Source organism: Leucopleurus acutus (assembly GCF_964270905.1).
Source record: "Leucopleurus acutus genome assembly, chromosome: 16".
NCBI classification, from domain to species: domain Eukaryota; kingdom Metazoa; phylum Chordata; class Mammalia; order Artiodactyla; family Delphinidae; genus Leucopleurus; species Leucopleurus acutus.
In genome coordinates this window covers 23,352,618-23,496,796 of record NC_139158.1, presented here as the reverse complement: position 1 = coordinate 23,496,796, position 144,179 = coordinate 23,352,618, and the positions used below count along the sequence as shown (strand labels likewise).

The 144,179-nt window shown below is 47.6% G+C and overlaps 2 protein-coding genes across 4 annotated transcripts in view; both read right to left on the bottom strand.

The window, feature by feature from the left end:
• CLEC19A (C-type lectin domain containing 19A) overlaps nt 1–19,538 on the bottom strand; it is a gene marked incomplete at both ends in the record, with an annotated part of 23,916 nt that extends 4,378 nt beyond the window's left edge. Inside the window, 3 exons of the mRNA XM_082856337.1 lie at nt 1,324–1,417; nt 7,453–7,618; nt 19,451–19,538. Of these exons, the coding sequence (XP_082712463.1) occupies nt 1,324–1,417; nt 7,453–7,618; nt 19,451–19,538 (348 nt within the window). The remainder of the gene's footprint in view (nt 1–1,323; nt 1,418–7,452; nt 7,619–19,450) is intronic.
• A 7,522-nt stretch (nt 19,539–27,060) lies between these two features.
• Nucleotides 27,061–140,564, bottom strand: SYT17 (synaptotagmin 17; the record flags this gene model as incomplete). Of its 3 annotated transcripts, XM_082857448.1 has the most annotated exons (9): nt 27,061–27,257; nt 63,225–63,380; nt 65,700–65,820; nt 98,369–98,988; nt 101,759–101,907; nt 107,830–107,964; nt 129,302–129,380; nt 135,085–135,198; nt 140,519–140,564. In XM_082857448.1, the coding sequence occupies 9 exons, from the start codon at nt 140,562–140,564 to the stop codon at nt 27,061–27,063; spliced, it is 1,617 nt and encodes a 538-aa protein (XP_082713574.1). The 3 variants fall into 3 exon arrangements, with proteins under 3 accessions (XP_082713574.1, XP_082713576.1, XP_082713575.1); XM_082857450.1 differs by lacking the exons at nt 129,302–129,380; nt 135,085–135,198; nt 140,519–140,564 and adding exons at nt 108,636–108,653; nt 112,244–112,258 and having other exon boundaries at nt 107,830–107,978; XM_082857449.1 differs by lacking the exons at nt 129,302–129,380; nt 135,085–135,198; nt 140,519–140,564 and adding exons at nt 108,636–108,658; nt 108,795–108,897 and having other exon boundaries at nt 107,830–107,978.
• Between the last annotated feature and the right edge of the window lie 3,615 nt (nt 140,565–144,179).

Genomic DNA, 144,179 nt, shown 5'->3' with positions numbered 1-144,179 from the left:
CCAGGGATCGAAACCCAGGCCCCCTGCATTGGGAGTGCGGAGTCTTAGCCAATGGACCACCAGGGAAGTCCCACTTCTGCTACTTTGACAGCAACTTCAACCACCCTTAATGAGCTCTCACAGTGTGCTGAGCACAGGCTAAGCCCTTTACATACCTTGGCCCATTTACTTTTTACAACCAGGCACTATTATTGTCATCCCATTTTACAGCTGAGGAAACTGAAGCTCAGAGACGCAAAAGAAAAAAAAAAGTCCCAGTCACCTACCATCCAGTACGTGGCAGAACAGGAGCTGGAACTGGAACCCTATCTGAGGCAGGGCTGGAGGCATCCATGCAGGAGAGACGCTCAGGATACAACTTGTCCATGGAAAGTGTGGAGACCAAATCTCCAGGTGGAGTGTGCCGTGATATTGCCAGGTGTGAGATCTGGCCCAAGCCAGCCTCTTTGGCCTTATTCTCCACCGTTATTCCACTCACCCCTGCGCCACTCTGCATCCCAGGCACACTAGTCTTTAATGCCCTTGAGTGTGCCGTGATCTCTCCCACCTCAGGGCCTTTGCCCATGCTGTGCCCTCTACCTGGAATGCTCTTCCTCTGGCTGATTCCTATTTATCCACTAGACGTTAGCTTAAATATCTCTGACCCAGGGAGGCTGTGGCAGCTGTAGACCTGCACTGCTCAGAGCTCCTTCAGGAGGACCAGCTGAGGGAGCATGGCTGACTGAAAGCCCCTTGGACCCAGCACTGTATTCACAGTGAGACTGTGCTTCCTCCACGCTGTTCCCAGTTAGTGACTTAGCATGTCAGGGGTATTAGTGCTGGCTTCCTCCTGCCCAAGGTGGGACTCCTGGAATGGGCATCCTTTGCCTGGGGACACCCCACTGGCTTAGCTAAGACTTTCCAGGGTGAGCTGTGATCTAAGGCTCTCCCCGCTCAGCCGTTCCCTCCCCCTCTTCTTTCACAGGGCTCAGACCCACATCATGGCCTGAAGGTCTTCCCTGCCTCTTCAACCCTCCCGTCTTTTTTCCTTCGCCAATGTTTTCCCTCAAAAGCCTCTTACCCATCCAATCATGTTTTTGTGTCTGCTTTTTGGAGAACCCAAACCTAAACAGAGGCCATCCCTGGCCATCCAATATGTTCCCATAATACCCTCTTTCTCAACAATTATCATATTCTAACTGGGGCATCCTCGTGTCTGATCTTTCTGTGTGCTGGGCACATAGCCGTGACCTGACACCCAGGTTCCATGTGAAAGGCTAGTTAAATCAAAATGGAATCTTGGCTGGAACTTCCAAAAGGGCTTGACGGTCAGCACTTCCTCACCTGCCTGTGATCGTGAAGCCCTGTCCAGATGTCCGCTGGGATCCCAGGAACACAGCTGTTCACGAGGTCATACACAAAGACATTCTCCTCCCAGCTGCGAAGGTAAGAAACCCGGTAGCCTGTTACTCATCGCCTCTTGCCATAGGATTGAGTTGAAAATGGACAGAAGTCTTTGTTAGCCCTCCCAGACCAAAGTAAATAGAGGATGTGATGCGGTCCTGCTTTCTCTTTTTCCTTTTTAAACTAAGGCACGCATGTGGGCTGTCCTCTCAGGGGCATCTCTGGATTTGGTCCAAAGCAGGACTCAGCACACACTGTTACTCATCCTAGAAATGTAAAAACAGTAGCAAACAAGGTGGATTACATTGAAGACACAAAGAAAGGAGCTGACTTTGCATTGTACACATCAAATAACGAAAATCTCCACTGGATGTTTTTGGTCTTTCTCAAAAGCCCTCCTTACGGTGCCAGTCCTTACATAGCCTCCTCTCTCCTAATCCTTTCTCACAGAACATCTTCAAAATCTTTTGTTTTGCTGGAAAATTCAGCTCGAGGCCTGAACCTGCATAGACGACTCAGCAAAACCAAATCCTGCAATTATCAGTCCACCCTCTTCAGCAGGTATCTTAGGCCATTCAGGCTGCTACAACAAAATACCACATACTGGGTAGCTTATGAACTACAGGAATTTATTTCTCACAGTTCTGGAGGCTGGGAAGTGAAAAATCAGGGTGCCAGCATGGTCAGGTGAGGGCCCCTTCTGGGTGCAGACTTCTTGCTGTGCCCCCATATGGCAGAAGGGGGCAGGGGAACTCTGTGGGGCCTCTTTTATAAGGGCACTAACCTTATTCATCAGGGCTTCACCCTCAGAACTTAAGCATTTCCCCAAGGCCCCATCTCCTAATACCATCACGTTGGGCATTAGGATTTCAACATATGAATCTTGGGGGGCACACAAACATTCAAACCATAGCAGAAGGCATTGGTGTCTTCTTGGGGGATTCTCACCTCCTATTTTAAAGAGCTTATAAAGTAATTCACCCAACAAAAGAAATTGATGGAGGACCCTGGAGGCAGTCTGCTGCCAAAAACAACAGAGAAATAGGGATGGATGAATGGATAGATAGACAGACAGATAGATAGGAACACAGCGAGTTTTTTCTTCAGGTCATTAAAATGTTTCTTGAGCACTGATTTCATGCCAGGTACTATGCCGAATGTTTTATATACATGAACTCATTTCATCCTCACATCAAGCAGGCACAGCGGCAGATGCTACAGGTTACCTGCCTCACAGTCATTCCTAATCCTTTTGCCCGTTGCCTACAACCAAATTTAGGAAGGCCAGATTTCACTTTCTCAGCCTCCTTTGCAGCTAACATTGGCCATCTGACCAAGTTCAGCCAATTAGATGTATGGGGGAATTGGTAGAGGACGTCTTGGAAACATTCTCCTCCCCTATAAATGGAGAGTGGTGTGTGGAAAAGGTCCCGGTTTCCACCACTGCCTCCCTTCCTGGGGTTGTAGCTGTGTGTGGACATGATACTTGGAGCTGCTGCATTGGAGGCCCTGGAGGGGGGGCCAAGGTAACCACTCACCTAGTGCCCCAATATCCATGAACCTGGGGAGTGTCATTTGCAGAGATGAGAAGGGTGGGCAAGGGATGTGACAGAAAACGAACAACTAACAGGCACAGTTCACTCAAGCAGCTCACAGACCCAGAGGGACAGATCCCACTGGACAAGGGATTCCACATTTTTGGCTTCCACATGACACTAAAAGGTGAACATTGGTGTGTTGAAGAAGTCATTACGTAGTAATAATTATCAGCCCCAGACCTAACAAACACCTAACCAATAACTCACTTCAAAACAGGACTATGGGGCTTCCCTGGTGGCGCAGTGGTTGAGAGTCCGCCTGCCGATGCAGGGGACGCGGGTTCGTGCCCCGGTCCGGGAAGATCCCACATGCCGCGGAGCGGCTGGGCACGTGAGCCATGGCCGCTGAGCCTGCGCGTCCGGAGCCTGTGCTCCGCAACGGGAGAGGCCACAACAGTGAGAGGCCCGCGTACCGCAAACAAAACAAAACAAAACAAAAAACAGGACTATGTTGAGGTACCCTTTACGTTACAACGGTGTATATCTGCTCCCATTGGCGTCTTCTAAATCTGGTGTCTCCAACCCCCGGGCCGTGGACCAGTAGCGGTCCGCTGCCTCTTAGGAACCGGACAGCAGGAGGTGAGCGGCGGGCCAGCGAGCAAAGCTTCATCTGCCGCTTCCCATCGCCCGCATTACCGCCCGAACCATCACCCCCGCAACCCCCGCCCTGGTCCGCGGAAAAATCATCTTCCACGAAACTGGTCCCTGGTGCCAAAAAGGTTGGAGACACTGTTCTAAATGACCGCTCTCTACAGGCTGCCACCTTGTCTAGAACACCCACCAATAGATTTCCTTTTGCTTGAGACGCTGGTGGCAAGTCAAAGCACACAGAGCTACTCTCCTTAATTTTGTGTTTGTGGAAGACATTCTTAATCCATCCCAGAAGCACCCAGAATTCTGGCTCTCAGAATCCGTCTCAACGCAGTGCTCTAGGCAGTCACATGCTGGGCATTGCTAAACAAATATTGTTATGAACTGAATGTTAGTCCCCTGCCCCCACAATTCATATGTCGAAATCCTAACCCCTAATGGGATGGTGTTAGGAGGTGGGGGCCCTTGGGGGTGATTAGTTCATGAAAGTGGAGCCCTGTGAATGGGACTAACGCCCTTATAAAAGAGGCCCCAGAGAGATCCCTTGCCGCTTCTGCCATGTGAGGACACAGCACGAAGATGACCATCTGTAAGCCAGGGAGTGAGCCCTCACCAGAACCTGACCGTGACGGAGCCCTGATCTTGGACTCCAGCCTCTAGAACGGTGAGAAATGGATTTCTATTGTCTATCAGCCGCCCGGTCTGTGATATTTTTGTTATAGCAGCCTAAATGGACGAAGACAGATACTATTAGAGGCAATGGAAAGGAAACAGGGCGGGTGAGTCAAGGCTTACTTGCCCTCCGAAAGATGATCTGACGTGGGCACGCTAAGTAAGCACTGACCTCTTGAGACACTCGTAATTATAATTAATAAAAATAATAACAGCTCCCACCACAGAGCATTGAGTTACCCGAGCACTTGTGTAAGAACTTCAGATCCATTTTTATCTCCTCTAAAGCCCCTCAACCTTAAAGTCAGTGTGACTACTTCTATTTCCCAGCTGAGGACTCTGGCTCAGAGAGTTTATGGGACTTGGGCGAGGTCGCCCAGGTGGGAAGGGGTGGAGTGGGGACTAGCTTAGGGCTGACTGACTCTAATGCCCTCAATCAATGCACATAACATTGCACAGGTTTCTTCCTTTAGAACATCTGCTGCCCCCATTCCCTAAGCTTCCCAAGCCTTCAAGATCTTGATCCAGGACTAGTTCTTCCAGGAAACCTTCCATGAGCGCCCTCTATCCAATTCTTGCCCACCTGTAGCACAAAGTTTCCATGCTCCCCAGGGCAGGCTGGTTGGTTTAGTTTTCTATTTCTGATGGGCTGGTCTCCCCAAAGAGAGAGACCAACACGGACCCACACGACGCCTTTTTTCTATTTGACATCTTATCTCACACCATCACCAGGCTCTATTCAGTGCCGATGTTCCAAGACAGTGTGTTCTGTCTAATATCAGAGTGGTAGATTTCTGGGGACAAAGTGCTCTCCAGTCCAATGGGTCTTTGCCATTGGTCCTACCCAGTGAGGCACTGGCATCCCCAAGTGCCCCTCTCATGCGCAATTTGGGGTGTCCTACAGCAACTGCTGAACATGCATGGTGAGCGGTCATCTGGGGGAGTGGCTGCCCAGCCATTTCAGCACTAGTGCCATCTTTGTTCAGTGGCACCTGCTCAGGAAATTATTTCAATAGTTTATTGCATTTTCCCCATATCTGTTCAAAATAACTGGGACATAGAAATGCCCAAGGTGCTACTGCAAGTAGTAAGCAGAGATCAAATGAACTTAATTCAATTCAACTGTCACTTGAAGCAAAGATGGAAATTATTAGGTAAGCTGAAAGTATGAAAACCTTACACTTTAATCAGTTGCTCGATGAACATAAGTTGATAGCGTGCTTAATTATGAAGGAAAAGAACAAAATTACAAAGCATGAAAAAATGCCAGAATTAGAAAATTGGATTGTGTCTCAAAGACAAGATGTAACTAGAGATTTTATAATATTGTCTGGCTTTATGGGAACTGAACTTATAACAGATGAATGCGTTGTGCAAATTCAACTTTTCTACATGTTTTTGGGAAAGTATTATATTATATACCAAAGTGGAAAACTACCTGTATAAGAGAGGAAATGCTGGTATAACATTTGGGAAACGTTCGTATAAGAGAGAAAAAGAGGGATGTCAGGACTTGAGAAGAGAGGAAGGAGGTAAGTTTAGGCAGAAAGGAACAGGATCTGGGTCAGGGGCTGTTGGAAAACCCCTGAATTTGCCTGGAATCCTTTCTAATGCCTATTAAACCAAGGGATAGATTACAAGCACCATGAGGCAGGCTGAGCCGTCCTTCCTGCGGACTGGCCAAAGGGAAATCTTCACTTGGAATCACTTTTAAATTGACTGTTTATTACATATATTTCATTTTCCTCTATAGGTTGGTTATTTCTGAGAACTTATTTTATCCATCTTTATAAATGCCAGTCACGTGCTGTGCTCTGTATCACAGGGGATTTGACCCCCGAAGATCGCCTTTCCCAGGCATCCATGTCAGCTGCCCTCCATGTGACGGGAGGCACTGATGGGAAGGATGGGAGGGAGAGAGAAGCCAGGGTATATCTTTCCCTCTCTGCCTGGGGAGGTGCTGGCAGGGGCTGCCTGCCTTCTGTGGCTCTAGCTCCCATAGGACTGGCCCGCCCTCCAGTTAGGGGTGGAGTTGGCTTCCTGCTAGTGTTAATCTCTAGATACACTACTGCTTCTTTAAGTTCTCAGAGTCCATCACTTGTGTATGTATGAAATTCTCTCTGTGTTAAATGTTTGTAGTGCTTCCTGTTTTCCTGGTCAGACCCTGACTACCTCACTATATTCTTCAGCACCACCAAGGATGCAGTAGGTGCTCAATAAATCTGCTGGATGAGTTGATGCAAGGATTCAAGATTGAGGACCCCTTCCCCACTCTTAACAAAACTCAGTGACTGTAAAGCATAAAGAAGCAACCGTCATTGTAACTTCAAGTCTCTGAGATTCTTGAAAAATGAGGTAAGATTGTAAATGTGTAGTTTAGTGGCAATGGAACACATCACAGCTGGCTTCAAAGAGCCCACGAATCAGCAAGGAAGACAGATGTGAAAAGAAGTCACTAAAGTGATGAAGAAAGTGCTCCTGAGAGGTGGGTGGTGAGTGCAGTCAGGTGCCATTGAGTCAGGGGCGACTTCGGTGGAAAGATGGCAGAACTGAGTCTGGAAGGTTAAGGAAGTGTCTCCCTGGAGGAGAAGATAGGGATGGGAATTCCCAGTGGAGGGAACAGAATGTGCAAAGTATGCAGGCGTAAATGGGCTGGACCACTTTGGAGAACTTCGAGATGGTGAGCATGGCTGGGGCTTAGGAGGCATGGAGGAACACTGAAGGAGGCCTTGGTGGGTGGGCTATGGAACCCAACTGCTCAGGTTCAAATCCCAGCTCCACCACTTTATAGCAAGTTACCTTCTTTGAGCCTCAGGTTCCGTATCTGTGAAATGAGGATACTTACCTAATATGGTTTGCAGGAACTTGATGCTTATAAACTCTTAGCAAATAAATATCAGTTATTATGTCCTATGTTATGTTCTTTACATACATATTATGTGAGTTATATCATAGGGTCAAAGCCCCTGTGATACAGAAAAGGGCACAGCACAAGATCGGCACTTATAAAAATGGACCTTCCAGCCTGCTGTTTGCTACCCTTGCTAAACGCTTTGTCCTCTACTGCCAAGGCCAGTTTCAATGAGAAATTGGGCTGAATAAAAGCTGCAATTACCAAAGAGAAACACCAGTGGGACACACCATTCCCCACACCCCTTTCCAGAGGGGGTGTTTGGTTGGGCTACAGAGGACAGAGGAGTCCACTCACCTGTGGATGGAGGCCAGTTTGGCGGACTTCCTGCCGATGGAGAACTCAGAGCAGTAGAAGTCAGCCTCAGCCCAGGTCTTATTGAGAGGGAAAAATCTATAGCAGTGGCCTTTGAACTCCATCCAGAACAGTGGGCACAGGGAAGCCTGGGGCAGCTCTGGCATGGCTGGGGGCAGAGAGAATACGGATTGGGAAGAAGATTGGCCGTGCAAACGTTGATGCTATAGCTTATGACATCTTTTTAAGAATGAAAGTAAAAAGTGTCGCCTTATGATTAACGCATACCTAAAGTTTACAAAATAATAAAAGTAATATGTGCTCATTATAGAATCCTTGGAAAACGTTACTACATTAGAGTGTTTTTCTTCTTGTCATGTTGAATGCAAAGATTTTTTAAAAATGCAATTGTGATTTTATTGACCATACACCCCTGTCAGTATTCTGATTTCTAAAAATTAAGAGTATAAGCATTTCCCCTCATGTCATTATAAATTTTTGTAAACGTTTTTTCAAATAGCTCTTTAATATTCCCTAGTGGCCCCCTAGAGTTTATTTAATCATTCCCCAATTTTGCGATAATTAGATTGTTTTCTCTTTTTAAAAAACAATTAGAAATAATCCTGAGATGAAAAGCCTTGTGCATAAAGCTTTTGCAGCATTTCTGATGATTTTCTGGGGATAGTTTGTTTTTTTTGTTTTTTTGTTTTTTTTTGCGATACACGGGCCGCTCACTGTTGTGGCCTCTCCCGTTGCGGAGCACAGGCTCCGGACGCGCAGGCTCAGCGGCCATGGCTCACGGGCCCAGCCGCTCCGCGGCATGTGGGATCTTCCCGGGCCGGGGTACGAACCCGTGTCCTCTGCATCGGCAGGCGGACTCTCAACCACTGCGCCACCAGGGAAGCCCCTGGGGATAGATTTTTAAGGCTTTGATACAATTTGCTAAATTACCTCCTGAAAGCAATTTATACTCCCACGGTGATGTCTGAGAGTGCCCATCTCACAGCGCCCTTGCCTGCGCTGAGTGTTACCACTTTAATGGCAATCTTTGCAAATTTTATAAGCAAAAAAATGGCATCTTATTTCAATCTGCACTTCTGGGCTGTCTGGCCAAGGTGTATATTTCCCTACTGTAGTCAAGACTACTTATATCTTTAGCCCGTGGAACTACTGGGTTTCAGGATGTGTTCTTAATTCTGAAAAGGGACAAACAAAAACCCCATGTTTGAGACACTAAAGTTCTCCAAAGTCTCAGCCCCTCTGGAGACCTCTTAGCATATACTTTTTTTGGAAACCACGATTGAAGATGACTGACTGGGGGAGAAAGGCATGCTGAGAACCTGCCTGGAACTCAGCTGGGTGGCTCATCTGTGAGAGCAGGCACCGGGCAGTGGTGAACTTGTTAGACTGGGATCCAGAAGCCCGGGTCCCAGCTCCAGCTCTGCGCCTGACATGCCATGTGATGCTGGTACATTCCTTCCCTTCTCAGCTGTCCGACTAGAAGATCTTTGGGGTCCCTTTTGTGATGCCCAGGGGTGTGAAATTTTGCCTTCAAAGCCACTGTAATAGCTGGCTGGGCTCATGAATAAGGAAGTAGTGGACCACCTTTACTGAGCATTTATGATGTGTCAAGCACGTAGAGGGAAACTGAGACTTAAACAGGTTAAGTGACTTGCCCAAGATCATCCTGCTGGTAGTAGGCAGAGTAGGGATTTGAACCCAGGCCTCCTGACACCAAAGTCTTTGATTTTAAAATGCACATGATACTTCATCATGGGAAACCAATAGGGCTGAGCATGGTTAATCGTGTGTTAGCCCCTACTTCGTCAGGTTGCTAGGCCAACTAATTGGGTCAAATAAAGTCACCGAGGGCTTGGCATGTACGCATGCTCCATAATAGTATGATTATTAACGATTAGCTCAGGGTTTCATCACTGAGGTTAATGGGCTTCAGGGGTCCAGTGAATCCCTCGAAATTAAATGCAAAATCAAAAGTTTGTACGCATGTATGTGCACACACACGCATCTATATGAATTTTTCTGGGGAAGGAACGGGACAGTTGCTTTAGTCACTAGAGCTATGCTGGGACTTCCCTGGTGGTCCAGTGGTTGAGAATCCGCCTTCCAATGCAGGGGATGAGGGTTTGATCCCTGGTCGGGGAACTAAGATCCCACATGCCGCGGGGCAACTAAGCCCGCATTCCAGAACGAAAGATCCCGCGTGCCGCAATGAAGATCCTGCGTACCGCAACTAAGACCTGAGGCAGCCAAATAAATAAATAGATAGAACTTACTTTAAATAAATAAATAAAGCTTAAAAAAAAATAGAGCTATGCTAAGCAGGCAGCTTCCATCTGGGCTACCTGTCCCTGATGAGAGCCATTGGGCTTTCCTGTTTGATCAGAACCAGCCCTTCCCCCATCCTAGGCAGCTGCGCTGGTCAGTCCTGCCTTGTCCCACCTCTCCCCACCAGTCCCGGCCAACCGTCTTTCAATGTGTGCCAGTATCCAAACTGGAGCCAGCTGGTTCAGAATTTGCTCTCTTAACCCTCCCTTACATGGCAAAGCGAGAGAACTCTTGCTTATGGAGTTAGGGGGCTCAGGACCTCGGCCCTTCCCTGTTCCCTGCCCCTCCCCGGACTTCGGTCTCCTCCTTTCTCAGTTGAGAGCATTGGTCTAGGAGGATATTGCCTCGATGCTGAGAGGGCTGAAGGACCCCTTGTGATGCTGGGCATTGCTGAGCTCCCTGTGGGGACTTTTGCCCATTCCTTCCACACAAAGAGATTCGACTGAATCATTCCCAGCGGTCTGCTTTTGGAGCAGTTCCCCCTTTGCATGGACGAGAAGCAGCAAATCATTTCCATCTGCTTTCCACCCATCACTTGTAACCCAGGACACTCATTGGTGAGAACATGGCCACGTCTGTCAGGTGTTGGCTGGAATAGTTAGCCCAAGAGTATGATACTTGCTGGTGCTAAACCACTTTCCCCACTCTCACCCATCCTATAATTATCTTGCACCCTAACTATTCATATTAGAGATGGAAGTAGGGGATGTAACCACCCCAGTTCGCCCAGGACTGTCCCAGTTCTAAATCTGAAAATGCCACATCCCAGGCCCCCCTAAGTCGATCACCCTGGAGCACTGGTTCCCAACCAGGGGTGATTTTGATTCTCAGGGGACATTAAACAATGCCTAGAGACACTCTTGGTTGTCAAAAATAGAAGTGGTGGTGCTATTAGCATCCAACGGGTAGAAGCCAGAAATGCTGCTAAACGTCCTACAATGACCAGGACAGCCCCACAGCAAAGGGTTTTCTAACCCCAAATGTCAATAGACTCCTCGCCCTAGATGGAAGGCAGAACTCCAAAATGTAAAATAACCCCACAGGGCAGCACCACAAAACATCACAGCAAACGTCCACATTTCTCAGCCTATCTGTAGTTTCTTTAACAAAAATTAAGCCACACAACCGATTAGAAGTAGAGTTTGTGTTATTTTTCTAATTTTGGAGTTAAAATATATAACTGTTATAAACCCATGGCTTAAAAGCCCCGGGGCATTGCTAGAACCCTGTGTTTAAATTTAATGGTACAGACTTCACCAAAGGATGCTGCAGAGGGGAAGTGTTGCATTTCCTCCCTGAGTTTGGGAAGAAGCTGACAAACTTCTTCATCATCTCTCTGACAGAAAGAGGACCGCCCCCCCCCCCCACTCGGCGCATCCTTTCCTGTAAGGTGGGACTCTTCACGGGTCTCCTCTCTGTGAGAGGGTCCGAGTCCCATCACTCCCTCCCCGGTGTGGATGTGAAGCCCGAGCTTCTGTATTAGGGAGGCTGACACCGCACCCAGCGCTCTGCCGCGCATGTGCCCACTGCTCTGGTTTCCATCTCTAACTTTGTTTCCCGCCCCTGGTCGCCCTCCTCACTTTCTTGGAAGCCCAGCTTAATTTTCAAAGGATGTTTGTAAAGTTTATCTGTATTTCTGGATGTCTATAGTGGAGACGTTTTCTGTTCTCTAATTTACCATAAGGTCTGATCTGGAAGTTTCCACCCTCGTTGTCCTCTTTTTCTTTTCCTTCACTTAAAAAAAATAATAAACTTTTTATTTTCGAATAAATTTAGATTTACAGAAAAGTTGCAAAAATATTATACAGAGTCCCTGAATAACCTTCATCCAGTTTCCCCTGATGTAAACTTCCCACAGTACATTTGTCATAACTAAGAAATTAATATGGGTACATACTCTTCAGTAAACTACAGGCTTTATTCAGATTTCACCAGCTTTTTCTTTTTCTGTTCCCAAGATCCAACCTAGGATACCCCATTACATTTGCTCTACCTTTGTGATTTATTTGATATCAAATATTATAGTATAGCTGTCTTGATTAAAGCTACTGCTCCTTTCTTTCCCCAGAAAAATGCACAGTGTACACACACACACACACACACACACAGACACACAGACACACACACACACACACACAGACACACAGACACACACACACACACACACACACACACACACACGGCATACGGGATCTTAGTTCCAGACCAGGGATCGAACCCGTGTCCCTGAAGTGGAAGCGTGGAGTCTTAACCACTGGACCACCCGGGAAGTCCCATACACACACAGTTTTGATTAGACAGAACTGACAAGAATTGGCTGGAACTGACCAGAATTGTCTAGCATTGTTGGATATTTACCCCAAATCATCTTTACCTCCTCTCTTTCCCTCTACGCACATCGAATCAATTTTTAAGTCTTGTTTATTCCATCTCCCAGCACCTTTCCAATTCCTTTCTTTCTTCCTTTTCTTCCCTCCTCCCTTCCTTCCTTTCTTCTTTCCTTCCTGTCTTCCTCCCTCCCTCCCTCTCCCTCCCCGACTTCTGTCTCTGTCTCTTTCCCTTCCACATTCTTCCTCCCCCTGTCGTCTCTCACAGAGACCTCCTCAATTGGCTGTTCTTCCTGCCTTATCTCACCTTCCAAATCCAGAGGGATCCTTCCAACACCCCGATCTCATCTCACCGAAGCCCTCCAGGAGTGCCCATCACCCTCGGGAACAGGGCTCCCACCTGCCCCTGCAGCTTATCCCGTGTCGCTCACAACATGCTCCAGATTTGCTTCAGCTCTTGCCATTTCTCAAAGTGTGTCCAGATCTTTGCAGATACTTCCCTTGGCCTGTCGTCGGCCAATTCGAGTTTCTTCTTTGAGTCTCAGCCACGTGGTGGCTTCTTTAGGGAAGACGAGGTAGGAGCCTCTCTAAGAGCTCCTAGAGCCCCTCATCCCTCCTTTCACACATCCCCGTGAATTCTTGTTCAGTCTGGCCTCCCCCTGCACAAGGTCTGCCGTGATCATCTCTCTCCCCAGTGCCTGGAACATAGTAGGTGGGCAATAACTAGTTTTGAATGACTAAATGCATGCTAGGAAATCAAATGCTGCTTCTTGGGGTCAACTGCCCCTTTTGGGGGACAGTGGTGAGAAGGGTGTGGGCACCGCCCATGTGCCCTGATGCCTCCAACCTGGTGTATCTTGACTCTAGGATGGCGTGCCTGGACTTTTCTAACTCAGCACTGAAGGCAGTTGACTGACCCTGGTTTTCCAGATTACTTAGCACAATGACTGCTGTTTGGAGCAATACCAGCATCACCAGGGAGCTCGTTAACAATGGAGAATCCCAGCCCCCACCTTCCCCCCCTTCTCCCCACCCCTGGTCCCTTTGATTTTCTCCACTGAGCAAGTGGCGGTTATGGATGCCTGGGGTGAAACATACCAGAAAATAGGGCTGTGACAGGTCACTGCTCAATTACTCCCCTTTCCACCTGGGCAGGCAAAGGCTTTTAATTGGGAGGATCTGGGAGGCAAAAAGGAGCCACTGGCTTGCACTGGGATGATAATGAACTCCACCCTGCCTGGCAACCCCCTACCTCCTTTACCTCTGGGATTTTAGAAACAAGGATTAGACTTAGGACTTTTTTCTTTCTGTTTTTTTTTTTAAAAAATTTATTTATTTATTTGTCTGTGCTAGGTCTTAGTTGCAGCATGCAGGATCTTAGTTGCCGCACACAGGATCTAGGTTCCCTAACCAGAGATCGAACCCGAACCCCCTGCATTGGGAGCGTGCAGTCTTAATTGCTGGACCACCAGGGAAGTCTTAAAGGACTTTCATCAACCTGGAACCCAGAGTAGCCTTTGCTAATTTGTGTCTCTCTGGTGAAGAGATCTCAATAGCTTTATAGCTTGACACTCAGGTAGTGATGGTGACATTACAACCAGGGCCAACCCTACTGAACTTCCGTCTGAGCCAGGCGTTGTGTCAGGTGCTTTGTACATATCAGTTCATTTGGTCTTCATACATCCTACAAGGTAGGTACCATGATCATCCCCCTTTATAGATGAAGAAACCAAAGCACAGAAAGGTTGAGTAACTTGCCTGAGGTCACACAGCTACTAAGTGGCAGAGCTGGGTTTTGAAGCCAGGCTGTGTGGCTCCAGACCTAATTTAGAGATTCCTGCTGCATTTAAGCCCATTTCCTTTTGTCTCAATCTTGATGGTCTGGTTCTTCATTCATCCCCTTATTCCTTCAACAAGTCTTATTTGAGCACCTACTTGGTCTCAGGTAGTTGGCTATGTGCTGGAGCTACTGTGGCACACTACACAGAGGTGACCTCTGCCCTCATGGATCTTACACTCTCTGGAGGCTGACATTAAGAAAAATAAGCACAGAAATAAAATGTCATTAATATGCAATTAATATGGATTTCTGTCATGCAGGCAAAAACTTGAGGGAGCAGCGCTCAAGTTATTTTGGAAACTGGTCATTTGTTTGCCCCTTTTTTCTCTCTAGTTGAGCTGGTGGCCACCCCAACCCTGCCTTCAGGGTGTCCACTGGTGACTAAGACAGGACACCAGAGTGAGTCCCCTTCCGGATGGGGAAAATAAAGTGTTGCCACAGAAGCACCTAAAAGTGGCACATAACCCAGATTTGGAGATCCAGGAGGCTTCCTGGAGGGGGTGATGTGAGACCCCCCACTGAGAACTGAAGGATGAGGAAGAGTCAGAGGAAGAGGGTTCCAAGTGGAGGGCATAGCACGTGCAAAGGCCCAGAGGCATGAGAGAGAAGGGAGCATTTGGAGAATTGCAAAAGGTTCAGCCTGGCTGGGAATTTGAGGGAGGGATGAGGCTGGAGGTGACGGAGGGGAGGGGTGGAAGCGGGGGAGGGATGCACAAAGCTTGTTGCTCTGGAAACCAAGAGGCCAAACTACAAGGTATTTTACTTCAATTAGCAGCACCAAAGGCCCCCAAGGTCTCCCAGCTGGGGTGGGAGTCAAAGCCTTTGGAAGCTCTGAGCTTGTTAAGGAAAGAGGACATGCCACCGGAGTTCAGGACTTGTTTTTTTAATCTCTCTCTTTTTAAAAGAATAAATTGTCACCTTCCCACACGATCTGGCTGCTCGCTCCCCTGGCCCCAGTCCAGCTGCCCACAAACACACTACCCTGCCTCCTCCTGCCCAGATCAGCCTTGAGAGCCAGCTGGGAGTGGAGGGGGAGGCTCTGAGGGCCACATTGGCGGCCTCCCCACCCCCCCTCCGTCACTACTGGGCCCCAGATGTCCCAGGGGGTCGGAAGTGTCTCCCAGTGTCTGGGAAGGTGGCCACTGGGAGGTCTCAGTCACCTTCATTGCCTGCTGTCTCCCTGGTCCACACATCCCACCCTCAGTGGGCCCTTCCCTGTGAGCCCTGGCTCTGGGGTGCAGAACTGCTGGTCCCAGGCCTCTCATGCCTCAGCTTTGCTTTCCCTCCCTCCAGGCTGCTTTTGTGGCCACGTGATACAGAGGAGACAGCACTGGGTGATTTTTCTATATTGCTCATAACAGTGGCCATTCATTGCGTGGTTGATATAACCATCGAGACCAAACTGGGAGGTGTATCTGTATCATCCCCATTTTATAGGTGCAGAAACCGAGGCTCAAAGATGTTAAGTCACTCACTCCCACAGCTAGCAAGTGGCAGTGTCAGGATGAGATTAAGGTCTGATGGACTTGAAAATTCCTAAGCACTACAGTGCCTCCAGAAAACATCTTTTTCTGGTCTTGGTTTTCTCATTTGGCAAGACAAATATATTAAACACCCAATTTAACAGCATTATGGACTGAATGTTTGTGTGTCCCCCTCCAGTTCATATGTTGAAGCCCTACCCCCCAGTGTGATGGTATTTGGAGCTGGGGCCTTCAGGAAATTAGGGTTATATGATGTCATAAGGGTGGACCCCCATGATGGGGTTAGTGCCATTAGGAGAAGAGGAGAGACCAGAGCTCTCCTTTCTGTGGCCATGTGCAAGCCAGGAAAAGAGCTCTCACCAGGAGCTGAATTGGTCAACACCTTCATTCCGGAGTTCCCAGGCTTTAGAACTGTGAGAAATAAACTCCTGGGGTTTAAGCCTCCCAGTCTATGGTATTTGGTGATAGCAGCCTGAGCTAACTAAGACCAACGTAATTAAGTAATAATTCAATGTCTCCTGGGTGCTTATTTGGTTTGAGGTCTGTGCCCTCAAGTTGCTCACAGTCTGGAGGGAGGAATGCATAGCACACAGCGCAATGAGTCCTCATATACTAAGGGACATTCTAGAAATATGCAGAGGGCTCTGTGACCATAGAGGAGGGGTAGGGAATGGGTTAGAGTGTCCAGGCGGGGCTACTCTAGGATCTGACTCTATGATACAGACTGGTGGGTGGGGAAGGGTGTACTCTAGGAAGTAGGGACACCAAGTTGCCCAAGCCTCTGTGCTCCAGCCTCAGAGCTTAGACTCTGGAGTTAGATGACTCCAGTTAGAAACTCACCTCTTTGTGCCTCAGTTTCCTCATCTGTAAAATGGGCATGATGATAGTGCCTACTTCACAGGGAAGCCTGTGCCTGGCTTATAGTAGGTGTTCTAGTAAACATGAGATGTTACAACAGAAACAGCCTGGGCCCTGGAATAATCCTGGTGCTGAATGCACAATGCCAGTTCCTTGGAGGGGTGAGGAAGAGGCTATGGAACTTGACTGATTCTCACTTCCCACCCCTGAAGCCCTGCAGAAGCAGACCCCGAGCATCAAAACGTTTTGCTAGAATTTCCTTTGCTGTGGAAAGTTCTTGGGCTCAGGAGCCACGGAAAGGAAACTTTTATGGTTATGGTTGAAGAATCATAACAGCAAATATTTATGTAGTTTTACCAGGTGCCAGGCCCTCTTTTAATCACTGAATATTTGTTAATCCGCGTAACCAAAGTGATCAAAGCCAGGTTCAGAGAAGGGTTTTAGGAAAAGGATCTAGTCTGGCTAAATCCTTCCCAGTCTTTCAGAAGTGTCTAAAGGTTTGTTTCCAAAGCAGATCTAAGGGTATGGCTGGGTTGCACTATTTGTGTATATTTGCATGTCCATGAAAGGTCCAGAGCAGCGGGATGAAGGATGGAATGACCCTGTTCTGTTTTGTACCTAAAGGCTCGGGATGCAGGAGAGGAAGAAGAACCAGGCCCACTTTCACTAAGGAGGGCTGTGGTTGTGCGCCCACATTCATGGTCTGCCAACGGCTCACCAAGACCCCAGATAAGGCTTCCCTAGGCACACATCAACATGCACACTCACACGCACACACACACCCACTTGACACACGTACACACACTTAACTCACACGTTCTCTTCTGCATTGAAATCACTTTCCTCTAGCAGATTTATCCACTCAGGCTTGAACTGGGCTTTCTGCTGGACTGGATGGATGATGACCTTGGCCAGATTATTTGGCCTCTGTAGGCCTCAGTTTCCACAGCTGTATTGTGGAAGGATTGGGCCAAGTGGATTTCCGGGACCCTTCCTTCCAACTCCAACTCTGAGGTCTCCAAAGTTGCTGGGTTGGAAGGGATCTCAGTCTCCACATCTGTAGAGTGGGACTGAGGCATGGGGCTAGATGTCTGGAAGTTCCTTTTGGAAGGCATTTTGTCACAGCAGAAAACTGTGTCTCCTGGTCAATTCTATCATAACATCAACAACCTCAGTGGCAGAAGTAGTAAGGTAATAAGCCATTTTTCAAGTGCTTTCTATGTGTTAAGTGCTTCACTTGCATGATCTCATTGAAGATTCCCCAAAACGTTTGATGGACACCATTATCATCCTCACTTTCCACAGGAGGAAACCTGAAGCTCAGAGAAAGGTCCCATGGTCACAAGCTAGCGAGAGAGAGAGGACTCCCCATGGCTCCCACTCTCAAACTCAGCCTCAGGACTTTCCTCTTATGCTGGGCAGAAAGGCAAGATCTTGGAACACACAAGTATCTTTCAAGGGTATTTTGTCCAACTTCTCTCCTGCTCACCCATTGCACGGATGAGGATACTGAGGCACAAGAGCAAGCAGGCAAAGACACTGTTATGGACTGAATGTTTGTGTGCCCCCCAGATTCCCATGTTGAAGCCCCAACACCCAATGTGATGGTGTTTTCATGGGGTCTTTGGGAGGTGATTAGGGTTAGATGGAGTCATGGGGCCCCCATGATGGGATTAGTGCCCTTGCAAGAAGAGGAAGAGTGACAAGAGCACTCTCTCTCTCCACCATGTGGCTACTTGCAAGCCGGGAAGAGGGCCCTCACCAGGTAACGGATCAGGTGGCATCTTGATCTTGGACTTGTAGCCTCCAGAACTCTTCCTGTTGTTGAAGCCACCCAGTCTACGGTATTTTGTTATGGCAGCCCGAGCTGACTAATACAGACACTCAGAGAGTTTATGGCAGACCAGAGCCCCTGATGCTTGCCCAGATGAACTGACCACCCTTTATCTCCCATCACTAGGGTTACCAGATTAAAAAAAAAAAAGAATTCCCAGTTAAATTTGAATTTCAGATAAACAAGAAATAATTTTTAGCATAAGGTATGTCCCATGCAATATGCGAGACACTTACAGTAAAAAATGATTTGTTTATCTGAAATTCAAATTTACCTGGACATCAGGTATTTTATCTTTCAATCTTATCACCCCACTATTTAAATTCCCCTCAACACTGTAACTGCCCAATAACATGGTTTTATGGGGATCTTACAGATGTTTTATTACAGTGTTAGTTTTATTTTAATGGGGATAGAAACAGTATCTCTGCCATAGAGCTATTGTGAGGATTAAATAAATCCATACGTAAAAAGTGCTTAAAACAGTGCCTGGCATATAGTGAGGGCTACAAAAGTATCACTTGTTGTTATTGGTATTATTATTATTATAGCTTTTAAACCATGTTTGGGAAGAACCCTCCTGGTAGAGGTGACAGGCAAGATCTTCCACCTGGAAGGGACTGAAGGACTCAGGATTCTTCCTACCCCAGAGGCAGCACCCTAGCCTCCCTATTGCAAGGGTGAAGAAATTGAGCTCATTTGAAGCCCTGCGTCCTCCAAGTGGGACACTGGGAGGCCACATGCCCGAGGCTGATGGATCCCAATCCCTGGGGACACTGAATATCCGCAGAGCTGGGTGTCACTGGGCCAGGCCGCCAGGGAGGTCACTAGAGGGACAACTATGTCCTCCTGCGTGCCCAGCTCCCTGGGAACAGCTGTCACAGCCAAGGTGGGACCGCGGAGCCCAGATGCCAAACCCCTAACAAAAATACCATCTTCAGATCTTCCTGTGGTACCAGGCACTTTCCCCAGATGATCTCATCTCCCTTGCACGGTAGCCCCAGAGGGTGTCACTGTGACCACCGTTTTCTGAAGGAAACTGAGGCTCAGAGAGGTTAAGAAACTTGTGCCAGGTCATACAGCTTTTAAGATGCAAAGCTGGGATTTATCACCAGGTCTCTTTGCGTCTGGCCCTAGCACAATGCGCGTGAGCTGGAGGGAGAGCAGCTGGAGGGGCCGTCAGGAGGCTCAGCTCGGCCCCCCAGCGTTCCTTGGGTCAGGCAGGCCTGCAGCCCCGGCAGCGAGGCCTCACTGACAGCTCAAGCATTTGCGGGGTGTCCTCCTCTCCTCCCGGCCCTGGCCCCGTGCTCACCTGGGCTGATATTGATGTCCGTTTGCGGAAAGGCCTGTGCGGAGAGGAGGGTCAGGACGGCCGCGGCCCACAGTCCCCACCTCTGCATCCTGGGCCCCGAGAAAGCCACCTCACGGCCTGAGCAGAGGAGAGAGGCCCTGCCGTGGGAACTCGGGTCCGGACGGCTCTCCTGCCCAGAGCTCAGGAGGACTGGGTAGACCCCAGTCTCCTCCCCCGCCCCTCCCCTGACTCCTGTTTCCTCCCTGCACAGCCGCGGCCAGCTCAGAGTGACAGCCTGAAAGCCGCCCCTGGCCGGCCCCCTTCGGAGAACTCAGAGGAAGCGCAGCCCTGCTTCTGAGCCACCGAGTGGCCTTGGGCACGTGCTTGCCTCCCTTGAGACTCTGTAAGATGGGACAATAGCGGCGCGTACGTCCCCGCCTGGCACAGCAGATAAAGCATCTCGGAGCCCTAGGAGGAAATAGTACCAGAAGGTAAAAATACAAGTCAGCATCTAGGCCAGAGGCCTCCTGGGCCAAAGCGAGCTCACCCGTGGATGTGATGTGTTGGGTCCATGCTGTGTTTTAAAATTTCTAAAAATTCGTTGTCAGGGTGTAAGATCAGGAGATTTTAAGTATAAGTCGAGATTTCTGCCTCTGCTACGAATCTGAAGATCTGACAAGAATTAGGCCTCCTTTGCACATGGGAACAATTACGCGGAGCTGAGAAAGGGCTCCCCCTGCAGGCGGGGCCTCAGTGCTTTGGCTCAGCGGGGCCCCAACGTGTCGGGCCCAGCTCCAGGGCATTGGATTCCCCGCAGCTAGGAGGAAGGGCAGGCCCGTCATCTCCTGCAGGGTCTCTTGGAGGTTAAAGGATGTGCCGGTAGAAGGTTCTCGACACAGAGGAAGTGTTCACCAAAAATAGGCAAACGTTATCATTAGTGTACAGTTCTAGCGTGTTCAAACTTAAAATAGATCCGCTGGTGTTTCATTGGAATCTCACTGCATTTATGAAGTGATACCTCTAAAAATCAGTCTTTGTGTATCCTCTGCCTCTCTGAGCCTCACTTTCCTCCTTTATAAAACAGGGGATAATAACAGTACCTACCTCACAAAGATTAAACGTAATAATTTGTAATACTTAGCATAGAAGCTGGCTAGTAGTAGGTGTTGAATACCTGACAGCAAATTTTGCTATGATTGTCATTGATCCAGTGCAGGTCTTTTCCTGGCTTTCCCTGAACACTCCCTCCTTTCTCTCCCGAAGTGCTCAGCCAGGTGCCCTGACACTTCGTGTGGCTGGCATTCACAAGGGCTCAAGCGTGTCCCAGTCGCTCACTTTCTCTCTGGAACACCTGCCGCTGTGCCTGTGAGGAATAAAACTCGTGCCCATGCAGCGTGTTTTGCCGGCCCACATGGGGCTGAAAGCCTGCCAAGGCCTGACTCAGGCTACGAGCACAGCCCAGGCCCAGTTTCAGCCATGGCGTAACTCACGTCTACCCGTTGTCTCAAAGCTTTGCGATGAGGCCCCCCAGAGCATGCGCACTTATTTATTTATAAATGACATATGTTTATTATATAAGTGATGTGCATCGTGTCTGTTATAAAACAGCCCTCCCCCAAACTGACTTTTTAAAAAAGTTGATACAAACTATAAAAATGGAAGAAAGTTGGAAGGCTTTCTCCCCACTCCCCATCATCGGGTGTGCTGACTGTACTTCAGAGGCCCCTGCTGTCACGGAAATCAAACACCCTCTGCGTGAATGAACCAGGGGGAAAAGGAGAGTCGTCAGACACGGGCCGCTGGAAATACTTTTGAAAAGTGGAGGAGCCTTTGATTTGGCAAATAAACCTCCTAAATGACCTGTGTTGATAATACAATATGTGACGGCTGGAGGTTTGGGTAAGCTGGTTCATGCCCCCTCTCTGGATGGAAACATGTAAAGTATTTGTGACACGCTCATTCCCAAGTGTGGTCCACGGACCAGCAGCATCGGAATCTCCTCGGAGCTCGTTAAAAATGCAGAACCTCAGGCCCCACCCCAGGCCTGCTGAATCGGAATCTGCATTTTGACTAGATCCCCAGGGAGTCATATGTACATTAATGTTATGAAGCATTGCTCTAGAAGGGGGTAGGCAAAGTTTCTAAAAAATTCTATTTTTTAAAAAAATAGTTTGTATTTAAGGCGTACAACATGATGATGTGATATACATATATATAGTGAAACGATACCTCAGTCAAACTAATTAACATATTATCTCCTCACAGGGTTACCTTTTGTGTGTGGCGAGTGCCCCTGAAATCTACTCCTTAGGAAATTTCCAGTGTTCAGTACAGTGTGATGAACTACAATCATTATGCTGTACCTTACATCTCCAGACTTACTCATCCTACACAGCAGCAACTTTCAATTTTTTTCTGTAAAGAGCCAGATAGTAGTGGCTTTGCAGGCCGCATGGTCTCTGTCACAACTCTGTGAAAGACTTTAGGAATGGGTCTGGCCAGGTTCCAATAAAACTTTATTTACAAAAACGAGCAGTGGGCTGGATTTGGCCCACAGGCCATAGCTTGCCACCCCTTGCTCTAGACCTCAAGTTTACTGGCTAGGAAACAGACAATTTATTCACTTAACAAATAGGATCTTTGCTGCCATTTGGAGGTTGTAGAGGTCTCTCTGTAACACAGTACGTATTTTCTGGGTTCTTAAAGACATTACTCTCCCCCACCACCACCCGGGCCCATGCGTACACACACGCGTACACACACTGTGCTCATGGTGGCCTGGGGGTTTGGTGAAGATCTATTTCTTTCTTCTTATCATCTGTCTGCCTATCTATCTGTCTCCTTTAGTTTCTTAGCTTTTTAAAATTGTCATTTATTTACCAGTAAGTAAAACAAAGTTCCCTTCCCCTCACCACCATCATAAAAGGGACAATAGAGGCTAGTTTATTTCATGCCTTTCAATCCAGGCACATCTGTATCTATGTTCAAATTCCAGACCTGCTTCTGTGTGACCACACACTGATTATTTAATCCATCTTAGCTTCAGTTTCCTCATCCGAAAAATGGGGACAAATCAATACTTTTCCTCATACAAGTGCTTAGAACAATGCCTGACCCATAAATGCTCAATATATGTTAACTACCATTACATCACTATGGAACCTTCAAAAAAACTGAATAGGAAGGTATCAAATTGAGAAGCAAAACCACTTCCCAAAAGTTAACCCCTGCAACCTTCAGGGCAATGTCTTCCAGTCTCTTTTCTAGACATAAGTTTTAAATTTTTACTTAGTGGTGCTCATTCCTGGATTCTTTTAAATGGTATTTTTGACCATGAAAAAAGAAAAGGTATCCCACTGGCGGTGGAAGACAGGGCACCCAGCAAGGAAAGGAACTCTTCCTCTTTCCCTGCAGTGATTCCCAGCTTTCTGGGAGTAAAGCATCAGTACCCAAAACAGCTGTTCCTGGTGCCCTGGGAACCAGCACATCTGGGCAGGGCTGGGCACAGGTCATAGTTTCTGTCAAGTCCCAGGGGTAGACTGGAGTCCTGAGGGGATCTGGAGTCCCCAGAGATGAGACAGCTCAAGATGAGCCCTGGGAAAATAGATGCAGATTTAAAACTTGACACCACTGCTTCTCCTCTACCTCCTTCCTTTGAACTCAGGTGCCCGCACCCCAAAGAGGGTGTGTAGGTGGCCCATGCATCTCCTTTCTCACCTCCTGGCCGAGGAGAAGGAGGATGCTAATTAAACCGGGCAGGTGGCCCACAATAAGGCACCTGGGGTCCAGGTTTCTATAGAAACCAAGTCACTTCTTCACCTTTCAACACATTTCCCTCGTCTCCTGACAAACTATCCTTGGAGACGTGGATGGCTCTGACATCTGTGCTTCTGCTGTTCTCTCCAGTCACTCAGCAAACATTGCCTGATGTGTGCCCAGTAGGAATAGCCATCAAGTGCTGTGTGTTAAGCCTTTGCAGGCATTTATCCCGGCTAACCCTCACATCACATACAACCCTATGGGGTAAAAACGGTCATCCTATTTTCAGATGAAACAGCCCAGCAGAGCGGTCAGCCACACCAGCTCTATATGAGTTTGTTAGGGCTGCCGTAACAAAGGACCACAAACTGGGTGGCTTAAATAACAGAGCTTCATAGCCTCATAGTTCTGGAGGCCGGAAGTCTGAAGTCCAGGTGTTGGCAGAGTTGCTTCCTTCTGAGGCTGGGAAGGAAGGAGCTCTCCTTGGCCTGGGTCTCCAGGCCTCCCTTCTTGCTTGTAGATGCCGTCTTCCCTCTGTGTGTGTGTCTCTGCGTCCTAATTTCCCCTTAATATAAGGACACCAGTCGTATTGAATTAGGGCCCACCCTGATGACCTCATTTAATCTTAATTGCCTTTAAGAAGCCTACCTCCCAATACAGTCACACGCTGAGGTACGGGGGGTTAAGGCTTCATGAAGTATGTGAGTCTGGGGGGAGATACAGTTTAGCCCATATCAGGCTCTAGAGTCAGCTGGGCCTGGGCTGGCATTCTAGCTCTAATGCTCGCTTGCCACTCAATCCCAGGAAACCTCGGCTTCCTCATTTATAAAAGAGGAATAATAACACCTCTCACGTGGGGTGCTGCATGAGGACTAAATGAGATGCTTAGCACTTGGCACGGTGCCTAGTCAGCCCTGTGGTTATTGTAAATCAGGGGAGCAGATGCTGGGGATGCCCCACGCCCAGCCCTCGGCCACCTGTTTCCCCGATGCTGAGGTGGGCTGGGCCATGCAGAGGGACGGCTCACTTGCTCAGGCACATGCCCCTCATTCTCTGCCCGGGGAGTCCTCGGGGCTACCCAAGCTGGCTCAGCCCACACAGGACAGTCCTAAGTTGCCAATCACTGACCGCCTCCGGGGCTGTACCCTCAGGCTCTGAGAGACGAGGGGCAGTAGTTAAACAGTCCAGCTTCCCCATAACGATCATTCTCAAGCGCATTCTACGTGGGCCCCCAGCACGACTGAGCCCCAGCTGCCCACAATGCCAGTTAAAGCAGCCTTTGCCTTTCTCCTTCCCCTGACTTATCCTTCCATTTATGCTCCCTGGGCTCACCTCCCAAATGAACCACTGGCAGCCGAGTCCTTGCCTCAACGTCAGCTTCTGAAGTGCCCAATGTAAGGTAATGAGGAAACTGAGGCCCAGAGCAGCTCCGTGGCTTGTGTGAGGGCACAGGTAGGGTGTACTGGGCCTGGGGTTTGAACCATGGCTTCTCTGGCTCCAAAGCCGATGGGCCCAATCACCGTATAACCTCATCTCTGGTCCTGAATGCCTGTCCTGTTTCTGTCTTTCCTCATTCTGTTTGTTCTCTCATATTTTTATCCTCTTCTGTACAACCACAGGAAGGAAGCCATTTTATAGAGACGGAAAAGTTTCTCCTTTTGTCTCCTAACAAACATAACCTAACTCAACCTCCCAGCCTTTCCCCCTTGACCTTCATGCCATCTCCACTCCAGAGTGAGAGACACCAGAGGGACCCACGAGGGGACCCTGCAATGCCCTATGTGGCCAGAAGGGGTGAAGCCATCTCAGCCCACAGGGGGTTACCTAGGTCAAGCCCCTTTTATTGGGCATGGCCAATAGAAAGCTAAGTAGCCATGGCTCTTGCCCTGAACAAGCAAACAGTTTTATAGAAAAAAGCGTTACTTTCCTCCCCTGGAAAATGGGGATAATAACAGCTTCTTCGTCAAAAGGTTGTTGTGAGAACCAAACAAGACTGTGCAGGTATGGGGCTTAGCACACAGTAAGGCCCCAAGAGTTAAATAGAAATATAAGCTTCTTGTGGGGAGGACAGGAAGCAGCCGTCATTTCTGTCTTGGAAAATCAGGAAGTGGTAGTTTAAGCTGGGTCTTGATGATAAGTATGAGCTGGAACTTAAGCTGCTGGTATCCATGACGCTCACCGAATGGGGAGAGCCTGTCCAGGAGACAGCATGATCAACAAAGCCCTGATCGCTTCATTTGAGCCCCTGGATCCAGCTATGCCTGAAGCCAGGACTTCCTTCGTTGCTTAAACTATTTTGTGTTAATTTCCTGTTGCTTGCAATGGGAGGGACCTAACATAAATCCTCGTCTTCTCTTTGCACGGGTTCTCCTGTCAGTCGTCAGATGAATGTATCTTAACGTTTCGACCGTTCTTCCTTCCCAGACCACACACTAATCTTACCAACAATGTCCAGCGTGACCGGTTGTCTGGTTATACCCACTGTGGCCCTCGAGTCTTCCAGCTGAGGCCATAGGTCTCATGGGACAGAGACAAGCCATCCCCGTGTCTGGTCTCAATTCTGGAGCCACAGAATCTGTGAGCATAATAAATACCAGTGCTTTGAGCCGTTGGGATGACGTGTTACACAGTGGTAGGAACTGAAACACCCTCCTACCCTCCATGCCCATGTTCACGAAGAAAAAGATAACTCAAATGCGTGGCACAAATAGATAATCTTTAATGGCAATAAATAGCTCCCCATTATACCAGACAATACGCTGTGGGAAAAGATACAGAAGCATCCAACAGAGAGAGAGATCTATTCTAACTACACTAATTTCTTAGCACGAGAGAAATGACTTTGGTTCACACACAAACACAGAGCGATCCTCAGGGTGTGACGAGGAGGGGTATCGTCTTGGATGGGGGCGTGCAGCAGCCGTGGTGGCCATTTTATTCCCTGTAACTGTCCTTTGCTGGTCTTCTGTGAGTCGCAGTCGCCATGATTCGGTCAAAAACCGTTACTTCTGCTCTATCGTATTTTATTTACTTGACTTACACACACGCTACTGTTACTGAAGGTGGGGTCTTCACAGACAGGAGGGCGCTGGGTGAAACTTCACTGACGGGCGAGGCAGAGAGAAGGGAGTACTCAGGACTGAGGTCCCGGCCCAGTACCTTGCTCACTAAGGGGACACACAGGCACACACACGTGCTCACCTGAGGGCACACACACCAGAACGTCCACATACATACCCACAGGGAGTCCCCAGAAGAAGAGCTAACACAAGGACGAGTTCAATTAAGCCAGGAGCGCCTTCTTACACTGGAGTATTTTTTGTTGCCGTTTGGTTTCTCCAAATAGTCTAATCTATTTATCACATCTACTAAAGAGAAGACAGAGTACTTAACACTTTTGGGGAAAGGTACCAGGTTTGAAGAACCCCTAGGAACAGCAGCCCATTCAGAAGTCACCCCGTGGGTGTGCCTTTTGGGCATATGGGGGTCAGGCCTCCCAACACTGGCCAAACTCTTGGGAAATTTTGACTCAATGGAGGTTGGCACCTTTGGGGAGGCCCTTTCTCTGGCCTGAGGTTGAAAGTGCATTTTGGGGCAGGGAGATCCACGAGAGCACTGCCCGTAAGTCGCAGAGCAGAGCCCACTCAGCTCATGACCTATGCATGGGAATTCTGGAAAGTTCGCAGGCCTCGCTCCTTGAGGGCGGCCAGTTTGTGATCAAGAGTTAGCTTCCTTTCAGTTCTGAGAGGAGCTGTGTGTGTGGTGAGGAGGGTGTGTGCAGATGTGGATGTCATAGTATACATATATGGCATATTTTTTGTCCTAAGTTTTCTTCCTTTTTTCACAAATGAAAGCTGCCTTCCCCGCAGCCCTCAGGTCACCTCCAGCGAGGCAGGGGACACACGGTCACACTCGGCCCGGGACCGCAGGCTGTGCCACTGCTCCACGGCCGTGCGGTGGGCACTGAGCATCCGCCGCCAGTGGTTGGATTCTGAGGGGCCCGAAGAGTACTGGCCGATGACGATCCTCCCGATGAAGTCGTTGCTGCTCTTCATGTTGTGGCCGAACACTAGCCAGAGGGGCGAGAGGAGGAGGGGGCAGGACGGGAGGCAGGAGCAAGACAGAGGCGTTAGTCTCCATACTCCTCGACTGCAGATGCGAGGTCCTTGTTTTCAGGACACTGTTACTTTTAACCATGAGAATTCCCGGATTCCCTCATCATCCTCCCACGAGTCCCTTGGCTGCACATTTAAGCTTCTGACTCGTAGACTCGCCACACTGTCCTCAGGGCACTACAGCCGGACAGTCCTGGTGGAACTGCCAGCCACCATTGGAGTCCAGCTGAGCACTTAAACCAGGCTTCTCAAGCCCGGCGCTGTTGACACTGGGGCCTGGATAATTCTTTGTGGGGCATCCTGTGCACTGCAGGATGTCCAGCAGCACCTCAGGCCTCTACCCACCGGATCCCGGTAGCACCCACCGCCCCCAGCTGTCACAACCCCTGAGTCTCCAAACATGGCCTGGTATCCCCAGGGGGTCAATTCATCCCAGATAAGAACCACTGGGCCATGGGGCCAGACATCCTGGGTGAATCCTGGCTCTGTCATTCAACAGCTCCGAGACCCTGAGACAAGCAAAGGAGCCCCTCTGGCACTCAGTTTCCTCCTCGGTTACACAGGAATCTTAACAGTACTTTGAGAGCTTTCAGTGAGATAATGCACACTGTGCCTGGCACTCAGTAAGTGCTCAATAAACACTACACTGCTCTTTCGAGCCTCAATTTCTACCTCTTGACCTTTTACAAAAGGGACTTAGGCAACAGAGGCAAGTTTCCTGAGAGAAAGGGCTCCAGCAATTTCTCCTCCCCTTGTTGCACTGCATGTCTCTTTGGAAGGCTGTTAATTCCCATGCAAGCTTAATTTGTGTCTTTCAAGCCTAATGAGATAGTTAGCTTGATTTATCTTTCCAGCCGAGTTCTGCCTAATTCCTTATCTGCATGTGGGTAGTCCAGGCATGCCATCTCACTAACGGGGAAGCAGGCTGTGTCTGTGTTACAAATGAAAGACCACAGAAAGGGGACCATCACAAATTCACCCAGCGTGAGCAGAGCACAGGCAGGCTGGATCCCAGGAGGGATGCCCATTATCAAACAAACCAGCTAAAATATGCAGCCCAAAACAGAGCTTGAATGCTAACAAATCTCTGTTTCCCCCTGTGGGGCTCACATCAAGAATTCCAAACGGGGGCTCCCCTGGTGGCGCAGTGGTTGATAGTCCGCCTGCCGATGCAGGGGACGCGGGTTCGTGCCCCGGTCCAGGAAGATCCCACATGCCGTGGAGCAGCTGGGCCCGTGAGCCATGGCCACTGAGCTTGTGTGTCCGGAGCCTGTGCTCCGCAACGGGAGAAAAAAAAAAAAAAAGAATTCCAAACATAAAAATATGGGGAAAAAAAGAAAAGTGGAAAAACAAAAACAAAAATCCCATCGTCTTCAAACCCAAAAAAGACATAGAGTGAACCGGCTAAGTGGAACGCTGTGCCATCTCCATCAAGAGTGTCCCGTACCTGTCAGCTCCACGAACAAAAATTGGACCATGTATATTTTTTGTACATTTGGTAAAGTGTTCACTATGCATAGGTAGACCTTATTTATATGAAAATCCCTTACGGAAGAGAAAAATTAGGAAAAGAATCTTTGCTTAATAAAGGAAATTGCTGAGAAGCTCTCTGATGCATCTTAAAAAAAAAAAAATCTTTTCTGAATAGGTAACATTCAGGACTCTTGAACTACACCTAGTGGGCAATGTAAGGTTTGATTTCCACCAAATGAAAACAAGTCACCAGAGTCCCCTTCCCTGTGGGCCTCAAATCTAAAGTAAGACATTAGGAGACCATTTCAGGCCCCATTTGGTTTTCTTTCCTGGGGGCAAAATGTTCCGTCTTCCTCTGCCTCTCCAAAGCTCAAGAATGAAAATGCACAAACATCCTAGTCAATAGGTATAGGTTTTGCTTCCTTGGCAAGTGGTTCTAAGAAAGGAAATCTCAAAGGTTCTCAGGCACTGTTGGTGAAAGAGGAAGCACGTTCAACTTTTGGGGGAGGTTCACAGTATCTGCTCAAAATAAGAATGTCATTACTCCAGATCCAGCAATTCTACTTCTAGGGATCTGTCCCATAGAATTATCTGCACAAATGGACAAAGATAAACACCCAAGAATTATCCACTGTAGCAGGGGTTGGCAAATTAGAGCCCTCAAGCTAAATCTGGTCTGTAAATAAAGTTTTACTGGAACCCAGTCAAACCCATTTATTTCCATAATGCCCGCAGCTGCTTTTGTGCTACAGCAGCAGAGTTGAGTAGCTGCAGCAGAGACTGTGTGGCCCGCAAAGCTGAAAATATTTGTTAGCTGGCCCTTTACAAAGAAGTTCACCAACCCCTGCTCTAGAACATCATTTGTGAGAATGAAAAATGGAAATAACAAAAACACTTCACGATGAAGTGTGGCTGAGGCTTGCTGGTACCCTGCCTGCCCCCTCAGCCCACCCCAGAGGCTACCCATAGCTTCTGTTGCTGGCATCCTACCATGAGCGCCCGGTGCTCTCTGCCTGGGACGTGCCAGTATATGCTGACAATGTGACTTTCGGTAGGCGCCTTGGACCACTCAATAGAAACTTGACCTCTGAAAAGGCTGGGGACTAGGGTCAATCCAAATCCTAGACACCGAGGCTTCAGTGCTCTTCCCTGGTTGGTGATCCTCCGAGCACGCTGCCACACATCACTACTGGGAGAATTAAGTGCTGTCCATACACAACTGGAAACTCACGGTCTCTCCTGGACTCTGCCTTCTGCTGATTTGGGTCTGTATCCTTTCCCTTCAATAAACCATAACCAGGAGTATAACAGCCTTTCTGAGTTCTGTGAGCCCTTCTAGAGAATCACTGAACCTGACGGTGGTCCTGGGGCCCTCCCGAGCTGCAGTTACCCACGCATCAATCGTCCTTGACTGGGGGCTTCCCTGGTGGCGCAGTGATTAAGAATCCGCCTGCCAATGCAGGGGACACGGGTTCAAGCCCTGGTCCGGGAAGATCCCACGTGCCGCGGAGTAACTAAGCCCGTGTGCCACAACTACTGAGCCTGCGCTCTAGAGCCCGCGAGCCACAACTACTGAGCCTGTGTGCCACAACTCCTGAAGCCTGCGTGCCTAGAGCCTGTGCTCTGCAACAAGAGAAGTCACAACAATGTGACGCCCACACACCACAATGAAGAGTAGCCCCCGCTCGCCACAGCTAGAGAAAGCCCGTGCATGTCAACAAAGACCCAACACAGCCAAAAATAAATAAATAAGTAAATCAATCAATTAATTAATTAAATAAATTAAGAAAAAAATCGTCCTTGATTGGCCTGCCTCCCTTCCTGGTCTCACTTCCCCAGCCTCTTGTTGGTGTTTCCTGGGATCACCTTCCTAGTAGCCTGCTTGCACCCACGTCCTTGTCTTAGGACCAGATTTGGGAGCACCCAAACTAAGACTGGAGAGGACTAATTATGAGTTTTCTTCTATTGCGGTACGCGGGCCTCTCACTGTTGTGGCCTCTCCCGTTGCGGAGCACAGGCTCCGGACGCGCAGGCTCAGCAGCCATGGCTCACGGGCCCAGCCGCTCCGCGGCATGTGGGATCCTCCCAGACCGGGGCACGAACCCGTGTCCCCTGCATCGGCAGGCGGACTCTCAACCACTGCGCCACCAGGGAAGCCCAAGAGGACTAATTAAATAATTTCTGATGTGACAACACCATGGAAACCAGAACCATGGTAAAAAACGAGACAGACCTATATATACAAGATGGAAACATCTCCAAGACATACTGCTAGGAGAGAAAATCAAGCTGCAAACCAGTATATGCAAACACAGTCTCCTTTTGCTTAAGAAAACGTTAACATGTAGAATAGAAAATAGTATCTGGAAGAATATTCACAAAATTGTTAAGAGTAGCCCTCTCTAGAGAGAGGAAACAGAGAACTCGACACTTTTTCTAATTATTATATAAGTATGTACAGTTTGAACTTCTTACTAGAATATATTATTTTGGAAAGAAAACAAAGGAAAAAATAAGTTCATATTAGAGAATCAACATCGAAATTACCAGAAGGGGCAGAAGGATGAATGGAAATCTGATAGCCTACGTTCCTTATCCCAAGGTGCAAAGTAACTTGGCTTGGTAAATCACTCAGCACTTGAAAGGTGGTCGCTCCTCAGTGATTCAGCCCTTCTGATGGGAAGCAGTTGCTGCTATGGCCATCTGACCTAATTGGCAGGCTTTGGGACTTGCAAATCACTGGGTAAAGTTATGGCAATCTTAACAGTCTTTTAAAAAACATACATTTAAAATGCAAATTATAACAAACTGAATAAAACTAATGACTTCTATCATAAAATTTGCCTGGGAGAGTAGCAAGATTTGCCATCACTGTAAATGCTAGGGAGTGTGAGAATAGGGAATTAAGACTGGATATTTATTGAATCCAGAAAGGGGCTCAGAGACAGGAGACCAGATACCCCTGACCACTCCACTTTGTAGATAGGGAAGCCAAGTCACTAAGTAAGCTGGTGAGATACTCGCAGTATTTGCAGCAAAAAACCTGTAAAGGAAGCAAATTCCTCATAACTAGATCCCTACATTTCTCCTCTTTAGAAGCAATAACATCTAGGAATTTTTTTGTGAGGCACCCCAAATATCCCCACTGGCTGTTATGGGGGACTCGTATACACCTGCAAAATGTATAGGCTCTAATTTACCCTCATCGTCTGGAGGGAACTTCAAAACAACCTTTACAAACCAGAGAGTGACAAAAAGGCATAGATGTCAGCAAGGACCTACGGTATAGCACAGGGAACTGTGCTCAATATCTTGTAATAACCCATAATGGAAAAGCAACTGAAAAAGAATGTATGTGTGTGTGTGTGTGTGTGTGTGTGTGTGTGTGTATAACTGAATCACTTGGCTGTACACTTGAAACTAATACAACATTGTAAATTAACTATACTTCAATTTTAAAAAAAAGGCATAGATGTCACAAAGTCCATGCACAAAACCTGTGAAGAGGGCGCCTCGCATTTCCTCTTAGATCCTACTTACTCTTCATGGCTTTAGACATAATTCAAATAAGCTTGGTCATGTGGTTTCCCCATCTGGAGTAATTTAAATTAATCTGGTAGATTGTGACTACCAGACAGATACCAGAACTTAAAAAAGTACAACAGAACCAGGGCTATTTGGTGAAGGGGCAAACAACCCTTTTCTCCTTCATAGAGCCCAGTTTACTGTGTGATCATTTATTTTTATAATTAAGATTCTGAATCAGTAAGAAAGCTCAACGTCCTGGTTAATGGGTCAAAGGAAGTACAAACAGTTTTCCATCAAACAGTTAAAACTTTAAAGCCTTTTTAAAAAAATAATAAATTTATTTATTTATTTTTGGCTGCGTTGCTGCCCGCTGGCTTTCTCTAGTTGTGACGAGCGGGGGCTACTCTTCGTTGTGGTGCGCGAGCTTCTTATTGTCATGGCTTCTCCTGTTGCGGAGCACAGGCTCTAGGTACACAGGCTTCAGTAGTTGTGGCACACGGGCTCTAGAGCGCAGGTTCAGTAGTTGTGGCGCACGGACTTAGTTGCTCCGCAGCATGTGGGATCTTCCTGGACCAGGGCTCAAATCTGCGTCCCCTGCGTTGGCAGGTGGATTCTTAACCACTGCGTCATCAGGGAAGTCCCTAAAGCCTTTTTTAAAGTTTAAGGGGGGGGCTTCCCTGGTGGCGCAGTGGTTGAGAGTCCGCTTGCCAATGCAGGGGACACGGGTTCGTGCCCCGGTCCGGGAAGATCCCACATGCCGCGGAGCGGCTGGGCCCGTGAGCCATGGCTGCTGAGCCTGCGCGTCCGGAGCCTGTGCCCCACAACGGGAGAGGCCACAACAGTGAGACGCCCGCGTACAGCCAAAAAAAAAAAAAAAAAAAAGTTTAAGGGGAACGCGCTTGGCGAGTAGAAAATTTACTCACACAAAACCCCTTTAGTGCCCCTCCCCCAGTGATCAGAGTACAGCACCAGGCATGCCAGGAACGTGCTCTGTGCCCTGTCACACTGTTCTCTCTCTAACCTCGACAAACTTCATGCACCCTGATGGCTACAGTCTCCAAGGATCACCCTCCGTGTGGGCCAGTGAGTCACTGAAGTCCAGCTCTATCCTCAGACGGGGCGTGGACACACCTGGCACATTCTACTTTCTGAAATTTATCTCTGAAGAATCACCAACATATTGAAACCATGTACAAGCCCTGCCTCCTTGTCATGTTGCAGCAAAAATAGAAATGAGGTTTTTTTCTTTTCTGACAAACAAGGAAAATAAAGGAACAATGGGTAGGCTAGGGAAACAACATAAACTGGCCTGAAAGAGTTAAGCAATCCTAGTTTTACTTTAACTGTTACTTGTCCTTCACAAAGCTAACTCCTTAAACACTCTCTGACTCATGTGAACTACATCCTGCATCTAGTCTTTACATCCCCTACACTCCCTTGTAACAATTTACCCCTTGTAGCATTCTTCATTTCAGAAAGGTCACCAGCTATAACCCACAGATGAACAGACCTAATTACTGGGCTGCCTGATGCCAGCTGTGACTGTTTTAACTTTTTGCCAAAAAAAAAAGAATATAAGGCTGTCACTGCTTTGATCCTTATCATCTATCCCAGACCTCAGACTATAAGACCTCTCCTGGGACTCCACTGGTGGCAGAGTGGTTAAGATTCCGTGCTCCCAATGCAGGGGGCCCAGGGTTCGATCCCTGGTCAGGGAACTAGATCCCACACGCATGCCACAACTGAGAGTTCCCATGCCACAACTAAGGAGCCTGCCTGCCGCAACTAAGACCCAGAGCAACCAAATAAATAAAATGTCGAAGAGAAATGCACACTTCGATATACATCCCAAGGAGGGGAAAGAAAAAAGACCTCTCCTAATTCCCTGAAGAGGGGGGCACAGTTCTTGAGGTGCTAGCCTGTTGTGTTCCCTTTCTGTCCAGCAAAGAATAAAGCTCTTTCTCCTCCAAAGCTCTGTCTCCATATCTTATTTCAGCATCCGTGTAAAAAAAGCCCATATTTTGACATCAATATCTGTCTGCTTCTGTGGTGACGATTGCCATGGCAATTCAGGTTAGGGAAACACAACTGGCAAAACAAAAGCATGATGAGAGGCGCCGATGGGCTCAAGGCTTTGAAGGAACACGGAGAGCACCACTGCTTTATGAAGCACCTACCATGTGTATGGCCCAGGGCTAGGCATATCACATGGATTAACTCACTTAATCTTCGTATCAACCCACTAGAATGGGGTTTCTCATCCTCAGCACTGCTGACATTTGGGGCCAGACTGTTCCGTGTTATGGGGGCTGATCTGAGCACTGCAGGGTGTCCAGCAGCACCCCTGGCCTCTGCCCACGGGATGCCATTAGCAGTCCTCTCCCCAAAGTATCTCCAGACATTGCCAGACATAATCCACCCCCTCCCCTTCCACTGAGAACCACTGCTCTAAGGCAGCTGCTGTCACTGGCCCATTTCACAGCTGGGGAGCCCGAGGCCCAGAGGTGCAGGGAGATCCCTGCTCCAGTCAACATCCACGTGCCCTGAGTGAGTCAGGGGCAAGTTGAGGCTTTCACGTGTTGATATGTGCTGGAAAAATGATTTTGTTCTTTCCCACAAGAGCTAAACTCCTTTGGTTGCTAATTTAGTTTGCCAAGGCAGACGGTTCTGGAAGGGAAGCTGGACGACTTAGAGTGTGGGTGTGATAAACACTGCAAATGAAAAGGGAAGAAAATCTTGATCGTTACCAGTGGGAGCAGACTTGGCAGCTGCCCAGTTTGCAGGTTCGGTTCACAAGGTGATGCCCCCACCTGCACAGAGACCCCCGCCTCGTGGAACCCCACCTCGTCGCTGTCCCCTGCAGTCCGCCTCTTGGGTGCTGGATTTAGCATGCTCCCGCACTTCTGAAAAAGCTGCACTAAGCTACCAAAACCCATCCTAGCTGTTTCCCAGTCCTCTTGAACTCGTCACTCTGGAGGGATCCCCACACTTCAGCAGGCTGTTCGGGAGTGATCTCAGCCCTTGGAGGAGCCCAGAGCCGTCTACACGCCCCTGCTCCCTCCCCTCCCCCTCCCCACAGGCCACTCCACAAACGCACCCGTTCTCTTTTCAACTTTTGCAAAACTTCCTCAAATTACAGTTGGTCCCCTGCATCCGTAGACATGGAGGCCATTTCATATAAGGGACGTGAACATCCACAGAGTTTGGGATCCAAGGTGGGTCTGGAACCAACTGCCCGCAAGTACCTCTGTTTTCTTCTCTCTGGAACCTAGAAGCTGTTTCAGGTTTTTCTTTAAAACCAGGTAGATCATATCACTTCCCTGGGCCTCAGTTTCCCCATTTACACAATGAGTGGGTTTATGTAGGATTTAAGGTCCCTTTCAGCTCTGAGATTTCTTCAGTTCCAGTTTCATCCATGATTTAAGGGTGACGTTTTTCATGCTTTCTTGGCTCATTCTGTGATTCACAGCAGCTGCATGGACGGAATTGTTTCTCCATGTTTTTCCTTCTAATAGTCATCGTGACAATTTAGATAGCAGCATTACAATAATTTAAAATCAGCAATGCCGAATCCTGACATCTTTTCACTAGGCGCTGAGCAAAGTACTTCATATGTATTTTTGACTTAATCAACACCACCATCCTATTAGGGAAGGTGCTATTTATACACCCATTTTGCAGATGGGGAATTAGAGGCTCAGAGGGCTTAGGAGGTTGAGTGTCCAAGGTCACACAGCCAGCATGGGCGTAGAAGGAACTGAAATTCAAAGCTCGGCATCATTCCTCCTCCTTCTGTCTCAGAAAGAAGAGACTTCTCACCCGTTCCCCCCTTCCACTGACCCTGACACAAGACAAAGACAAGATTAGGAACAGAAATATACACAACAGGTCCTCAAGTCAGCATGTCAAGGAGAATGGCCCTAAAACCCCCTCATGACGGTGCCGGGTTGGAGACCTTCACACCATCTCTCTGGGGTCCAGCAAGGTCAGGTTAACCTCCAGCATCTGAATGGATGGCTGCTTCTTCAGCGGTGCAGCAGACAAGGAGGTTGTCTTATGTTTAGGGACTATTGATATGAAAAGTATAATAACAGCAGCTAACATTTATATAGAGCTTATCATGTGCCAACCCTGTTCCATGGACTTTGGATACACTAAATTATTTAGTCCACACAACTCTACTTACAAAGAGACTACTATTATTATTATCTCCTTGGGCCTAGAGGTCACACACTGGCATCATGGTCTACCTCCCTGAAGATGGACCTGGAGAAAACCCTAAGCAGGCTTCGGTCATTTGGGTGAAAAATTCTGGGATCCCAGTACTCAGAGGTGATCTGGAAAGGAAGATGTGGGCTCCAGGTGGGCACATCTCCTTGTCTCCCTGGACTCCTTGCCTTTAGACCCCCTCACCCCATTTAAAGTACAAGGCCCAGGAAGACCTAAATAGACATCTCTCCAAAGAAGACATACAGACGGCCAAGAGCACATGAAAAGATGCTCAACATCGCTAATTATTAGAGAAATGCAAATCAAAACTACAATGAGGTATCACCTCACACCAGTTAGAATGGGCATCATCAGAAAATCTACAAACAACAAATGCTGGAGAGGGTGTGGAGAAAAGGGAACCCTCCTGCACTGTTGGTAGGAATGTAAATTGATACAGCTACTATGGAGAACAGTATGGAGGTTCCTTAAGAAACTAAAAATAGAATTACCATATGACCCAGCAATCCCACTACTGGGCATATACCCACAGAAAATCATAATTCAAAAAGACACATGCACCCCAACATCCATTGCAGCACTATTTACAATAGCCAGGTCATGGAAGCAACCTAAATGCCCATGGACAGATGAACTCATAAAGAAGATGTGGCACATATATACAATGGGATATTACTCAGCCATAAAAAGGAATGAAATTGGGTCATTTGTAGAGACATGGATGGACGTAGAGATTGTCATACAGAATGAAATAAGTCAGAAAGAGAAAAAGGAATATCGTATATTAATGCATATATGTGGAACCTAGAAGAATGGTACAGATGAACTGGTTTGCAGGGCAGAAATAGAGACACAGATGTAGAGAACAAACGTATGGACACCAAGCGGGGAAAGGGGGTGGTGGTGGTGGGATGAATTGGGAGATTGGGGCTGACATATATACACTAATATGTATAAAATAGATAATTAATTAACAAAAAAGACCTCTTTAAGTAATAGAAGACATGAAGAGATGAAAAATAAATAAATAAAATAAAAAATTAAAGTACAAGGCCCAGGGTAGAGGCCCCTCTTGCCCAGGTCTGCAGGCAATGATGGCTTAAAGCGTTGGGTTCCTTTAATCCAGTGGTTCTCAGCTGGGGCCAATTCTGCCCTCAGACTTGGCAATGTCAGGAGACATCTGGATTGTCACACTGGGGATGGGGGTTTACTACTGGCATCTAGTGAGTAGAGGCCAGGGATGTTCCTAACCATCTTACACTGCACAGGACAGCGCCACGACAAAGAATTATCTGACCCCAAATGTCCACAAGTGCCACGGTTAAAAATCCTGCCTTAAGGGAAAAGCATGCCTTTGGGGGTTTCCCTTCATTAACACCCAATCCATTGTCACCAAAGGAAAGTCCCTGTGACCCAAGTGGCTACAAAGATCTGCAGCGAAAAAGAGCTGGGAGGGGAGAGGGAGGGAGAGAAGTCACCTGTCTGAGATAAAGAGGGTTTGGGAGCTCAACAGAGAAGAAATTCCAGAGCAAATTCAGGGCGAGAGGAAACCGGGGAGCGGGGGGAGGGCCTGCTGAGAATGTTGCTGTGGCTTACGAATCAGATCTTCCTTCTTGCCCAAGAGAAAGAACTCAAGATTGCAATCTGTTTTAAAATTCCTTCGGACCAAGGCCGGACTACTTCTTTGTGTCTGTGTGGAAACTGAGTCACGTGGAGCCTGTGTTTACAGGGATGACATATGGGTTGAAGCATCATGTTCAGATCTGTGTGTGGATCACACTGTCTAGGAGGAAGCATTTAGAAGTGTGACTGTAATGCAACGTGCTTGCTTTTACAAGAACAACTGAAACTTACACGTCTGAATGAGGAGCATCTTTGTAATATTTGTTTAAGAGATGCTGGCATTGCTTTGGGAGAGAATGTTCACTGCAAACTGTCTTCCGAGCTAGTTATACGACACCCACTGGAGCTTTAGAAGATGCCCCTCGTCTTCTAAAATAACTGAGAAAATAAAGGAGAGAGACCCCGAACGTGAGAATCACTTGGAAGACTTTTAAAAGTATCAGTGCCGGGGCCTCACCCCAAGAGATTCTGTTGATTGGTTTAGGGGTGGGGGACTGGAGGCCAGTGTTTTTCAACTGTTCCCCAGGTGAGTCTCATGTGTGGTCAGGTTAGACACACTGTATTAGAAGCAGATCAAAATATCCACTGGACTGGCGGCTTAGCTGGGGAAAAACCCCACACGTTTGGTGTCAGAAATGTTGAGTAGAGAAAAACAGACAGTTTTTTCTTTTCACTGTGTTCCAATAAAACGTTATTTATAAAAACAGGGAGTGGGCCAGATTTAGCCCATGGGCTGTGATCTGCCAATCCCTGATCTATCTAGGGCAGCGATCTTCAAAGTATAGACCCCAGGACACCAGCTTCAACATCACCTAGAGCCTGTTAGAAATGCAAGTTCTCAGGCGCCATCAGGGATCTACTGAATCTACTGGAGATCTACTTGTCCTATATAATTTTTCCTTATTCCCCAACACAGTCTCTTTCTTAACCATCAGTGCGGGTCAGTGCAGCAACTGTCTTGAATCCTAGCTCAAGACGAGGTGTCAAATCCTAGTGATAGGTGGAGGCCCAGCTGGGATCCAGCCAGAGTGACAGTGGTAGAGCTGGGGTTGAACTCAGTTCCTGATGACCTCCTGGGTCCCTACTCTTAACCCCTCCTGGCATTTGCAGCATTCTAAATCATGCTTTGAAAGAAATGATGCTCATTTGGATGGGCACATTCTAGTATGTTTAAATATCACCCTACTTTTAGAGTAGATACATAAATTGTTGTATAGTTACACACTGAAATACTATATTAAAAATGTGATGAAAGGGGACTTCCCTGGTGGTCCTGTGGTAAAGACTTTGCCTTCCAATGCAGGGGGTGTGGGTCTGATCCCTGGTCGGGGAGCTAAGATCCCACATGTCTCGCGGCCAAAAAACCAAAACATAAAAAACAGAAGCAATACTGTAACAAATTCAATAAAGACTTTTAAAGAAACGTGATGAAAAACCACAAGGACACAGAATTATATGAATAAATTTCATAAGGATGATGTTGAGTGAAGGAAGTGGTATGATTCCACTTACACAAAGGTCAAAAACAGACAAAATGAATGTATGATAAGAAAAGTCAGCACAGTGTTCCCTGGGGGAGGGAGCAGTAATTGAAAAGGGCACAAGGAAGTTTCTGGGAACGCTCCTGTTCTTGATCTGAGTGCCAGTCACATGGGTGTGTTCGTTTTATAAAAATTCATGAATTGTATCTTTAAGACTGATGCACTTTTCTATATGTATATTACACTGCAACAAAAAGTCAACTTTAAAAAACAAACGAATGCGACTAACATCTACAACTGATCTTGAAATGCATAGGAAAAAAAATGAATCAAGAGATAAATAGAGAGATGGAGAGACGTGTGATAAAGCAAGCGGGAAATGTTCATTGCAGACTCTAAGTGGTGGGAATACGGATGTTGACAGAACCATTCTTTCAAAAATTTTTAAAGTTTCTCAATAAAATGTTGGGATTAAAAAAAACCCAAACACACAAACAGCTTAATTGTCCTACTTGTATATTTTATAGCTTTCGCTTGCTTCTTTATACCACAGAAATATCAATTTCCAGGTCTGTGCGCCCATTCAGTTCACAGGCTGGTCACAGGGCTGCTGGATCCTGCAGTAGGTAGGCAACTTGGGGAATCATCAGGGACACAGGAGCGAGCAGGACAAGACTCTCTGGGGAGACGGTGCAGACCTCCCAGTGGGTCCTGCCAGCTTATCCCAATGACCACAATAACCAGACCACACATGGCCAGAAACACTGTCCTGCGTCTGAACCGGGGGGTCTCACACCCTGATGACTTGTCTACTCACAACACCAAACTGAAGGTTCAGGTTGACTGTGGACCACTGACCACAGAGCAAACCCCTGCCTTCAATGCCTTCCTCCTTCCACATGATCTACACCACGGGTCATTGGGGAAACGCAAATTAAAATCACATCCAGTGGTTTCATTAAAAAAAATTACCTACATAGGATAAAATCCATCCATTTTTAAGTATACAAAGTTTTCTCCCTAGTACTTAACATCATTTCTACTCGACATAACTCAGCTGTTTTGTTTACTGCCTGTTCTGTTTACAACATTCAAGCACTCACCCGATGAAACTGGGATTTTTGTCTGATTCTTTCACTGATGTATGTACAGAGCCTGGCTCACAAGAGGTACTCAACGAATATTTGAGTTGAACGAATATATACATTAATATGGAAAAATATCCAAGATATATTATGTGAAAAGGGTAAGTTGCATGAAAGTATATTTATATATTTTGGACGTTAACAACAGAGTCTGGAGATCTATGCATACACACATGTGCACACATGTCACACACACACACACACACACACACAGGTGTGTACATTCCTGGAAAGAAGGCTACAATAAGTTGTTAAGAGTAGTTACCTTTAAGTAGGGGGACTTAGGGATTTTTACTTTTTATTCTACTCTCTCCTGTATGTCTGTATCATACACACATATGTATTATACATACATATATGAATATACATTTACATGTACGTATAATAACAACATAAAAAAGCCTCCAGTACTCCTTGTCCCATGTAACCCCTTCACGTCACCACATGCAGGTGACATGCACCCATAAACCACAATGTGGGGTGGAGTAGAGACCTGATTGAAAAATACTCTGCTCATCTGCCCAGGAGGGCTGCCCAGCCCTATCTCCCGCTGAGCCAGGCCACAGCACATCTGCCCAGGCCACACTACCTGGGACACGGGGCTTGTTTGCAGAGCAAGATGTTTCTGTCTGGCCCAGTGATTATGGGCAGAAACAGGGAAGCCGTTTGAAACCGTGCACAGATGAGCACGAATTCAGCCAACAGGCTCTGCCCCGGAACTCTTCACACTTAGGCAGCTAAAGCGAAACTGCTGGGAATGATGAGAGGTTAAAATGCCATAAAGAGGGCTTCCCTGGTGGCGCAGTGGTTGGGAGTCCACCTGCCGATGCAGGGGACGCGGGTTCGTGCCCCAGTCCGGGAAGATCCCGCATGCTGTGGGGCGGCTGGGCCCGTGGGCCATGGCCGCTGGGCCTGCGCGTCCGGTGCCTGTGCTCCACAGCGGGAGAGGCCATGGCAGTGAGAGGCCCGCGTACCACAAAAAAAAAAAAAAAAAAAAAAAAAAAAATGCCATAAAGAGAAGAAACATGCCCCAAACAGGCACATGACATGAGCAGACCGGCTCCGAGCCCACACCAACCTGCCCTTCACAGCTCCTGGCGGAGGCCACCACCTCACCTGCAAACTCCAAGGAGACCAGCAGAGCTGCTACTACGTCTCAGGGGGTCCGAACCTCAGCATCCCTGACGTTCTCCTCTGTCTTGTGCAGTGTAGGATGTTTAGCAGCATCCCTGGTCTCTACCCACGAGACGTCAATAGCTTCCCCCAAGTTGTGACAACCAAAAATACCTCCAGACATTGCCAGATGTCCCCTAGGTGACAAAAATCAGCTCAGCTGAGAACCACCCATCTAACAGCTCTTCTACTTGAGTAAGTGCCCGGAGCTTGCCAGCCAAAACGTATTTGGTGAATATACTGCAAGGACTTCTCTTGTTAGGCTGAATTCCCCAAGCTTGGAATTTGGTGGTGTGGGATCGCCCATTGACACTGATCATGAATTCAGGTAACAGGTGCTCAGAGAGGCAGTGGAGCAAGCTGGTTCAGGGTCCAGGCTGGCTCTTTTGTTTGCCTCTTGGGTGCCTGTGGCAGAGACAATCGTGTGGTCTCCAAAGACTTTTCTTCCTGGACAAGCAGCTGGACTACATTTCCCTGCCTTCCCTGCAGGGAGTTGTAGCCAAAAGTGTCTGAGTGGAAGCAGAAGTGATATTCATAACTTCCAGGCCTGCCCCATAAAAACTTCCCAGGCAACACACAATCCTCAACTTTCTCTCTCTCTCCCCCATTCACCAGCTGGAGATGAAACCCTCCAAGGCCTGAGAAGATGGCAGAGCCACAAGATGGAAGGGGCCTGGCTCACTGAATCATGGAGTGGAAGGCCACTTGTGAGAAGACCCACAAAGGATCAGTGTGCAAGAAATAAGGGCCACGACTCCCTCTTGCAAGAGCACCAGAATCACAACTAACTGCTGAACAATCATCAACAGGAAGACACTGGAACTCAGCAAAAGAGATACCCCACATCCAAAGACAAAGCAGAAGCCACAATGAGACGGTAGGAGGGGCGCAATCACAATAAAATCAAAACCCATAACTGCTGGGTGGGTGACTCACAAACTGGAGAACGCTTATACCACAGAAGTCCACCCATCAGAGTGAAGGTTCTAAGCCCCATGTCATGCTTCACAACCTGGGGGTCCAGCAATGGGAGGAAGAATTCCTAGAGAATCAGACTTTGAAGGAAGAATTCCTAGAGAATCAGACTTTTGAAGAATTCCTAGAGAATCAGACTTTGAAGGAGTTGATTGCAGGACTTCGACAGGACTGGGGGAAACAGAGACTCCACTCTTGGAGGGCACACACAAAGTAGCGTGCACATCAGGACCCAGAGGGAAGGAGCAGTGACCCCATAGGAGACTGAACCAGACCTACCTGCTAGTGTTGGAGGGTCTCCTGCAGAGGCGGGGGGTGGCTGTCGCTCACCGTGGGGACAAGGACACTGGCAGCATAAGTTCTGGAAAGTACTCCTTGGCGTGAGCCCTTCCAGAGTCCGCTATTAGCCCCACCAAAGAGCCAGGTAGGCTCCAGTGCTGGGTCGCCTCAGGCCAAACAACCAAAAGGGAGGAAACCCAGCCCCACCCATCAGCAGACAAATGGATTAAAGTTTTACTGAGCTCTGCCCACCAGAGCAACACCCAGCTCTACCCAGCACCAGTCCCTCCCATCAGGAAGCTTGCACAAGCCTCTTAGATAGCATCATCCACCAGAGGGCAGACAGCAGAAGCAAGAAAAACTACAATCCTGCAGCCTGTGGAAGGAAAACCACATTCACAGAAAGACAAAATGAAAAGGCAGAGGACTTTGCACCAGATGAAGGAACAAGATAAAACCCCAGAAAAACAACTAAATGAAGTGGAGATAGGAAACCTTCCAGAAAAAGAATTCAGAATAATGATAGTGAAGATGATCCAGAACCTTGGAAAAAGAATGGAGGCAAATATCAAGAAGATGCAAGAAATGTTTAACAAAGACCTAGAAGAATTAAAGAACAAACACCTAGAAGAATTAAAGAACAAACACACAGAGATGAACAATACAATAACTGAAATGAAAAATACACCACAAGGAATCAATAGCAGAATAACTGAGGCAGAATAACAGATAAGTGATCTGAAAGACAGAATGGTGGAATTCACTGCCATGGAACAGAATAAAGAAAAAAGAATGAAAAGAAATGAAGACTGCCTACGAGACCTCTGGGACAACATTAAACACAACAACATTCGCATGACAGGGGTCCCAGAAGGAGAAGAGAGAGAGAAAGGACCTGAGGAAATATTTGAAGAGATAATAGTCAAAAACTTCCCTAACATGGGAAAGGAAATAGCCACCCAAGTCCAGGAAGTGCAGAGAGTCCCAGGCAGGATAAACCCAAGGAGAAACACGAGACACATAGTAAATAAATTGACAAATATTAAAGACAGAAAAAAATTACTGAAAGTAACACGGGAAAAACAACAAATTACATACAAGGGAACTCCCATAAGGTTAACAGCTGAATCTCAGCAGAAACTGTACAAGCCAGAAGGAAGTGGCATGATATACTTAAAGTGATGAAAGGGAAGAAACTGCAACCAAGATTACTCTACCTGGCACATATCTCATTCAGATTCGATGGATAAATCAAAAGCTTTACAGACAAGCAAAAGCTAAGAGAATTCAGCACCACCAAACCAGTTTTACAACAAATGCTAAAGGAACTTCTCTAAGTGGGAAACACAAGAGAAGAAAACGACCTACAAAAACAAACCCATAACAATTAAGAAAATGGTAACAGGAACATACATATCAAAAATTACCTTAAATGTGAATGGATTAAATGCTCCAACCAAAAGACACAGGCTCGCTGAATGGATACAAAAACAAGACCCATATATATGCTGTCTACAAGAGACCCACTTCAGACGTAAGGACACATACAGACTGAAAGTGAAGGGATGGAAAAAGATATTCCATGCAAATGGAAATCAAAAGAAAGCTGGAGTAGCAATATTCATATCAGATAAAATAGACTTTAAAGAATGTTACAAGAGACAAGGAAGGACACTACATAATGATCAAGGGATCAATCCAAGAAGAAGATATAACAATTATAAATATATATGCACCCAACACAGGAGCACCTCAGTACATAAGGCAACTGCTAACAACTATAAAAGAGGAAATTGACAGTAACACAGTAATAGTGGGGGACTTTAACACCTTACACCAATGGACAGATCATCCAGATAGAAAATTAACAAGGAAACACAAGCTTTAAATGACACAGTAGACCAGATAGATTTAACTGATATTTGTAGGACATTCCATCCAAAAACTGCAGATTACACTTTCTTCTCAAGTGCACACGGAACATTCTCCAGGATAGATCACATCTTGGGTCACAAATCAAGCCTCAGTAAATTTAATAAAATTGAAATCAGGGACTTCCCTGGTGGCACAGTGGTTAAGAATCCACCTGCCAATGCAGGGGACGTGGGTTTCATCCCTGGTTCAGGAAGATCCCACATGCCACAGAGCAACTAAGCCCGCATGCCACAACTACTGAAGCCTGCCCGCCTAGAGCGAGTGCTGCACCACAAGAGAAGCCACAGCAATGAGAAGCCCGCGCAACACAATGAAGAGCAGCCCCTTCACAACTGGAGAAGGCCCATGCACAGCAACGAAGACCCAACACAGTCAGAAAAAAAAAAAAAAATTACTACCTTAAAAAAATAAATAAATAAATAAAATTGAAGTCATACGAAGCATCTTTTCCAACCATGATGCTATGACATTAGAAATCAATTACAGGGAAAAAAAACCATAAAAAACACAAACACATGGATGGAGGCTAAACAATACGTTACTAAATAACCAAGAGATCACTGAAGAAATCAAAGAGGAAATCAAAAAATACCTAGAGACAAATTACAATGAGAACATGATGATCCAAAACCTATGGGATGCAGCAAAAGCAGTTCTAAGAGGGAAGTTTATAGCAATACAAGCCTACCTCAAGAAACAAGAAAAATCTCAAATAAACAATCTAACCTTACACCTAAAGGAACTAGAGAAAGAAGAACAAACAAAACCCAAAGTTAGTAGAATGAAAGAAATCATAAAGATCAGAGCAGAAATAAATGAAATAGAAACAAAGAAAACAATAGCAAAGATCAATAAAACTAAACAGTGGTCCTTTGAGAAGATAAACAAAATTGATAAACCTTTAGCCAGACTCACCAAGAAAAAGAGGGAGAGGACTCAAATCAATAAAGTTAGAAATGAAAAAGGAGAAGTTACAACAGACACTGCGGAAATACAAAGCATCATAAGAGCCTACTACAAGCAACTCTATGCCAATAAAATGGACAACCTGGAAGAAAGGGACAAATTCTTAGAAAGGTATAACCTTCCAAGACTGAACCAGGAAGAAATAGAAAATATGAACAGACCAAGTATCACAAGTAATGAAATTGAAACTGTGATTAAAAATCTTCCAACAAACAAAAGTCCAGGACCAGATGGCTTCACAGGTGAATTCCATCAAACATTTAGAGAAGAGCTAACACCCATCCTTCTCAAACTCTTTCAAAAATCGCAGCCAAAGGAACACTCCCAAACACATTCTATGAGGCCCCCATCACCCTGATACCAAAAGCAGACAAAGATGCTACAAAAAAAGAAAATTACAGACCAATATCACTGATGAATATAGATAGAAAATACTAGCAAACAGAATCCAACAACACATTAAAAGGATCATACACCATGACCAAGTGGGATTTATTCCAGGGATGCAAGGATTCTTCAATATATGCAAATCAATCAATGTGATATACCATATTAACAAACTGAAGGAGAAAAACCATATGATCATCTCAATAGATGCAGAAATAGCTTTTGACAAAATTCAACACCCATTTATGATAAAAACGCTCCAGAAAGTGGGCACAGAGGGAACCTACCTCAACATAATAAAGGCCATATACGACAAACCCACAGCAAACATCATTCTCAATGGTGAAAAACTGAAAGCATTTCTTCTAAGATCAGGAACAAGACAAAGATGTCCACTCTCGTCACTATTATTCAACATAGTTTTGGAAGTCCTAGCCATGGCAACCAGAGAAGAAAAAGAAATAAAAGGAAAATTGGAAAAGAAGAAGTAAAACTCTCACTGTTTGCAGATGCCATGATACCATACATAGAGAATCCTAAAGATGCCACCAGAAAACTACTAGAACTAATCAATGAATTTGGTAAAGTTGCAGGATACAAAATTAATGCACAGAAATCTCTTGCATTCCTATACACTAACAACAAAAGATCAGAAAGAGAAATTAAGGAAACAATCCCATTCACCATTGCAACAAAAAGAATAAAATACCTAGGAATAAAGCTACCTAAGGAGGTAAAAGACCTGTACTCAGAAAACTATAAGACACTGATGAAAGAAATCAGAGATGACACAAACAGATGGAGAGATATACCATGTTCTTGGATTGGAAGAATCAAGATTGTGAAAATGACTATACTACCCAATGAAATCTATAGATTCAATGTGATCCCTATCAAATTACCAGTGGCATTTTTTACAGAACTAGAACAAAAAATCTTAAAATTTGTATGGAGACACAAAAGACCCCAAATAGCCAAAGCAATCTTGAGGGAAAAAAATGGAGCTGGAGGAATCAGACTCCCTGAGTTCAGACTATACTACAAAGCTACAGTAATCAAGACAATATGGTACTGGCACAAAAACAGAAATATAGATCAATGGAACAGGATAGAAAGCCCAGAGATAAACCCACACACATATGGTCACCTTATCTTTGATAAAAGAGGCAAGAATATATAATGGAGAAAAGACAGCCTCTTCAATAAGTGGTGCTGGGAAAATTGGACAGCTACATGTAAAAGAAGAATGAAATTAGAACACTCCCTAACACCATACACAAAAATAAACCCAAAACGATTAAAGACCTAAATGTAAGGCCAGACAATATAAAACTCTTAGAGGAAAACATAGGCAGAACACTCTATGACATACATCACACCAAGATCCTTTTTGACCCACCTCCTAGAGAAATGGAAATAAAAACAAAAATAAACCAATGGGACCTAATGAAACTTAAAAGCTTTTGCACAGCAAAGGAAACCGTAAACAAGATGAAAAGACAACCCTCAGAATGGGAGAAAATATTTACAAAAGAAGCAACTGACAAAGGATTAATCTCCAAAATATACAAGCAGCTCATGCAGCTCAATATCAAAAAAACAAACAACCCAACCCAAAAATGGGCAGAAGATCTAAATAGGCATTTCTCCAAAGAAGACATACAGATGGCCAACAAACACATGAAATGATGTTCAACATCACTAATCATTAGAGAAATGCAAATCAAGACTACAATGAGGTATCACCTCACACCAGTTAGAATGGGCATCATCAGAAAATCTACAAACAACAAATGCTGGAGAGGGTGTGGAGAAAAGGGAACCCTCTTGCACAGTTGGTGGGAATGTAAATTGATACAGCCACTATGGAGAACAGTATGGAGGTTCCTTAAAAAACTAAAAATAGAATTACCATATGATGCAGCAATCCCACTACTGGGCATATACCCTGAGAAAACCAAAATTCAAAAAGAGTCATGTACCAAAATGTTCATTGCAGCTCTATTTACAATAGCCCGGAGATGGAAACAACCTAAGTGCCCATCATCGGATGAATGGATAAAGAAGATGTAGCACATATATACAATGGAATATTACTCAGCCATAAAAAGGAATGAAATTGGGTCATTTGTAGAGATGTGGATGGCCAGAGAGACTGTCATACAGAGTGAAGTAAGTCAGAAAGAGAAAAACAAATATCGTACATTAACACATATATGTGGAACCTAGAAAAATGGTATAGATGAACAGGTTTGCAGGGCAGCAATAGAGACACAGATGTAGAGAACAAACGTATGGCCACCAAGGGGGGAAAGCGGGGTGATGGTGGTGGTGGTGGGATGAATTGGGAGATTGGGATTGACATGTATACACTAATATGTATAAAATGGATAACTAATAAGAACCTGCTGTATAAAAAACTAAAATAAAATTCAAAAATTCAAAAAAAAAAAAAAAGAAAGAAGGGCCACAAAACCTCAGCATTTGATCTATTACAGCTGCTCGTCTTACCTTAACTAATACAGTGCCTTTTGAGGTCACTTGAGCTCTCTGAGTTTCCTCCTCTGTAAAATGGGAATAACACTAGTATGTTCCTCACTTGGTGGTTGTGAGGATCAATTGAGAGAGTGCTTGGGACAGTGCCTGGAACACACTGAGCCTTGATAAAGGCTGGCTATTGTGATTAGTGGGGAGAAGAGTTACAACTGAATTCCTGCCCCTCCCATTATCTCTTCTGTGAATTCTTCCAAGTCACACTCAGTAACCTGGAGAAGAATGATTTGCTGCCGTCCTGAAATGCCTTAGGGACACACTGGGATTGTAGGGATACTTCTTGTAATGAGGCTGGGGACCCTCATTTTATCACGCGATTGTCCAGGCATCTCTTAAGTATCCTGGCCTCTCCGTACCAAAGAGGCCACTGAGAAGCCAACGTGACCCTGCACAAGGATGGAAGAGGACCCCACCCACGAACCATCCACAGGCTGCCTCTCCTCTGCTTCTCCAGCCCCGATGAAATGAAGTAGAATAAAATCTGAAAGCAGACACAGAATGGGAAGTTTGGCACCAAGCCAGCGGATACCCTTCCGGATGCTGTAACTCAGGATCCTAAAGGGAGTGGCTGAGAGTTAAGCCCCCAAAGACCCTCCCTTCCCGGCCAGCGTGGGCACCAGCTCCAAGAGACAGAGGGAAGGATGAGCCCTTCCGCCCACTCCGCTTATTCTTCACCCACTTGTATGCTTTGCTGTCGGGTTTTTTTTCTGGTAAATTATGCCCTTGCCTAAGGCCATCTCTAGAAATAATTACCATAGGTCAACTACATTCTGTCCTGATTTAATGCAGGGGGCGAGGGTCCGGCAGACACCCAGCGAAGCAGTTTTCATGTCAACTTACAAACGGGGAAAGAGAAAATTACGCCTACTGAGCATCTGCTGTGTGCTAAGGGCCCTGCACTCACGTCAGCTCACCCATCCTTCGTGAAGGCAGAGCCACATCTGCCTTCCTCATTTCCGTTTCTCCGGTGCCAAACAGTCCTAGGCACATGGGAGGTTATCACCTAAGCTCCTGACCATGGCCCCTACTTATCACTCTGACCTCACTGCATAAGTCACTCCCCTCATTAACTATGCTCTCGCCACTGAACCATCTTTCTTTTCTTTGAACAAAACAAGCTCATTCTTACCTCAGGGCCTTTGCATTTGCCATTTCCTCTGCCTAGAATGTCCCTCTCTCCCATCTTTGCAGGGCTGCTCCTTTCTCAGCTTACGTTACCCAGTTTAAAGTAATGCTCCAGGCCCTCTCTGTTGCCTTACTTTACTCATCTTTAGGTTTATTTATTTCTTGTTTGTCTCACCCCAACTAGAATGCCAGCATCGTGAAAGGATGGATTACTTCTGTCTTTCTGCTATCTCTCCAGCAATGGAGCACAGCACCTCAACATAGTAGAGGCTTGATAAATATTTGAGGCTGTTAAAACCCAGCGATTGAGAGCCCAGATTCTGGATCGACATGACCCGAGTCGGAATCCGGGCTCCAGGATCTTGAACCAGATGTTCATCCTATTGCTGCCTCAGTTTCTTCATTCCTCACTAAAATGATGACGATGCCCATGTCACAGTGTTTCTATGAGGATTAAATAAGTTAATTCACGTGAAAACAGTTGGAGTAGTTCCTGGCATGTAGGAGACGCTGTATATCTATTTGCTATTATTATTGCTAAAAACTGAATGAACAGGGTCGGGGAGGGGAGGGGAGGGGGGAGAGGAAGAAAGAAGTCAAAAGGTACAAACTTCCAATTATCAGATACAGAAGTACTAGGGATACAATGTACAACATGATGACTACAGTTAACATAGTACGATACGCAGGGAAGTTGTTAAGAGAGTAGACCCTAAGAGTTCTCACCACAAGGGGAAATGTTTTTTCTTTTCTTTTTATTGTATCTATATGAGATGATGGATGTTAATTAAACCTACTGTGGTGATCATTTCACAATATATGTAAATTAAACCATCATGCTATATGTCTTAAACACATACACTGATATAGGTCAATTATTTCTCAATGAAACTGGGAATAAAAGAAATCTAAAATAAGAAACCAGGGAAAAAAAACTGAACAACCCCAAGGTAGATTCTAGGTGCATCTGAAGGATGGAGAATGGAGGCTCAAAGATGTTAAAAGGTCCTTCACGACGTGATACAGCAACGAAGCTCTGGAATCTGGTTTTCTGATTTCTAAGCCACATCTGTTTCCATGACGGTGAAAGCTCTCCTCGAAATATAGAGAGACAGGTAACACTACAGCTTGTGCCCTGCAGGCCCCGGCATTCTAAAGGTTAAGCCTTCTCCAGCTGACTGGCGGCTCTGGGTTGGTGAAGTCAGGGCAAAGCAATGGACAGAAGGGAGATCCGGAAAGGATACTTTCGATTTCTGATTTTACTTCACGCACAAGCCTTCACCTCAACCGCCCCCGGGTGCTGGCCTTGGCTGCCGGGCCTGACTGCTTGCAGCCAGCACTGAGGCACAGGTGAGGCTGAACCTGGCCTGCACTGGCGCCCCCTTCTCACTCCATGTAGCTCAGGCCCTGCAGGCACACATATGGCTGGATAAATTCCCAGCCCCCTGATGGTCTCCCCCATGGGGACTTGCCTGGAACGAGGCTTCATCAAAAGGCACCAAAATCATTAAAAAAAACCATGCAAATGGAATAAAAATCCCCAGGAACCCTGGCAGCTGGCCTGGTCTTCAAAGGCTGCCACTGGAACCCACAATGAAGGTTTAAGATCCAGCCAGGTTTTACCACCTGGGTGGACTCCGGCAGCCTCAAGGAGCCTCTGGAGAAGAGGCTAAAGTGCAGGTGCCACTGCGGGCTCCGTGCTCTGCCACGGGAGCCCCAGGGTGACGGGTCTCAGCTTCCCTCTCCTGATGACCTGGCTGGAGTTCTGCGTCTGCGCACATCCAAGGTCAAAGCCATGATCTGCAGAGCCCTCACCAAGCACTGTGCTAAGCATGTTACATACAGGATTTCCTTTTGTCCCTGCAACACTCCACTCTGTGAGGTGGCAACTGAGATGTACAGATAAGGAAATCGTGGTTCAGACTGAAGTAACTTGCTGAGATAGAGGATGGTCCTTTACATCTAATCCACCAGCACGTTCTGTTGACTCTGCCTATGTGGTTACATCCTACCACGTTACTTCTCTGAAACCCTTCTGCCACCTCCCTGGTCCAAGCCACCGTCACCTCTCCCCTGGACCAGCACCACAGCCTCGCACATGGTGGGGAGCAGCCTCGCTCTCCTTCAACCCAGCGCAACAGCTGGAATGATACTTTAAAACGTTATCCAAATCCTATCAGTTCCCGGTCAAAACCCTCCAAATGTGTCTCGAAGCACTTAGAAAACAATGACAAGCTTCTTGCCCTACAGGCTCTATTTGATCTGTCCTCTGCTAATTCTCCAAACTCATATTGGCTTCCTTGCTCTAGATGTATTGGGGTAACATGGGAGAACAGAGGAAAGGTCTTCTTGCTATTCAAACTGTGGGCCTCACACCAGCACTGGGGTCATCCAGAGCTTATTAGAAATACAGATGCTCAGGTCCCATCTCAGACTTACTGATTCAGAACCTGCATTTTAACAAGATCCCCAGGTGATTCATACACACCTAAGTGTACGATGAACAGTCAGGAAGGCTTTGGAATCAAACAGATTGAGTGGGAAGCTCAGCTCAACCACTCACCAGCTGGGTGACTTGGCACAAGTGACTAGTTACTTGCTGTGCAGTGAAGAATTCACCTACCCAAAGCGAGGGGTGGTCAATGCCCTTGGCTCCTGTGAGGTGATCTCCAGGCCCCTGGAATGTCCTGCTGAGTGCCTTTGTGTGTCTCAGGGCTCTGGCCATGGGACTAACAACGTGATTTATGATGGGAGCTTTTGGCATCGCAGTTCAGTTCAGACCCCTGGAGAAAGTGATGACTAAGACACGAGCTGGACCTCCGGGAGGCGCTAGAGACGGAAGGTCAGCCACCAGACAGCGTGTGATCAAGCCCCAGTCAGAAGGCTGGACATCAAAGGCTCGGTAAGCCTCCCTGGTTGGCAATACTCTGTGCACACTGTCACCCTTAGTGACCAGGAGGAGGTACCGCTCGCTGCCCATGACTCCACAGGGAGAAGATGACGGGATCCCCTGGACTCTGCCCTGTGCGTCTCTTTCCTGGGCTGATTTTAATTGGTACCCTTTCGCTATCATAAAACTGTAGTCATAAGTAGTGCTTTCCTGAATTCTGTGTGTCATTCTGGTAAATTATTAAACCTGAGGGTGGTCACAGGGACTGCGAACTTGTAGCCAAGTGGCATGAAGTGAGGGTGGTCCTGGGGACCCCTGAGCTGGGGACCACTGAGCCTGAAGCGAGGACAGTTTTGTGGGGATGTTCTCTCAGGCTCTGCAGTTGACTCAATTCATTGCACTTTCCTTCTCTGAGCTTCAGTTTCCCCAACTGAAAGATGGCCATCAAAGAGATCACACCTTATATGGTTGTTGAAAGATTCAATGAGATACTGAGTACACAGGAGCCTCACGATAACTACAAGTATCAGTATTACTGTTCCCATTGTTCCGACAAGGAAACTGAGGCTCAGAGACGTAACGCAACTTGCCCACAATCACACAGAGTGTGAAGCCAGGTCTGGCTGACTTTGTCCACAATGCAATACTGTCTACTCATGACTTGCTGATGTGTTCTGGGAAGGGAAGGACAGTAGTGGTCCTGCTGAGCTGGGGTCATCCACCCTCATCCCAATGCTCCCCACTGTTTCTCTTCTCTCCTTCTGGGATTCATGTGACATAAATATTAGACTTCTTAATATTTCTCCATAGGTCTTTTTTCCCCTTCTTTTCATCTTCCCCCACCCCCAGGGAATTTGTTTTATTCTCTGTTGTTCAGATTGCCTAATTTCGCTTGATCTCTCTTCAAGTTCACCAACTCTTCCCTCTGTTTTCTCCAGTCTGCTATTGAGTCCATCCAGTGAATATTTCATTTCAGTGACTGTACTTTTCAGTTCTAAAATTTCCATTTGGGTTTTTTCTTTTATATCTTCTATTTCTATACTGTTGATCTGCTGTCTTTTCTATCTTATCGTTCTTTTTAAGAGGGTTCACTCTTACTTCCTGAAGCATGGTTGTAACAGCTGCTTTAATGTCTTTGTCTGATAATTCCAATACCTGGGTCATCTTACGGTTGGTGTCTGCTGATTATATTTACTCTAGGAACTTGCCAGATTTTCTGGTTCTTCATAAACCAGGTAATCTGTATCCTGGACATTTCGATCTTGTATCATGAGAGTCTAGGTCTTGTCGAAATCCTATTGAATATGTTGATTTTTTTAGCTGTAGCAGGCAACTGATCAAAGATTAGGTTCAGACTGCAAGTTCTAACCTGCCTTCATGTGCTGTCATTCCGATGCCAGTTCAGTTTGCAAAGCCTTTGCAGTGCTATCCCTATGTGTGCCTCATGTGCGTCCCCCAGGGGTCTACCCTGTGATTCAGTTCTCAAAGTCTCTGATACACTGTGCAGGGCCATCTCCACTCACGCGCAGCTTGGGATGAGCTCAGGAGTTTACACATAAGCTTATGGGATCCCTCCTGGAGCGCCTCCTCTCTGCAATCTTTCTCATTCTGGCTTCCAGGGGCCCACTTTCAAGGCCCTCTGGCTAGAAAGTGGAGGCTTTAGTCTTCCCACTCTGCCGCTCACTGCCCGTGACTGGGTCTGGAGCCAAGTGCCTACTGCCAGCCCCGCACACACTGCCAAACCCAGGGCACTAAAGGCAGCACAAGCCGGCCTGGTCCTGTGGCTGAGTCCACACAGCTTCAGTGTCCATCCCTGGCTCCAGGACGCTGTACCAGCTGGCAGCTCTGGGGTGATGGTGATTAGGTGAGGGAGACAACCACAGGCAGCTGGGCTGAGCCGGTAACCTCAGAAGTGCCAGTGTTTCAACTCACACACACTGCGATTATTAAAACAGTAGGTATGGATTTCTAAGGGGTCACTTCTGGGATGGACAGGTCCACGTGATGATCTGCCTTTAATTCCCATAATAGGAATGATTTGCTAGATTTTACACAAGAGAAAGTTGGGACTCAGAGAGGTGGAGTCATTTGCTTGAAGTCACACAGCTGGTTAACAGTGAGGCCAAGATGCAAACCCAAGTCTGTAATTCCAGGGTCCACTCCTCTATGGCAGCGTCCATTAATCTCACCATCATCATCAATCTGGTATCTCTCTCTCTTTTTTATAGATTTATTGATTGGCTGCATTAGTTCTTCTGTTGCTGCGCACGGGCTTTCTCTAGCTGCCGCGAGCGGGGGTCACTCTTCGCTGCGGCGCGAGGGCCTCCCATTGCGCTGGCTTCTCTTGTTGCTGAGCACGGGCTCTAGGCGCGAGGGCTTCACTAGCTGTGGCTTGAAGACTCTAGAGCGCAGGCTCAGTAGTTGTGGCGCACGGGCCTAGCTGCTCCACAGCAATGTGGGATCTTCCCGGACCAGGGCTCGAACCTGTGTCCCCTGCATGGGCAGGCGGATTCTTAACCACTGCGCCACCAGGGAAACCCAATCTGGTATTTCTTGAGCACTAACTATGTACAAGGCACTGCCTAAAGCTCTTTTTTTTTTTTTTTTTTTTTTTTTTTGCAGTACGCAGGCCTCTCACTGCTGTGGCCTCTCCCGCTGCTGAGCACAGGCTCCGGACGCCCAGGCTCAGCGGCCATGGCTCACGGGCCCAGCCGCTCCGTGGCATGTGGGATCTTCCCAGACTGGGGCACGAACCCGTGTCCCCTGCATCGGCAGGCGGACTCTCAACCACTGCGCCACCAGGGAAGCCCCTAAAGCTCTTTATATGAATTGTTGAGACTGGAATGTTATAACAGGGGAGGAAACTGAGGCTCAGAAGAGGGATACCAATTACCCAAGGTCACAGGCACTTGCTGAGTGGTAAAGGTGACATCTGAACCAAATTGTATCTCACTTCCATCCATACTCTGAGTGGCCATGCGACCATCTCTCCAGGAGGCAGAGCTAGGCCTGGTACCGAGTGAGCAGGGCTGGGAGAAGTCAGAGCCTGCGGAGGCTGCAGAAAGGGCGCAGGGCATAGGTGGGCCGAGGCCAGATGCTGGGGAACACCTGTGCTCCAGAACAAACCCACAGCATCTTGATCTCAACGGCGTTTCTGGCTCTCACAGAATGGCTATGCCCCTCTCAGACTGGCTTGCCCTTCTCTCCTCGGCTAGAAACCCACTGCTCCACTTCTCAAACCCCGACACTTTTCCAGCATGTCCTCTGTTGCCCATTCAACCCTGAGGTCTTTCCAGGTAAGAGGGCGGCACACTGTGCTCCAGACCTCCCCTCTCATTCTCCTCCACGCCTCCCACCCGTCTCATCTCACCAGCAGATACAATTAACAAATTTGATGCTACAGCTGCAGAAAGCCAAGCAATTATCGAAAACAGACCAGGTGCCTTGGAACTCGCTCTCACAGAGGGCCCTGGGAAGCCTCCAAGCAGACAGTGGGGTCGGGAGGGAGGAAGAACAGGACGGGCAAACGCTTGCCAACCCAGGCTGTGCAAGAGATCCACCTGGGAAGCTCTGATAAATACACACACACACATCCACACACACCCCAGATACAAACGCCCTGGCCGATTCAGCTGCTCTGGGCCAGGGCCTGGGCATCAGAATCTTTTTAAGTCCCCACATAATAACGAATATACAGATGGGGTTAAGAAATCTAATGATGTGCAGAGGTGAGGATCACAGCTGGAGAGTCTGATTCTTTCTAACACAGGCAGAAAGACTGTCACTCACCCTGAAGCACTTTCTGGGTCTCTCCATATCTGCTCCCCAAAGCATGGTCTGCAGACCTGCGGCATCGGCACACCCGGCTGCTGTTAGAAATGCAGAATCCCAGGCCCCGCCCCAGACGGAGTCAGAATCTGCATTTTAACAATTCCCTGGGGAACGCCGTTGCATGTGAAAGTCTGAGGTGCCAAGTTCTCTAGTCCTAGCTAGAGACACTAAGCGTTGGCAAAAAGCTATGAGCGTCATTCATTGCCTGGCTTCCCTTCCCCGGTGTTCTGCAGCCGCCCGGCACTGGTTATCACTGACAGGCCCCCTTCGAAGCCTATGCCCAGGCCAATTCCTACAGCAGCTGCCTTGAGAAATTCTAACAGGACGGGAGGGCAGCAGGGCATGGGTTAGCGCCCGTTAGCACCAGGCTGAAATGTGAAGTCAGCCTCGATTTCTCCTCCAGCCCTGCCTGATCTCCTCTCCCTCCTTACACCCTTCAGCTCCCAGCTCACATGTCACCTCCTCTCACTCCCCAGACTGGCTCGGGCACTTCTACAATAGGCCCTGCTTCTCTGCTTCATAACCCTTAGGCCAACTCACAATTACATCGCTTTGCTGTGGCATTGGATCGAGGTCTCCCTCCAGAGGGAAGCTCCATGAGAACACGTGTCAGGAACGTCTGGTTGTCCTACTGAATAAGGAGCATCTAGCACGGTGCCAGGCACATAGTAGGTGCTCAAAAAAAATTCATTTGGTGGGGACGGACACCTGGTTAGCTCCTGCCTTGGGCAGCTGGACCCTGCACGCCCCCAGCTCTGCCATCAGAGGCCGCCTGTAGGCAGCGGGTCCCCACTCCTGCTGCCCCCAGGCATTGGGAACCTTTTCTAAGCTAAGTGCCTCCTGACTAAGGTCACCAGATGAGTACGAGCTTTGAATGCTTTTCAGAAGGCCAGGAAGCCCAGGGTACTTAGGGGAAACAGACAGAGGCATAGGGCCAGAGGAGCATGACATAAACTTTAGTTCCTTCTAACCTAGCGATCTCCCCCAAACTTCACCTCCAAGCAGACAGAGGGTCTTCCTCTGACACTCAGAAGCAGAGGGACGGAAGATGAGACAATACCCCACCCAGGTAAGTCTGTAAAATAAGTCCTTTCCTTTTTGGACTTTCCACAGAATCTCAGACTCTAAATAGACAAAGTGGGTAGAACATATTATTTATTTATGTATAATTACCTGTCTTCTTTCAGAAGCTTTAAGATGGCATCTGGCTGCATATATCTGGTGTCTATCAAGTAGCAATAATAGTAGCTAATACTGAAGGAGCACTTTCTCTGAGCCAAGCACCATTCTAAGCCTTCACATATATTAACTCATTTCGGGCTTGACAACATCTACTGAAGTAAGGGCCACTGTCCCCATTTTACAGATGAGGAAGCTGAGGCAAAGAGAGGCCAAGGAAAGTGCCAAGATCACGGAGTGAACCCTGGGCATCTGGCTCAAGGGTCTGGCCCCTAACCACTGCATTTACCCCCTCAGGGAGGACAGTCTGCAAGGGTCTGGCCTCAGCATCCAGGAACTACGCTGAACCGCTGGGGTTCTGCGGAGCTCAAGCTACATTTCTTGTCTCTCTCCTTTTTTTAAATTGTGGTAAAATACATGTAACATAAAATTTACCATTTTAACCATTTTAAGGTATACGGCGGCGTTAAGACAATTCGCATTGTGCAGCCACCCATCACCACCATCCATCTCCAGAATCTTTTCATCCTCTCGAACTAAAACTCTGTACCCATTAAATACTAACTCCCCATTCTCCCCTCCCCTCTGCCCCTGGTAACTCCATTCTACTTTCTGTCCCTATCAATTTGATTACTCTAAGTACGTCATATAAAGGGAATGACACACTATTTGTCCTTTTATATCTGGCTTATTACTTAGCATAATGTCCTCTAGGTTCATCCACGTAGGAGCATGCGTCAGTTTCCTTCCTTTTAAGGCTGAATAACATGCCACTGTATAGACACACCACATTCGTTTACCCATTTATGCATCCATCAGTGCACACTTGGGTTGCCTGCTCCCACCCCCACTCTTCTTAGCTGTTGTGAGTAAGGCTGCTTTGAACACGAGTGTACAAATATGTCTGAGCTCTGCTTTCAATTCTTTTGGGCATATGCCCAGAAGTAGAACTGCTGGATCATATGGCAATTCTATTTTTAATTTTTCGAAGAGCTGTGATCAAGCTACGTTTCCTTTTTTCTTTCTTTTCTTTTTTCCTCCTACTTCCAATAACAGCCCAATAAGCCCAGTGACTCCACTTGACTACCTGGAAGGCCTCTGGACCTCAGGCTGCTGTCTCAGGAGTCAAAAAGCCATTTTTCCCCTCTTTTCTTTTAAACGTAAGCTGCAGAAATCACCTGATTGCAACCTGCAGAAGAACCCTCAACCCACACAGGAAAGGAACTGTTCAGAAAGCCCAGCCCACCAGCTAATTACAGGCTTTTACCAGGATTCTCCACAAATGCTTCAACTGCAGATCAACCTTCCTTTTGTTAGGTGTTTGGAAACATGCTAATGGACTGGCTTTCAGATGCTTAGCCTAGAGGTGACAGCTCTTTCCCCCAGTGGATAAATAAAGCAAGTTAGAACCTTATGCATTTGAATTCAGGAGAATCACAGCTTTGCCTAGATAGATACCAGCTTAATCTACATTTCTTTATTATTCCAGCCAGTGGCCTTTATGTAAAATGCCACCCCAGCTGGGATTTCCACTCAAAGCTGTGGCTCGGAAGGCTGACTGAGCATTAGAAATATCTGGGGGGCTTTAAAAATATAGATATTTATAGAGAGCCCAGGACCCCAGCTTAGCCCGGCTGAATCAGAGTCTCTGAGGTGGCATCTGGCCACTGGTAGCAGTTTAAAGCTCCCAGCTGATTCTAAAGTACAGCCAGGCTTGAGAATTCCTTGCTTAAGGGGGCACAGAGGCCTGCAATCCTTCCTGCTCTACGAAGAATATTTTCAATGGGCTTTTAACCTGAGGAGAGAAACCCGAGCTAGGGGCCTGAAACGCCAACCTTCAAAGGAAAGAAGCAGGTCTTCCACAAATGGAGAGCACCGGCCTTGCTGATGGCCGCAGCTGACAACTGCCCCCTAAAGTTGGGGGAGGGGGGATGTCAAATGAGAGATGTACGTTGGGGAGGTGGGGCTGGGAGCGCCACTCCGGTTTGAGGCTTCTGCCATATTGGCCTCACATATGGGATTCAGGGGGTTCAAAACACCTCTGAACTGTGTGCAAAATTTTCTGTCCTATTGTGTATTTTTCTGGGGAGGGTACTCCAGAGTTCCCATCACATGCTCTGAAGCTCCGTCATACACTCCTACCCCCGGCCCCCAGAATGAGGAACCTTGGCGTTTTATCACCGTATACCATGTGATGGTATATAATGCAGTTATTAAAGACAAAGAGTTAGATCCATTCACATTTGCATTGACCTGGAGGGACTGAACACGTTCATTGTTAATGAAACAGAAGCAAGTTTCAGAGTGACGTTCACAGAATGGTCCAGAAACCTCCACAAGAGCAGGGACTGCTTAATACACAGTTCTGGAATTAATGAATAACTTTTTAAAAGAGCTGACTCTTCCATATGTGGATGACGTTTGTGTGAACAAGGGGAAAAGTGTGGAGTGAGACACACCAGGACGTTAAAGGTGGCGACTTCAGGGAGAAGGGCCTGGAAGGAGGGTGAAGAAGAGAGTAAAATTCCCTTTTCACAATCGTTACCCGCTAGCTGAGGGCTCGCTTCGCGCCTGGCACAGTGCTCAGCATTGATTACGAATGGATCTCATTTAATCTACAGAGCCGTCCTTTGAGGTCTCCTTGCATGGTTATCCCTGTTTCACAGATGAGAAAACCAAAGCACGCAGATCTTGCCCAAGGCCACAAAGTCAGCACCCAGGCTATGCAATGAACCCCTCTGTTCTTCTGATGCTCCGTCCGTACACATCCTTCGGTTGTATCACTCACAAGCATGTGCTACTTTTGTCATAAAATTTTAAGTAAAATACAAAAGTGTCAGGACTTTCCACACAGGCTCTCTCAATGCAACCCGCCCCCTGCCTGAACCCCTTCCTGATCTAAAGGTGCAACGTTAAGTCCTTTATTCTCAGGAGGGATGTAGGAACCGATATTCCATACTTGGATCCAGTCTTGGTTCAATATGGTTCCCACTGCCTGCTGGCTACTTTTAAGGAGTCAGTGGAATCACTGTCTTGTCTTGACCTGAAACCTTCCAGGGAGTGGGGTCCTTGTCTGTTGGTAACTCAATCTGGACAGAAGCCATCACAGGCTCTATCAGAAATCATTACATCTGCTGGGGCAGGTGGGCCTGATTAGATGCAGACTCTCTGGGTGACAGGTCTTGAGAAAGCCCAGAACCAGCCTGCCTCGGAGGGGTCTTGGAGCACGGAACATTAGCAACCTTGGGGATGAGAAGCAATGAGCTTGTGCAGCGGAAGGATTGCATGCAAGGATTTTTCAGCCACGGGCTGCTTTCTTGGGACACCTGCGCCAAGGATTCTAGACTGGATCTAAACAGATGAAGGTTTCCAATTACTCTGGAGCAGGACTCCTCAAAGTATGATGTCAGATCCCTAATGCCAGCACTACTTGGGTGTTTGAGGAAATGCAGATCCCTTGATTTTAGGAGCTAGCAAGACCAGAGCTTGAAGCCTGACCCTTACCAGCTTGAGACCCTGGGTGGATTGCTTATGTCTTACGCCTCAGGCCCCTGCCCTGTAAAGGGACGAGGATGATGTTGACTTGACAGGGTGCACTATGATGAATATTAGCAACCACACAGGTGACGTCTATGCAAAGGACACGGGAAATAATAACCATTACCTCTACTAACTACCCTGTGCCGGGTGGGGGGGGCAGCTTCTAAAATGGCTCCAATGATGCCTGCCTTCCAGTATCCACACCCTTGTATCCTCCCCTCCCCTTGAATGTGAGCTGGACCTAGCGAGTTGCTCACACCCTTGCATCCTCCCCTCCCCTTGAATGTGAGCTGGACCTAGCGAGTTGCTTCTAATGAGTGGAATATGGCAAAAGTGATAGGACGTCACTTCCAAGACTGGGTTACATAAAGACTCGAGCTTCCGTCTTGCTTACCCTCTCTTACTCCCTCACTTGCCCACTCTAATGGAAGCCATCTGCCATGTTGTGCACGGCCCTATGAAGCAGCCCATGTGGGCAAGGTCACTGGATAACACCCAGGAAGGAACTGAGGTCTCAAGCCAACATTTTGCAAGGAACGATTCCTGCCAACAACTATGTGAGAGATCTTGAAAACAGATCCCCACCCTACCTCCAGTTGAGACTTCAGATGAGACTGCAGCCCTCGCCAATACCTTAATTGCAGCCTTGCCAGAGAACCTCAGCCAGAAGCACCCAGAAAATCTATGACTGGATTCTTGACCTACAGGAACTATGAGATAATAAGTGTTGATTATTTTAAGCCACTAAAGTTTGGGGTGATAACTAATACACTCTGGAAACAGTAGATTAAATTACACGCTGGAAACAATAGATTCAGCCAGAGTGTGGCACCTGAAGCCTCTACTTAAATACCATGTCCTCTGGGGAGCCTTTCAAAATCCTCCTCTCGGAGTTAGGTGATCCTATTTTCTCATGTTTCCCTATTAGACCATAAGCCACTTGAATCATCATAGTGTCAAAGCTAACACAGCACTTACTATTATCTCAAAGACACAATTTACTTAATCTTCACGACAAACCTATGAAGCAAGTATTATTATTGCTCACGTTTTATAGATGGAAGAAACTGAGGCTCAGAGAGGCTAAGTCGGCGGTCCCCAACTTTTTTGGCACCAGGGACCGGTTTCGTGGAAGACAATTTTTCCACAGACGGAGGTTGGGGGTGGAACGGTTGTTCAGGCGATAATACGAGCGATGGGGGCGATGGTTCAGGCAGTAATGTGAGCGATGGGGAGCAGCAGATGAAGCTTCGTTTGCTCCCCCGCCGCTCACCTCCAGCTGTGCAGCCTGGTTCCTAACAGGCCGCAGACCAGTACCAGTCCGCAAACTGGGGGTTGGAAGCCCCTGGGCTAAGTAACTTGCCCAAGACTTTAGTAATTATGTGGAAGGGCCAGGAAATCTGGCTCCAAAAATTACATTTGTAACAATTATACTTTGTGGTTCTATGAATCTTTTCCAAGTCCACAAATGGTGAGTTCAAACCCAGGTAGCTGAATACCAGATGCGAAGTTCTTAAACATCACCCTCTCTAGATCACCTTCTATCCCTAGGACAATACACTGAATATGCCTCACCTGCAGTTCATCAATGTCTGGAACACTACCTACCTGTAAACACTAGGCTAGCATTTTCCAGTTCTTCTTGGGGAACTTTGAAGCTGAAGGATTCATTGTAGAAAGGATCAATTGTGCCTCTTAAGAAGGATGTCTTCTTTGTTTTCACAAGCTTGAGTCCATGTACCAGCTGGATTTTCACAAAGGGATCTGAGAATTGGATGCAGAATCATAGCGTTGGAGATCAGGAAACCCAATCCATCCATCCATCCATCCATCCATCCATCTATCCATCCATCTATCCATCTATCCATCCATCTATCCATCCATCCACCTATCCATCCATCCACATATCCATCTATCCATCCATCCATCCACCCATCCACCTATCCATCCATCCATCCATCCATCCATCCATCCATCCATCTATCCATCTATCCATCCATCTATCCATCCATCCACCTATCCATCCATCCACCCATCCATCTATCCATCCATCCATCCACCCATACACCTATCCATCCATCCATCCATCCATCCATCTATCCATCCATCCATCCATCCACCCATCCACCTATCCATCCATCCACCCATCCATCTATCCATCCATCCATCCACCCATCCACCTATCCATCCATCCATCTATCCATCCATCCATCCGTCCACCCATCCACCTATCCATCCATCCACCCATCCACCTATCCATCCATCCACCCATCCACCTATCCATCCATCCACCCATCCACCTATCCATCCATCCACCCATCCATCCATCCATCCATCCATCCATCCATCCATCCATCTATCCATCCATCCATCCATCCATCCACCTATCCATCCAACTTCCCATCCATTTGACAGCCCAACCACTGACCCATCCTTTCATTTCTCATCAGTCCATCCATTCCAGGTTTCCACTCCTCCTTTCATTCATCCATTTTCCCATCTATCCATCTATTATATATTCTTCCTCTTTCCCATCCAGCTGCTTTTCTGCTCACCCCTTTCTCTCTTACTCTAGCCATCCAAAATTTATTGAGCTCCTCCCGTGTGTCAGGCATTGTGTTCATTTTACAGATGAAGAAACTCAGGACTCAAGACAGGAAATGATTTGCTTAAGATCAGGCTAGCGGAAGAAGAGCTAGATCCAGAGCCTGTCCTAGTTTTCTGCCCTTAGAGACCCATTAACATGTCAGTGAGCCCATAGCCCGTACAGGGAAAAACGGAATTATAACTGTCATTCTCAGATCACTTTATGGTTTACAAAGAGATTCATGTACATTATCTAACCTTGTATTTGTTTAAACAACCCAGTGAGATGAATACTGTTATTATCTCAATTTTTCAGAAGGAGAAATTGAGGCTTGTAGAGGTTATAAGTATATATACTTATATATGGGGAAGTATATATAACTTCCCCAAGCCCACATTATTTATAAGCAGTAGAACTAGGCTTTCGTTCCAGGCAGTTTGACTCCGGAGCCTTTAATCATTTTATCATACTGACTCTCCCATTGTAGTGATTCTGAAACTCTCCAGCCTTAATACCATACCCTCTACTGGTCCCTTCAAAACCTGTTTTCATAATGTGTTTTTTTTTTTTCTTTTTCGGTACGCGGGCCTCTCACTGTTGTGGCCTCTCCCGTTGCGGAGCACAGGCTCCGGACGCGCAGGCTCAGCGGCCATGGCTCACGGGCCCAGCCAGTCCGCGGCATGTGGGATCTTCCCAGACCGGGGCACGAACCCGTGTCCCCTGCGTCGGCAGGCAGACTCTCAACCACTGCGCCACTAGGGAAGCCCTATAATGTGGTTTTTGAGAATACAAGTTGTCTTCTAAATTCAGCTGTCACTTTATAGCAAAAGTAATTTATTTTAGCTACGGCACTTAGAGAAGACGGTACTTCCCCTACTGAGCAACCGTGGCTGCTTTCACGATAATATCCTTTGCTGTCATGGGAAAGCTACATACAAATGGAATGTAATCTGTTCTATTTCATTAAAAGTCACGTTTGAATTGGTGTGTTATAGGCACTTTAAATACAACAGTCTTTTCAGAGCTGGGATTTATAAAGACTTACGCTACTCTTGAAAAGGGCTGGGAAAAGAACCTCAGGGTGTGTCCACTGCTCTCACAGATTAGAATGCATGGTCAGTGCACGCTACCGCCACCTGGAGCATGGTGTCTGCATTACATGCATAGCATCTGGAAAGGCAAGTTAACTTCTTTGGGGCTGCATGTGTATACAAAGAGGATCTAGATTTCAGTAGTCATCACACCTGGTCTCGGTCAAACCCCTGCTTCAAATGGAGTAACTGGAATGGTATCACTTACCTGCCTCATCCTAAGAAACAACCGATCGTTTATTCTTCCTCTTGAACTAACATCCTCGATATGGATGCTATTTCACCCTCAAAGGGTCGCGTTAATTAATAGTATCCAGGAGGCAGAAAAAGAAAATCAGGTCCCTTGTGCCAAACAAACATAGATGGCTTGTTAAAGAAATGGGGGAAGGAGAGGCCACACAGTACCTGAACCTTGGCTCACATCTGTCTGAAGAAGTTGCTTGGCTCGAATGACATCAACGTTCAGTCTCCCAGCACTCGGGAGATAATTCAGTGACAGAAGCAGCTCCCCCAGTTCTACCTCATTCTGCGGAGGAAGGATATGGTCAGGAAGGTGCATTTTTTTTTGTATTCTTTTTGTACCTGTCACGCAGGAAACTGATTCTAGCAGCTCACAAATGGACTTCTGTGGGTGGATCAGCTAACAGTAAGTGCCTCTTTCTTTGACTTCTTTGAGCCTCTGTCCCCACATATTTTCTTCCATCTATTTCAGAAAGTTTGTTCTGCTCTCAGAGCAGCCGCAATATAGTAAGAACAAAAGCATCAATAATGAGAATAAATAAATGCTACATGTCGAGCTCTGTGCTAAGTACTTAACATGTAATTATTAGTTCAATCTTCATAACGAGTCTGTGAGATATGAGTGTTACATTTAATAAGAGAGGAAACTGAGGCTCAGAGGAAACAGAGGCTCAGAAACATGTCCAAGGCTACACACAGCTAGAAAGTGGTAGTGCTGGCACCCGGAGCCAGGGAGGCTGATTCCAGATTCTCTGACCATTGTGCTATTCTGCCTCCCTGCAGGGTAACAGGGAGGAAGACCACCCTGCAGGGAAACCATCCAGGTGAGAAATCTGTTCTCAACCTGCAGGCTGAGTCCACAACAGAGCCCATGCTTCTTGCCTCACCAAGGCAAGCTCAGACTGTGACATCCCTTGTTAAAGAGTACCCATTCCTCTGCTGTCAACACTACCACACTCATGGGAAATTCACATACGCACCCAGTGTATGACTCCATACTTCCGAAAGTACCTGGAAACAAGAGGCCCCCACCTCTCTATCCCTTTAAACATTTTTTTAACTGTAGAAAATTTCAACCGTACACAAATTAAACACGCCAGTTCCATGAATCTCCACATACCCATCACCCAATTGTACCAATTATCAACATTTTGCTGAAGGATGTTTCATCTTGTCTTAGTCCATACAGGCTGCTATAATAACAAAGTACCACAGACAGGGTAGCTTATAAACAACAGAAATTTATTTTTCACAGCTCTGGAGGCTGGGACATCAGGGTGCCTACATGGTCGGGTGAGGGCCCTCTTCAGGGTTGCGGACTTCTCACTGTATCCTCAGCAGAGGGCTGGGAAGCTCTCTGGAGTTTTAGTAAGGGCACTAATCCCATTCAAGGGGGGCTCCACCTTCATGACCTAATCACCCTCCCGAAGGCTCCACCTTCTAACACCATCATACTGGATGTCAGGATTCCAACATGCACATTTGTAGGTGGTGGGGAGGGGAACACAAACATTCAGATCATAGCACATCTATACCCTGACTTGTGAAAATTTTTAGCTGAATATTTTAAACCAAGTCCCAGACATGACGTCATTTTACCTATATCTCTTTCAGAGTGCATTTCTAACTGATAAGGACATTAAAACAAATATTTTTAGTATGGGAAATTTCCAATCATATTCAAAAGAAGGCAGAAGCGTATAAGGAACCTCCTCATAGCCACCATCACTCAGCTTCAACAATTATCATCACATGGCCAATCCTGATTCACCTATCCCCTCGTTCAACTCCCTGTATTATTCTGAAGTAATTCCCAAACATCACATTATTTCATCTGCAATATTTTAGCATGTATCTCTAAAAGATCAGATTGATCTATCTGCCTATCCATCTATCCATCCATTCTTCATCCACCAACCCACTCACACACCCATAATCTCTATCCCTTTTGCTGTCAGTCATTTGAGCAAATTAATGCCAAGCGGCAGCTCTAGAACAATGCTCCGTAGATACTCAATAAAGATTTGTTGACTAGATGAAGAGTCAAACGAAAAGATTTCTGAACCGAGCGACTTAGTCCCCAAACAAGAAACAACCTTGTAAATTAACTCAGAGGTTGCAGACTGGCAGCCTGTAGATGCGTTTTGTTTGGTTCACATCATGTTTAAACAGATAATTCCTTGCTGATAATTATAAAATTTAAGAATCAAGATTTTTCACACTAAAAAAAGTCTGGATTTCTTGTCTTTCTTGAAAAACAGGAAGGTCTGGCAAGGCTGGGCCCACATTCCCACCTGGCAACATCTGGCCACAATGCAGTGCTCTCTAGATGGGACCTGCCTCTTCACGTCACTGGGTCCCCACCTGTCCTCCTTCACCCTTTAGGTTCCTGCTGTCCAGCTCTGGGCACATAAGCTTGCAGATTTTTCAAGAAAGAAACGGCCAACTCAGTGTCCTGAGTAATCAAAGAAGTTCAGAGCCCTTTACGCATTTGCTAGGGGTTTCATTCTTGTTCTTGAAGGCCTGGAAGATGCCGCATCTTCAGAGCATGACCCTGAAGACATATTTGTCCTCAGGCAAAGAATGCTGTGAACTACGCTGGTGCCCAGGCCATGGAGAAGCCATTCATGTCCTGTGGACTTTTTGTTCCTCCCAGGTTTATAAGTCAGAGTGATGCCTTCCCTGCTTCTAAAACAAACCAGCATCTCCTTTGATGATGTAGCTGTAAAGACAGCGATGAGGACCTGTAATTCAGTCAGCTGAGCTGCATAAACAGGGCAAAAAATGGATTCAACCAATCCAGTCATTGAGGGTAGTTTGGTTAGGGATGGGCTCAACTGAGGAACAATTTAGGATGGCAAGAAATTAGCCCACGTACACAGACCAGTGGTTCTCAACTGGGGACATCTGCCAATGTCTGGAGACATTCTGGGTTGTCACAACTGGGGTCAGGGATGCTCCTGGAACCCTTCCCTTTGTAGGATACCCAAATCTAGTGTAAGTCCTGGACCCCAAAGAATGATCCAGCCCCAAATGGCAACAGTGCTGAGGTTGAGAAACCCTGGATAGACAAGAGAAAGGGGGGTAGATGTCTCTTTTGTGATAACAAGAAAAGAGTAAATATTCTTTAACCCAATAGTTCCATTCCCAGCAACCTACCCCACAGATATCCTCAGACATGTGTGTCGGGATGTGTACACACAAGGATAATGAAGACAATATCACGGCTTCCATAGACTGCTTGTGGGCCTACCATGTGCCTGGACTGGGAATGGGATACGGTCCCTGCCTTTGTAGAACATACACTCTGGCGGTGAAGACAGACAGGAAACAGACTAAAAAAGTCATGAATGAGGTGATTTCAGATAATGTTGAGTACCAGGAAGAAAACTCCTGCAGGGTACGGGAGGTGAGGGGCCTTTCTGGGGATATGGAGATATTCTGTATCTTGATTGTGGTAGTGGTTACACAGGTGCATTTGCCCCCAAATCAATAAACTATATATTTAAAATGTATGTATTTATTGTATGTAAATTATACTTCGATAAAGTTGATTAAAAGGAAAGATCTAAAGTAAGCAAGCAGCGCAGAACATTAGCCCTTGTCAAGTCTGGGAGATGGGTACATGGGTGTTTGTTTTATGTTAGAAATATTTCATTTAAAAACACAAAATAGGGCTTCCCTGGTGGCGCAGTGGTTGAGAGTCCGCCTGCTGATGCAGGGGACACGGGTTCGTGCCCCGATCCGGGAAGATCCCACACGCCGTGGAGTGGCTGGGCCCGTGAGCCATGGCCGCTGAGCCTGCGTGTCCGGAGCCTGTGCTCCGCAACGGGAGAGGCCACAACAGTGAGAGGCCCGCGTACCACAAATAAAGAAATAAAAATAAAAACAGAAAATAAATATTAAAAAAGAAAGCAAGAAAACTCAGGCAAGAGAGTGGTGACCGATCGGGCACACGTGGGGACCCCTATGTGAGCCACGGTGGTCGGAGGGCGAGGCCTCTCTGTGAGGTGAGCTTGGAGGCGGGGGACACACCAGGCAGAGAGAACAGCAAGTGAAAAGAGGGAGGAACCAAGCCGGTGTGTTCAAGAACAGAGGGAAGACCAGTGTGGCTGGAGGGTGAGAAGAGGTGGATTCTGGAAGCGTCCCTGGAGCCAGAGAAAGCTGCCCAGCGGCTGACCGCGTGGGAGCCTGCTCACCCCCGGCTGCCAGTTCAAGAGATGGATGGAGAGAGAGGGGCCTGAGGCCAGCTCCTGAGCCCTCAGCGCCTAAGAGGCCCTCAAGCCCTCTCTAAGTGGAGAGTGCTTTCTGGAGTGGAGAGAGCTAGAGAGCTGCTCTTTCCCGCCCCTGAGGCCATTGACTGAACCCTCAACGAGGCAGCTTCCTGGTGTCAACACCTTTCTAAGAAGGCTCTTTATCATCTAAGAGCTTCTTTTAGTCTTCCTTCCCTTAGCAGGACACAAGCTCCCTGTGCCCTCCCGGTGCTCCGCCCCCAACACAAGCGTATCAAGGTTTTCATGTTCTGTTTTTCCAGGGAAGCCGTTCCATTAATCGAGCCACTCTTTCTCTCTGTCTTGGGAGTGATCAGTTTGCAAGACAGCTGTCTGGAATTTGGGGAACAGTTGGTAGAAATATAAAAGAAGGCTAATTGAGCAATATCGAAGGGCTGATTCATTTAACAAACATTTATTCAAGTTACTGGGGCCTGGGCCTGGAAAGTTATGAACATGGTTAATCACAGCAAACCTTTATGGAGAAATCACCCTAGGCCAGGCACTGACCCCGGCAAGTTAAGGCTCAACCTCATTTCTTCCCCTCAATAGCCCTAGACATTTCCATCTTACAGACGAAGGGATTCCAGCTCAGAGAAGGCAAGTGACTCAAGAAATCATAAAGTAGGACAGGATGCGAGCTCGGCCCCTGCATTAACTCTCACACCATGTTGCTGCCAATTAAAGCATAATCCCAGCCATCAACAAGTCAGTCTGTTGGGGAAGACTAAGGAAGGTATAAAAAAATAAAAATTCCAGGGGCCTCATGCTCACTAGGATGGTTATTAAAAAAACAAACAGAAAATAACAAGTGTCGGCACAGATGTGGAGAAATTGGAATCCTGTACATTGCTGGTGGGCATGTAAAATGGTACAGCTGCTCTGCTGTAAACTCTAAACAGTTTGGCCATTCCATGAAAGGCTAAACATACAGATACCATATGATCCAGCAATTTCACTCCTAGGTATATACTCAAGAGAACAGAAATATGTGCACATGAATTTCACAGCTGCACTACTCACAGTAGCCAAAAGGTGGAAACAGCCCACATGTCCATCAGTGGATGAATGGGTGAACAAAATGTGGTCTATCCACACAATGGAATATTATTCAGTCATAAAAAGGAAGGAAGTACTGATACATGCTACAATGTTGTGTAGAGGAACCTTGAAAACATGATGCTAGGTGAAAGCCAGACACAAAACCACATCTTGTGTAATTCCATTCATGAGATACGCAGAATCGGTAAATCCACAGAGACAAAAAGCAGATTAGTGGTTGCCAGGATCTGGGAGGAGGGGGAAATGGGGAGTGACTGCTTAGTGGGTACAGAGTCTCCTTTGGAGTGATAGAAATGTCCTGGAAGTAGAGAGAGGTGATGGTCACACAACGTTGAGAATGTAGTAAATGCCACTGAATTGTACACTTTCAAATGGTTAAATTGATGTTATGTGAATTTCACTTCAATTAAAAAAATGTTATAGGTCCTAACTGTTAATGAGCCATATGAACCAGACCTAGCGCAAGACGGAAGCACAACCCACTCCTGGGAGGGGCACGATTAGGGACGGCTTCACTCAGGATGCATTTGAGTTAATCCCTAACAGGTAGACAGGATGTGTTAACTAAGCTGATCATGGTGGTCACTTCAAAATGTACACATCTATGTATGTCATCACACTGTATCCCTTAAACTTACACAATGTTCTGTATCAATTATATCTCGATAAAGCTAGAAAAAAGAAAGATAAGTAGGATTTTGTCCAGCAAATATTGCGGGGAGGCACACTCCACACAGACGGAACAGAATGAGGGAACCCTTCACTGCAGCCCTGGCACCTTTTGCCGCTCTGATCCTGAAGGTTCTTGATTTCAAAACATAAAGTCCCGCGTAACCTGCTACTAATAATAAAGTAGCCAAAGAGGGTTAATAATTTGGATTTCTAAAATAAATTAGTGAGGATTCTCCTTACAAATAAAGTCTCTAGACATTGCCAAAGGTCCCCTCAGTGCAAAAGCGCCCGGTTGAGAACCACTTGTCTATCAGGATCTAAATAATCTGACCCCTGCTTACGTCTCAGACCTCATCCAGCTGCCACCTCTGCCTTCTATCCCTTGAAAACAGAAGACCGCTCCTACCCCGAGGCTTGCTGTTCCCTTAGCCTGGGAATCTCAGCTCAAATGTCACCTCTTCTAGGCTTTCCATGACCACCCAGTGGACAAGAGCCCCCTGCCTCCATCACTTTCTATCACATCACCTTGTTTTCTTTCTTTCATGGCACTCGTCCTCGTCGGATGTTTTCCTGTTCTCCATAAAGGCAAAGACAGTGTCCGTCTCTCCACCACTATATTCCGAGCACGTGGAAGAACTACAATCCAGGGGCCGCGAGAACAAGCTATGCGGCCCCAACGTGGAGGCTTCTTGCACCACATCCTGGTCCGAGAGGGGTCATCGGCACAGTGTCTGTCGCCTGTCCTACCCAACCTCCAGAGAATTGAAGCTGAGGTGGGAGAAGGACCTGGGTGACTGGTGACACTTCTACCTTTTCCCGTTTCAAGACAACGTCACAAATAGGACTCATTTCCTTTTTAAGAGCCTGATAAGCTTCATTTGGTTGAATCACGTGGGGTGGGCTTGGGAGAACTGAAATAGACCGCCCGTAAGTTACTCAGATGAATCCACAACCACCCTGCCAGCCCCCCGCAGCTGGCTTGTGCAAATGCTCCTCCACTCTCCACCCAGAGAAAACTTCGGTCTCTCTGCAGCCTCTGAACACAGCTAAGTTCGAATCAATAAAAAGGAAATCAAAGAAAACCATGTGGGACAAAAGACACGTTCTGGGGAAAATAACTGCCCAGCTCTCCTCCTGACATACTTCCTTTGAAGTGCTTCTAATGGCACCCTGGCTCCTGCTCCCCTAGCAGAGGGGGTTTCGGATGTGTGCACGTACTTTGAACGATGCCAAACATAGCTGCTGTGCGCCCACCGTCTTTGTCCCCGTGGGTCAGGAGAAACCTTTTGTCTCTTAATTTACTGCACAAACAACATTAAAATAGGAACGGATTTTTTAAAAAAGCGAAATCCAACCACAATCGCAGCACGTTACACATTTCATCAAATGCTTTCTTTTCTCCACTGCCCCGCTTTCAGACTCTTTTCCAGTCCTTGTCAATAATCAAAACAATATTTGCATAGCTGCATTGACAGCACAGGTGAATTCCGAAATACCACCCCCGACCATTTTAAAACTTAAATAAACAGACACACATTTTCCAAGTTATTACCCAGACATCACAAGTATCATTTGTAATGTCTACTTAGAATATTCCATTAGGCTGAAATACTGCAATTTATTTTAACCATTTTCCTATTGCTAGGTACTTAGGTTATTTTTAATGGTCTAAAATAGGGCACTTTGGCACTTTTCTTCTTTTAGATTACATCCCTCTAATAAAACCCAGGGGTGAGATCACTGGGTCAAAGAATATATTAAAACATATCAAAAATATCCAGATATTTTTCTGTCATTCAGTAATGAACTGCCAGACTGTTTGTTAAAAGGGCTGAACTAGGGCTTCCCTGGTGGCGCAGTGGTTGGGAGTCCGCCTGCCGACGCAGGGGACACGGGTTCGTGCCCCGGTCTGGGAAGATCCCACATGCCGTGGAGCGGCTGGGCCTGTGAGCCATGGCGGCTGAGCCTGCGTGTCCGGAGCCTGTGCTCTGCAGCGGGAGAGGCCACAACAGTGAGAAGCCCGTGTACCGCAAAAAAAAAAAAAAAAAAAAAAAAAAACGGGCTGAACTAACCTCACAGCCATGAGGAGAGGGAGAGGACAGGAGTATCACCACAATATCACCAGCACCGGGTATTAACATTTTGACAAATGGGGGTGGGATCAGTGTGGTTGCATTTCTTTGATTGACTATCTAGCCATATAGCAATTTAATTACATTTCCTTTTTTACGTGGAAACACTTGAGTTTCTGCGTGAGTTCAATGCCCCTCCTCGATATATGCCCACGCTGTGGTCAACAATACACACTTCGCACTGGACTGTATGTGTCTGTTACTGTCAGGCTTTCTAATTATTCCTGTCCACTGGATATCTTACTGTGGATTTAGTTTGTATTTCCCTGACTGCTAAAAGGACTGAGTATCAGCTATTCATTTTTTTCTCTTCTATGAAAACCCTGTTCATTTCTTTTGGCCTTTTTTTTTAAAAAAAAAAAAAGAAAACTAGGTGTCTCTCTTTTATTTATTTATTTAGTTAGTTAGTTAGTTATTTGGTTGTACCGGGTCTCTCAGTTGCGGCAGGTGGGGTCCTTAGTTGTGGCATGCAAACTCTCAGTTGTGGCATGCATGTGAAATCTAGTTTCCTGAGCAGGGATCGAATCTGGGCCCCCTGCATTGGAAGCACGGTGCTTTAACCACTGGGCCCCCAGGGAAGTCCCTTTTGGCCCATTTTTCTATTGGGCATCTACTGATTTATAAGAAGGCCTTTAAATATTATGGCTATGAAATTACTCACCAGTTATATGTTATGGGTTAAACTGTGCCCTTCCCCAAATTTGTACGTTTAAGTCCCATTCCTGAGTGCCTGAGAATGTGACATTATTTGAAAACAGGGTTGTTGCAGATGTAATTAGTTAAGACGAGGTCATAGTGGAGTAGGGCGGGCCTTTAATCCAATTAGAGGGAGAAATTTGGACACTGACATGCACACAAGGAGAACGCCATGTGAAGACTGGAGTCAGGCTGCCACAAGCCAAGGAACTACCAGAAGCCAGGAGAGAGGCCTGGAATAGACCTTCCTAGAACCTTCAGAGGAAGCATGGCCCTGTCAACATGTGGATCCCCAGAACTGTGCAACAGTAAATTGCCGTTGTTTAAGCCAGTTTGTGGAATTTTGTTACAACAGCCCTAACAAACTAATACATGTGTATAGTTTTCCCAGTCTGTGGCTTATTTTTACATTTTTTTTTACCATGTTTTCTGATGAGCAGAAGTTTATAGTTTTGGGGTTTTTTTGCGGTACGCGGGCCTCTCACTGTTGTGGCCTCTCCCGTTGCGGAGCACAGGCTCCGGACGCGCAGGCCCAGCGGCCATGGCTCACGGGCCAGGCCGCTCCGCGGCATGTGGGATCTTCCCGGACCGGGGCACAAACCCGTGTCCCCTGCATCGGCAGGCGGACTCTCAACCACTGTGCCACCAGGGAAGCCCAGAAAGTTTATAGTTTTAAAGCGGTAGAATGCATTTATCTTTTTTCTCTATGGTTCATACTTTATGACTTTTTCAGAAATGCTTTGCTATTCTTAGGTCACAAAGATATTCTCCTTTTTTCCCTTCTAAAACTTAAAGTTTGGCTTTTCAAAAAGTCCTTGGACCACTGGACTTGGTTTTGGTGTATGATGTGAGGTAAGGCTCTGTTTTCATTTCTGAGGTAGTGACCCTCTTTTCTCCTATCTTTCTGCCCGTGAGGCTGTCAAGGGTAGTGATTTTATGTTACCTCCGTCCATCTCCCCAGGTATAGAACAGACCCTGGGTGAATGTTGGCCAAGAGAAACGTTTGTTTATATCCTGTGTATGAAGCTAAACCTTCCAGGGAAGATGGGAGAGAGGCTCAATCTTCTCATGTCTGAGAGTTTATGTCTAGTGCTCACTGGCTGTCCAAATTAGATCAACCTACTTCAGATCCACTCAAGCATCTTAAAAGAGTGAGATACTGACTCTATTCTAAATTGGGCCCCCAGTGAGCATCTTGTAGCAAAGACAGCTGTTCTAGCAGAGATGCCGCCATAATATGCAACACTATCAACCCAAACCTGAATGGCAGACATGAAGCCCTGTCTCCAGCTACCCAGTGTCCATAATGAAGGGCCAACAGTGGACAGTTAGGGAGAAGCAGCAGCAGCAGCAGCAGCAGCTTCCAGGATGGGCCAGGGCACTTGCAGGGAAGTGGCTGGGAGAAGCTCTGCCAGCCAAGGGAGGGCTTTCGAGTCAGCGGGGTCCAGCCCCAGACCTTTCTTTCGTCTGCTCATCCCACTTCTGCACAGAAAGCCCCCCTCTGCTTCTCTGTGTCTTAGTCACCTAATTAGACCACCCCCTACCCAACCATCCAGTCCACAGATATTTATAGAGTATCTACCACATGTCAGGCACAGGGCTAGCATACAGTAGGTGCTCAATAATTATCTGTTGACTGGGCAGTCATGCTAGACACAAAGGACACAGCAGTAAGCAAGACGGTCAAGGTCACTGTAATGCAGTTCCTGAGAGTAAACATTATTTAATGAATTACTATGCAGAACTAGTTAATAATGAGATGATTTAATTAGCACTGTGGTGTGTGCTATGAAGAATAACAGGGTGCAGTGGCAACCGACTTTCCTAAGACTCCCCTGCAGAAGTAGGGACAGGAGTTAGAGGGCCAAGGAGTTAGAGGTCCAAGGAGCAGGTCCACTGAACAGCGGAAAAGGCCTATATGGACAAGTAAAGGGGGAAGGGCTGGGGTAGGGCAAGGTGCAGAGCAGAGGCTGGGGGAAAAAGCAGGTCAGCTCATGCCTTGCAGCCAGGTAAGGAGTTTGGACTTATCCTGAGGAATAGGAAGCCACAGAAAGCTTTAGACGGAATCACCTAATTCAACGTGCATTTTTAAAAGATCTCTCTGGCTGCACGTCCTTCCTCTTCCGATGGAAGCTGTTTCTCCTTCTGACTCCCTCTTCCACTCATGTTGTAATTATTCACTTCTCTGCACCTCTTGTAACAATCTCTTTTATGAGGCTATTTTACTTTTCATGTACTATCATTTCTCCGGGGCAGGGCTGCACCTTCTATGTTCGCCCTCACCTCTCTTTCCTACCCCAGTATTTGGAGGTAGGGTGGTTGGTATGCGTTGAATTGTGTCCTTCAAAAAGATCATGGAACCAAACCTCCCTCAAGGCCTCCAGAAGGAACCCGACCCTGCCGACACCTTGATTTTGGACTTCCAGCCTCCAGAACTGGGAGAGAACACTTTCCTGTCGTTTTAAGCCACCCGATCTGTTGTCACTTGTTACAGCAGCCATAGGAAACTGATACAGTGGTGGTATAAGTAGGACTGAGTCACAGCCCTACAACCCAATGCCAGCTCCACCACGTACTCACTGTGTGGCCTTGCACATGCTGCTGAACCCCTCTGAGCCTCTTTTCCTCTCCTCCTGGGGAAAACGGGGGGCATAATAAGACACCCCACGAAGTTGTAGTGGAGACCAGCTCTTCTTGCAGTTCTGTCGCCACGCACGACAAGGTTCTCACCTACCTTCCCTCTCCCTCTAGCTTCTGTTTCCTGGTCTTCATAGTTCCTAATCCTTCTCCCCTGCCCTTAAATGCAGTTTTCCCCAGAATTCAACTCATGGTCACCTTTTCTACTTACATTATACAGTGTTTCTCGGTAAATGCTGTTGATGCCTAGGGTTTCAACTATCATATTTTCTGTGTGTCCCAAACATGCTGATTTCTTTCGAGTTCTAGTCCTGCCTAAGCCTTATATGTTTTCTTTCCTCCTTCTCCTTTCCTTTCTTCCTTACTTGCTTCTCTTCCATAAATATTTTTATTGAACATCTATTATGTACCAGGCACTGGAGGACCAGCAGTGAACAAGACAGAAAAAAATCCCCATCCCCTTGACCTTCACATTGTAGTGGAAGGAAGAGATCATAAAGAAATCAGTTGTTGGGGCTTCCCTGGTGGCGCTAGAGGTTAAGAGTCCGCCTGCTGATGCAGGGGACGCGGGTTCGTGCTCCGGTCTGGGAAGATCCCACATGCCGCGGAGCGGCTGGGCCCGTGAGCCGTGGCCGCTAAGCCTGCGCGTCCGGAGCCTGTGCTCCGCAACGGGAGAGGCCACAACAGGGAGAGGCCCGCGTACCGCAAAAAAAAAAAAAAAAAAAAAAAAGAAATCAGTTTGCAAAGTCTGCTAGTGGTAAGTACTGTGAAGAAAAATAAAGCTGCCTAAGGGGATAGAAAGTGATGGGGCTGCTCTTAAAGAGGGAAGTCAAGGAAGGCCTCTCTGAGGGCAGACCTAAATGAAGAAAGGAGGGAGCCATGCAGGTATCTGGAGGGAGAGCATTCCAGGCAGAGATAGCAAGTGCAAAGGCCCTGAGGCAGGACCGTGCTTGGTGTGTTTGAGAAACCCAACAAAGTTGGTATGGCTGGAGCAGAGTGAGGGAGGCCACCAACAGGGAAAAACAGGTTGGAGGGAGAAGGGATTGGATCTTGTTTAGATTTTATCTTGAATGAGATGGGAAACCACCGGAAAGTTGAAAGCAGAAGGAAGACCTGAGCCGATATTCATTTTACTAGATTCCCTGGCTGCCGTGTTGAGAATATATTGAGGTAGGCAAACGGATGAAGCAGGGAGACCCATAGGAGAGTTACGATAACCCAGGTGAGAGGTGAAGGTGGCCTGGACCAGACAGTCGGAGTGGAGGAAACTGGAAGTGGCTGGTAGGGCTGGCATGGTTTGCTGACGGTTGAAGGATAAGACTCCTAGGTTTAGGGGTAGATGCTGATACCACTGATGGCTATGGACAACATGTGTGGAGGAGCAATCTGGGGAGGATCAACAGTTCAGTCTTGAACGTATTACGAGTGAGGTGTCGGCCATCCACCCAGGCAGGGGACCGGCCTAGGCTTACAAAGTTCCATGTTTCCACAGCTTCCCTCATCAGAAGCATCCCTGGGGGATTTACGGGGCCTCCCCAAACCTACTTGATCAGATTCTTCATAGGAGGGGCCTGGGAATTCGTATTTTAAACAGGCGCCCCAGAAAAACTGATAACACAGGTGTTTCAAGTGATGGGATCAGACACAATCACTTAGGGAGTTTAACTTCAGTCCACAGGAAATCTCCACATGGATGTTTCACGGTCATCCTCAACCCCAGCATCCCAAAATGAAGTATTCATCACCACCCCCACTCATCCCCACCTGTTCCTCACTGCCCAGCTCCCCCAGCCAGCAAGCCTTTCAAACTGAACAAGATCCTGGAGGCCTCCTTCACCCTCGTCCCTCGTGTCACTTCCAACAACTAAACACCCTCGACTCCGAGCCCACCCCTGCCCTCAGTCACAGCAGGACGCCTCGCCCACTAGTTACAGGCCACCCGCCTCTGCTCTCACACTTCTCTCAACGGGTGCTTCTCAACCAGGCTGTGTGCCCCCAGGGGACATTTCGCAGTGCCTGCAGACAGTTTTGGTTGTCACAACGTGGGTAGGAGGTGCTACTGGCATCTCGTGGGTAGAGACCAGAGATGCTGTTAATAATACTCAGTTCCGCCTAAAAGAGAATAATCTGGCCCAAGATCAGTAGTGTTGAGAGTGAGCTCTAAACTATCTGGTCTAAACACTCCAGAGTATTAGCCTAAAATGCAACCCGGGCCAGGTTTCTCTGCTACTTATCATCTTTCAGTGGCTCCTGCCCCCATGCCCGCCTCAGGATAAACGCCATCTATGAGGTTCTTCACTCCCCAGCTTCAGTTTCCCTCCATCTCATGCTGTGAAATTCCTTGTAGGGTCCGACTATGTGCCAGGCAAACAGAACATCCCAGACCACCCAAGCTCCCTCCATGCTCCCACCCCACCCCCAAGTGGGGACAGGGGCCCCTCCCACAGGCCTCAGACTTTCAGAGGAAATGCTACCAACAGGTCATTCATTCCACAAACAGAAGCTCTGCTCTGAGCCAGGCGCTGGCACAGCACTGGGCATAGAGCAGTGAACATGTCCCCCCAGGAACCTCAGCCCAGGGAGGTACCAGCGCAGAGCACAACTTAGGACACTGGGTTCTAACTGTCTAGACCTTCTGTCTAGACTGAGAGTCTGCACTAGAGCCGGCACATGGGAAACCCTGCAAACAAGTTCGCTAAATAAATGAACAACCGCAGTAGAAAATATTGACTGAATACTTCTGTACCACACGTGGGGTGGAGCACGTGGCATGTGGTATCTCATGCAGTTCTCGAAAGAAGCCGTTGATAATGATAATGATGCCAATGATGATGATGACGGTGATTATGTTGATGTTGATGATGATGATGATGATGATGATGATGATGGTGATGATGGTGATTATGTTGATGATGATGATGATGATGATGATGGTGATGATGGTGATTATGTTGATGATGATGATGATGATAACCAACACGACTGAGAACACACCACGTGCCAGGCCCTGAGTTCTGAGCCCTTTCCTTTATTTTCCCATTTAATCTTTACTACAACCCTCTGGGAGAGGGACTATTATTATCATCATTGAACATATGAGTAAACTGAGACACTGGGAGGTTAAGACTTGCGCCTGACCTTACATAGTGAGCAGGGAGCAGAGCCAGGGTGTGATACAATGAGAAATACGTATTTGGTCGTTGTCCCCAGTTCCTGGCATACATGTCCTAAAACTCTTGGGATCTCTGAAGTGATGAGTATCTTCTGGACACTAACAAGATAACTGATTTAGGCTGGCGGGGGGGGGGGGGTCCCAAAATAGCTTCAAGATGGAGGCTGGTCACCAGAAAGACCAAGGCAAGATTAGAGAGTTGGAACTCTCAGCCGCAACCCTCATCGTCTGGGAAGGGGAGAGGGTTTATAACAGGGTTTAGAGAACTTCTGAGTTGGTGAGCACACTGAGGTACTGGGAACGTGGTACCCCTGGAGAGGGCATGGACGCTCTCCCCCCTCAACCCACCCAATACCTTGCCTTAAGGCCTCTTCCATTTGGCCATTCTGAGTTGTATTCTTTATAATAAACTGATAATAGTAGGGGCCTTCCTGAGTTTTGTGAGCCATTTTAGCAAATTACAGAACCTGAGGAAGAGGTCATGAGCACCCCTGATTTACAGCTGGGTGGGTCAGAAGCATGGCTGACAACCTGGGACTTGTACTGGGCATCTGAAGTGGGAGCAGTCTTATGGGACTGAGCCCTTAACCTGTGGGGTCTGAGCTGACTCCAAGCAGTTAGTATCAGAATCCAACAGACTTGCAGGACTCCCAGTTGGTGTCTAGAGAAATGGAGAATTTGCTGGTGTGGAGAAAAAAACCCACACATTTGGTGTCAGAAGTGTTATGAGTAAAAGTAGTTTACGGCGTATGAACCCAAGGAGGCTGGCTCCAGATTGCGCCTTCTTGAAAACTGTGCTCTCGGGCTTTTATTCCCATTTCCCCCACTGAAAACTAAGGCTCAGAAGAGTCAAGTAACTTTCCCAAGGTCACATAGCAAGTGGTCCCTATGACAACACTAGTGCCCTAAGTGCTCAGTAAATGTTTATTGAATAGATGAAGGCATACTTACACTTGGTCAAGTCTGGATTAGAACTCAGGTCTGTCAGATGTAAGTCTAATACATCTATTGATGGAAGGAAGGAAGGGAGGAAGGGAGGGAGGGAGGGAGGGAGGGAGGAAGGAAAGAAAGAAAGAAAAAGAAAAAGAAAGAAAGAAAGAAAGGAAGGAAGGAAGGAAGGAAGGAAAGAGGAAGGAAGGAGGAAGGAAGGAGGAAGGAAGGAAGGAAAGAGGAAGGAAGGAGGAAGGAAAGAGGAAGGAAGGAAGGAAGGAAGGAAAGAGGAAGGAAGGAAGGGAGGGAGGGAGGAAAGAAAGAAAGAAAGGAAGGAATGAAGGAAGGAAAAAAGGAAGGAAGGAAAGAGGAAGGAAGGAAGGAAGGAGGAAGGAAGGAGGAAGGAAGGAAGGAAGGAAGGAAGGGCATTTCCTTCCTTACACCTGCTGCCCTTAAAAGCCCTCACTTATGAAAATCCACACTTTCTCTCAGTCTTAGGCTTTGGAGGGGCCCTATAGGATGCACCTGTTATTTCTGCCTATTTAGCATCCCTCCCACTTATCAGAACCTCTTTGGCTGTGGTTTGGGTGGGGCTAACCCTGGGCATTTGACACCCCCCTCCACTAGAGTAACTCCTCCTCTCTCTGGCCAGGTGACAGGCTCAGAGATGGCCATGTGACCAAACCACCCAGTCAGAGTCCTCCCCCATGGGGGATGTGGGAGATCCAATTCTAAGATGGTCCCCAAGACTGGTGCACATGCCCCCACACACAGATTACCCTCCCTGAACAATCAATCCCCTCCCCTTGAGTGGGTGGGACCTGTGTAGAGGATACGACATCACTCTCATGATTAGGTTACATTAATGAAAACGTAAAGGGAGTCTGCAGATGTAATTAAGTCCCTCATCAGTTACTCTGAGTTCACCAAAAGGGAGATTATCCTGGGTGGGCCTGACCTCATCAGGTGAGCCATTTAAAAGGGGATTTCAAAGTCAGAGATAAGGAGCACCAGCAGACACTCTCCAGTTCAGGTTCAAGCTGACCCTGAAGAAACTGTCATCTGCAGAGAAAGCCACAAGGCAGGAGGCCTCTAGGAGCTGAGGGCTCAGTCCACAACCACACAAAACCGAATTCTGCCAATAACCAGGGAGTCCGAACGAGGACGCCAAGCCTCAGATGAGATCAAAGTCCCAGCCAACACCTTGATTTTAACTTGGTGGGGCTCTGAGCACCCATCTCAGCCGCACCTGGAAAGTGTGAGATAAGGAAGGGGTGTTGTTTTAAGCTGCTAAATTTGTGATTGTTACGGAGCAACAGAAAGCGAATACAGGGCGCCAGGCTGTGAGCTGGCTGGCGGCTGTCTAATGACAGAGTCTCTCTGAGGGATGGAGAAAGAGAGAAAGGTGGCCCTGAGAACAAGGCTCGAGCCTCTGGATCCAGCTGTGCCTGAAGCTCGGGAAACTCCAGGGGTTCTTAGTTCCCTGAGCCGGCATCTCTCCTCCCATCTCCTATAAAGGAAGCCTGACTTGGGGTTGTGTCCCTGGTGGCCCAAAGGGTCCCGACACACTTCACAAATGTCACAGGAGGCAAGTCCCAGCCCCCATTCCCACCAGAAGATGAGGGGCGGCCGGCCTCTCCGTGCTGCAGATAAGCAGTCTCTGTTAGCACCCTGCTGCCACACAGAAACCAACTTCTTCTATCACACAAGCTTGAAGTGCAGGTGCAGGTGTAGTCACCTGGACCATCCAGGGGTGGCCGGGGCCTCAGTAGGGCCTGGTACTGAAGGCGACCTCTGCCATGGGCCTTGAGAACGTGTGAGGGGCCACAGAGAGAGCCCTGGATGGTGGGGAGTTGCAGCTGTTCCCCAGAGGGTTCCCCCACTAGGATGCACAGCCTTTCTTCCAGATGCGTCTGCAAGCTGATCTGACCTTCAGCCTCCGTGCACCGACCTGCCTGCCTAGTTTAATTCCTGTGCCAGTTCAGAGGGGCAGCTGAGCCAAGGAAGCTGGCAGAGGCACCAGTGTGGGCAGAAACACTTCAGGAACTGAATCGCCATCTCATCTCTCCCTCTCTCCTTGCCCCCAGCACTGGGATTACACACACCCTGAGGCCAAAGCCAACTGAAGTACCTGTCCAGATCAAACAGGGCCACGCCTTCCGGGGGTGACTGACAGCACCTGCCCAAGACCCCCAGCCCAAGGTGCGGGCCCACTGGATTCCCTGTGTCCTGGAAATCTGAAACTGGAATGGAGACAGAGAAAGAAAGCAACCCCACGTCCTCGGATCCAAGTCAATCCCTCTTCTCGCTCTAGTGCTGCGCTGTCAGAACAGACACCACCAGCCTCCCGTGGCCACTGAGCTCCTGAACGATGGCTACTCCAACCTGAGCTGTGCTGTAAGCATGAAATAGACAACGGAGGCCACGATCTAGTGTGGAAAGAAGAGGTAAAATCTCACACTAAAAAAAATGTTCACACTAATAATTTCTGATGATCACACATGGACATAACATTTTAGTTAGATCAGATTAAATAAAATAGTACAGAATAAATTTCATCTGGTTCCTTTTAGTTTTTTTACATGTGGCCACTAGGCCATTTCAGATGACGTAAGTGGCTCACGTTATACTTCTGCTTCAAAGGACCCCAGAGCTGCCTGGGAGCCTTCAGGGCTCAATTCTTCCTTTGCTTTTATGAACTACTCCACTACGCTTTCTATACCGCCCTCTTTTTCTCCCAGAGAGCCTGGTATGAAGCCTGGCTCTGCCATTTACCGTGTGACCTTGGGCAGGTTCGCTAACTCCCTGACGCCCGTTTTCTCATCTGTACAATAGGGACAGTAAGAGCACCTGTCATATATAATTGATGAGAGAATTAAATGGATTAATATATGGGAAGGGCTTAGAGCCCAGCATTTAGTAAGTGGATCTATTATTTTATTTGTCATTTCCCTTAAGGCAGCCACAGTCAGATCTGCTGCTGCTTGAAATGAACAGACCGTTCTCCTTTGGTCCCACTAATTTTCACCTTGTATCATAGTTACTGATGGCCCTGACTTGTTTCTCAGAGGCACTTCCAGGTAATGAGGAAGGACTGAGCTCCGGAGTCACCTAAGTTCAAATCCCGGCTCCAATATTTATTCCTTGAACACCGAGGCAAGTCACTCATCGACTTGACCCTCAGTTTACTCCCGTGTAAAATGATCACGGTACCTCACAGGCTCGTATGATTCAACGGGATCATGTATGGAAAACGCTTCGTGCAGTGTTAGGAAACAGGGAGCACTGACAAATGCTTACTATTGTTCCACAGTCGTTCCTTGGTATCTGCAAGGGACTGGTTCCAGGACCCCCTCAGATACCAGAATCCACGGACGCTCAAGTCCCTTATACAAAAGGGTGCAGTACAGTTGCTCTTCTGTTCCGCATCCGTGGATTCAGCCAACTGGATCTGGATTCAGAACTCCTGTATATGGAGGCCGACTGTATTATGGTGAGAATCTTAAAGGAAGGGATCAGGTCTCACTCATGTTGGTAGCCCCAGAACCTACCCTCTGCGTGTGCTCAAGCAATCGGGACAGCCGTGGAAATTTTCAACCTCTCCCTCTTTGAAGAGAGCCCCGGCATCCTCTCTGGGGTGCACCGCCAGATGCCTGGACCACCCAGCCTGCCAGCCACTCAGAGTGACAGCCTCATCTTCTCAACCCCAGCTGGAGTGGATGAATGGCTCGGCTGGCAAATGTTGCTTTAAGCTCCTTGGTCAAACTGAGTTACGGTCCCTCGGCTGGGAAGATTTTAGTGCAATCATCATGGTAACGATTGACAGTGACATTTACTCAGTGCTTACCAGCAGTAAGCGCACGTCAGCTGAGGCCCTGCCACATGCAGGGCCTGTGTGAACGGCACAGGCGTTATCACATCCCACCCTAACCACAGCCTTTGAGGTCAGGGTTGCTATTCCTGCCATCTTCCAAAGAAGGAAGATGAACCTCGACGAGACAGGGTGGTGGCCAAGAGCAGATGCTGGGATTTGAACGGAGCCTCCTTCCTTCACTGACTGCATGGCCTTGGGCAAGTTACTCAAATTTTCTGTCTCACTTTCTTTAACTGTAAAATGGGGAGAATGACAGTCCCTGGTGGTTTTCTGACTTACACGGAAAGCCCCAGAACAGTACCGGGTCTATGGGAAGCACTCAGGAAGAGTCAGCAATTTCCATTATTACCAGTGACCTTGAGTAACTGACCAAGGTCACACCGCTGGAAGTGGCTGGACTGACTCTGGCCTGAAGATTTGGGGACTGCTGGGTCGTGCTCTTGACCACGACATGGCATCACTGTATACACGTGTCAGGCTCTGCTCTGCGGGGGGGCAGAAGGTGGAGGCTCTGCTTACAAATGCTACAGCATCTGTCAATTTCATACACAGTGGCTGATTTTCAATCTGCCAGTGTGAAGTCAGCGGGTTTGTGAAATTCCTGAAAATGACAATTGACTCTACAGGCCAGTTCAAGCTGGTTCCAGCACACCACATGATTCCCATTTTATAGACAAAGAAAACTGAGGCTTAGAAATGATAAAGTTAACTTTCCTGGACCCACATCTATAGAAGGTGACAAAGCTGGGACTTGAACCCAGGTCTGTATGATTCTAGGGCCTGTGCTCTTAGCCACTATAGATCCCTTCCTTTGTGGGGTAAAGCAGTATGTGCCAGGAGTAAGACCTCCTGCCTGCTGATCAGGTGACCTAACTCTAGTCTCCTTTCTGTCACTGAAAGCTGTGTGACCTTGGATAAGTCACTCAACATCTCTGTGCTGCAGTTTTCTCATCTATAAAATAGGATTGGTTCAAATCATCTCTGGTTCCCCTTCCAGTTCACATTATAAACCAGGAATCAAAAGCTCACTTTAAGACCTGAAATGTAAACTACATCTGTATTTTAGGAGGAAGAAACAAGAAGGACCACATAGAAAGAACCTTCTAGTTAATGCTGCCTTGTAAGGTTCTGGTCTGCGCCCAGCCCTGGCTGCATAGTGGTGCCAACACTGCTGTTCACCAAACCTGGGCAGGAAACCCTTTTAACTAACACACGCAGAGGACAGGTTTCTGCCGAGAGGGTCAAGGCTGACAACAGCTCAGGACAAGTTAAAGATGGCTTCTCATTAAAAAACTGACATATGCCTTGTCAAGGGCCTTGACTATTTAGGTATCAGGTGGTCAGTGATCACCAAATACAGTATGCAGTCAGGAGAGGCTGGGGCGTGTACGGCCCCAGGCAGATTCCAGGTACTAGGCCCAATCAGCACATGCCTCTGGGTACCTCAAATCACCATTTTTGCTATTAAAAAATGTCCTCAATTCCTTCTAACTTCATTTGCCTGGGGCACGGTTAAGACCAAAGTTGCACATATTGAAACACGAATCGGATTCTAAGGCCAGTTCCTCATGGCTCAATCTCAATTGCTCCCCAACCTCTCCTCCCTCTTTTTTTCCCTCCTCCCTCCTCAGTTCCCTCCCCAACCTCCTGGTACCTGAGCTCCTGGTCACCACTATTCAGTGTATATTATACGCCAGGTGCTTTGCATGCCAGATCTTGGTTTATCAAGAGGCAACGTAGTGCAGTAGAGTGGCTAAGTGCACAACCCTGGAGCTGGACTAGCTTGGGTTCAAATCCCAATTTTGTGGCCTTAGGCATGTTACTTAATGCATGCCTCAGTTTCCCCATCCATAAAATGGGATGCTGAGAGTAGTGAATACAATAGAAGCCTTAGCACCATGCCTGGCACATGGTGAGTGCTATGTAAGTCAGATGTTGCTATTGTTATCTTCATGATGTTCCCCCAACTCTCCACGCAGTAGGCATTATTATTCCTAATTTAAAGGTGAGGAGTTGAACCCAAGTTCATTCAGCAGTAAATGGTGAAGGCAGGACCTTCACCAGGTCAGTCTAACTCAAAAGCTAACACTCTTTACATAATGATATTTATTTAATTCAAAAAACACCTATCAAGTTCCTTCTAAGTGCCAAAGATACAGAGAATAGATAACAAAAGCTGATGTTATGGAGGGTCTGGGAAGCCTTTAGCTGTGCACGGACAGAATGTGGAGGGGGACTTTTCCTGTTAGGCCAGAACTGGCTGCCTGGGCCCAAAGCTGGGGACTAGAGAGAGGCAGCAAGGGGTTGGCAAAAACCGGGCCCAACACCTCCCTCCGGGATTTTTAAGAGGCAGAGACCTGGTCCTGCAGTTTTCAAAACCATCCTCCTTTCCCACCTCTATAAGCAGAGGGGAGGTACCAGCCAAGTGGGGAGAGATGGGCATTTTCCCTGCCCACCCACTCAAAACCGAGAGAGACGGCTGCCAAGAGGGTCCCTTGCAAACATCAGGCACCTCCTCAAGGGGAGACCGGCGCCTTTTTCTCCATGGCATCCACTTAGCCAGGGGTCCTGCTCATCTGCTTTGCACCTTCCTGCCCAGAGGAAAGAAGAATGGAGAGGGAAGGGGGAACGCGGAGGATCCTGCACTCGGAGCCTTCAACGCGGCAAGGTTAAGTGTGGCGATGTTGAGGGTGCACCCCGGCCCCCGGCCCTGACCAGCCCGCAGACTCTCTGCCCACAGAGTCTCAGGTCACCAGGGTCCTCTTGAAACCCAGTCCCCCTAAAACCGAGTTCCTCTTCTGAGTTTATGATTACCTCTCTCTATCCAAAACTTTACTCCCTTTCTTTTCCTGAACCTGTTCCCCTCAAGACTGAGGACTACCAAAGAAGAGGGGGGATGGGGACCACATACAAGCCCCTTTGAAGTAAAAGCCTTTTGCTCTAGTTTCCCAGGCCTCCCTTTGGTTCTCTAAAGGCTGGCTCAAGACTTCATAATTAGGAAACGTGAAGATGTAGAAACAGAATAGCTATTGGGCCGGGACACTGGTACCAATTTAGACTATAAATCCGCCACACAGCAGGATCACCCAACTTCCAGTTCCCTGAAAGACATAGATACAGGCCTGACACACAGTCCTAAGTTGTTTTTATAGGAAGCTGACCCCCTCCAGATGGAAACTGCTGATCGCAAGAACGCAGATCCTAGGCTGGTTGAAACCAGAAGGCTGACGATGCTTGAAAATTCACCTTGATGCCGACCAATCCGAGAATTGAGCACGAGCTGATCACACACCCTGCGGCCCCCTCCCTCCCACTGCCTTTAAAACCCCTTCTCTGAAAGCCATTGGGAGTTTGGGTCTTTTGAGCATGAGTTGCCTGTTCTCCTTGCTTGGTGCCCTGCAATAAATGTTGTACTTTCCTTCACCACAACCCAGTGTCAGTGGGTTGGCTTTACCGTACGCAGGCGAGTCGACCCTGGTTTGGTTTGGTAACACTCTCTCCTCAGGTGCATAAGGCAGGCTGGAGGAGCCTGGGGAATTAAGCGCTTCTGGAAACATCCTTCAACCTGTGCCTGCTGGGAGTTGGGGAACACATGCCCCAGCGCCCCCCACCCCTGGGGAAGCCTACACCGAGAGTCCAGGAGGGTCGCGATCCACATGCCCACAGTGGGGACTTGCCTGATAACACTGGTTCTTCTTGGAATCACCCCCCAAATAAAATACTTGCACTCAAATCTTGATCTCAGGGTCTATTTCTAGGGGAGCTCGACCTAGGCCAATAGATGACTCCCTCAGGGGGCAGTGAGCCCCAGAGAAGGGAGCTGGGATTGGACCATCTGACTAGGGCCCACCCTCCCGGGCTGCTCCTCACTGAAGGGATCCCAACAGTAAGAGGCCATGGGAGACATTCCCAGGGCTAGGAGTCCACCCACCCACCACCAGGACGTTCCAAATAGTTGACACATGCCTGCCACCAGGGCCAGTCCTTGAACCCTGCCTGCCAAGTTCTTCCGTGGGGATATTAGCCAGAGAAGCTTCAGCAATAAAAACTGTGGCCATGGCAGCGAAATAAGGAGACAGTCATGCTTCCTTCTCTGAAACGGCACTCCTTCCCACTTCAAGGCTGTGAAAAGCCACGCTCCACTGTGCATGAGGAGGGCAGGATGAGGGAGGCCAGGCCCCTGAGAATCCTCCCTGGGACTTCTGGAACTTTCGGGACAGAGGATCTCTCTTTCCACTGGTGTGGCCCAGCTGGCAGGAGGTAAGCCCAGGTTTTGCTTCCCTGGGGAAAGGGCCTTCCTGAGAAGAAAGGCAACGGATGAAGGCGGCGCTGAGGAACATTCCAGCTGAGAGATTCCCAGGATACAACCTGGACGCCAGACTCAGTGGAGCCTGGAGCCCACACAACCGCAGACTTTTCTCTTTGACCAAAGCCAGTCTGTGATGGGTTCTGTCGGCTGTAACCAGCATTTTGGGAGCCACCTAAGAAAGTAAATCTCTTACTTCAGAGTCATGCCATTTTTCTTCTATTGCTCAATCAGAACAGCAGTCCCCACACTGACAATCAACTTGGTTACCAAATCAGACTGTCCTTTGGCCTCTTCCAAAGATCCAATCAGTTTGGTGCTCCTGAAGAAGGCCACCAGCTCACCTCTCAGACTCTGAAGGCTCTCCTAAGGGGCTCCAAGCAAACACAGAAATCCTTTGAATGGCTCCAAAGGTGGAAAGAAGCAAGATACACACTGATATAAAAATCTGGGTATACTTATGAGAAATACAGTCTTATCACATCCAAGTTACACGGGGTAAGTCAATTTACAAAGTCCTCAGCCAGGACTTCCTCCTAAATAGATTATTTCATAGCGGTTATGGATATGGGCTTGCAGTCCGTCTCAGGTTCAAGTCCCTACTCCAGCTGTGCAATTTTGGGTAAGTTTCTTAACCTTCCTGAGGCTCAGGGTCCCCATCTATAAAATGCAGGTGTCAGTGCCATCCATCTGGTGAGGAATCGTTAAGTATTACACTGAGCCCAGGGTCTGGTACGTGGTGAGAACCAGAACACGCTTATTGCCACCACCTCTGACTCTTATGCTGCAAAGGCAACACACACAGACTTCACTTCCTAAGCCACGGGCCCTGAATTATAGGCACTGAAGGTCTAAAAGGCATTCCTTTGGACAAAGCAAATCTCACATTAAAGCAGTTTTCAGAAACATAAATATCCAGTAGCCAGATGTGCAAATATCACTTTTGACTAAGCACATTTTCTTTTTCTGGGCTCAAATCAAACATTGTTCCTCAGCAGGCAGTGTGGCTTTGTAATAAGGGATACTACACCCCACATGACTCCGAATTATCCCCCAAGAACATCTAAGAGCACGCTACCCGGAGCCTGCCCCTTTCCCAGACAGCTCCATAAAATACCATCCTAATGGCAGCCTAGATCGGGCTTGCAGGCAGCCAGGCCAGCTCGCTAAACCAACACAGCAGCCGACCAGCGAGACCACATCTCAGACCTGTCTGTCCAGCTGCAACAGCCCAGCCCCTTCAGCATTCCACTGGCCACCCAAGTGCCTCCCAGAATGAGGTCCGCAGTTCACTTACGTCAGACTCTCCCAGCACATTCACTCAAGTGCAGGTTCACCCAAGACTTAAGAAATCAGAATCCAGGAGGCTGAGGTCTGGGAACCCCGCAGGCACAGCTCCTGGGTGATTCTGGTGCTTGGGAAGTAAGACAACAGCAGCATCCCCTGTTTGAGAATCCCCCCTCTGTTTGAGAGCCCTCATTTACAGCACCCCTGAAGCTGGAGTGTAAAGGCTAAGGGCTGGCTCTGGGGATCAAAGACGCTGCCTTCAAACTGTCTCCCAAGCTGGGCACTTGTCCGCTCCCCTTCCCACCCGGAAGCCCGCAGCGTATTACTCCTAACTGGTGTTCCCCAACATTTTCTTATGAACATTATCAAATACAGAGAAGCTGAAATAACTGTACACTGAACCCCTTTAAATATATCACCGAGCTCGTACGATGAAGTTATTAATTCTGCAACTAATATTTTGAAAATATGCTATATTTGCTTTATCGCATATCTATCAATCTTTTTCTGAGAGCATTTTAAAGTAAGCTGCAGGCACTAAGTGACCTGAACACTTCAGCAGGCATATCATTAACCAGAATTTGAGGTTTACGGCTCTTTTATTTTTCAGATAAAATTTATATGCAATGAAATGTGCAAACCTTACGTGATGAGTTTGACAAATGCATACACCTGTGTATCCAACGCCCTATCACTATTAGTCTAGAAACTTCCCTCTGGCCCCTTTCCAGTCAATCCCCTTCCCCAGTCACAACCACTGTTTTGATTTTTCACCATAGATTAGTTTTGTCGTTTCTTGAACTTTATATATATGCGATCATCTATACGGGCTCTCTTGGGTCTGACTTCTGTTTCTCATAATGATCGTCAGCAGGATGTCCTCCTCAGCATAATGTTTGTGACAGTCATCCACGCTGTATCAGTCCTTTTTCCTTCTTACTGCTGAATAATGTTCCATTACATGAATATACCATAGTTTGTTATCCTTTATCCTGTTGATGGACACCTGGGCAATTTCTAGTCTGGGGCTATTACATGTAGAGCTTCTCTGAATATGCATGTACAAGTTTTTGTGTGGACATAACATTTTCATTTCTCTTGGGAGTGGCACTGCTGGATCGTGGGGTAGATATCGGTTTAGTTTTACAAGAAACCACTAGACTTTCTTCCTAAGGGGTTACATCACGTGATATACCCACAGCACTGCCTGAGGGTTCCAGTGGCTCCACACCTTCACCAACATTGGATGTTGTCAGTCTTTGTGATTTTAGGCATTCTGGTAGGTGGGTTGTAGTGGTATCTCACTAAGGTTATAACCTGCATTTCTCTGATGGATGATGAAGTTGAGCACTTTCCCATGTGCCTTTAGACCATTTGCATGAGTCTTCTGCTGTGAAACATCTGTTCAAAATTGTTGCCCATTTAAGAATTGGATTTTGTCTTGTATTTTTGAGTCACTGGAGGTTTTTTTGGCTTTTGCTTTTTTTTAAATTGGGGTATAGTTGCTTTACAATGTTATGTTAGTTGGAGTTCTTTATATATTTTGGAAATAAGTACTTGTGGGTCCCCCAGGAACAGTTCTCTCCAGGCAGCCTGGCTGGGTCACCCCTCCTCAAAATACTCCAAGGCTTCCCATCACCCACAGGAATAAAATCCAAGCCTTTACCTCAGCCTACAAGATCAATGTGATGGGGCCTTTTAAGCCAGTTCAACCTCAACTCCCGCTGCTCTCCCCTCACTCACTCTCCTCCAGCCTTCAACACACTCTGCCTCAGGGCCTTTGCACTTCCTGTACTCACTGTTTGGAATGCTCTTCCCCTGGACATCCTCCAGGCTCACTCCCTCAACCCTTCCAGCTCTCTACTTAAATGCCATCTCCTCACCCACCTCCTTCCCCACTCTCACCACTCAGCCACCCCTCTCCAGCCCCTTATCCTGCTTTCTTTTTCCTCCTGGCAGAGACAATGCCAACAGGCATGATGTGTTAATTCATTCACTGAGTATCTATGTCCACTAGAATGTAAGCTCCATGAGGGCAGGGGCTCTGTTTTGCTCGCTGTAGAGAACCGGTCTCATGTCTTGGTTATGGTACATCACTTTGTAAGCCAAAGACCTCAGTTCTACCACTCAGCACAGAAAGATGACTTAGCTTCTCTCTGCCCAGTTTCCCCACTTTGTAAAATGGGCCCTTGTGAAGACAGACAAGTGAGCACATGTAGAACATTGCTTGGCTCATGGTAGACACTCAGGAAACTCAGAGTGAAATTAGTAGCCCCAGCCCCTAGAGCATGACAATCACCTAACAAATATTCATTGACTAAATAAACGGATAGTTTATACATGTACAATATTTTGACTGTATATTTATAATGTACAGTATATTTATCATTTTCCTCAACTCGAGGGACTTTCACAGCCAGAAGCTACTTTCTCCTGAGAAGAGTTTATAGCCCTGGAGATGCACTGCAAGGGAGCGCGCAGCAGGCACCATGTCTCCACTTGACACGAGCAAACAAAGACCTACAGGGTTACGTGACTCCAGTCACAAGGGAACGAGTGAAAGGGCTGGAACAAGAACTCTGGGTCCTCCTAATGCTCGTGAGGTTCTGGCATGCCCACGGGACCTCTGCTCTTTCCACCTCCCTCCCCCTTCCTTCCCCAAACCACATGATCTCAAGAGAAAATGAACGTCCTTCATCCTGAATATTTTTCTGGCTCAAAAGAAGGTTGAAGAAATAACTGCACACCCCTGTTCATAGCAGCGTTATTCACAATAACCAAAACATGGAAGCATCAATGCATGCATGAAAAAACAAACAAAACGTGGTCTATCCACGCAATGGAATATGACACAGCCTTCAAAAGGAAATCCTGCCACATGCTACAACATGGATGGACCTTGAGGACATTAGGCTAAGTGAAATAAACCAGCCCCAAAGAGACAAATATTGTGTCATTCCACTTATATGAAGTACCCAAAGTAGTCAAACAGAAAGTAGAGTGGTGGTTGCCAGGGGCTGGGGCCAGTGGGGTATGGGGAGCTATTGTTTAATGGGAACAGAGTTTCATTTCTTGCAAGATGAAAAGAGTTCTGGATATGGGTGAGGGGTGATGACGTGTGTGTATGTACTCAACACCACTGAAAGATGGTTAATTTTATGTTATGTGTGCTTTGTCACAACGATTAATAATTTTTAAAAAAAGAGTTGAGACTACACGGATTTCACCTCTAAATGGCCAAAGTATCAATTCACTTCAATCCACTTGGATGAGAGAACTTCTCTCAGAGGCCACTATAACTTCATACCACATCAATCACACCACACACTTCGGTATCTCTGTCTTCATTTCCATTATCTTTTGGCCCAGCGTTCTCAATGTGACCAAAAAATCTGCAGTAGATCCATTAGCTGCTAATTTCCTGAATGTCAAGATCAAAGACACAATGTTCAAAGGCACAAAACAACTGGGACATTCTGCCGTGAGCCAGAAGATGCCTATATGCTGGCCCTACAAGCCAGCAATCTATACGCCCCCACGGGGTCTCCACGGCAGAGACTGTGGAACTAATAAACCCTCAGAGTCGCTCTGACCCACATACCGCGAAGTCAGGCTGAAAACGAGAAACTGCTTCCACCCCCCGCCCACGCAGCTGCATCTTCCGAGCGCTCTGGTGAAGGCAGACGCCTGCCTCCAATGGAAGTCAGCGGTGATGGCCAACCTAACCACCTGGGCGCACTGTGTGAGGATTTCATTTTCTGTCTCCAATGCAGGTCTATTTTGCTTCATGTGGATTTTTGTTCAAAACCGCTATCTCCTTTTTCACATTTGGAATGAAAACCAAAGCAGCTACCTGGAGATCTACCCCTCACATCATCTTCCCCTTGGCCCGACCCCAACCCCTGACAACTGTCTCTCCCTGGAAAACCCTCCTTCCCCAACAGGGAACAGCCCAGCTCCCGTCTTGCCTGTCATGGCAGACCCTGCTCCGTCCCCCCAACCTCCATCCTCCCCTTCACCCCACAGCACTACGGACATCTTGGGCCAGATCATTCTGTGTTGTAGGGTCTATCCTGTGCGTTGCGGGACGTTCAGCAGCATCTCTAGTCTCTACCCGCCAGAGGCCAGCAGCACTCTCCCATCCACCTAACCCAAAACGTCTCCCAGCACTGACAAATGTCCTGGGACCAGAACTGTCCCTGATCAGAACCACTATTCCATACTACAGAGGCTTCAGGAAGGCCCAGGGCTGCCCGGCTGAAAATCGGATTTCCCAGTACGGTCCCCGCCAATGACTGACAATGTGGGCTGGCTGGAGGAGGAAATGCTGCGATGAGATCCAGGACCCAGAGTCCCCTCCCCACCACACACCAGGCTGAGGCTCAGCCTTGCTTGGCTGTCACCCTTCACCTAGACCACTTCACACCCACCCCTGCAGGGTTTTCTCTTGCGTCCCATTTTGGACTGAATTGTATCCCCCAAAGGTGTGTTGACCTCCTAGCCCTCAGTACCTCAGAATGTGACCTCATTTGGAAATAGGGTCGTTCCAGATGGGATTATTGAAGATGAGGTCATCCTGGAGTAGGGTGGGCCCCTAATCCAACATGACTGATGTTCTTACAAGAAAAGACACAGACACACACAGAGCGAAGGCAGGCTAAGTGAGGGGGAGGCAGAGATGAGAGTGAGGCAGCTATAAGCCAAGACTGCCAACAACCAGAAGCTAGAAATAGGCAAGGAAGGATCCCCTCTGGGTTTCAGAGGAAGCACGGCTCTGACAGCACCTTGCTCTTTGACTGAAAGCCTCCAAACTCTGAGACTATAAATTTCTGTAGTTTTTTTTTTTTTTTTTTTTTTTTTTTTGCGGTAAGCGGGCCTCTCACTGTTGTGGCCTCTCCCGTTGCGGAGCACAGGCTCTGGATGCGCAGGCTCAGCGGCCACGGCTCACGGGCCCAGCCGCTCCGCAGCATGTGGGATCTTCCCGGACCGGGGCACGAACCCGTGTCCCCTGCATCGGCAGGCGGACTCTCAACCACTGCGCCACCGGGGAAGCCCCAAATTTCTGTAGTTTTAAACCACCCAATTTGTGGTGCTTTGTCACAGCAGCCCTAAGGAAACTAATCCGCACTGAAATCCCATCTCAAGCTCTGCTCCTCGGGACCCCAACCGCAGACAGCTGACCTTCCCACTCAAAGAGTATAAATTCCAGAGCAAGCTTGAGACAGCAGATATGAGTCCATTCTTCCCTCAATTTCCACGAGCCTTTCTTTACATGAGAAAGAAGACGAAGAAGGAAAGGAGGAAGCGGGGAGGGAGAGGAGAAGGAAATTTACTTTGGGGATCCTTCCTTCGTCCATCCTCCACTCATTCAATAAATATTGCTGAGCACTACCACGTGCCAGCCACCGTTCCAGGAGCAGGTGAGAGAGCGGTGAACGAACAGACAAAAGCCACTGCCCTCCCAGGGTTCACATACTAGCAGGGGAGACAGACCATAAAACGTACGTCTACGGGGTGATGACAAGTGCCACAGAGAAAACTAGAGCAGGAGAAGCGGGCGGGGAGCGCCCGGGGCGGGGGCTGCCTCTGGCGTCTGATACAAATGTTCCCATGGTCCTGTCGGGCGAGGTCTCAGCTCAGGCAGAGGGCAGCACACCTGGCGCACACCAGCACCCTTGGGCTCCTTCTCTTTTCTGCCCTATCCCTTCAGTGAGGTTTCGGGAGCCCACCTGGCCAGTGTGCTAGGACGGGCTCCATGCCCGTCCCAGTGCCAGAATGGCGACCTTCAGAGCCACCACTGACTCTGACGACCCCTCCTTCCCCATCTCCTCCTCAGCTCTCACTTCTGCTTCTTGGGATCACCTCCTAAATTAACGATCTGCACCCAGGCCCCTGCCTTGGCCTCAGCTTTCAGGAGAACCAACCCAGGGCAGATGGGCCAGGAAGACTTTCCATTTCAGGCAAGGTAACCTTTCAGCCAAGACCTACAAGAGCCAGGTATGGGGATGTCCGGATGCTCTACCTCCGGGGCCTTCCACTGACGTGAAGGGAGGAGCTGGCAAATTCGGAATTTATTTTGTCAGGTGGGCCTCCCTCTTTCAACATAATTTTCTTGACAGTTGAAAACCGAGTGATATCAAATATCGAGGAGGATACACAGAAAGTACCAAATATATCCTGATCGTGTGACGGGAAAGAGGATTTGGGATTATAGCACACTGCCAACATCGTGCCCGCTTCTCCTGACCAGGACCACTTCAGCCTGCCAGCTCCTGCACTTATGTTTGCATTTGTGGATGTCAAAAGTCTCTGTACCGGGCTTCCCTGGTGGCACGGTGGTTGAGAGTCCACCTGCCGATGCAAGGGACACAGGTTCGTGCCCTATTCCGGGAAGATCCCACATGCCGCGGAGCGGCTGGGCCCGTGAGCCATGGCCGCTGAGCCTGCGCGTCCCGAGCCTGTGCTCCGCAACGGGAGAGGCCACAGCAGTGAGAGGCCCGTGTACCGCAAAACAACAACAACAACAACAAAAGTCTCTGTACCTGCCAGTGTAACAGGACAGAAATACCAGGAAATGAACCTCCCCATCCCCCCAGCCCTCATTCAGTGGCTGATAGGAGGTGCTGTACAAAGACCCCGGCTCCCTCACCCCTCAGGCAGAAAGGCTCTTAGGTGTGTGTCTGACACTGGCTCCCAGTTCCCCCAGCAGGTTTCAGCTCCAGTCACCCACAGTGGTGCTCGGCTCAATAACTGCACCCCTCATGCGACTTTCCCACCCCCTCCTGGTGCTTCCTCTGGTGTCACCTCCCAATTAAATGACTTCCCCTGCCTCAGGGTCTTCTTTTTCTTGGGGAATATAAACTAAGAGAGTGATAGCTTTGAAGATGTGTACACACACACACACACACACACACACACACACACACACACACACACACACACACACACACACAGTGGAACAGCCCCTCCAGTCCTCATGTTTAACACCTGCACCCCAAATGTGATGCTAGCTCATCAAATCCCTGGCCAGTAGACCTCAGCTTTAGAAGCACCTTGATGTATTCGATGCAAAATAATCCCATCTGCGTTACACAGGATCACTGTCCCCACGTGGATGGTCTAGACCAGCCTCCAACTGGGGGGGGTTTTTCCTTCCCATACACTCCCCTCATATCTTTGCACCCACAGTGGGGGCAGTGCTGTCCTCCAGCCCACAGAATGCCCAAGGGAGGGACCCTAAAAGCCCACTGGTGAGACAGCCTGGTCCACGGGTGGCTCCCCAAGCGGCCAATTGCTCTTCCCTGGGCTGGAAGAGGGAAGGAAGCTAATCTCACAATTTGCCTGAAAAAAATCCATCTATCATCCCGTTCTTCAGCCTTCATTTTATTTTTCCCAAATCAATTTCTGAAAGTCAAAATAACTGATAGCTTCATACCCAGGACCATCACTCTCCTTAGTAAATAACCCAGCATCAATAACAAAGATCTCCCAGGGCAGTGGTGGCCACATGAACCCACACACATGGGAAAATTGCATAGGGTCTGTAGTTCAGTCACCAACCTCAGTTTTCTGGTATCGCTAATGCACTCGGATCGTACCAGATTTATCATCGGGGAAGCTGGATGAAGAATACACAGGACTCTCTGTACTGTTCTTGCAACTTCTTGGGAGTCAAAAATTATTTTAAAAACCAGAGGTTTTAAAAATGCAAATAAAAAAAAGTTAAATACTGAGATAAAAATAATCATTTTTTAAAAGAGCTCCCAAGAGGAGACGCTGCCAACCCATCCCTTACCTGAGAACTGGGAATCAGCGCCTTCCACCAGTGTCCGCCTTTCACCAAGTCGACCTCGCACAAAGGCACGGCCACCTTGCCGATGACACAGTGGCGTGAGAACTTATCAAAGTCCAGCACAGTCAGCAGCAGGGTCCTCCTCTGCGCCTCCAGGAAGGGGATCTCAAAGGTGTAGCGCTCCTCGAACACAGGCTTCTGGGTCTTGCGTTTGACCCCGGTCTGCTTGGAGTTCTTCTGGTCCGGCAGGAGGCAGATCTTGACGTAGGGGTTGGAGTGCGCCATGTCCTGGCGCGCGCCGTCGTGGGAGATGGGAGGTGGCAGGTCCCTGGCCTCGATCACGCGCACCGTCAGGTGGTTGTGCAGCAGGTCGTACTGGGTGCTGAAGTGCAGCATGCCCAGCTGGTACTTGGACAGGATCTCTGCATCCGTCAGAAAGTCCACGTCGTCGCTGTTGGAGCCGAGGGAGTACAGGCGGGGCTCGAACTTTCTGAAATAGTCATCCGGGGTATAGGTCCGTCTGAGCACCGAGGGCTGGATGGGCTCCTTCTTGGCGCTGAGAACGCCGAACTCGATGGGTTTAATATCGATGAGTGGGGAGCTGGGTCGTCTGGAATCGAGACCTACACACCCATCAGAAATAACAATGAACACCACACCAAGTACTGGACCGGACCTGGGCCGATCTGTGAGACTGACGACATTTCCCGGATCCTCACGCCTGTTCGCTCTGCTTCATGATGCTCTCTGCCAGGTGCTCTCCACTCCCGGGAATCCTCTTATTTACTCTATGCGAGGCAGCCTGGCGGTACAGCCATCCCCATCGCCATCACCACGGCAGCTAAGCGCCAGGCACTGTCCTAACTGCACTGCGTATATCCAGTTATCTAATCTTCACAAGGTATTAGCCAGTGACTGTTATCTCCACTTTACAGATGAGGAAACAGAAACTTTAAGTCGCTCACCAAAGGTCACACAACTAGTAAGAGGAGGAGCCAGGAGTCAAGCCCCACCTGTCTGGCCCCAGAGTCTGGCTCTAACCATTACCCTATACTGCCTCCACTTTCACAGAGTAGGCTCTGGGGCCAGAGTGCCTGGGTCAAATTCCAACCCGGCTAATCCCAGTGAGTGTGAATCTCTAGTAATGAGCCATGTGACTCCAGGCACATTTTACACACTCGGTTTTCCCATCTGAAACATGGAGTTCATCACAGCACCTACCTCAGGGGCTGTGGTGAAGGTTCACTGAGCAATGCACAGAGAGGGCTCAGCACAGAACACGCACGTGGTTAAGAGGCACTAAATGGTAGCTACTGCCCATCTTCAAGGATCACATTCACACCTCGTCACTTACGGGGTACCTCTCCCCGGCAAGCAGCAGAGTTCACTGCTCCCAGTTCATCATTCCAATCTCTGCTCATCCCTCTATTCTAGCAATGAGCTCATGGCATTCTTTTTTCATTTTTAAAGGACTTAATTGAGGCATGATTGACATACAAAAACCTGTCTATATTTAATATACACAACTTGATGAGTTTGGAGATAAGTTTGCACCCATGAAACCGTCACCACAACCTATACCATAAACATATCCATCACCTTCAAAAGTTTCCTCCTGCTTTCTTTCTTTCTTTAATTTTATGTGTGTGGTAAGAACATAAGAGCTACCCTCTTTTTTAAGTACCCCATACAGTACTGTTAATTTTATGCACTCTGCTGGACAGTGAATCTCTAGAACTTACTCATCTGGCATAAGTGAAACCAACACCTGCCTGGTTCCAGCTCCCCCTGGGAACCATATTCTACTCTCTGGGCTTAGGAGTTTGATTATGAGATGCCTCGTATTAATAGGATTGGTATTTGTCCTTTCATGGCATCTTGTCAATTGCCCAAAGCCTGTCTTGCTGGCTAAAATCACGAGCCTTTGCCGGTGCGTGGCTGCACTCTCTGATAAATGTGTGCTGAATGCAGTCATCTCTGTATAGAGCTGGGCACGAGATTTAGGAATCATCTAGACTAGCGCCATCCAAGAGAAAATAAATGCGAGCCAGATACAGATGTACAAGCCACAAAGGTAACTTAAAATTTTCCGGTAGCCACAAGTTTTTAAAACTACCAAGAAACAGGTGAAATCAATTTTAATATCCAATATATCCAAAATATAATCATTTCAATATGCACGCAATGTAAAAACATTTTAGTGAGACACTATAAATTCTTTTTTCACACTGGCTTCAAAACCCATTGGGTATGTAACAGGTGCGGGGCATCTCAGCTCAGCCACGTGGGTGGTGGCCGCTGTGACCAGCGCGGGGCAGGTCAGCCCTCTCATTCTACAGATGGAAAGACTGAGGCTACAGAAGCCCGACATCCCCTCCGTTTCACTATTTCAAGTCCTTGAACTTTACTTCCTTCTTCTTCCCCCCATAGTCCCGGGAAAGATCAGACATCAGTCATTTCCAGCTGAGTAGATTAGTTTCATGAATTTAAGCTTTTTCCCTGTTAAGTGAATTTCAGACATCAGCTGAATGAGACAGAGGAGACTCATTTGGGGAGTGACAGGAGGTTGGGAGTCTCTGGGCTTTCTCCTTCCCACCCAAATCATGCCATCTGGTCAAACACACAGGCTATACATGGACAAATTGAGTGGCCTGAGGGCCACATTCAACCCAGAGATACATTCTGTTTGGGTTTAAAAGTAAAGAAGTTTCATATAAAAACCCAGACTGCCAGTTTCCCTTTCCAAAGATCAGGCAATACAATCCCACATGGCAAGAGCTGAGTAGTAGCTGGCCCCGTTCAATGAGACATTAGCTTCCTAACTGGCCCCAATCCCTACCCTGCCCTAGTACAAGGCCAAGAGTCAGCTGCCATTTGTCACTGCACTAGGGTGATATTTATCTCTCTCCAACCCTCTGCACTCAGTCACTGACACAATCCATTTGGCCCCTGAAGTCACTTGAATTTGCAAGCCCTGCTACGTAACATGGTAACTAACACTTGCCTTTCGGGGTCCGAAATGATAATATGCTGACAATGTCATCAACTGAGCCAATTCAATGAAACTTGTGATCAATACTACAAAAATCAATCAAAATGATCGCTTCTCACTGAACTTGGAAGAAATCAGGTGCGATGCCCTCCTTTGTCACACTGCCATGATCTCTGTCATCTTGTCTCCTGGCCTGTCACACCACTCCACCCCCTCCCCAGAGATGACCCTGTCCTTCACGTCTTTCCCGGGGATGCTCCTGGGTGTCTGGGAATGCCAGCTTTCTCCATTTGTCCTGGGGACCCAGATAGTGGGGGTGTACTTCACGGACTCTGAGTGGCAGCTGAGCAGCAAGGCTTGCTCGAGCCAGGACCCCTGACCGTCACGGCAGAGACGCTTACTTGAAATCCTCCGGGTCAGGCTGTATGTAGACTTAGATGTGTCCGAGGACGAGCATCTCCGATCTGGGGAGTTGGTCCGTGGGGTCAGCGGGACTTCACTGGCTGTGTGGACAGAGTTCCCGTCCTTGTCACTGCTCCGGCTGGCCAACCTGTAGGAGAGAAGAGGTCTCAGTGGTCGTCAGAGAATCCCCAGGGATTGGCATCTCTGTCCCGTGGGAGACAGACCCATGACGAAACTGCTCTCAGACCCAGTTTATGCAACTTGGAATAATGCAAATTTGAAATAAACTCTCAAAAGCCGTTAACTCTCGATAACATCTTGTTGTACAAATGTGAAATGATATAAATGAGTATTTCCCAATTTAGAACAATATCCTATAACAATGTCACTCCAAGTTTCTTTGAATGGCAAGGCTATGGCTACAAAATGGTCCTGAGAATCAATGATTTAAGAGCAACATTTTGATGTGTAGAAACAACTGCGAATTAGCAGCAGCCACAACTCAGTGTGCTCCCAATAAGGATGAGAAATGCTGAAAAAATAGAAAGCACTTCGGGGGGCGGCGGTACAAGGTAGTAATTAAGAGCTAGCTCAAGGCAAGTCCCTCCCTCTCTCTGTGCCTCCATCTCCCCGTCTATAAAATGGGACTAATAATAGTACCTGCCTTACCCAGTTGCTGTGAACACTGAGTTAACAATATAAAATGCTTAGAACAGTGGTTGGTATGTTGCAGGTAAGTGTTCAATACATTTTAATTGATGTTATTATAGCAGAGGTGGCTTTAAGATCCCCCAATACTCACATAGCTACTAAGGACGCTGGGAAGGGGAAGGAGCGGGGAGACAGCTTGCAAAGTGGCCGTGAGATTGATGCTGCTGACAGCAAGCCCCTCGGCCATACCTTCAAGACTGCATCCCCCAACTTGACATTTAAACCTGAGGCGAAGCTAGTCTTGAAAAATGCAACTTTCAAATTCTATAAGGTCTGCAGATGCAGCCTGGGCATGACACGAGACTGATCTGATGTTCCTCCAAAGCTAGGGTCACAGCCAGGACGAATGGGCACGTTGCCTCCTGCTCCTGGTCTGTAAAAGGAGAACGGAGGGGCTTCCCTGGTGGCGCAGTGGTTGGGAGTCTGCCTGCCAACGCAGGGGACGCAGGTTCGTGCCCCGGTCCGGGAAGATCCCACATGCCGTGGAGCAGCTAGGCCTGTGAGCCATGGCCGCTGAGCCTGGGCGTCCGGAGCCTGTGCTCTGCAGCGGGAGAGCCCGCAACAGTGAGAGGCCCGTATACCACAAAAAAAAAAAAAAAAAAAAAAAAAAGGAGAATGGAGCAGATGGAATGCGGGGCATGGAAGGGGGCAGGCGAGGGCACAGAGATGCGATCGTACTAGATCAGTCCTTCTCTCTCTCCTGTAAATGAAGCAGCAGCACCTCCCAAGGAAGGCAGGACCACAATGTGACGCGGCCACTGGGGCCCCTCCGCCTGCATGGCCTGTTTCCCAGCTGTCATACCTCACCGAGGCCGCTGCCTCCACCTGTGAAGTCCCATCAGTCTTCAAGGATCAGCTGAAATGCCATTGCTTCCTGAAGCTTTGGTTGAGTCCTCTCAGACACGGTAGCAGCGTACGCCCAGCCCACCCCTGTCCCTTTGGCGACCATCAAGCCTCCGTGCCCTCTGTTCCTTCCGCCTGGAATGCTCTTCCTGCCCCCGTCACCTGTCTTGTTCCTCCTCATTGTTCAGATCTCAGCTGCAACAACACCTCCTCAGAGAGGCCCCACCCTGTCCCGTCACCTCCTCCCACCCCGTCACTCCTTATCCCTGCACCTTCTTTTTCCCCCTTCAGCACATAACTCTTCTTCAGTGTGGCCTGCCTGCCTATCTTCTGCGTCTAAGCCACAGCTCCACGCGGGCGGGGGCAGTATCTGCCTTACTCACCACTGCCCTCCTTGCCCTAGCACGGCACCTGGCACGTCTGGGGCGCTCTGATTTATTTTTTTCAGTGATGGGTGAATGAATACACCTTTCCAGTGGTTCTCATCTGACTTATCTTGTGTCACTCTGATCTGAGCGCACGCCTTGTCACTCCTCCCGTAACAGGGTACAGATCTTAACGGTGGGATCTGTACTTACTATGATCAAAAGTACCAGGTGCTGAGCATCTACTGTGTGCCAGGCACTGTGCTAAATGTCTGTATGAACCATCATTTCATCCTTGAATCAATCCAGGAGTTAGTCGTTATGAACCACCCCCAACCCCTTTACAGACAGGGAAATGGAGGCCCCAATCGGGCGGAGGGAGGGGTGGAGAATTGACCTGCACCACTGTGAAATGGCAGAACCCCAGTGGAATGCAGCAGTACCAGACTCTGGATCACATGCCCCACGCTACAGAGCTGGGTATCCCCTGGGAGGCCTGTAAGAGCCCTGCGCTTAGTAGGTACTCAACACATGCTTGTTGGACAAAGAAATAACCTAATTCACTCTTCAGTGAGGGTCTTCCTGGCACTGCCCCAAAAGGAGCCAGTCAGATTGTACCGTTTTTCTGACCCTCACCAGCCCAGCCCAGCCCAGCCCAAGAAAGCTGGGGGGACCCACGTGATGGAAGCATATGTGACAATTAACGGTGTGTCCCCCCAAATCACACACACAAAGGGCCAGCTCATCTGCCACATGCCACCCCACAGAGAGGCATGTTCTGTGGTTCTTGGTTCTAATGTCACAGTAGCAACAGCACTACAAGGCCTGTACACTTGACATTTCTACTCCCTGCCTGTTTGATAACATGCAGCTGCCTGCCTGGTAAATAAATCTGAGGAAAGCACAAGCACTAAATTCTCTTCCTGAAGGATTTAACCGGCCTCCCCTTTACAGATTTCGCTTAATATTTTGCATGATCTTGACAGTCAAAAATGTACTCAGTGTGCCCAGGATTCAAGGAAGACCTGGGTCATCTTAGGAAGCACAAAGGTCACGTACAGCTGCTCAGGCTGTACACTGCACTACTCTAGGTGGTCCCATTCATAATGACCACCACGTGAAGGGCACCTCCTGAAGCTGTGTGGTGTGCTGGCTCTGCTGGAAGGTTCCAGCCCACTTCTCTGCTTGTGGCATAACCAAAACAAGTGTCTTCCCTGAGGGTCCCACCCCAGAAGAAATCCCCTGCTTGTACAAAGGGTCAGCAGCCTGGGCAAAGCAAAACTATCCTCCAGCTCAGTAGCCGTGCATCTGTAACACTCTGCATCTGGGGCAAACAGATACCAGGCTGTGATTTTCAATGTCTATCAGGGGTCTGCTCTGGTTCAGAAGAAAATCCAAATTCCTTAATCTGGCATTTGAGACCCTAAACGACCTGAGCTCGCAGGCTCGTTTTCTATGATCCCCCCGATTCGTGGCGTTTGTCCACCCTGGATCCGGTCACAGCACCCAAATTGTTTATTACCCAGGTCTGCAAACTACAGGGCCAAATCCACTGCCTAATTTTGTAGAAGTGTTATTGGAGCACAGCTATGCCCATTCACTGATGAACTGTCTATGGTTGCTTTTGTACTACAAGGATAGAAGTGAGTAGCTGCAACAAAAACTAAGCCCAAGAGGCTAAAATATTTACTATCTAGCCCTTTACCGGAAAAGTTTGCCAACCCCTGTTCGACTAGCTTATTATTTCTTGTGTTTCAGGTGGAATAACCCTTTCCCTGGTTCCAGGATGGTCAGGAAACCCAGGAATGATCCCAGCACTTTTTCCTCCAAGCAAAAGTGATTGGATCAAGTGATTGGCACACGACCCGAGCCAGGGCAATGAGAGCCTTTCCCGATACATTTGTTGCTGTTAAAAATGAGGCAGAGAAAAAACAAAACTTAAGAATGAGGCCAGGGCTTCCCTGGTGGCGCAGTGGTTGAGAGTCCGCCTGCCGATGCAGGGGATGAGGGTTCGTGCCCCGGTCCAGGAGGATCCCACATGCCGCATAGCGGCTGGGCCCGTGAGCCATGGCTGCTGGGCCTGCGCGTCCGGAGCCTGTGCTCCGCAACGGGAGAGGCCACAACAGTGAGAGGCCCACATACCGCAAAAAAAAAAAAAGAATGAGGCCAAAACAGAAGAAACGTAAAGAAAGAGAGTGAGAGCACGACATGCACGCCCATGACATCATTTGAGTCCCTGGATCCAGCTATGCCTGCAGTCATTCTCCCAGGATTTTTCCATAACAAAACTCTATGCAAGACCGTCATATGGGCGTGCAGGGTGTGAATACACAAACTGAACTTATATACCTGCTGCACCTCCTATACTAGGGTTTAAATCCCCTGAGCATGGGAACAGGACTCTATCTAGCCTTGTAGGGCAACCTCAAGAGAAAAACTACCGAAGAAACAGAGATTAACTTTTCAATGGCATGACTGCCACTTTCAGGACTCAATTTCTGCCTGCAGGTTAGTCAGCTGGTCAACAGCCATTTTTTGGAATGAACAAGACAGCCCTGCCACAGCAGAGCTGGAGTTCTTCTGAGCATGGCTTTGAAAACACCAGATGGGCTGAGCCAACCTCTGTCACTGGAAAATGGGGATGATCCCTTGATTAACGAGTTGGTTTCACCAAACATCTCAACTCTGTGCACACCTGCAGGATCCAGGCTACAACCTGTGAGTAATGGGAGGTTCCTTAACATTATCTTTATCAGTTGAAAGAATCTTGATCTACACCTAATAATAATAGAGATGAATACTTACTGCTGTGCTCAGCACGTTACGTGCATATCTCATTACGCTTAACAGCGACCCTATAAAGTAAGTTCTATTACTTTTCCTACTTTACAGGTGGGGAAACCCAGAATAGGGTAAAAAGACTCACTTAACGTCTATGATTACCAACAAGGTATCAAGCAGCCTTAGGTACTTTTCCATACACTAATTCATGCAATCACCACAACCACCCTATAAGATAAATACTATTCTTTTTATCATCCCCATTTAACAGATGGGAAATCAAGGCACAGAGCGATCAAGCAACTTGTCCAAGGGAACAGAACTAGAAAAAAGTAGGAGAAACAGGATTTGAACTCACAGAGCCTGACACAGAGCCATTTGGCTATGGAAATATCTGATACTTGCTTCTAAGAAAATAAGAGGACTGAGGCACAACCCACAACTTGGAGGGAAAGATGGGGCGCCAGAGGCTTCTGGAATCTTAGCCCAAGGGTTTAGCTGAGACAGCACTGGATCCCCACTGAGGCTGCAGCTGTGGGCCCTCACACTGTCTTCCCAACTCTCTGAGCCTCCCCTCTATCATGAGAAGTGGCACCTGATGATTCCCAGGCCCTGGCCCTCTAGACTCAACCCAGACTCTCCGGCCACATTCCTCTCCCAGCCACAGAGAGGTGGACCAGACACGTGGCTGAGAAGCTTCAAAACTGCGTTCCCAAAATATCCGAGCGACTGGCAGATGGAAATGTTGTATGCGGGCGCGGGAGGAAAACGAATTGGAAATAAAACGAAAGACGCCAGAGAGAACATAAACAGCGAAGGAGGACACGATGGCGACTGGAGGTGCTTTTCTGTTTCTGTGCTTTTCCCCTGTTTCTGAAGTTCCTGCTCAAACCAGCAGAGAGGCACTTGTTTGTTCATGCTGTCCACACCAAATACTCCTTGAGCATCTAGCACGAGCCAGGCACGGGCCAGGTGCTAGGACAGTTTGTCGTACTGACTTGGATTGAAACCTTTAGAATTTGGACAGCCCCTGAAGAATATAGATGCTCACAGATCTCTTTTTCTGCTTGGAACGACACTCAACGTGATTAAACGTGCCCACACGCTTAGCGTTACACAGTTCGTATCTCAGAAGGCCCGATGTGAAACCAGCTACACTGAAGCCCCACCCCCAGCTGGTCTTACCAGCTTGCTGAACGCAGCGAGGCACAGAGCACATCCCATCAGCAGCTCAGAGGTCGATGGAAACTCAGCCTTTCCCACTTTCACACCCCAAATCCTCCTTCCCGGGCCCCAAACCCCCTCGCAGAAACGGAGAAAAGAAAGGTCTTAAGGTTGCCTTCCAGGAAGTTCGGAGCAGTTTTACTTACAGCCAGGGAGGAGTCTGGGCAGGGAAAGGTCCCAGAATTTCAACTTCATCCTCACTCGACTGGCAACAGCTGGATTCATAGCACTTCTGACAGCAGTGCTGACAAGTCCATCTGCAGAGCAGCAGATCGGAGATTCTAGAAAGAAAACCCTGAGGCCATTGGGGGAGGTGGGGAGTGAAGAGGGGTAGAGGGGAGGTGGAAAGGGTGGGGAGGAAAAAGAGGAAAAACACCCAAAATTACAAGCAGCTGATCCCTGCTGAGAACTAACGACATTCAGGAGGTCTGCCTCCGCCACTGATCACTTAGAACAAAATGTTTTCCATTTCTATTTACCAACTGCAGGCACAAAGATGTGGCAAACACCAACCCGCTCGAGCGATTAACAGTGAGCACAATATTTGCAGGTTATTTTCTTTTGCAGTTTATGTGAACGTCTTTCTTGACATGGGGATGGTTTATTCAACATCGTGAGGGCTATGCAATATGTTCTCAAAACACAATGAATATTACTTTGTCTTCTTGAAAGCAAAGCAAAAATATTTTTAAAAAATCATCTCATGACATGAGAGTAAACAGAGATAATCAATTGGCAATAAGTACGGGGTGGGAAGGAAAACTTATCTCATCAACTAGTGTCTTTTCACCGGGATCTCCCTTCCGTAGAAGGGGATCGAAACTATGCCGTTATCAACATCCGGTTGCTGTTTAATATTCAATATCCCCGCAGCCCCACATATGGCTCCAAAATGACAAGCAAGCATTTCTTGATTAGAAGCCAGACCAAACGAATCGCCGAATTAACTCACCTCGTTTAAAGGTTCCAACTGCCCTTTTAGAGATCCACGTGAAGCCAAGGGGCGCAGAGGGCGAGGGGGGTGACAGAGAGAGAGAGACAAGACCAGTTTAGCAATATTCCAGCAACCCAAAATAAAAAAAAAAAAAAAGCCCTGCTTCTTTCCACTTACCATCCTGGGAAGGGAGCTGACCTCCTAACAAGGTGTTGCTACCTTCAGGGTTGCTGGTAGCCTCCTGGCTAACCAACACCGAATAAATGGGAAACTTTAGCATTTCGATTTGATTTGCACCGTATGCTGTTATGAATCAGAGCGGGTGGATAGATAGTCATGCTATCCAATGCAGCCACACTTCAGGAGAGGAGCAAACCTTCCTATACAGAAATAGCCATGAAGCCAACCCAAAAGGACATGATTAGCTAACATGCAGGCAGGCACAGCGTGGATGTGACTTGGCTCCCCCGCCCTCCCCGAGGCCCTACCTTCCAATTCTGCTCCAATGGTGGGGAGCTTCACATGACCACCCACAAACAGAGGGAGCCAAAGAAAAGAAAGCCATAGTCTGGTCCTCGGGAAGAAGGGAGGGAGCCCCTCCCTTCTTCAGCCCCACCTCCACCCCAGTTTCTTCTCTCTGGTTCCCAAGGCACAGGCTCCCGCCACCCCCTTCCGGGAGAGAGTCTTAATGGCTTTCCAAACGGGCCAAGTAAACCAGGTAGGTTAGGAGGAGTCTCCCACAGAACTCAGAACTTTGAGTCAAGAGGGAGAAAGTTAACTGTCTTTTTCAATTCTCTTGCAAGGAGGAGAAAGTCTTAATTTGGTACCATTGTATGTGACATTTTTCTAACAGTTGCAAATCCCATCCCCGCCTTCCTTTTTAAACTGAGAGCAGACCCCAGCTCAGAGCCTTGGAGACAGCCTACCCAGCTAGAATCCAAGAATGTGGCATTATTCTCATGGTGTTTATTTTTCCTGTTGCCTTCTGTTTATATCACGTGACCCTGGTTTTCTATTATGGTAATGACATAAAGTTTCCTTTTCATACTATTTTTTAAAGTTAAAATAAAGTGCAAGTCCATTTATAGAAAAAAAATTAAGTGAATAACAGCACAGGTGGTTCGCAGCTCACGAAAAACTCAAAATCCTTGAAGTGATAAGCGATTTACTGCAGCTTGGGAAACGAAGTCTCGGGCACTAATCACACCGAGGTGGGTGAGGAGAAGGGTATGAAACTGAGTGAAGAAGCGCTAGTCCTGGCCTCACCAGTGGCCAATCATGTGACTTGGGCAAGTAGGGGTGGTGGGGGGGGGCACTCTGAGCCTCAGTTAACCTCTTCTCTTTAGTGGACGGGCTAAGCTAGGACACTATGAAAATGCTTTGTCCTGCCCAGCTGCACAATATCTGAACCCCTTCTGTGGCTTATGAGAACCAGACGGTTTGTCAAGTCCAGTTGGAACCTGCTAGGCACCGGGGACTGTCCTGGCCAATACAGCGGTGAGGTGAACAATGCAGAAAAAGCTATGCCCTCGTGGGGCTCACACGAGAAAGTGCTTTAAAATGCTTACGGTCAAGTGCAAGGATACAGTGATGCTTCTTCACAACAAGCCGGGCTCACAGGGAAGTGTTTCTTGGGTATGTAGTGATCCAAAGAGAACCATTTCTAAAACCATGAGCAGAAGCAAGGCCACCTCAGGGGCCCCAATGAGGTACAACCACGCAGCTTTCTCAAGGCCCAGGTGCAAGGTGACTGTCAGGGCAGCAAAGAGAAACCAAGGAAAATGAAGAAAGAGGAAAGGGAAGATGCTCTGAGGCTCCCGGGAATGCCAAGTCTTTGAGGCTCGGTTTCATGTGTTTGACCCAATGGAGGAGAACTGATTTGAGCCAGGAAAAAAAGGAGGAAGGAGGAGAACCCAGATATTCTAGAACAGGGGGTGCAAGCTATGGCTAGCAGACCAAATCCAGCCTGCAGCCTGTTTTTCCAGGGCCCTCCAGCTAAGAATGGTTTGTATATTTTTATTTGGTTGAAAAAGAAATTTAAAGATGAATACTTCTTGACTCATACAAAGTATATGAAATTCAGTTTCAGTGTCCACAGACTTTTATTTAGGCATAGCCATGCCCATTAATTTACTACTGTCTATGGCTGTTCAGAGCCAGAGTCAAGAGGCTGTGACACAGACCATGAAGCCCTCCAAGAAAAAAGAAGTGTTTACTATCTAGCCCTTTACAGAAAAAGTTTAACACCTTGTTCTAGGAGGAAAGTCAACATCACCGGGCCATCCTCATACCAGATGCTTAACAAATCCCCCACCGATCCCCACCAGCCCCCCTTTTAGGCCTCACCACGACCCCTAAGCACCTGTATGGCCTTGGGCAGGTCACTTAATTACTCTGTGCCTGAAGGCAGTCATTAAGACCCGGAGGAGCGTCGTTCCTTTCTCACTGCACTGTGCATTCCGAGGGGCAGGGACCTGCTGCTTTCTCAGCTGTGTCCCCACTGCCCATACATAGTAGGTGATTAGCCAAGTGTCTCTTGAGCAACTGTCGCACAGCGCCCCGCCCGACAACATCCACACAGTAGGTGAACAGTAAATGTGACCTTCATTGAACTTGAAAAGATGACCTAGGGATTCCATAAAAGAGAAGTCAATGGAGCGACTAAGGAGAGGGATGTGAAGGCTATGGCCTAGGTGGCAGAGCAGAGTTCCTGGCAGGTGGAAAAGCCTAAAGACATGACGAGGGGATGCGTGAGCTAAAGGGGCACGAGGGGACCAGCAGCAACCCCAGCTGTAGCCGAGGGGAGACGTGAGCCCGGATGCACCCTGACTGTGGGAGCCTGGAGGCTTCTCTGCCAGGCTGAGGAGCCAACCCCAGAAGCAAGCAGCTCAGCGGGTCTGACTGCATGACCTTGGCGCTGACCCGTCGCCACTTCCCCCCCATGTATTGAGAAGAAAGGTCTTTCAGTCAAGCAGCGCCCCCTCACCGCCCCGTAAAGAAGGTGCTTGTAAATCATTTCAGCCTAAGGATTCTTGTGGGGTGTCCCCAAGATGATGGTGGTCCACAACTCCCAGACCCCAATGCAATGGCCCAAAGTAATCGGCTGCCCCCCAACACCACCAGCGCGCCTCTGGTGTGTCCCCCACCGCTCAACACCCAGTGCCCGGGAAAGACGACGTCCTTGTCCCTCCTGGCCGGAACAGGCTCCCTCCGCCGGCCAATTAGCCGGAGCCGTCACCAAGGCAACGGCAGCTGGCGGGCCGGGCGGCTGGCGCGCCCCGGGCCGCCCTGCCCGCGGCCCCTCCCCTGGGGAGGGGTGCACGAGGGAGGAGGTGGGGGAAGGGAGAAGAAAAGTCCGCCCCACCCCCATTCCTTCCCCAGGAGGTGAGGGCGCGCGTGAAGAGTCCGCTTAGGGCCTTTCGTCACGGGGTGCGGAGGTCCCCAGCCTCTTCTCCTGGGGCGCACCCCCCACTGCTGCACAGGTAGCCTGCGCTCAGACACCTTTTTTCTCCAGGCAAGTTTGTGGCAGCGCAGCCGTCTGCCCTCCCTCCCGCGCGCTCACAGTCGCAGGGGGCGCGGCACCCCTCACCCACACCGCGGACCTGGCCCCCCGGCCTCAGCCCTACCTGAATGTACGCCATTTTCGCCCGCGCGCACTCACTCCGGCCCGGGCATGGCGCCGCCACGGCCACTTTGCCCTCGCCAGCCCGAGAGAGGGGAGAAAGCAAAGGGGGAAAGAAAGAAAAAGGCAGCCGGGTGGCCCCAGACGTGACTGGCGTGGCTGATGAGCGGCTCCCGCCCCTCCGTCGGCCGCCCCGTCCTTGCCTTCCCCTGCGTTCCGGCTCCCGGAGTCGGGGCCGCCTCCCAGGTTGGGAGAGCTCGGGTGCCCAGGGCCTCCGCCTCGGCCTCCCTCGCAGTCCCGCGCTTCCCCCGAGGCGCTCCCCAGGCTACATTAAGGCCGGGACGCCTGGGGAGGGAGCCCGGGGCAAACACGGAGACTGCAGCGACCCCGGCGCGGGCGGGGCCGGAGACGCTGGGGCCAGTGCGCGCCAGAGGCGGGGGAGGGGACCGCGAAGGGGAACGGGGTGGGAGGGGGCGGTGCGCGGGTCAGCCCATCCGGTCGGCACCGATGCTGGCACCTACGAAGAGCGGGGCCTCCGAGGCGGCCGTGAAGCCGAAGGGGCACGGTCCAGCCCACCTTGTAGTCTGGAGCTGGGAGAGTCCTCCCCATCCAGCCCTCTCCCAGACCAGGTTGGAAAAACTTTATTCCCGCCCCCCCCCCGACGCGCCTAGAACTGTTGCGGTGAGGAACGCAAAGGCCAAACGAATGGGAGCCTCAAGTTAAGGTGGGGCCTTGGGCTCCCCGAGGGAGATACCGCGGCCAGGGTGGCAGGGGCGCGCGGAGAGATCGGCGCGTCCCTTTACCCTAAAGCTGCCGGACTTGCGCCCTGGGCGCAACAGGTCTGGCGCGGGACGGCCCAGCAGCGCCACCCAGCGTCGCGCCCAGCGTCCTGCGTCTCTGCCCGCTCGAAGCTCCGCGCCAGCGAGCGTGCGCCCCCGGGCGTGTCCACTGCCAGCCTGCCAGCCCTCATGGCTGGGACGCTCTGGGCCTGGAGGCCTCCCCCAAACCCGTCCTCCCACCCCAAGGCCACAGAGCTGAGGCTGGGTCTCCACTGAGGGATATGAAGTGGAACACTGCCCTTCGCTGGTTCTCTTTTTAAAATGCCCAGGCATCTCCAGTTGCCAGTCACCTCCAGTTGCCTGTCACCAGTTTACCCGCTTTTTAAATCTCCCACTGCCTCTGTCTTTTCATCAGTAAAAATGGCATAAAATCTCTGACCTGCCTTTCCTCCAGGGCTGTCTTGTGGGAGTAAATGAGGAAATTAATGCGGAAGTTATAAACAAAAGGTGTAATATACATATGTGTAAATATTTTGTGTAAATATCTAGCATACATATACATTTCTAAGTATGATATACTATTTCATTTGTAGCACATGGCATGTAACACATGTTGAGCGATTATAATTCTGCAGGCACCGTGCTCAACGCTTCACAAGCATTTCATTTTGTCCTCCTCTGCCTTGCGTACTCCTATACATCTAGCAGAGTGCTTGACTCCTCTTAACTTTATGAGGGAGCTGCTGCAACTATCCCCAGTTTACAGATGGGGAAACTGAGGTGCACAGAGGCAAAGCCACTCTCCCAAGTTATGACAGCTGCCAGTTGGTCGCACTGGCATTTGAACCGACCATGGTCTGTACTCCTAACAACTTCATGGTATGTATCCACAATGTTTCTTTAACACTGATGGGAAGTGTGCTTGGTCGGGAGTGGGCTTCACAGAGGAGGGGTGCCCACTAGGATAGGTGCTCCTTGTGGGGACTTGAGGGAGGTGGAGGGGGTTTGCCAGGTGTTCCCATGAGGAATAGCTAAGTTTTTTGTTTTTTTTTGTTTTTTTGCGGTACGCGGGCCTCTCACTGTTGTGGCCTCTCCCTTTGCGGAGCACAGGCTCCGGACGCGCAGGCTCAGCGGCCATGGCTCACGGGCCCAGCCGCTCCGCGGCATGTGGGATCTTCCCGGACCGGGGCGCGAACCCGTGTCCCCTGCATTGGCAGGCGGACTCTCAACCACTGCGCCACCAGGGAAGCCCTAGCTAAGCTTTTTGAGACAGTGCCAGGCAGGGCTTGAAACCTTTTAAAACCTTTTACAGCAAATTCAATCTTTTAATTCTCTGATATGCTTGAGGTGGGCACTATTACTGTCCCACTCTTCAAATGAGAAAAAAAGGAGGCACAAAGCAGTGAAGTTGCCCAGGGGCTATGTATACAGCGTCGAGGAGCTGGAATTCAAACCTAGACCCCTTAAACGGAAATCCTTCCCTAGCCACTGCCCCACGTTGCTGCATAGTGCCGGATATTGGGGGTAGGGGGATGAAATCCTTAGGGTTAGTTTGGTACCTTAATCCCTAAAGACTTAAAACTGCCTCAGAATACCAAGCACCCCTCCTCCAATGAAGGGGGTTATTTTAAATGGGGATAATAGCACCTACCTCTGGGATTATCAACTACTTTCGTTTATGTCAAGCACCAGCATGCAATGGGCGCTTAATAAATGCTTGTTGAATGAACAAATGGATGGTGTTAATAGCTGATATGGGTACCTCCAACTCTTGAGTCATTATTATGATCGAGGGCTGATCCCTTCACGTGCATTCTTGTGTAATCCTCACCAGAGCCCTGCAAAGTGGGTACTATCATCGTCCCATATTACAGGTAAGGAAGGTGAAGATCTGAAAGGGGAAGGGAGTTGCTCAAGGTAAACAGGTGAAAAGTGGCAGAGACAGGAGAAAAATGCAGATCTGGTTAGCTGCAAAGGCCCATTTCTTTAGGGCTGCACCATCCTGCCTCCAATGAAAGAAGGAACAAGAAATCGGTCCTAAGTCGTTCATCAGGGGAATGTCACTTCAGGGTCTCCGGCTCTGCGAGCCTCTACCTGCCCAACAGGGGACCTGCGGTCCAGCTTTGAGGTGAAACCTGGACTCAGACCGAGGCTGTGCCTGTTTGGATAAGGCACCTTCACGGGTCTCGGTGGAGAGGCCCCCAGGCCAGTACACTGACAAATTCATGGAATTGCATATGACCTGTGGTGTGATAAAGGGAGGCCCAGGGGGCTGTCGGGGTACTGAGGAGGGGCCCTAACCTAGTGTGGTGAGGGTCAGAGAAGCCTTCCTGAGGGGTGACCTTAAGCTGAGTCCCAAAGAACCCAGATGAGGAGATTATTCTAGAGCCCAGTGGTACTTGACTGGGGTGGAGGAGTCCATGAATTTAGAAAGGCATAAAGTTACATCTCCATGGTCACTGACCTGGGACTTCGTCACCAGTAGAAATCACATATGTTCCTATCACATTACAGTTGTTGCTTTTATAACTTGACTCTTCATTGACACCCTTTACTGTTTGAAAATTACGGCAATTATTAGGCCTCCGCACTAGGTCTTTCTATTTAATGCATTATTGAAGAAGCACATGCATTACCATAGTTAAATTTAAATTGGTTTTAATATTTTGATAAATGTATATCAGTATGTTATAATTTCATTATAATTCCATGTATCCTGCTCTATGATTGAAAAGACATTATTCTGAGGTGGGGTCTAGAGGCTTCCACAGACTGGCAGAGGGGTCCATGGCAGAGAAAGGATTAAGAACCCCTGGAGGTCACATGTACATTAGCTTAGAGATGAGAGTGGGAACTCCAAGTAGCTCTCTAGCTGAAGTGAGGGGAGGGTGGTACCAGCTGAAATTCAACAGGTAGGAGGGACCAGGGGCCAGGTAGTCTGGCAGCCTTGTGAGTTACCCCATAGAAGAGCAGGAAGGGTCAGGCCAAGGCAGATTTCTGGTGTGTCTGTGTGTATGTGTGTGTGTGTATGTCTGTCTGTCTGTGTGTGTGTCTGTGAGCGCCGAGCAGACAAGCCTGAAGGCAGGGAGGCTGTTGCAGCAATCTGGGTAAGAAGCAGTGTGAGTCTGAACCAAGGTCATGGCCATGAATCAGTGGCCGAAACTGAATCAGCAGTGATGAGGTGGGGAGGGCAGGGGAGGCTGGAGGAGGGCAGGTTTGCTGGGGGAGGAATTGGGGTTTTGTGTTTGGATATTGAACCTCAGATGTGTATTGTCTAGGGTTCCTGAAAGAAACCCAGTTCAATCCAGCTTGAGCGAAAAAGAGCTGATGGGCTTATTAAGTTGGAAGGCCAAGGGCAAATCCCACAGAGATGTCTGGATTTAGGGATGCGGTGAAGTCGTGAGGACTCACTCTCTCTCCATATCTTCTCTCTGAACATTGGATTTTTTTCCCCCTGGAGTAGGTTTGTTTCACATGGCAGAAAAATGGCCACTAGTGCCTTAAGCTTATATTTTAACAGTTTATGCTCCAAAAGGAAGAGAGACTTTGTATGAAATCTTAGGGAAAAACTCTAAATGGTCCTGCTTAGGTCACGTGCCTACCTCTGGACCAAGCAGTGTTTCCAGAGGACCCAGCACTCTGCTTGAGTCAGCCTGGACGAGGTGACCAGACATATGTGGGTATCATTAGCCATGACCCCATAAGGACCCAGAGAGGGGCAGGAGGGGTTCTGTAAGAGATTACAGGAGACAGAAATGCGCACAATGATACGGCAGTGGAACATCCAGGTTTAGATGCCCAATGGGCAGGTTCGATGGTTCCAGAGTTCAGCCCCTCCTAATGCAGAAAGACACTCAGAGTTGCAGATCAGGAGATGAGGCTTCAGTCACCTCCTGGTGGCACGCCCAAGCTCATCTCAGTCTACAGCGTCCACAAGGAACCTGGCCTCTCACATTCTCCCCTCAGAGACCCAGCCCTGGATGGCAGACACAGGCACATAGTAATGGTTTTCTCTTCAGGATCCTTAAGAAGGTAGTCAGAGGTGGCATTGTAAACCACAGACCTCAGGATAGCTATTATAACTAAAAAGCACCAGAACGGCAAAAGCAGTTACTGGCATGCATATGGGCAACACACATTCTGGTTAGGTGACTTTCTATTTCTGCCATACAGGCTGACGGCATTGTCTCCCAAGTCAATTTTAATTATACAGCTTCCAGCACATGCCATTTAGGTCCTGTTTTAGCTGTGCCCGTAACCCTGGGCAGTGTTTCTGAACACCACGGAAGTAAGAAGGCTCCGGGCTAATTAAATAGCTGGTCTGGAAATAGGAAGGGCGGCCCCAGGGCTGACGTAACAGGGCAACCCTCTGAGTGACCATGCATTGGAGTCAGACCCCTTTCATCTCCATCTTCACCAGGGGTAGTGTGGTTTGATAGCTTCAAGTCCAACCTCACCTACATAATAACTGTGTGGCCTCAGGTAAGCCATTTAATCTCTGAGAACATGAGTTTTCCTCACCTGAAGAATGGGTATAATGCTTTCCTTCCAGGGCAGGTGTGAGATGGGGCCAATGAGAAAAATGCATGTGAAACACGAGCGCATAGTTCAAAACTAGTGGCTTCTTTCCGCCATAGCATACATTTAATCTGCAGCCACGGTGCCTCTTACCCTGTTTTACAGTTGGAAGGGAAGAGTGTGTCAGGGGGAAGGAAGGGATAATGTGGAGGTTAAAATCCTGACCTCCGGGGTGAGCCGGGCCTGGGTCTAAGTCGTACCACCTGCCACTTAGAAGCTGTGGGACTTCACACCTGTCTCTCTGTGCACCTCACCTCCCTCATCCATGAATGGGATGCTAACAGCCACTATTTCATGGAAGTGAGGATTCATCCCTTAGCACAGTGCCTGCCAACGAGGGGGGTCTCCAGAAATGCTAGCTATTATTATTTTTTATTTTCAAAATATATACACACTACACAGACAAGTGACTATTTTTACTAGTCGCTGTACTAGTTGCTTTGTTTACCCTGAACCATTGTCCTTTTCTGTTCACGGCCAAAAAAAAGAAGGAGAGCTGTGTCACACACTAGGACATTCGTTCTCAAACCTGACCGCACAGAAGAGCAGGATGGGGGCTGTCTTGTTAATTTCCCATTCTCAGACTCCTCAGCAGAGATTCTGGTGCAGTGGGGTCTGGGGAATCTGCATTTCCTAACAAGCCTCCTAGGGTAGGCTGATGCAGGTAGTCTAAAGTTTGACCTTGACCTCCACACACTATAACATCATCTTTGGACTTCCCTGGTGGCGCAGTGGTTAAGAATCCGCCTGCCAGTGCGGGGGACACAGGTTCAAGCCCTGGTCCGGGAAGATCCCACATGCCGTGGAGCAACTAAGCCCGTGTGCCACAACTACTGAAGCCCACGTGCCTAGAGCCCGTGCTCTGCAACAAGAGAGGCCACCGCAATGAGAAGCCCGCGCACCGCAACGAAGAGTAGCCCCCGCTCGCTGCAACTAGAGAAAGCCTGCACGCAGCAACAAAGACCCAATGCAGCCAAAAATAAAATTAATTAATTAATTTTAAAAAGAAAAAAAGAACATCATCTTTTTATGTTGGTCACATACTTTCTACCAAGGAAGATGGTCACCAGCAGCAGGCTGCCCCATGAGTGTCGTTCCATTGGCTAGAAAGGATCAGGTGGAAGATTTCATGGAGGCAGGGGCAGGCCTGATGGTGTCCATAATCCCTCAAGATGTTTGACTCACCGGTGATGGTTGACCTCCAGCTGATCCCTGCATCCCACTGGCCATCTCCTTATCTTGCATGCTGTCTGCTGGCATCACTTCTAAGGGTCTTGCTCAGATGAAGGAATCTGAAGGTCTAGCCTTTGAAACCCCACTGAAGCCCCCAACCCATAATACCTCCAGCCCTCACACTGGTTCAAGAATTTCTACCACATATGCTCCTGACTAAGGCTGGTAGCTATAGTCAGCCAAACTCTCTCCGCCCCTCGATTCAGAAAAGGGTAGCTAATTATTTAGCCTTGAAGAAGGAAAATCTGAGGGCAATTTAATAATGGGCTGCAAACATATGAAGAGTTATTAGCAGGGAGCTGGTGACCACCTGTTCCCTCTGTCTGCCATGACTAGGAGAAACGGAGATGGGATTTAACTGCAGAAATAAAACAGGACACCAGGGTAGTCATGAGCGTACATCACTAATGTGATTTCAAGGGGCAGCATATAAAATCTACCTTCCTAGGATTTACGGCAAGGAAAGAGCTTTGGAACTGATGTGTTGTCTCCCCGCAGAGGCCAGAGAAAGGCCTGAAGCTGTGAGCCACTTCAAGGCAGGGATTTTATCTTACTCGGCCCTGAGCCCCGGCACTGGGCATACTGTAGACCAGCGGTTCTAAAAGCAGGGTCCCTGGGGTTTCCCTGGTGGCACAGTGGTTGAGAGCCCGCCTGCCGATGCAGGGGACACGGGTTCGTGCCCCGGTCCGGGAAGATCCCACATGCCGCGGAGCGGCCGGGCCCGTGAGCCATGGCGGCTGAGCCTGCGCGTCCGGAGCCTGTGCTCCGCAACGGGAGAGGCCACAACAGTGAAAGGCCCGCGTACCGCAAAAAAAAAAAAAAAAAGTAAAAGTCAAAAGGCCCCACATAACCTGGCCCCCATTACCTGCCCTGCTGTGCTCATCTCTTCTCCCGTACACCTTGCTCGCTCTACTCCAGCCACACTGGCGTCCTTGCTGTTCCCTGAACACTCCAGGCAAGCTCCCACCCAGGACCTCTGCATTTATTCCTTCTGCCTGTTACACTCTTCCCCCTGGGGTCCCCCATGGCTCACTCTTTCACCTCTGTGATGGGCAGCTTCTAGGATGGTCCATAGTGATCCTGCTTCCTGGTATTGACACCCTTTCATAACATCCTACCATTGAGTACGGGCGGGGCCGATCACAGGCAAAGAGACATCAATTCTGTGATTAGGTTACATAAGGCAGTAATTTCTGCCTTGGTAACAGATGCTTTTCCTTGCTGGCTTTGATGACCCAAGTTGCCATGTTGGAGAGACCCACATGGCAAGGAAATGAGGGGTGCTTATCCAGGAATTGAGACCCTTAGTCCAATAGCCCTAGAGGAACTGAAATTCTGACAACAACCATGTGAGCTTGGAAGCAGATCCTTCCCGAGCTGAGCCTTTGGGTGAGACCCCAACCCCAGTCGACACCTTGATTAAAGACTTGTGAGAGGGACTTCCCTGGTGGCGCAGTGGTTAAGAATCCGCCCACCAATGCGGGGGACACGGGTTCGAGCCCTGGTCCAGGAAGATCTCACATGCTGCAGAGCAATTAAGCCCGCGTGCCACAACTACTGAGCCTGCACTCTAGAGCCCGTGAGCCACAACTACTGAAGCCTATGCACCTAGAGCCCATGCTCCGCAACAAGAGAAGCCACTGCAATGAGAAGTGTGCACGCCACAACGAAGAGTAGCCCCCGCTTGCTGCAACTAGAGAAAGCCCAGGTGCAGCAACGAAGACCCAAAACGGCCAAAAATAAATAAATTTATTTAAAAAAAAAGACTTTGAGAGACCCTGAAGCAGAGGGTCCAGTTAAGCCATGCTTAGCCCCCTGACACACAGAAACTGTGAGATTATAAATGTGTTGGGTTTCTTAAAATTTTTTTATTTTTTAGATGTTTGTGGCAGATGTATACAAATGGATTGCTTTTAGTAGATTGATCTATTAGCAGCCTTGATGAACTCTTACTTGCTTTTAAATTCTTTTTTTTTTAAGTATTTATTTATTGGCTACGTCGGGTCTTAGTTGCAGCACGTGGGATCTTTCACTGTGGCAAGAGAGCTTCTCTCCAGTTGTGGCGCACAGGCTGCAGAGCATGTGGGCTCTGTAGGGCTCTCTAGCTGTAGCTCGTGTGCTCAGTAGTTGCAGCGCATGGGGTTAGTTGCCCCGTGGCATGTGGGATATTAGTTCCCTGACCAGGGATCGAACCCGCATCCCCTGCATTGCAAGATGGATTCTTCAGCGGACCACCAGGGAAGTCCCATAAGTGTTGTTTTAAAGCAGCTAAGGCTGTGGTAATTTGGTAGACAGCATTAGATACTACAACCCCCTTCAGGTTTGGCTCAAATGTCACCTTTTAAATCTGACCTTTCTGACTTTCCTCTTTAAAATAGCAACCTTTCCATTCTGCCAAGAACACCCTATTCCTTTTCTCTGCTTAATTTTTCCCCATAATACATATCACCTTGTGACATATATTTTTCATATTTTTATGGCCTGTCTCTCCAACTAGAAGTAAGCATTCTGATCTCAGTGTTTGTTTTCTTGTTTGTTTTTTGTCTTTTTCTCCCATACCTGTATCCCTAGTACCTAGAGTAGTTCCGAGCATGTAGAAAGCACTCAGTAATTTTGTTGAATGAATGAATGAATTCTGCCGACAGTCTCCCTCCATACAGTGAACAAGTAGCAGTAATGGGCACCAACCTTAGTTTTTCACTATAGCAACCCCAGTGAGAAAAGAGGTTTTTCCAGACATTTGTATACAGTAGTCCTCACTTGTCTGTGGTTTCAGTTACCAGGGGGTCAACTGTGGTTCAAAAATATTAAATGAAAAATTCCAGAAATAAACAATTCATCTGTTTTATATTGCATGCTATGCTGAGAAGTGTGATAAAATCTCGCGCCACCCGATTCTGTCCTCTAGGCTGAGAATCATCCCTTTGTCCATGTCCCACCCATTAGTCACTTAGTAGCAGCTCGGTTATCAGATGGACTGTTGGGTTATCTCAGTGCTTGTGTTCCAGTAACCCTTATTTTACTTAATAATGACCCTCAAGGCGCAATTCAATTCGTGTTGATGGCAATTCAGATGTGCCAAAGAGCAGCTGTAAAGTGCTTCTTTTAAGTGGAAAGGTGAAAGTCCTTGACTTAACAAGGGAAGAAAGAAATTGTATGCCTAGTTTGCTAAGATCTACAGTAAGAATGAATCTTCTAGCCAAAGATTGTGAAGAAGTAAAAATAAATCTGCCCTAGTTTTGCTGTTGCACCTCAAACTGAAAAAGTTACAGCCACAGTGTATAAGTGCTTAAAGGTGGAAAAGGCATTAAATTTGTACAATAAAATATTTTGAGAGAGAGACCGCATTCATATGACTCTTGTTACAGTATATTGTTAAAATTGTTCTGTTTTATTGTTATTAATCTCTTACTCTGCCTTATTTATAAATTAAACTTTAACATATGTATGTGTAGGAAAAATATAGCGTATAGAGGGTTTGGTACTGTCTGTGGTTTCAGGCATCCACCTGGGGTCTTGGAACATATGCCCCACTAACAAGGGGGACTACTGTGTATCAATCCAGGAAAGGACTAATTGGTCCCACCTGGCTCTTGTCCCACCTTATTAAGAGAAACGTGAGAAAATCCCTTATACAGGGACTGAGACCTTCTGACATCCGTGTATCAACCTGCCTTCTTCTCAGGAGTAGCGGATAAGTCTTAACACTCTATCCATCATTGTCAAGCAAGGTTCACCCGGAGCCCTGGGTACATTTTCTTCCAAGAAAGCGCTTGCCTCTCTGAGGTGAGGAAGGAGAATTCAGCATTGTCTACAGAGCCCTTGCCCTGCATGAAGACTTGTGTGTGAACATTCAGAGCATCACTATTCATGATTGCCCCAAAGTGGAAACAACCCAAATGTCCATCAGTGGGTGAATGGATAAGCAAAATGAGGGTTAGTCATGTAATGCCTAACTTTACAGCAATAAAAAAAAAAAAAAGCAAGGGACTTCCCTGGTGGTCTAGTGGTCAAGACTTCGTGCTCCCAATGCAGGGGGCCTGGATTTGATCCCTGGTCTGGTAACTAGATCCCGCGTGCTGCGACTAAAAGATCCCTCACGGGGCAATGAATATCCCGCACACTGCAACTAAGACCCGGCACAGCCAAATAAGTAAATAAATATATATATATTTAAAGTCATTAAAAAAAGAGCAAACTACAACATGGATCACCTCAAAAGCATTCTACTAAGTGAAAGAAGCCAGACAAAAAAAAACATGTATCGTACGACTCCATTTATATGAAATGTCCAGAAAGGGCAAACCTATAGAGATAGGAGGGAGTTAGTGGTTGTCTGGGGCTGGTAGTGGGAATGGGGAACGAACGCAGCTGCAGGGGGGAATGGGGAGTGGTGATGGAAATGTTCTAAAACCATATTGTGGTAATAGTTGCATGACTTTGCGAATTACTAGAAATCATTGAATTTATACTTAAAAATGGGTGAATTTTATGGCATGTAAGTTGTACATTAACAAAGCTATTTTTAAAAAGAAGATAAAATGAAAAGCCCTTGCTGAAAACCTTTTTTGGTTCTATGTCTGAAGGACCTCCTCTCAATTCTCTTTGAGGCTTATGCTTCTTTACTTTTTAGATGTCTGTTTCTATGAAAGATCAATGAAAAGCCCCCATTGGTGTCCCAAATAATATACATGAACACAATAAATTAATAAATAAACAAGCAGGCCTTGTTTCTGCCCTATGGCAATAAAAAGGTCATAAGATTCTGACCTTTTGAAGTGGTTTTCTGCTCATGTATGCAGACCCTTTGTCATCTGACTCTGTCACTGCGTGAACTGCACCAGCTCCAGGGGTCTGTGCCCATCAGAGCAACTGAAGAATCCACATTCATGTAGGAACTGGAAGAGTACGAGTAAAATCTTGCATTGTGATCGCAGGAGTTGGAGAAAGAATGAACTACTCTGATCAGTCTGTCTCTTGGTGACCTGCAGTTTCCATCTCGATGCAATCAGAGGACAGAGGCAGCTTCAACTTCGGCAGCCCCTGGAGCGAGCGCAGGTGCAAGGGGGGATGTAGCGCTCAGTTTGGCACTGCCTCGGTCAGGTGCCCATGTAAGCACTAGGGACGGCACATCATGAATGGCAGCCCACTGGAAACACAAGGAAAAGAGAAGGGAAGTTCCCACAAAGGAAGTAAGGATGGTGAGGAGGCAGCAGCACCAGAGAGCCGTTACATTACTCCCACATGTGGAAAAATCACAACAGGGCAAGATATCCTATGGGCAAGGGCAGCTAGTATGGGCTTCAGAGAGCACAGGTCTAACATCCGCTCATAGGGAAATGCCTTCCTGGTTATATTCAGATCCACCTTGATCAAGGACAGCACGATTTTCCTCTCTTAGGGCCAGCCCCATACACATACAGGTCCTCGCTCTCCACTCAAGGGGACTTAAAAGTGTTGAGGATTCTGGGATAGCCTGTGGTCCAAAGCTGGTGGTCATTGGATGATTCACACCGGCAGTGTGAAAACAGCAACCTCATAGAAAATAAAATCGAGAAACCAGAAGGGGGAGCTCTCATGTCCTGCTACTGACATGACTCCATATCAATCGCCTCCCGGAGGGAAGAAGATACCTTGCACTCCTGAACAGGAAATGCCAAGGCGGAATTTCTCCTAGCACAGCAACAGCCCGGCCAATGAGAAATGTCACTGCTAAGCTAATGAGACGTCATCACCACCCTGAGTTCCTCCTTTCCCCCAGTGAACTGTCATTTAAAACAGCCCCTCCTAACTCCTTCCTTTCCCCTATAAAAGCAGGCTCCCTTCCTTTGTTTTCTGGACATGCTTAAGGTTTATCATAGATTGCACGTCCCCAATCACAGTACTTTGCTGTTCCCAGATAAACTCATTTGCTGGTAAAATAACTAGCTGTTTTAATAATTTAAGGTCAGTTTTAAAACTGTTGACAGTTTTTAAGGTCAACAGCAGGCAGTTCATTGTCCACTGGGTCCTTTCCACCCCTGACCTTTACAGTTATGCAGGAGTGGCTACACATAATTTTCAGGGCTCAGTGCAAAATGAAAATGAGGGGCCCCTTGATCAAAAGCAAGCACAGGGTCTTTCTGAGCATGGGATCTGTGCCACTGCCACTAAAGCTGGCCCTGTCCTCATGACATAAATGTCTTCTTTCTTGTCCTACTTAGAAGACTCCGGTACCCCTCTCTCCCCCTAGTCACCTGTGCCCCCCTCTTGCTTCACCTCTGGCTCCACTTTTATCTAGTATTGAAAACTAAACAACCAAACAAAAACAAAACAAAAAACCCACCTCTCCTGCAAGTTTAAATCCAAATATCTCTGAGGCTAAAGAGCTCTGCCAGGAGAAAGAGTTTTGCATTTTAAGTACCTTAAAGTACATCTTACAGTATTTCTCCTCATCCTTGCCTAGAAACGGCCCCAGCATTTTTCGTGGGCCTCGGGTTGAAGATGAGTATTTTCCTGAACGGAATCCCAGTCCCCAGGGCTGTCACCACTTGGTGATGTTTAATAATAACTATTTCCATTTATTGAGCCCTTACCCTGTGACCAAGTACAGCCCTACACACTCCACATACATGGATTCCATTCCATCCTCACAACAACTCTGTAAGCCAGGCACAAAGGCAGTATCCACTTTTCAAGAAAAAAACTGAGGCTAAGAGATATTCAGCAAATCATCCCAGGTCGGACAGCCAGTCAGTGGCAGAGCTGGGATCTGAGTCCAGGTCCGACAGGGAGCAGAGTTCCTGCGACACCAAACAATGTTTTATCATTCCATTTCTAACCCCACAGAGTCCCGGAGACTGGACACAGGGCAAATGAAGCCATTATTATCTTAAGATGCATGTTGATGCCTTTTGCAGTGCTCAAATTCCATTAAAACTGATCAACTTTGAAGGTTACCATGGAAAAGGAAATCAAAGATAGGTCAACCAAAGTGCTTTTGGTGAGAACCAATGTCAAACCCTACTAGACTATCCATGTTTCTAGGTTCAGAGTTAAAATCTCTGAAGCTTGAGCAATAGTCTTCCTGAATAAAGCAAATGGGCAATTAGTAGAAATGAATAAGTGTAAACCACCCTGCAGAGAAAGGATGGGTTGGAGATTGCTTTAGAGAGCTGGAGGAGAGGCTGTACTAAAAGAGTGGAAACTTGCCCCGTCTTCCCTAAAACACTGTTTGAGTCATTTATCCCGCCAAGTGTATTGAGCATAAATTTCTATGAGCCAGCCAGAGTGTAGGGAATGGGAGATTCAAGGTGGGCCATCTCTCAGCCCAAAGGCCTCCCGTGGCCCCCATTGCCTACAGGACAAATACTACCCCCTTGACCTGGCATTCAAGGCCTTCACTAACCTGACTTCATGCCATCTTTAGAGGGAAGGCACACAGTGCATGCGAAGCTGGAGAAGGCGAGGGATCGTACTGGCGAGAGCTGAGTTAACAGTGAGGTCAGGCATTGGGAAGGGAGAAGGGTCTCCTGACTGTCAGTTAACAGTGGCTCATCTCTGTGGCTGGGCTGACTTCACTGTGTGGGAACCACATTTTGCCTTCCTGACCGCCCGAACCACAGATCTCCCTGATGAGATCAGAGGCCCCATCACAGTCTCAGAGTGCATGGTGTCTGACACACAAGCTTGTACCCCTTGTGTGGGGCTATAGGATCAGGCCACCCAAGATGGCCGTTCTCTTGCTCTCTGTACATCCCCTGCTCGGCCAGTCCCTGCTTCACCTACGCCTACTCACATGACTCACCTTCTCTCTTAACTATGGAGCCTAATCAGTAAACGCCTACATACTTGCCCTGACCCCAGCTTGTGACTGTTCTAATCTTTCAATGAGAACTGTCTCCACTATGATAGGCGTGCCCCTCTGCGGGTTTCCCTGGCAACTGATGAGCCAACCTGAGGTCAAGTCCCTCTACAACTGGTAAACCACCCCCCACGCTGCCCCCAGAGCGAAGCTTGCTGCCATGTCCTGCCCACCGTGCACTGCGCACAGTGGGGTGTGACTCCAGGACCTCGCTTCAGACATGTATGACCCCGCATCCATTAAACCATGGATGTCTCTGTCTCTGACTCTGGGCTCTTTCTTCAGTCTTGAAGCTGGGCAAGAAAAGTGCTTACAGGCCTATGGGGTACAGCCCAACACGGGGTATGTTCAGTGGGTAACCCCAGGCCGTTCCCTGGATCTGGCGCGACCCAGAGACTGTCCCTGCCCCTTGGGCCCCCGCCATTTCCAAAAAAAATGCTGCTGACCCAGTGAGTAACAAAGTAATTCCTAAGGGGCCTGGTCTGCTTGGTCCCAGACCTGCTCTCACACTGTCGGTTCAGCCAGTTTTCTCAGACAGAGGCACACCTACCTACCCATCCCCCCATCTGGCTCAAATATTACCCAGATCCTCACTAGGCATGTCTGAGCCTCCTAGCAAACCCCTCACCAAAGTCTTCTAAGGACCAAACTCTTTCTGCCTCAGACAAATCTTCATTTGTCAAAAGTTTTTTTTCTTTTGATTCTGCCGCCTTCTTCTTATCTCTCTCTCTTTTTTTTTACATCTTTATTGGAGTATAATTGCTTTACAAGCAATTATAGCTTCTGATTTACAACAAAGTACATCAGCTATACACATACATATATTCCCATATCTCCTCCCTCTTGCATCTCCCTCCCACCCCTCTAGGTGGCCAAAAAGGCTTTTTTTTAATTAAAAAAATTTTTTATTGAAGTATAGTTGACTTACAATGTTGCATTAATTTCTGCTGTACAGCAAAGTGACTCAGTTATATACATTCTATTTCATATTCTTTTCCATTATGGTTTATCACAGGATATTGAATATAGTTCCCTATGCTATGCAGTAGGACCTTGTTGTTCACCCATTCTATATATAATAGTTTGCATCTGCTAACCCCAAACTCCCAATCCATCCCTCCACTACCCACCTTCCCCTTGGCAACACAAGTCCATTCTCTACGTCTGTGAGTCTGTTTCTGTTCCGTAGATAAGTTCATTTGTGTCATATTTTAGATTCCACAGATGAGTGATATCATATGGTATTTGTCTGTCTCTTTCTGACTTACTTCACTTAGTATGATAATCTCTAGGTCCATCCATGTTGCTGCAAATGACATTATTTATTCTTTTTATGGCTGAGTAGTATTCCATTGTATATATGTGCCACATCTTCTTTATCCAGTCATCTATTGATGGACATTTAGGTTGTTTCCATGTCTTGGCTATTGTATATAGTGCTGCTATGAGCATTGGGGTGCATGTATCTTTTTGAATTACAGTGTTGTCTGGATACATGCCCAGGAGTGGGATTGCTGGGTCATATGGCAGCTCTGTTTGTCAAAACCTTTGATGTAATTTATGTCAACTGTGAAATACCTCATAACAAATTTGATACTTACAGATTATTGTTCAGTTGTGCGAAACCGGCAAGTTTCTTTGTTTCCCATCATTCTTCGCATTTGGGTCTGAAATTCTCTTCCTGTTTCAGGAAACTTCCCTGTTAAAGATAATCCAGTCTCCTCTCACTTAAAACAGACTTTTCCCAGGAAACAGAGGGATCAGAACTCTTTCCCTCAGCTCAAGGGCTGTGCCGTATCCTGACCCCTTCCCAAGACGGATGCATGGAACATGTAAGAATCCCAACGGCATTCTGGGAAGACTGTTGGGTCTGTAGGACCTCAGTTTAGGGGGAGTCTCATCCCACATGTCTTTGTGTGGGGACTGGGGCTACGGTGAGCACTGACCCTGCACTTGAACTACCCTTAAATTTGGGGTTCTAAAGTGCCTCCCTTGCCTGACCCTACTGCGGGCCCCGCTTTCCCTGTCAGCTTCTGTTCTTGCTGCTTCCCGCTGAGGAGTAGCAGGTCTACGCTAGTCTGGATTGTGTTGTTTCCTAGATTTCATGCTGGAATCCGTTACCCATGATGGTGGGTCCTGGTCCTGCTTCCATCCTCGTGTCCCTGTGATCGTTTCTTTCCGACCCCAGCTTCTAAAGGTCCACAATGACCTTGGTAGCCCCAAGGCAGGGGGGAGGGTGATGTAAACCCTTGGGTGGCAGGGAGGTTGTGCAGCAGTCGAGAGTCTGGGCGGTCACCCTCAAGTCCACCCTCACCCCAGGTTTTCCTCAATCTTTGTCAATCTACCATTCCTGAGCCACCTTGAATTCGATGCCACGCCAAAGCAGGTTTCTCTTGGAGACCCACAGTCTCTCTAGGGTGTGTCACGGAAAGCTGGATTCTCTCAGATCCCCCAAAACCTTTCTGGAGATTTCTACAACTCACTGGCCTTTGCTACTTCCTCCAGGAAGTAAGCAGTGAGGACTCTTAAACCTAATCTCTTACCTCACTTCCTCTCTTTCTCTCCCCTCCTCCTCCCAGCCGATTCTACTTCCCCATTATGTCTGGTAGGAATCTTCTTTCATCATTACCTCATAGCTGTTTCCTTCCTGTTCAGTAGTTCCCAGAGTGTGGTCCCAGACCAGCAGCAGCAGCAGCAGCAGCTAGGAACTTGTAAAAAATGCAGATGATTAGGACCCAATCCAAACCTTCTGAATCAGAAACTCTGACGGGGGACCCAGCAATCTATATTTGAATAAGCCCTCAGGGGGGTGCTGATGCATGGTCAAGTCTGAGAACCCCTACTTTAAGGTCTAAATCAATAGTTCTCCATCCTGGTTGCTTTAGGATCTCCTGGGTAGCTTTTAAAATTTAGTGGTTGCTAAGTCCCATTGCAGGCCAACTAAATCCAAAGCCCATAGAGACCAGACCAAAATCAGCCCAGCCAAGTGTAGATCAACAGAACTTCCCAACTGACCCACAAACCATAATAACAGGTGTAAGCATTAATAACAGGCATTGTTTTATGCAACTAAGTTTGGGAGTAGTTTGTTATGCAGCAATAGCTAGCTGATACACAGCACATGTGTGAACTTCTGGTGGAACAGTGATTGATCTCCTTACTTCCCCAAACCCAGCCCTCATTTCTGTTCCATGCCTGTTTTCCTAGCTGCCCCAGCCACTGGCAGGATACCCTAGCCTGCCAGATCAGACCTTCCCACTGACCCTGACCCAGGCTCAACAAGGCAACCAGTCAGGACCAGACAGAGGCTCCAAATAAACAGAAATATAACATGAGACACACACTTAATTTTATATTTCCTACTAGCCACATTGCCTAAAAAGGTAAAAAAACCCAGTGACATTAATTTTAATAATATATCTTGTTACATATTTTATTATATATTTCCTTTAACCCAGTATATCCAAAATATTGTCATTTCACCGTGTGGCATGGCACATTGCAAATGTTGGCTAGCCACATACAGCTAGTGTTTTGGACAGAGCAGCTCCACGCAGACCGCTACACACGTCCCTTCCAGAGCAACAATGACAGCAGGAGTGAGTAAGAAGCAGAAGGAGGGCATCCCTGGTGGCTCAGTGGTTGAGAGTCCGCCTGCCGATGCAGGGGACACGGGTTTGTGCCCCGGTCCGTAAGGATCCCACTTGCCGCGGAGCGGCTGGGCCCGTGAGCCATGGCCGCTGAGCCTGCGCGTCTGGAGCCTGTGCTCCGCAACGGGAGAGGCCACAACTGTGAGAGGCCCGCGTACTGCAAAAAAAAAAAAAAAAAGAAGCAGCAGAAGGAGCAGAAAGAGCAGAGCCTCCACCAACCATATGTCACACAGAATCTTGACCCAAGAACAACTGTGCCCAGCATTCTGCCGCTTGTAAGACATCTGCTCATGCTCTCCACCTGCCCTATACTTCTTCCCATTCTGCCCAACAGCTCAAATGTTGCCATCTCTGTGAAGCCTTCCTTGAATGCCCATAGCACTAACTTCAGAATTCTAAAACAGTTCTTAAAGACATACAGATGGTCAACAGGCACGTGAAGATATGCTCAACAACACTAATTATTAGAGAAATGCAAATCAAAACTACAATGAGATGCCACCTCACACTGATCAGAATGGCCATCATTAAAAGTCTACAAATAACGAATGCTGGAGAGAGTGTGGAGGAAAGGAAACCTCCTACACTGTTGATGGGAATGTAAACTGGTGCAGCCACTATGAAGAACAGTATGGAGGTTCCTCAAAAAACTAAAAACAGAGTTGCCATATGATCCAGCAATCCCACCCCTGGGCATATATCAAGACAAAACTACAATTCAAAAAGATACATGCACCCCTGCTATGTTCATAGCAGGACTATTCACAATAGCCAAGACATGGAAACAACCTAAATGTCCATCAACAGGTGAATGCATAAAGAGGATGTGGCACATATATATACAGTATAATATACACAGTAGAATACTACTCAGCCATGAAAAGTATATATACAGTAGAATACTACTCAGCCATGAAAAGGAATGAAATAATGCCATTTGCAGCAACATGGATGGACCTAGAGATTATCATACTAAGTGAAGTAAGACAGAGAAAGACAATACGATGTGATATCACTTATATGTGGAATCTAAAATATGACCTATTTATGAAACAGAAACAGACTCACAGACATAGAGAACGGACTGTGGTTGCCAAGGGGGAGAGGGATAGTGGAGGGATGGATTGGGAATTTGGGATTAGTAGCTGCAGATGATTATATATAGACTGGATAAACAACGAGGACCTATTGTATAGCACAGGGAATTATACTCAATCACCTGTGATAAACCATCATGGAAAAGAATGTGAAAAAGAATATAGATACATAACTGAGTCACTTTACTGTACAGCAGAAATTAATGCAACATTGTAAGTCAGCTATACTTCAATGAAATAACTTCTAAAAAATAAAACTAAAAAATTCTAGGGGACTTCCGTGGTGGTCCAGTGGTTAAGAATCCACCTTCCAACACAGGAGACGCAGGTTCGATCTCTGGTCGGGGAACTAAGATCCCATGTGCCATGGGGCAACTAAGCCGGTGCACCACAACCTACCAAGCCTGCACACCATGACGAAGAGCCCGTGTGCCGCAACTAAGACCCGACACAGCCAAAATAAGCAAATAAACATTTTTAAAAATTCTACAAAACACACACACAAAAATAAAGTAATTAAATTGTTCTTAATAGCCTGTCCCCAAAACAGCTACCACTTAGCGAGTGCTTACTGTGTGCCAGGTACTGGGCTGAGCACTTAACCTGAACTATACCATTTGATGCTGACACTACACCCTGAGTAGGAATTATTGTCCTCATACAGAGGAAGAAACTGAGGCTCAGAGAGCTAAAGGAGCTTCCAAGCTCACTCAGCGAGTTAGTGGAGGAACCAGGATTTGAACCCAGGGTTGTCAGGCTCCAGAGGCCATGCTTCCAATGCCTGGCCCCTCACTAATAAAATGTGGTCCTTAGACCAGTAGCAGCGTCACCTAGGATCTTGTGAGAAAGGCAGATCTCAAGCTTTTCCCCAAATCTACTTCTGAGAGTCTGAATTTTTAGAAGATCCCAGGTAGTTCATGTGAATATTAAATTATGAAAGGTGCTGGCCGAGGCTAGTCAGTATTTTAGTTACCTGTTTATATGTCTGTTTCATCCCTAGGCCACCAGCCCCGCAAGGGCAATACTGCACCTCTTTCACTTCTCTGTCTCCTGAACACCTATTACAGAGCTTCGCACAGTAAACTGCTGGGAACAGTATTGAATCAAGTTCTCATCCTGCCTATTGGAGTTTTTATCAAGCAGCCTACTTCCTTTTTTTTTTTCTTCAAACCCTGCCTAGGGAAAAGAACAAGAATCCACTGCACAGAGCCAATTTACTACATCTGCCTGTGTCCTCAACAATAGCCTGTTCCACTTTAAAAGGCATGACAGTGCCCTGGAGTCCCTGGTTGCAGAACTAACCCCCCAAAGTTGTTGAAAGCCAGGGCCCAAGACTCAGCTGTGCCGTTCCGATGTTTGCTCTCCAGGAAAGTAATTTTTCTGAATGGAACCCATTCTGCTATCTTAGGAAGGGTAAATCTTTGAAGACTACTCAGCAGAGGTAGCCCCAGAATTTTTACACTAAGAGACGCACTGGGACTCTGCTGGGAAGGAGGATTGAAAATGAGGATGTCGAATAGCACATCAGATTAAGAAAATGTCAGCTGCCCATATTAAAGAGCGGCGGGGTGACGGAAACTGAGGGATGGGGAAGGCTAAAGCCTCCCCTTACCCCCCCAGCAAAACACACACACACACACACACACACACACACACACACACACACACACACACACAATGCTGTCCCCTTGGAACCACCAACGGTATTCGGGTCTCAGGAGTGGAAACCACAAACCATTGGAAGAATAGTTATTTGAGGTTCAGTGTTGATCCCAATCAATGTAGTAGAATTTTACGACCTGAAAACATCAGAGCTGGCTGTGACATGGCATAAGATGAGTGTTTCAGAAATATTTCTTAAAAGTTTAGCAGTGGGCTTCCCTGGTGGCGCAGTGGTTGAGAGTCCGCCTGCCGATGCAGGGAACGCGGGTTCGTGCCCCAGTCCGGGAAGATCCCACATGCCGCGGAGCGGCTGGGCCCGTGAGCCATGGCCGCTGAGCCTGCGCGTCCGGAGCCTGTGCTCCGCAACGGGAGAGGCCACAACAGTGAGAGGCCCGCGTACCACAAAAAAAAAAAAAAAAAAAAAAAAAGTTTAGCAGTGTTGCCAAAACTCAGCCTCTGTTCACCAGTGCCAAATAGAAATGTGGAGACAGAGTTTTGGGTGAAGCAGAAAAGAATAGCTTTATTGCTTTGCCAGACAAAGGGGGCCACGGTGGGCTAATGCCCTTAAAACTGTGTGTCCCCTCCTGGAGGGGGTAGTGAGGAGTCTTATGGTGCTCAAGGAGCAGGGTGTGATCGGTTTGTGGACACTCTTCTGATTGGTTGGTGGTGAGGTAATCGGGAGTCAGCATCATCAACCCTCCAGTTCTAACTCATGTGGGGTCCACGTGCTTGTGGGCAGTGTACAGTTAACTTCTTCCACCTGGTGGGGATTTCAGTATTTGCAAAACAGCTCAAAGGACATGGCTCAGAATATTATCCACAGTGCTTGAGGAGGAGCTAAAGGTCCTTGACTTTGTTTAATGGCTAAAGTATTATTATTTTGTCTTGCTTGACTGTTTTCCTTTCTTTCTGCATTTTCTCACTTCTCTGATTAAATATTTTCTTTGACTAAAGTTTTTCTATAGACAGAAGGCGGGCAGAAGACATGGATGGGGTCTATTCTGGGAAGGCCTCATAGGACCCTGCTTGGTTACAGCAGGAATTAGCTTGGGTTGAGATTTTGCTCATCTTTTAGATGCTACTGAGATGAGGGATCCAGGAATGCCTGAATCTTGCCCCTGTCGATCTCCTTATACCACCCGCTCACTCCACCTCATTCCCAATGTTCCTTAGGGAGCCACGTGCAAGGGATAGTAGCTAGACTGGAATCAAGACACTTTATGAATAGTTGAACCTAGACCTAATAATCACCAGTGTAAAATTTCCTTTAAATATGGCACAAATGAACCAATCTATAAAAGGGAAACAGACTCACAGACATGGAGAACAGACTTGTGGTTGCCAAGGGGGAGAGGGGGAGGGAGAGGGATGGACTGGGAGTTTGGGGTTGGTAGATGCAAACTATTACATGTAGAATGGGTAAACAACAAGGTCCTACTCTATAGCACAGGGAACTGTATCCAATCTCCTGGGATAAACCACAATGGAAAAGAATATAAAAAGAAAGTATATATATAGTGTATAACTGAGTCACTTTGCTGTGTAGCAGAAATTAGCACAACCTTGTAAATCAACTATACTACCATCTTAAAAAAGGAAAAAAATAAAACTCCCTTTAAAAAGGGAGCACTTTTCTAGAGCACTCAGTTTAAGCTCTAGAATAAAACGGGCTTCTTAATCCCCGCCCCCATCCATGAATATAAATCTTGGAGCCTGCCCAGCCTCATGGAGTGGGGGAGGGGCTGAACAGAGCTGTAGCCATTGCCACACAGTGACCCCTCCCACTAGTGACCCATGGCCCAGGGAGTGTCCTGGACTCTCAGGGAGCCGACTAGCACCTTCCCCTCATAGAGGAACTAAAAGGGTGATGGGCAGTGGGGTCAGGCATGATGTCTGAAGAGTCCTCTATGTGGACATAAATAAATCAATAACCTCTCAGGCACCACCCAACCCCCTTCACTTTGCACGAGAAAACCGAGATCCCCAAAGGAAAAGTGGCTCACACAACAGGACCACCGGCACAGCTGGAGTGAGAACTTGGGTTTCTGATTTCTGATTCAGAGCTTGGCAGATGGATTCTCTTCCCAGCTGGACACAGTCTCCAAGACTTATCAACTCTGTAAAAGAATGAAAGGTACTCAAGTGGCATCGAATCTCCTGGAAATGAAAGTAGCACTCCCCTTGGCCAAAACAGGATCACACAGATACCCCTGGTTGCAAAGACGTCTGGGACAGCAGGGAATAGTATTTCCCAACTGACTGGCTTAGTGATCTATAGTCTAAGATGAGCCCACTCCTACCTGGAACTAATTCAGAGTAGGCAAAAAAATAGGGCGGATGGGTAACTTGTAGGTAACATCGTCCACATTACAAATGAATAGCCTGATATTAGAGAGGTAAATTGATTTGCCTAAGGTCACAGCTAATTAATGGTCAAATTACATTTCTCCCTTGATTCCCGAGTTTGAGCTCTTAGCTGCAATGAAACACTGACTTTCAGAAAGAAAACAAAAATACGCGACTCTTCAAAATTTTGGAAATCTAATCATTTTTAAATCATCTCAGTTCAAAGATACTTGAAATTTGTACACATTTTTCGTTCAAAGCAGCAGATCATTTTTTCTTCACAATGGAAGGATGTAGGACGATCAAACCTCACACCTCCAGGAGGCGCTACTCACACGGGACCTGTGCTATCAGCAGCCTCTAAGTTGTGCAGTGCACAACCTGCCCGGCCACAGATATCAAACGGTGCTATGTTTAATCTGTCTGGGCTCCAGTTCCTTCATCTGCAAATTGAGCTGGTGGTTCTGGAATGATTCTGAGGTCCCTTGTGAGACCTGACGATACTGTGACAAACCATGTGTATTCACACAGGAGAATAACAAATAGGCCAGTACAGGAAGGGGTCATGCTTTCCCAGGAGGACTTGCTGGTGCTTTGCCAAAGTGCAGCGTAGAGATGGTTCTGACATTCCCCATATTGCCCATAAGACAGCCCTTTTGGTTGTAAAACACCCTTGTCAACAACCCAGAACTCTCTGGAGCTTAATTTTTCAGAAACCAAGTATGTCCTTATGGTCACATAAAAGTGATGCCTCTTCCTTGTCAGACTCGCAGCGAATAGGGTGCTGATCCTTGAAGGACACTCTTCCTGGGCATGGTGCCTGCTGTGAATTGGCATGACCTTTCCCCCTCATATCTGTCTAGTCCCCAGAGGCATAGGCCCTCTTATTACATTTTCTCAGCCTGGAGTTTAGCTCCACAGGCAACCTCCTGTCATTTGTTTGTCTGATGGATATTATTTCTTCTAAGAATCTAATTAGGATCTTTTCAAGGGTTCAGCCTGGGAGTGAGGGAATTAACTATGACTCAGAGTGTGTGCTTTTCAAAGCCAAGCAAAAAGTTAGATGATCATTTGATTTATTCATGTATTTATTCATTCCACAAACCCTGACAATGCACCTTTTTTGTGCCAGTCTCTGCTGGGAGTTCAGGCAAGTGGAGAGAAATGGATGATTTCTGGGCTTGCCTGGTGGCACAGTGGTTGAGAATCCACCTGCCAATACAGGGGACACAGGTTTGAGCCCTGGTCCGGGAGGATCCCACATGCTGCGGAGCAACTAAGCCCGTGCGTCACAACTACTGAGCCTGTGCTCTAGAGCCCACATGCCACAGCTACTGAGCCCATGTGCCACAACTGCTGAGCGTGCCACAGCTACTGAAGCCTGTGCGCCTGGAGCCCGTGCTCCGCAATGAGAGAGACCACCGCGGTGATAGGCCCGTGCGCCATGGCGAGAGGCCCACACGCCATGGCGAGGAGTGGCCCCTACTCGCTACAACTAGAGAAAGCCCGCGCGCAGCAACGAAGACCCAACGCAGCCAAAAATAAATAAATAGATAAAAAGAAATGGACGATTTCTTTCCACCTTGGAACTGTTTAGCCACATATCACAAGTGCGCTCCACTTCAAGGAAAGTGATGAAACATGGCACAAAATGCCATGGGTCCACCAAGTCACCTTTTAGTTCTCTCTTTTTGGGGGGTGGGGCCACGTAACTAGTTCTAACCAAAGGGCTCTAGCAGAAGTGACCAGTGTCATGAAGAAGCAGGGTGCAAACATCCATTCTCTCTTCCCCTGGCTTGGCGACCGAGAGTGCAGGGGTGGAGGTGTCTGAATATCTGTCAGCCTGAGTCTCTGAGTGACTGAGTGAGGCAGAGCCCCACCCCTGCTTCCTATACCCTAATTCAGATGTGTAGCAGGAACGAGAAATAAACATTTGTCTTCTTAAGCCACTGAGATTCGGGGATTCACTTATCACCACTACAAAACTTAGCCTCACCTGACTAATCTAAAATCTAAACATTTAAACCAGTTACACTGGTGGTGATGGACCTGGGGAGAACAGTTATATACCTCATTTATTTGGTAAATGTTTACAGAGCACAGACTATATGCCATATACAGTGTTGTGGTTCCATAAATGAGTAAAGGATTGTCTCTGTCCTCATGGAGCTCATGATTTGATCATAATCGTAACATTACAGTGTCTGACACATAGTAATTGCTCAGCAAATAATATTACTACTCTAACTGAAGCTCAGATATTCACACCTGCAGTGCGTTCCCAGCAAGATTATTATTCCCCAGAATTCAATATTTGTGTATAGGTAAAATTCCAAATGGTAGTTCGCACAAATCTTTAGTATACCACTTAATGGGTTCTGACAAAGGCACACAGCTTCGCAATCCAAACCCCTATCAAGACACAGAACATCTCCATCACCCCAGAAAGTGCTCTCATGTTCCTGCTTTTCTCATCCATGCTGATCTTCACCTTTGTAAAGATATCTAAAAGGCTAAAATTAAAGGCAAACACACATAATTCTAAAAGAGCAACTCAAAGTTCTGCAAGCCATGGATGGCAAACCAGGGTGGGGGGTGCCACTTATGGAGCACCTTCTGTGACCGAGGCACTGCAGATGCAGCAGTGAACTCAACAGCCCCCAAATCCCTGCCTTCACTGTGTTTCTATACCGGTGTGGGGAGTGGGTGGCAATAAACACAGAAATAAGCAAATATATGGATTTCCAGATAGTGATAAGTGCTACAGAGAAAAATGAAGCAGAAAAGGAAACTAGTGGGTATGAGGCACGGGCACGTGGGGTTGCGATTTTAAAGAGGGTGGTTAGGAAACCTCACTGGGTGACAGTTAAGCAAATACCTGCAAATGGCAAGATGTATAGGAAAGTGTGATGAAGGAATACATGAGCGTATTAGTCTGCCAGGGCTGCCATAACAAAATAACACAGACTGGCGGTCTTAAACAACAAACATTTTTTTCTGAGAAGTTTCTGGAAGTCCCAGATCACGGTGTCAGCAGGTTTCTCCTAAGGCCTCTCTCCTTGGCTTGCAGATGGCCACCTTCTCCCTGTGTCCTCACATGGTCGCCTCTCCATTTACGTGTTGTCTGTGTCCTAATCTCTCCCTCTAAGGACACCAGTCATATTGGATGAGGGCCCACCCATCTGACCTCATTTTACATTAATTATCTCTTTAAAGGTCCTATCTCCAAATACAGTCACATTCTGATGTACTGGGCATTAGGACTTCGACACAATGAATTTTGAGGGGAACACAATTCAGTCCATAACAGTGAGTGAATGAATGAATGAACAGATGAACCAGTCTGCTGCTTTGCTTCTGGGCGAGAAAGTGAAGGTAGCCAGAGAAACATGAAGAGAAACAAAGGACAAGGAACAAGCAGCCACATCAGGAGAAAAGCTGAGGATTTGACACGTGTTGTTTTTCAAATCCCTCTTGGCCAGTTCAAAATGTGCTTTTTTCTGGCTCTGGCTCTCAACTATTTCCAGAAGTGGTTTTATTAACTGATGGCTTGCAGCAGGAAGTCGTAGAGGAAAACCCTGATCCTGGAACCAGAAGAGCTGGGTTCTGTATCTACTCTGCTGAGTGACTTTGAAGAAGTCACTTAACCTCTCTGCTTCATCTATAAAATGGAGATGAGAATCCTGCCCCTTCACAGAACTGGCAGAGAAGTGAAGTGAGGCAATCGGCAGGCAGATGAGGGCGTGTAGCAACAGGGCTTAGTAAACAGGGAAATGTAATATAAATAAAAGCGGAAGGTATTACTGTGAAGCTTGCAGTGAAAACTACTGCAGACAGCTCATAGCTGGGGCCTTCCGGCCACTTCAAAGGGAGTTTATTAAACTCTAGTCCCTGTCCTGCTTGTTTCCCCTCAATCCCCAGGGCCATCAGAGAGCTGGGAAGGTGCAGGTTGGGGAGAAGAAAGGCTTATAAAAATGGGAAGAGAGGTTGACCCCATCTCAGGCGCAGAACTGGCCATTCCTGCCTCACCAAGGATCCTTTATACACACACATACATATATAAAGCTGTAGATGTTTAATGCATACAACCTGATGTGTTTGGAGATAAGTATATACCCGTGAAACCAACATGACTGTCGATGCCATAAACTTATTCATCACCTTCAAAAGTTCCTCCTGCCCCCTTTTTGTTTTTTTTGTCTTTTGTGGTAAGAGCACTTAACATAAGACCTATCCTCTTAGTGAATTTTGAAGTATATAATACAGCACTGTTAGTCATGAGCTCTATGTTATACAGGAGATCTCCAGAGCTTTATTTTGTATGACTGAAACCCTTGGACCACCAGCCCCCAGGCCCTGGCAACCACCATTCTACTCTCTGCTTCTGTGAATTTGATTATGTCTGAGTCCACATATGAGTGAGATCATGCTGTATGTGACTTTCTGTGGTCTGATTTATTACTTAGCATAACGTCCTCCAGGTCCATCCATGTTGCTGCAAGTGGCGGGATTTCCTACTTTTTAAGGCTGAATAATATCCCATCATATGTATATACCACATTTTCTTTATCATCAAGGATTCTTGGTATCGAAAGCTGACAATAATGGGCCCCCTCCTTGCCAGATTTGGTACTAAGCCCTCCCCAGGCATCAATTCACTGAATCCCGACAATACCCTCTGAGTCTGGAGCTATTATCTACCCATTTTTTAGATGAAGAAACTGAGGCTCAATGGAGTTAAATAATTGCCCAGAGTCATGTGGCTATTAAGAGACAGAACTGAGCCCAAATCAGCTTCCACCTACACCCTTTCATAATTACACAAAATGCGCTTAGGTGTGCCTGGCACTAAGCAGGTGCTAAAGATATTTAAGGCATCTCAATTCCGTTTGAATCCCAGCTCTGACACTTCCTAGCTGTGTGACTTTGGACACGTTATTCCCCTTCTCAGAGGACTACCCTGCCCGCCTGTCACCTCCAGTACTGGCCAAGTGTGAGCTGGGGGTTGTTCTTTAGCCTCTTTGAGCCTCAGTTCCCTTAGCTGTACAATGGAGACAATAACAGCCCATATCCCAAGTGAAAAGCACTTATCCCAGTACCTGGCATCTATCATTTTGTGACAGCAACAACAGTGCATCTACACCGCACGGGGGCAAGGAAGAAGAGCAGAGATGGAAACACAAACAGAAAGAATAAATTTAAATTTTGTACATTTTGCCCTTTCAGAGCTTAGGATCAAAAAATAATTATCTCAGCTAAAGATGTGTCATTATCCCTTGATTAGAAAACAAGAAACAGTGTGATGTGTTGTGTTTCCCTTTTTGCTTTGGCTACCAGAAAGCTCACAGCTAAATTCCATTCTTATTCATAGTAACTGGATAGAACAGAGTCTAGGCTTAGTCTTCCTTTATGCTATATGCATTTTAAAATTTCTGTTCTATTGACTTTATTGTCCTGTAACATTTAGAGTTAACATAAAAAAATTATTAATCCAGCCTCTTGAAAAGTAGGTAAAAATAGTCAAGACATATTATGTAGTTATATGTCAACTATATATAGGCTAAAGCAGTACATTTGAAATCAAAACATTACCTGTTACTTGAATTTTAGACAAAGATAAAAGGCACTGAGATTACTTTCAAAGTAAGAGATTACTTTCAAAGTGGATTAGTTCAGATAAAATATTTAGGGGGAAAAAATGTAAGTGATTCCCAGTGCAGGTCAATCCTACTTGCAGGCAGAGAGGAGGGTCAGTTCTGGGCCCCCAGGGTCCACTGGGCTGGCCCTCAGCTTTTCCAGGTCCCAGCTCTATGAGGAGCAGAGGCCTGCACCAGTTTCCCATGCCTTCAGGGGTTTCCTGTTTATCTTTCCAGATCGTGTGTCCACTTGCACAAAGATGTGAATCCGTGGCAGAAGCCAAGATGACAGGAGCTATTTCTGTAAGTCAGTTTGATGTTAAACATGCTGGAGGAAGGAAATTTACATTTAAATTAAATTTTGGTTATATTCCCATTGTACAGAGTCTCCAGAAAGAGTAACTGTGTGTGTGAGGGAGAGTATGTGTGTTTATATCCAAATATGATATTCTCTCAAATTGATGGTTACAAGGGTTCTCATTCTGGTGCTAGTATAATGGCCAAAAGACTGGAAACAATATAAAATTAATCAATGGGACCTGGTAGCATGATATGCCCACAGAATGGAAGAGGACGCAAGGGTTAATAAAGAACGAGGACCCAGCCACTTTGGGAACTAGTCTGGTTAAGATGAACTCACACGTAACCCAGGATTTCCTCAGCCTCCGTCACTCTCAGAAAAAAATCCAAATTCCTCAGCCTGGCCTACACCAGCCTTTCTCACCGTGGGCACTGTTGACGCTTGGGGCCGGATAGTCTATGTAGTGGGGGGCTGTCTCGTGAGTTGTAGGATATGTATGGACGTCCCGGGGTGCCACCCATAAATGCCAGTTGCACCCCTGCCCCCTAAAGTTGTGACAACCAAAACTGTCTCCAGACATTGCCAAAATATTGCTTCATGCAACAACATGGATAAATCTCACAAACATAAAGACACACACACAGAAAGAGTACATATTGGGAATCCCCTGGCAGTCTGCGCTTCCATTGCAGGGGGCATGGGTTCGATCCCTGGTTGGGGAACAAAGATTCCCCATGCCGTGGGGCATGGCCAAAAAAACAAAAGAGTACATATTATTTATAAACCCATTTTGTTGGGAGAAAGAAGACACAGGCAAGGGGCTTCTGGGATGAAAGTAACAGTCTGTTTCCAGATTGAAGTACTGATTACTCAGGTGTTTTTCACTCTGAAAATTCATCGTGTTGTGCACTTTTCCACAATTATGTTATAATTCAGTAAAAATGGTTTTTAAAAAATGAGGCGTATCTACATGGCTTGATATGGAAAAATCTCCAATACACATGGTAAGTGGGAAAAAAAGCAAGCTGAAGAACACAAATGCTGTAATTCCATTTATAAGGTATTTCAGGAAGCACAGGGGGTGGGGGGAGGGAAGCACACACACTACTGATGGGAGTGCGAATTGTTAATCACCGCACAGCGTCCTCACTAAAAATGCCAAGGTGGCCCACACCCCACGACTCAGCACCTCTGGACCTCGGGAATGTGCTCTCGAGAAACTCCTGCCCACTGCTCAAGGAGACTCAGACAAGGGATGTTCACCTCAGTGATGACTGAGGCTCAGAGGAGTTAAGTAACTTGTTGAAGATCACACAGCCTGTGAATCAGAAAGCCAGGATCTGATCTCAGGAGGCTGAGGGCTGCTAGGGGCTCTAGCTCTCCAGCACTTCTGCTGGTACTGCATGTGGGTGGAGTGTCCTGCCACAGGTGGCTAAGAGTCCTCCGGCGGAGCTGCAGGTGTTCACAGGACGCAGGCTTCACAGTGTGGAGGTGAGTGCAGCCTCGCTACACATGCTGCCAGCCCATCCCCCCTAGACCTCAGTGTCTCCTTCCCAGCCTTGGGTTACACCACAAAATGCCCCCGTTTTATTGCCTCCTCCTTGGGCGGTACCAGCCTCAGGGAAAAGAGGACACAAAGGAAAAGTCCCTCTCTCCTCTCTACTGTAGGTTAACCTGGAATGGCCCTTCCTCAGAGGGCCTGGCAGCCCTGCCCGTTGCCCCAGCCCAACAGAGGAGTGATGACAGATTAGACCCCACCGCCTTGTGGCAGGAAGCCAAGGGTGGCTCTTGCCTTTGGGAAGGGCAAAGCTGCGAGCTGACTGAAGAGATCAAAGGCAGCTCCATCCTTTTCAGATGAAATGAGCTGCTAACACTTTTAAAGACAGAGAATAAGTAAACACTGAGACTATCTCGGGGCCGAAAAGAAAAGTAGTCACATCCTAGAAACTCTTGCTAGACTCTGAGCGATTCTGCTTTCTCTTCTTCTGATTTGGGATTATCCACCAAAACGTCAAATTCTTTCCCATATTGATGGTGATGATGGTGACAGTAACAATACCAGAGACTCTCACCACTGAGGTTTGTGAATGTAAGGACTTTACATCCAGTAACTCATCTCCTCCTCCCAGTTCGCAAAGAGCCTAAGAAGGAGGTTCAGCTGGTAGCCCAGGCTTGCCACGGAGAAAACTGAGGCCTTGATCAGAGGCAAGTCTCAGCTCCAGGCCAAACCCTTTCCAACTCCGCTGAGGTCAGAATTCTAAGTTGGAAGTCCACATCCTGCCATTGTCCCCGATACGCTGGCCTCAAGGCAGGAGATGATGTCATGGGAACTGATGTTTTTGTCGGAAGGGATGGCAAGGCTGGGGGGAGGGGCGTTCGGAGGGCAGCCCTTCTCTCCCACTCTGGGTCGCTCACAGGGGTGTCCAAAGATCTTTACTTCTTTCTCACATGCTTCTGTGATATTTGCAATTTTTACAGCGAGCATGTGTTATTTCTATGATCAAAAACAAACAAGAAAGCTATTTTCATTTTGAAAAAACCACCCAGGGCCAGTTTGCACTTTTCTAGATTCCCAGGGTCAGTTTCCGGCCTATCTGGGTCACTTGCTCCTTGGCCTGGCTCTCTGTGAAAATAACCTAACAGACCGGGAGTCTCTCTCTGGTTCCTGCAAATTCAGGCTGCTCTCTGAGGCTCGAAGGGGTCACAGGCTGAGGGTTATTTAGCACAGAGCCAAGCACCTAATGAGCACCAACACATGACCCCTCTGTTGTTATTCATGAGTCTTAATTACGTTCTGTGCCAAATACCGCACTTG